The 134,497-nt window shown below is 42.8% G+C and overlaps 5 protein-coding genes across 7 annotated transcripts in view; all 5 read left to right on the top strand.

Moving 5' to 3' along the window:
- The window catches only part of LOC135518024 (cytospin-A-like), a 46,186-nt gene extending 43,610 nt beyond the window's left edge, over positions 1 to 2,576 (top strand). For both annotated transcript variants that reach the window (XM_064942847.1, XM_064942848.1), the window contains exon 15: positions 1 to 2,576. This exon is cut by the window's left edge and continues 796 nt beyond it. The gene's annotated coding sequence lies outside the window, so the exon portion shown is untranslated.
- Positions 2,577 to 18,344: 15,768 nt separating this feature from the next.
- On the top strand, positions 18,345 to 33,206 carry LOC135518030 (adenosine receptor A2b-like). Its single transcript, XM_064942858.1, has 2 exons — positions 18,345 to 18,765; positions 31,491 to 33,206. Exons 1-2 carry the CDS (start codon positions 18,434 to 18,436, stop codon positions 32,518 to 32,520), a joined length of 1,362 nt encoding a protein of 453 aa, XP_064798930.1. The 5' UTR covers positions 18,345 to 18,433; the 3' UTR covers positions 32,521 to 33,206.
- A 28,411-nt stretch (positions 33,207 to 61,617) lies between these two features.
- On the top strand, positions 61,618 to 63,997 carry LOC135518039 (small nuclear ribonucleoprotein Sm D3-like). The gene is made up of 4 exons (XM_064942871.1): positions 61,618 to 61,926; positions 63,117 to 63,255; positions 63,391 to 63,583; positions 63,734 to 63,997. The coding sequence occupies exons 2-4, from the start codon at positions 63,130 to 63,132 to the stop codon at positions 63,799 to 63,801; spliced, it is 387 nt and encodes a 128-aa protein (XP_064798943.1). The 5' UTR covers positions 61,618 to 61,926; positions 63,117 to 63,129; the 3' UTR covers positions 63,802 to 63,997.
- Positions 63,998 to 64,619: 622 nt separating this feature from the next.
- Positions 64,620 to 85,255, top strand: LOC135518028 (calcium/calmodulin-dependent protein kinase kinase 2-like). Of its 2 annotated transcripts, XM_064942855.1 has the most exons (17): positions 64,620 to 64,942; positions 67,554 to 68,155; positions 68,713 to 68,760; positions 72,777 to 72,830; positions 73,435 to 73,486; positions 76,648 to 76,781; positions 76,946 to 76,982; positions 77,149 to 77,170; positions 77,514 to 77,605; positions 78,303 to 78,502; positions 78,624 to 78,677; positions 78,864 to 78,937; positions 79,031 to 79,118; positions 79,287 to 79,418; positions 79,999 to 80,111; positions 80,704 to 80,757; positions 81,534 to 85,255. In XM_064942855.1, the coding sequence occupies exons 2-17, from the start codon at positions 67,622 to 67,624 to the stop codon at positions 81,604 to 81,606; spliced, it is 1,761 nt and encodes a 586-aa protein (XP_064798927.1). In that variant the 5' UTR covers positions 64,620 to 64,942; positions 67,554 to 67,621; the 3' UTR covers positions 81,607 to 85,255. The 2 variants fall into 2 exon arrangements, with proteins under 2 accessions (XP_064798927.1, XP_064798928.1); XM_064942856.1 differs by lacking the exon at positions 80,704 to 80,757.
- Positions 85,256 to 85,822: 567 nt separating this feature from the next.
- Positions 85,823 to 121,583, top strand: LOC135518032 (dual specificity testis-specific protein kinase 2-like). Its single transcript, XM_064942860.1, has 9 exons — positions 85,823 to 86,175; positions 104,555 to 104,751; positions 105,956 to 106,077; positions 106,192 to 106,240; positions 106,554 to 106,703; positions 116,721 to 116,897; positions 117,412 to 117,495; positions 118,934 to 119,020; positions 119,673 to 121,583. Exons 1-9 carry the CDS (start codon positions 86,094 to 86,096, stop codon positions 119,772 to 119,774), a joined length of 1,050 nt encoding a protein of 349 aa, XP_064798932.1. The 5' UTR covers positions 85,823 to 86,093; the 3' UTR covers positions 119,775 to 121,583.
- Positions 121,584 to 134,497: the final 12,914 nt, after the last annotated feature.

Raw genomic sequence — 134,497 nt, forward strand, 5'->3', positions numbered from 1 at the left:
CTCTTGTTTTTGCCAATTATGACAATGAGCATTGACCCATTAGGAATATTAATAATACACAGGACTTATAGTGCTTTTTAAAGGACCCGAAGTCAGAGTTCAATCACATTGACGTCTTTTAGTCCATTTATTATTTCTCAGTCCGTTGTGTCCAAACTCGGTAAGCGTGATGGTTGGCCACCACGGCCAGTCTCTGGTTTTACAGTGAGGTCCCTGTAGCACACCCATTCATAAATGAGCTGAACAACACAGGGAGCTGACTTGATAAGCTAACAGTTTGGGCATTAAGGTAAAACCACCACTTACTGTTCAGCAAATCCTCCCTGGTTTCAAAGCACAACGGGGTGTGAGGCTCTTACTTAAATGGAATGCGTTTAAACCTTCATCAATGCCATAAAAACCACAACGTTTCAAAGCCATTGGGTGTACTACACACAGTAAAGCCCCTTCCTCCAGCACAGGAAATCATATTAGCGATGAATGTTCCCACACATGGGAAAAGCTTACAATCGTTATTTGCTTTGAAGTAGTTAAATAAGTATGTATGAGAACTTATGAGCTGTGTTTTGGTACATTGGAATATTCTCCTTATACTGAGATACCATGTGAATATTTCATAACATGTTGTTGTTGCTCATAAAGGCATCTGATAAGGTTTCCACAGCTAAGATGAGCTACAGTCATTTAAATGGTACTAGTCATTGCCAGGAATCAAGGCTAATAGACAGTGTATAAAACATTACGAACACCTTCCCTCGGAATAGCCTCAATTTGTCGGGGCATGGACTCTTCCATGTTACAATGCTTCCCACAATGGAGCCCACAGTTGTGTCAAGTTATATACACGGGAAACTGTTGAGCATGAAAAATCCAGCAGTGTTGCAGTTCTTGACACAAAACAGTACAGTGTGCCTGGCACCTACTACCATACCCTGTTCTTGCCCATTCACCCTCTGAATGGCACACACACAATCCATGTCTTAATTGTGTCGAGGCTTAAAAATCTTTTAACCCGTCTCCCCTTCCTCTACACTGATTGAAGTGGATTTAACAGGTGACATCAATAAGGGATCATAGCTTTCCCCTGGATCCACCTGATCAGTCTATGTTATGGAAAGAGCAGTTGTTCTTAATGTTTTGTACACTCGGTGTAATGTAAACCTTCCAGTTATAGGGTAAGTTGGTGTAACACGCACCCTGCCTGTACATCTTACAGGAACCACTTCATGTCACAATCTTTCCCCAACACTTTCCCTGGTTGCCACTGTTTCTCAACAAAAAAAAGTTATATCTGTCTCATCACAGAGTGATTCTGAGGTAGGGTGATGTTTTACCCCCCCAAGTTACCAGACAATTGATCTGTTCCATTTTGTCTCACACCCCTATGTACTCGTGGTGAATTGCGGAGCGGTGTAACTACTTACACGGAACACTATGGTCATGATTTTGTTAGGACACTTGTCATGTTTTGGTTAAGTTGGTGTTTTGGTTTCTACAGTTCCTGGTTTGGACCTTGTAATATGTTATCCGATGAAATGTACTCGTTCATAAATAAGAGAATTGGGCTACATTATAAAGGTCTCTGATGTCTCGCTGTAATATGAATTGGATCTAAAGTAGACTGAGCATACCTAGAGCTTGTTATGTACTGTATGGGAACACTTCTCAAAGTAAAGAGTTGCCAGTCCGTCCTAGCTAACAGTAGGCAGGATGCCAATGTATTCTTATTTCCTTCTCTCCTTTTATAGCTCCACTCTGTTTAGTCAATGATTTAAAGACATGCTCTGGTACTTTTGTGACTAATAAGTTGTTTTTTTAACCTGCCGCTTTGGGCTGGATGTGTCAGTGTAGTTCATACATAATCTATGAGCTGAATTACTCTCTTACCTCAATTAACCACGAAATCCGTTGTTTGAAAGTGACTGATTTCTAAACGCTGTGCTGTCATCCCATGTGGGCCAGCACCCAAGCAGTTCAGGTTCCAGCCAATGAGATTCAGGCCCTTGCCATTTTAAATGACAGCTAGCAAGAATCACACAGCAGAGCGAGAACGAGAGAAATGACGTGGTGCACAATCTGCCGACGTGATGTAGTAAGCAATTTTCGGGGACCACTTTTGGCTCGTGGGTGCTACTTTTAGAACTACTGGCTAAAAAGTACCAGAGAATCCCTTTAAGGTCCCTGGGCTCATTTGACCATGGTTGAGCCTCCAACTACTCGTGTCAGAGGACCATTGAGTTAAAAGCATTCCCAAATACAAACTGGGTTGACTTAACAGTTGTCCTCAATGTAAAGTTAACACTACTTGGCCGTTTTAACTTATTACGAAATTTAAAAAGTATTTTGTTTTTTGAATGAGGTGAAAAGCATATTCAAAGAAAATGTAATGATGCTTTTTTTATTCACTTTTGTGTGTGTTTGTGTTGAAGCTTGTATCTTGATGCAATACAAATGACTGCAGTTGAATTCACTGAATAACTTAAATCATATTTTCTTATTGTTCTTTTTTTAGACATCTGTAATCTATTATTGATTCCGTTTTTTAATTCCCCATTGCTAATAAACTGTCACACTGAAAGTTACATGCCTTACAGGCTTATTTGTATTTATAAAAAAAAATGTAAGCTAGAATTGAGTTCTTGGCCACTTGAATACTTCTCTCTGAGACTACAAAGTAGAATGTTTGCTTTGCTCCAATGCAGATTAAAGCACTAGTTCTAATGCCACAGGCACCACATCCTATATTCACATACCCACACGGGTCGTTTGTGTGGGCTTGACCCTACACTTCTTTCCTCATCTGCCTTGCAAGGAAATGGTTTGTAATAAATGTTGCTACCTGTAAGGTTGCTGTCAACACTCTTGTAACAAGATTGCAGTCATCTTGGTACACAAGTTGACAATTATTTTAGTCTTTCTCTTTCATGTTATTCAATTGTTACCATGCACCTGCAGCAAAGATATAGCTCAGATGTGCGAGTGCCTTTTGAATCACTGTCTATGGTAGAATTAGCTGATTAGCATTTCATTTTTTTTGGGGGGGGGGTAAATACAGGTGAATATATTGTTAAAAGTCACATTGTCTGAGAGAGATTTACATGGTTATCAAAATGTCACGGCAGGATAATCCTACACGAAATACAGTCCCTATGTTAAGTACTTTTTCAAATCCCCTATGGGGAAAAATTAATGGTGGAAAAACAATTGGAACCATTTCCCTGTTTGACCGCTAGGTTTTATGGGTATTATGTCACCCCCACTGTGGGGCTCTATGCTTTTCAGCCATGATTAACCTGAACATGTCAATGTAATCTCCTCATCATTGAAACTGATCCTGGTCACTTTAATATAACAAACACACATCTGAGCTACCTCAACTCTGTTTTCAATTTCTTTAACACCTTTTAAATTTATTTTACCTTTATTTAACTAGGCAAGTCAATTAAGAACAAATTCTTATTTTCAATGCCGGCCTAGTGGGTTAACTGCCTTGTTCAGGGGCAGAACAACACCACCTTTCCGTTGCAAGTCTAACCTCTAACCACTAGGCTACCTGCCTGTTGATTGGCTCATTGAAGGTGTCTCTCCCCAGCAATCACATAAAGTTCTGAGAACCACATGTTTCTTAAAGCTTGGTGAGTGTGTTTGTCATATAGTTAATTTACATACAACTTTCTGGGAATGGTGCAGGACAGTTGATTGGCTTTGGAAAATTCTCAGCACATTTAAGGAACTTGACAAAAAAAACAACTTTTTTTATTACTTTAACAGAACGTTTCCTAAAAGTTCAAACATGGTTAAATGTCATTTAAATGGTGGTAATGTTTTAGGAATGTTCTCCCATTGGTTCGACATTGGGAATGTTCTCAAATAGTTCAGAGAACCTTAAGAAACAACATTCTGTGGGAATTTCAGTACTTAAGCATAATGTTTCCTACAGGTTTCCATTGGTTCTACTTAGTCATGTGCTCATTGTTCCGAGAACGTTAAGATAACGTTAGTAACGTTTAGAGAATGTTCTAAGAATGTTATCTAAAAACAAATATATTTGGTTTTCAGCATCAACAAAATGCTCTAAGGAAATTAATTTATATCTGTCCTATCAGTGTTTGGAGTTTTTTTTAAGTTAACCAAAAATAAGCTAGCAGTGTTACTGAAAGTCTTGACACACTCAGTGAAAGTTTTAAGGATGTTATTTTAAAAAATCCAAATCTATCATTTCAGTTCTCAGAGCGTTAATAAAACCTCCCAGGAAAACATTCTCAGAAACTCCCTGCAACCTAAAAAAATAAACTTCCTGGAAGAGGTGAAATTTTCACTTCTCTTCTCAGAACGTTTGAAAAACCTGTTTTAAGAGTGAGGAAACGTATGGGTTCGTTCCCACAACTAATTTTAAACCCAAAACATACTTTCCTACAACTTCCAAGGAACCAGATATGCTAGCTAGGTTTCCTCTTTGTTTCGATACCAAACGAAACGGGTGACACATGCGTTTGTCTTCAGAACAGCGCGCGCATGGATGAGAGCGCATGCTATTGCGTTTTGCTGTCCCAACTTCTGAGAGCATCTCAAGAGGAGATATTTTGTTTCTAATGTACACGTTTAAAATGTACAGTCATATCTTTTTTCTTTACAATATATAATTCCTAGACTAATTTCTAATTTTTGAAGAAAATCGGATTATGTGAAGAATATGAGGACGCATGTAGCCTATGGAGAGAAGGTTTGAGAATATGTTGTGCATTTGCGTCAGTGGATATCATCTAATATGGCAAGACAAAAGAGCAAGTATTGTTTTTATTCTATATTTTTAAAGAGTAATAAGAATAACTATTTGTTGTCAAGAGGCAAATATCCCCAATCTCAAAGTGTCTCTTAGGTCATTTGTGTGAAACAGTGTCTAAATTGTGAAAAGTTCAGAGTGTATTTTTGTGTGCTTTTAATTTAGTTTTTTACACACAATTGTTTTGGTTATTTAATGAACTTGTTCCCTCCCCTTTACATTAAAATCATAGTAAACAAAAATGTAACTAAGAAAATCGGGCTACAATAAGCTTCATAACTCAATTACTACAATAATACTTCTAGAGTCCTACTCTTTGCAGTCTTCCTGAATTGACTGAGCTGAAATGGAATTGAGCCCAATCTTGTCATCTATTAATATAAAAACAGGTTGATTATGTTAACATATTGGGAAACTTTATACTGAGAATGTCTATCATACTTATCACCTTGATATAGTACAGATGCCCATTGGTCACTTGTTTTGGCAGGGCCAGCTCTAGCCTTTAACCTTAACCCTTCCCATGGAAGGGTTAAGCAGGGACCCATAAATTACCCTTGCGTTGTTTGCTAGGCTTTGAGCTGTGTTTATGTCTCTATTGCTATCTGTGTCCCGCACGTCAGGACATAGATGTAGTCAAGCTCCAATTCTCCTTTCATCAGCTTTTCAAATAGCGATATGGCCAACAGCAACAGTCCAGCTATTTGTTTTCACTCTCTTCTGTGGTGCCTAACTGGTGCTTTGATTGACAGGCCTGCAACAGAGTCTTTCCAAAGGATGTGCACGTGCTTATCTCTTCCTTCAAGGCGCCACACACACACACACACACACACACACACACACACACACACACACACACAGAGAGAGAGAGACTATTGCAGACATTTTACAGACTCATTGGCTCACACGTACAAACATACAAACCCCAGAAATGGACATACACTGAGTGACATTAGGAACACCTTCCTAATATTGAGTTGCACCCCTTTTTGCCCTCAGAACAGCCTCAATTCGTCAGGGCATGGACTCTACAAAGTGCCGAAAGCCTTCCACAGGAATGCTGGCCCATGTTGACTCCAATGCTTCCAACAGTTGTGTCAAGTTGGCTGGATGTCCTTTGGGTGGTAAACCATTCTTGATACACACAGGAAACTGTTGAGTGTGAAAAACCCAGCACCATTGCAGTTCTTGACACACTCAAACCAGTGCACCTGGCACCTATTACCATACCCTGTTCACAGGAATTAAATCTTATGTCTTGCCCATTCAGTCTCTGAATGACACATACACAATCCATGTCTCAAGGCTTAAAAATCTAATTAAATAACCAATATTGATAACCATATACAGTGCCTTCAGAAAGTATTGATATTCCTTGATTTATTCCAAAACATATTACATTTGTTTTAAATCTTACCCATCTACACACAATACCCAATAATGATAATGTGAAAACATGTTTTTTTTGTAATTTTTTGCTAATATATTGAAAATGAAATACAGTCAAAACATGTTAGAATTATCTCTGGTAGAGATTACAGCTGTGAGTCTTTCTGGTTACGTCTCTAAGAACTTTGCGCACATGGATTGTACAATATCTTCACATTATTCTTTAAACAAAAATTTGAGCTCTGTCCAAATCAAATCAAATCAAATCAAATTTATTTATATAGCCCTTCGTAAATCAGCTGATATCTCAAAGTGCTGTACAGAAACCCAGCCTAAACCCCAAACAGCAAGCAATGCAGGTGTAGAAGCACGGTGGTTAGGAAAAACTCCCTAGAATGGCCAAAACCTAGGAAGAAACCTAGAGAGGAACCAGGCTATGTGGGGTGGCCAGTCCTCTTCTGGCTGTGCCGGGTAGAGATTATAACAGAACATGGCCAAGATGTTCAAATGTTCATAAATGACCAGCATGGTCGAATAATAATAAGGCAGAACAGTTGAAACTGGAGCAGCAGCACGGCCAGGTGGACTGGGGACAGCAGGGAGTCATCATGTCCGGTAGTCCTGGAGTATGGTCCTAGGGCTCAGGTCCTCCGAGAGAGAGAAAGAAAGAGAATTAGAGAGAGCATATGTGGGGTGGCCAGTCCTCTTCCGGCTGTGCCGGGTGGAGATTATAACAGAACATGGCCAAGATGTTCAAATGTTCATAAATGACCAGCATGGTCGAATAATAATAAGGCAGATCAGTTGAAACTGGAGCAGCAGCACAGCCAGGTGGACTGGGGACAGCAAGGAGTCATCATGTCAGGTAGTCCTGGGGCATGGTCCTAGGGCTCAGGTCCTCCGAGAGAGAGAAGGAGAGAATTAGAGAACGCACACTTAGATTCACACAGGACACCGAATTGGACAGGAGAAGTACTCCAGATATAACAAACTGACCCCAGCCCCCCGACACATTAACTACGGCAGCATAAATACTGGAGGCTGAGACAGGAGGGGTCAGGAGACACTGTGGCCCCATCCGAGGACACCCCCGGACAGGGCCAAACAGGAAGGATATAACCCCACCCACTTTGCCAAAGCACAGCCCCCCCACCACTAGAGGGATATCTTCAACCACCAACTTACCATCCTGAGACAAAGCTGAGTATAGCCCGCAAAGATCTCCGCCATGGCACAACCCAAGGGGGGGCGCCAACCCAGACAGGATGACCACATCAGTGAATCAACCCACTCAGGTGACGCACCCCTTCCAGGGACGGCATGAGAGAGCCCCAGTAAGCCAGTGACTCAGCCCCTGTAATAGGGTTAGAGGCAGAGAATCCCAGTGGAAAGAGGGGAACCGGCCAGGTAGAGACAGCAAGGGTGGTTCGTTGCTCCAGAGCCTTTCCGTTCACCTTCCCACTCCTGGGCAAGACTACACTCAATCATATGACCCACTGAAGAGATGAGTCTTCAGTAAAGACTTAAAGGTTGAGACCGAGTTTGCGTCTCTGACATGGGTAGGCAGACCGTTCCATAAAAATGCTTAGAAATTCTAGGGACAATTAGGAGGCCTGCGTCTTGTGACCGTAGCGTACGTGTAGGTATGTACGGCAGGACCAAATCAGAGAGATAGGTAGGAGCAAGCCCATGTAATGCTTTGTAGGTTAGCAGTAAATGCTTGAAATCAGCCCTTGCTTTGACAGGAAGCCAGTGTAGGGAGGCTAGCACTGGAGTAATATGATCAAATTTTTTGGTTCTAGTCAGGATTCTAGCAGCCGTATTTAGCACTAACTGAAGTTTATTTAGTGATTGATCCGGGTAGCCGGAAAGTAGAGCATTGCAGTAGTCTAACCTAGAAGTGACAAAAGCATGGATTAATTTTTCTGCATCATTTTTGGACAGAAAGATTCTGATTTTTGCAATGTTACGTAGATGTAAAAAAGCTGTCCTTGAAATGGTATTGATATGTTCTTCAAAAGAGAGATCAGGGTCCAGAGTAACGCCGAGGTCCTTCACAGTTTTATTTGAGACGACTGTACAACCATTAAGATTAATTGTCAGATTCAACAGAAGATCTCTTTGTTTCTTGGGACCTAGAACAAGCATCTCTGTTTTGTCCGAGTTTAAAAGTAGAAAGTTTGCAGCCATCCACTTCCTTATGTCTGAAACACATGCTTCTAGCAAGGGCAATTTTGGGGCTTCACCATGTTTCATTGAAATGTACAGCTGTGTGTCATCTGCATAGCAGTGAAAGTTAACATTATGTTTTCGAATAACATCCCCAAGAGGTAAAATATATAGTGAAAACAATAGTGGTCCTAAAACGGAACCTTGAGGAACACCGAAATTTACAGTTGATTTGTCAGAGGACAAACCATTCACAGAGACAAACTGATATCTTTCCGACAGATAAGATCTAAACCAGGCCAGAACTTGTCCGTGTAGACCAATTTGGGTTTCCAATCTCTCCAAAAGAATGTGGTGATCGATGGTATCAAAAGCAGCACTAAGGTCTAGGAGCACGAGGACAGATGCAGAGCCTCGGTCTGATGCCATTAAAATGTAATTTACCACCTTCACAAGTGTCGTCTCAGTGCTATGATGGGGTCTAAAACCAGACTGAAGCATTTCGTATACATTGTTTGTAGCTCTTTCAGTAGTTTAGTTGGAATAGGGTCCAGTATGCAGCTTGAAGGTTTAGAGGCCATGATTATTTTCATCATTGTGTCAAGAGATATAGTACTAAAACACTTGAGCGTCTCTCTTGATCCTAGGTCCAGGCAGAGTTGTGCAGACTCAGGACAACTGAGCTTTGAAGGAATATGCAGATTTAAAGAGGAGACTGTAATTTGCTTTCTAATAATCATAATTTTTTCCTCAAAGAAGTTCATGAATTTATCACTGCTAAAGTGAAAGTCATCCTCTCTTGGGGAATGCTGCTTTTTAGTTAGCTTTGCGACAGTATCAAAAAGGAATTACGGATTGTTCTTATTTTCCTCAATTAAGTTAGAAAAATAGGATGATCGAGCAGCAGTAAGGGCTCTTCGGTACTGCACGGTACTGTCTTTCCAAGCTAGACGGAAGACTTCCAGTTTGGTGTGGCGCCATTTCCGTTCCAATTTTCTGGAAGCTTGCTTCAGAGCTTAGGTATTTTCTGTGTACCAGGGAACTAGTTTCTTATGAGAAATGTTTTTAGTTTTTAGGGGTGCAACTGCATCTAGGGTATTGCGCAAGGTTAAATTGAGTTCCTCAGTTAGGTGGTTAACTGATTTTTGTCCTCTGGCGTCATTGGGTAGACAGAGGGAATCTGGAAGGACATCAAGGAATCTTTCTGTTGTCTGTGAATTTATAGCACGACTTTTGATGTTCCTTGGTTGGGGTCTGAGCAGATTATTTGTTGCAATTGCAAACGTAATAAAATGGTGGTCCGATAGTCCAGGATTATGAGGAAAAACATTAAGATCCACAACATTTATTCCATGGGACAAAACTAGGTCCAGCGTATGACTGTGACAGTGAGTGGGTCCAGAGACATGTTGGACAAACCCCACTGAGTCGATGATGGCTCCAAAAGCCTTTTGGAGTGGGTCTGTGGACTTTTCCATGTGAATATTAAAGTCACCAAAGATTAGAATATTATCTGCTATGACTACAAGGTCCGATAGGAATTCAGGGAACTCAGTGAGGAACGCTGTATATGGCCCAGGAGGCCTGTAAACAGTAGCTATAAAAAGTGATTGAGTAGACTGCATAGATTTCATGACTAGAAGCTCAAAAGACCACGTCATTCATTTTTTTTGTAAATTGAAATTTGCTATCGTAAATGTTAGCAACACCTCCGCCTTTGCGGGATGCACGGGGGATATGGTCACTAGTGTAGCCAGGAGGTGAGGCCTCATTTAACACAGTAAATTCATCAGGCTTAAGCCATGTTTCAGTCAGGCCAATCACATCAAGATTATGATCAGTGATTAGTTCATTGACTATAATTGCCTTTGAAGTAAGGGATCTAACATTAAGTAGCCCTATTTTGAGATGTGAGGTATCATGATCTCTTTCAATAATGACAGGAATGGAGGTGGTCTTTATCCTAGTGAGATTGCTAAGGCGAACACCGCCATGTTTAGTTTTGCCCAACCTAGGTCGAGGCACAGACACGGTCTCAATGGTGATAGCTGAGCTGACTACACTGACTGTGCTAGTGGCAGACTCCACTATGCTGGCAGGCTGGCTAACAGCCTGCTGCCTGGCCTGCACCCTATTTCATTGTGGAGCTAGAGGAGTTAGAGCCCTGTCTATGTTGGTAGATAAGATGAGAGCACCCCTCCAGCTTGGATGGAGTCCGTCACTCCTCAGCAGGTCAGGCTTGGTCCTGTTTGTGGGTGAGTCCCAGAAAGAGGGCCAATTATCTACAAATTCTAACTTTTTGGAGGGGCAGAAAACAGTTTTCAACCAGCGATTGAGTTGTGAGACTCTGCTGTAGAGCTCATCACTCCCCCTAACTGGGAGGGGGCCAGTGACAATTACTCGATGCCGACACATCTTTCTAGCTGATTTACATGCAGAAGTTATGTTGCGCTTGGTGATCTCTGACTGTTTCATCCTAACATCGTTGGTGCCGACGTGGATAACAATATCTCTATACTCTCTACACTCGCCAGTTTTGGACGGTAGCGTCCCACCTCGCCAACTGTCAGTGAAAGTGCAGGGCGCCAAATTCAAAACAACAAAAATCTCATAATTAAAATTCCTTAAGCATACAAGTATTTTACACCATTTTAAAGATACAATTCTCGTTAATTAAGCCACAGTGTTTAATTTCAAAAAGGCTTTACAGCGAAAGCACCACAAAGGATTATGTTAGGTCACCACCATCTCACAGAAAAACACAGCCATTTTCCAGCCAAAGAGAGGAGTCACAAAAAGTACACAGATAAAATTAATCACTAACCTTTGATGATCTTCAACAGATGACACTCGTAGGACTTCATGTTACACAATACATGTATGTTTTGTTTGATAAAGTGCATATTTATTTGCCCCGAACCGCCGCTCTTATGGGTCATAATATAATGATGTAATTACGTGTTGAAGGTGTGCGGTGTCATAACCCCCCCCCATCTTCCTATCCATTGAGACCCAACCTTCACCTCTGGTGGGGGTGAAATCTCTCTGCAGGATTGTGGTCATTGGTAACCTGAGCCGAGCAGGACAGTCATGACACCATAGATTGTCAAGCCGATTTAAGTCAAAACTGTAACTAGGCCCCTCATGAACCTTCAATTTTATTTTTTTAATTTCACCTTTATTTAACCAGGTAGGCTAGTTGAGAACAAGTTCTCATTTGCAACTGCGACCTGGCCAAGATAAAGCATAACAGTGTGAACAGACAACAACACAGAGTTACACATGGAGTAAACAATAAACAAGTCAATAACAGTGAAATAAAAAATCTATATACATTGTGTGCAAAAGGCATGAGGAGGTTGGCAACAAATAGGCCATAGGAGTGAATAATTACAATTTAGCAGATTAACACTGGAGTGATAAATGATCGGATGGACATGTGCAGGTAGAGATACTGGTGTGCAAAAGAGCAGAAAAGTAAATAAAATAAAAACAGTATGGGGATGAGGTAGGTAAATTGGGTGGGCTATATACCGATGGACTATGTACTGCTGCAGCGATCAGTTAGCTGCTCAGATAGCAGATGTTTAAAGTTGGTGAGGGAGATAAGTCTCCATCTTCAGAGATTTTTGCAATTCGTTCCAGTCGCAGGCAGCAGAGAACTGGAAGGAAAGGCGGCCAAATGAGGTTTGGCTTTAGGAATGATCAGTGAGATACACCTGCTGGAGCGCGTGCTACTGGTGGGTGTTGCCATCGTGACCAGTGAACTGAGATAAGGCGGAGCTTTACCTAGCATAGACTTGTAGATGACCTTGAGCCAGTGGGTCTGGCGGCAAACATGTAGCGAGGGCCAGCCGACTAGAGCATACAGGTCGCAGTGGTGGGTGGTAGAAGGTGCTTTAGTAACAAAACGGATGGCACTGTGATAAACTGCATCCAGTTTGCTGAGTAGAGTATTGGAAACTATTTTTTTGATGACATCGCCGAAGTCGAGGATCGGTAGGATAGTCCGTTTTACTAGGGTAAGTTTGGCGGCGTGAGTGAAGGAGGCTTTGTTGCGAAATAGAAAGCCGACTACTAGGTTTGATTTTGGATTGGAGATGTTTGATATGAGTCTGGAAGGAGAGTTTGCAGTCTAGCCAGACACCTAGATACTTATAGATGTCCACATATTCTAGGTCGGAATCATCCAGGGTGGTGATGCTAGTCGGGCGTGCGGGTGCAGGCATCGAACGGTTGAAAAGCATGCATTTGGTTTTACTAGTGTTTAAGAGCAGTTGGAGGCCACGGAAGGAGTGTTGTATGGCATTGAAGCTCGTTTGGAGGTTAGATAGCACAGTGTCCAAGGAAGGGCCAGAAGTGTACAGAATGGTGTCATCTGCGTAGAGGTGGATCAGGGAATCGCTCGCAGCAAGAGCAACATCATTGATATATACAGAGAAAAGAGTTGGCCCGAGAATTGAACCCTGTGGTACCCCCATAGAGACTGCCAGAGGACCGGACAACATGCCCTCCGATTTGACACACTGAACTCTGTCTGCAAAGTAGTTGGTGAGCGAGGCAAGGCAGTCATTAGAAAACCCGAGGCTACTGAGTCTGCCGATAAGAATATGGTGATTGACAGAGTCGAAAGCCTTGGCCAGGTCGATGAAGACGGCTGCACAGTACTGTCTTTTATCGATGGCGGTTATGATATCGTTTAGTACCTTGAGCGTGGCTGAGGTGCATCCGTGACCTGCTCGGAAACCAGATTGCACAGCGGATAAGGTACGGTGGGATTCGAGATGATCTGTTTGTTGACTTGGCTTTTGAAGAACTTAGATAGGCAGGGCAGGATGGATATAGGTCTGTAACAGTTTGGGTCCAGGGTGTCTCCCCCTTTGAAGAGGGGGATGACCGCGGCAGCTTTTCAATCCTTGGGGATCTCAGATGATACGAAGGAGAGGTTGAACAGGCTGGAAATATGGGTTGTGACAATGGCGCAGTTTCAGAAATAGAGGGTCCAGACTGTCAAGCCCAGCTGATTTGTATGGGTCCAGGTTTTGCAGCTCTTTAAGAACATCTGCTATCTGGATTTGGGTAAAGGAGAAGCTGGGGAGGTGTGGGCGAGTAGCTGCGGGGGGGGGGCGGAGTTGTTGGCCGAGGTTGGAGTAGCCAGGAGGAAGGCATGGCCAGCCGTTGAAAAATGCTTGTTGAAGTTTTCGATTATCACGGATTTATCGGTGGTGACCGTGTTACCTAGCCTCAGTGCAGTGGACAGCTGGGAGGAGGTGCTCTTGTTCTCCATGGACTTTACATTGTCCCAGAACTTTTTGGAGTTAGAGCTTCAGGATGCAAATTTCTACTTGAAAAAGCTGGCCTTTGCTTTCCTGACTGACTGTATTGGTTCCTGACTTCCCTGAACAGTTGCATATCGCGGGGACTATTCGATGCTATTTTAGTCCGCCACAGGATGTTTTTGTGCTGGTCGAGGGCAGTCAGATCTGGAGTGAACCAAGGGCTATATCTGTTCTTAGTTCTGCAGTTTTTGAACGGAGCATGCTTGTCTAAGATGGTGAGGAAGTTACTTTTAAAGAATGACCAGGCATCCTCAACTGACGGGATGAGGTCAATATCCTTCCAAGATACCCGCGCCAGGTCGATTAGAAAGGCCTGCTCGCAGAAGTGTTTTAGGGAGCGTTTGACAGTGATGAGGGGTGGTCCCATAGCGGACCCATAGCGGATACAGGCAATGAGGCAGTGATCGCTGAGATCCTGATTGAAGACAGCAGAGGTGTATTTGGAGGGCAAGTTGGTCAGGATAAAGTCAATTAGGGTGCCCATGTTTACGGATTTAGGGTTGTACCTGGTGGGTTCCTTGATGATTTGTGTGAGATTGAGGGCATCTAGCTTAGATTGTAGGACTGCCGGGGTGTTAAGCATATCCCAGTTTAGGTCACCTAACAGAACAAACTCTGAAGCTCGAGGGGGCGATCAATTCACAGATGGTGTCCAGGGCACAGCTGGGAGCTGAGGGGGGTCGGTAGCAGGCGGCAACAGTGAGAGACTTATTTCTGGAGAGATTCATTTTTAAAATGAGAAGTTCTAACTGTTTGGGCATAGAACTGGAAAGTATGACAGAACTTTGCAGGCTATCTCTGCAGTAGATTACAACTCCTCCCCCTTTGGCAGTTCTATCTTGACGGAAAGTGTTATAGTTGGTTGGGTATGGAAATCTCCGAATTTTTGGTGGCCTTCCTAAGCCAGGATTCAGACAAGGACATCAGGGTTGGCAGAGTGTGCTAAAGCAGTGAGTAAAACAAACTTAGGGAGGAGGCGTCTGATGTTGACATGCATGAAACCAAGGCTTTTTCGATCACAGAAGTCAACAAATGAGGGTGCCTGGGGACATGCAGGGCCTGGGTTTACCTCCACATCCCCCGAGGAACAGAGGAGGAGTAGGATGAGGGTGCGGCTAAAGGTATCAAAACTGGTCGTCTAGAGCGTTGGGGACAAGCAATAAAAGGAGCAGATTTATGGGCGTGGTAGAATATATTCAGGGCATAATGTGCAGACAGGGGTATGGTGGGGTGTGGGTACAGCAGAGGTAAGACCAGGCACTGATAAGAGAGGTTGTATCTCTGGACATGCTGGTTATAATGGGTGAGGTTACCGCATGTGTGGGAGGTGGGACAAAGGAGGTATCAGAGGTGTGAGTAGTGGAACTAGGGGCTCCATTGTAAACAATGATAACTAACCTGTACAACTGTATACAAGGCATATTGATATTTGAGAGAGACATACAATGTTGTCTTGGTAAGCAACTCCAGTGTATATTTGGCCTTGTGTTTTAGGTTATTGTCCTGGTGAAAGGTGAATTTGTCTCCCAGAGTCTGTTGAAAACCAGGTTTTCCTCTTGGATTTTGCCTGTGCTGAGCTCTATTCTGTTTCTTTTCATCCTAAAAGAATCCTTAGTCCTTGCCGATGACAAGCATACCCATAACATGATGCAGCCACCCCCATGCTTGGAAAAGTGGTACTCGGTGATTTGTTGTGTTGAATTTGCCCCAAACATCATGCTTTGTATTGAGGACATAAAGTAAATTTCTTTGCCAGATTTTTTTGCAGTTTTACTTTAGTGCATTTTTGCAAACAGGATGAATGTTATGGAATATGTTTTATTATGTACAGGCTTCCTTTTCACCCTGTCAATTAGGTTAGTATTGTGGAGTAACTATAACGCTGTTGATTCATCCTCAGTTTTCTCCTATCACAGCCATTAAACTCTGTAACTGTTTTAATGTCACCACTGGCCTCATGGTGAAATCCATGAGTGGTTTCCGTCCTATCCGGCAACTGAGTTAGGAAGGACGCCTGTGTCTTTGTAGTGACTGTGTTTATTGATACACCATCCAAAGTGCAATCAATAACTTCACCATTCTAAAAGGGATATTCAATGTCTGATTTTTGTATTTTTACCCATCTACCAATAGGTGCCCTTCTTTGCGAGGCATTGGAATGCCTCTCTGGTCTTTGTGGTTGAATCAGTGTTTGAAATTCACTGCTCGACTGAGGGGCCTTACAGATCATTTGTAAGCTTGTCATAACAAAGGTGTTTTTTTTATACATTTGTAAACATTTCTAAAAACATAATTCCACTTTGACATTATGGGGTGTGTAGGCCAGTGACGCAAAATCTAAATTTAATTCATTTTAAATGCAGGTTGAAGCACAACACTGTGGAAAAAGTCGAGGGGTGTGAATACTTTCTGAAGGCACTAGATGTCACCTTGATACATACATACGGTCTACTCAATGGGGGGAGGGCATGTGTCTTTCACTCCCGCTTGCCACGCAACGGCGTGCGAAGTAGCCAATATCAGGGTGACGGTCACGGTAAGCACACACATACAAAACATACAAGCAACATTACACCCATCAACAGTACTTTGAATTTAAAAAAAGAAACCATCAGTTTAATAACTGAATATTTACCATTATTTATGTAACACTAACAGTGAAATATGGTATGGTAGTTGTGTGGTAAGAAAAAAAACAGCGCGATCAAAACTGTCTATAGTAGAGCGCTTTCGACACACCCACTCCTTTTCACAAGCCCACTACTTTCCTTTCGACACACCCACTTTCTCATACTCCGGTTGCCATATTGGGCTGCAGCTACCCACCTCTAGTTTACCCACGTCATTTTTTTGCCTAAAAGTTTACCCACCTTTTGAGGAAAATGCATTTAAAGTAAAGTGAGCTTTACTTTTTTCTTATCGACAGGCAATCAGAGTTTACCCACCTATTTTCTTTTACCACTACATCACCGTCAGTAATAAGAAATGATATCATGTAGTCGTGACAGAAGTGGAAACCAGGTTATGGTTTCAGATCCCTTTCACATCAGCAATGACAATGCAATTTATCTGCCTGTCTGCCCATTAACCTACTCCAGAGAAATTATTTCCCGGGACGAGCCCCCCTACTACAACCCTTTGCCTCCCCCTCCCTAGAATCCACTGTCCTTATCTCACTCCATAGGGGCTCTGGGGATGTGGGGTGAGAGAGAGAGGTTGAGGGGTTACAGACCCTCTGGACTAGGATTAAAGAGCAGTCACACTGTCTCCTTGTTAGAAGGCACATTTTTTTGAGGTATGCTGTCTAATCTCTGTCTAAACATGATAGCCAAGAGGGTTCCGTCTGGCCTGATAACAACTAGCTACTTACTATAAATAGAAGAAAAAAACTGCCCCCTGTATATTATCAGTAAGGGAACAACCGTGTTTTCACATTGAGAATGCTTTATCTTACACTACGTCATAGTTTCCCTCTGTCTACGCTTTCTGTCATGATACTGAACTTTCAGGTAATAGCTAGTATCCATCTTTATCTTTCTCTCTGTATTATTGGAAAAGGACCCGTAAGTAAGCATTTCACTGTTGCACCTGTTGTTTACGAAGCATGTAACGAATACAATTAGATTTGATTTGATCCGTTTATACATATCCAGAGGTGTACGCTCGTACAAAACTATAGGGCTTTTGAAGTGATGCTGATACACTGTAATAACTGCCATAGGAATGTCTCTGTCTCTTCTTCACTCCCCGGGCTTGTGAAACCCAGTAAACTCAGTAGACTAGCCCACATTTCAATCTCTCTTGCTAAGGGGTTTGTATTGGCAACAGGAGAGAAAGTTTCCAACAACTGCATTAGATATAGGAGAACCTGGCTGAATATGGAAATGCTTTGGAGAAAAAGACAACACCTTGAAAATAATAGGAACAGCCATGTTAATGATTACAGTAGAAACACTGCTCTAAATATCTGTTCCAATAATAGTACTAGCTGTGTCGCTACAATTTATAGAGCTACGCTCATTGGTGTAATTCTTGGTTCTTGATTGGAGAGAAAAGCGTGACAGGGTCTGATGATGTGTGACCTTTTTTGGGGGGAATGCTGTCCTAAAATAAAAGCTGTATTATTGGACTGTGCTTTGATCTGTGTGGGAAACAGAGCTGCTGGCTTTGGGAGACAAATTGCTTTTGTGACCTGGTGTGTGTGTGCTGGTTGACCTGCAGCCTGTTTGTACAAGGACTAGTAATGAGATTGTTCTCTCACTCTCTCTCAATTCAATTCAAGGGACTTTATTGGCATGGGAAACATATGTTAATAGATAATAAACAAAAGTGAAATAAACAATCAGAAATTAACAGTAAACATGACTCTCTCTTTCTCACTGCAGGATACTGATCTTCATGTGACAGTTGGTTGGCAACGGTTGGCAACAGCCCCTCCCAGTGTGTAGTGTCCAGCCCCTGAGGTTAGCAACAGAGAACACGATTGGACAGAAGGATTGGAAGAAGGAGAGAACCAAACAACCTTCTGTAGCGTGACAATAGAGTAGAGTAAACCTCGGCACCATTTCTGGGCAAAGGCTATAGAAACAGGAAGCTATTACTGGTGGTTGGGCCTGCTAATCATCAAACGGACGGTTCCTGGTGGAGGCCCAGAATCTGCACGTGTAGTGATGTGTGCAGAGAGGAAGAGGCCCCTTACCTGCTACCTGACTCAGACTCTGGCTGTGACCTTCAACTTGCCCCCGTCCCCACCATGTTGAACAATGCCTCCCTGGTCTACATCGTCCTGGAGCTGGTGATCGCTTGCCTGGCCGTGACTGGTAATGTGCTGGTCTGCTGGGCCGTGTGCCTCAACAGCACCCTGCAGAGCATTACCAACTACTTTGTGGTGTCCCTGGCAGTGGCAGACATTGCTGTGGGCTTGCTGGCCATCCCCTTCGCCATCACTATCAGCACAGGCTTCTGCGCCAACTTCCATGGCTGCCTGTTCATTGCCTGCTTCGTGCTGGTGCTCACTCAGAGCTCCATCTTCAGCCTGCTGGCCATCGCTGTGGACCGCTACATTGCCATCAAGAGACCTCTCAGGTGATGACCTTAGCAGGGGAGGAGAGGGAAGGGACTGGGGGTGTTGGCTGGGGACAGGGCTGAGCATGGTGGTGACACTCTGCTCCTCGTCTAACTATCAAATATAGGATACCAACTATCAAACATAAACAGGTATCATCTATGCTTGATATGTTGTTTTATTCACAGAACATCAAAGGCAGGTCCTCTGGCCCGTTAGATCTTGGCTGTGATATAAGTGATGTGCACAGCACAATGCATTTGTGTATGAAAACACATTGAATTATAGCAGGGTTATTCTATTAGGGCTAATCTCCCCACCGTAGGGCAGACAGAGATAAATGTCTCCACAGGCTTCATTGGGTTAGCGTTTGTGTGCTGTTGGAAGGATTAAAAGGACTAAAGGCTTTGATCACTATCAGCCTATCAACTCTACTTCTGTCATTATTTTCCCCAAAGGATATAAGAAAATAGTTTAATTTCCTTACAATTAGAGGTACATTTATAGTCCTTTCGTCCTGCCTTTAATGACAAAATAGAGATTGTTTATAGATAACAATAATTTGTCTGTGAGGAATGAACAATATTTGCGTGGTTGTCAAGTAGGGTTAAATTAGTTGATAATCTTTACAATTTGTTATGTCTACATTTATTTTTTTAATGTGTTGTTTGTTGAATGTCCCAAGTACCTCATCTATTCTATACTGTGACTATAGCAGAAGGGAACGGTGAAATTCTCCACTGTGCCGATAGCATGTTTTTCAGGTGGCCTGACTGGGTAAAATGCTTCAGGATGGTGGTCACATATTTTATCAATATTAGATTATGCTTACCCAGACACACTCGTCTAAATTGATGTGCCATACGAAATAAATGTAATAACCAACAACCAGCCACATCTAGCTAAGTGGATGGGACACTATTGTCTAGACATGTACACATGAACATGAAATACAATTGATGGCTGTAAGCACCCCCAGACACACCTGGCAAACATGATGGGTCATGTAATTATGTGGAGTCTTTTTATTAGACATGTAGCAGGATATTGAACCATTATCCTAACGCATATATTCCCAAGCTAGGGGTACACATAATGCCATCGTGGGTACGCCAAGTAAAAATGTCTTTCACATTTTCAAACAGTCCATTTATATTTTCCAACGGGCTATACATTTGGGTGAGTTTTTTTTACTCGCCTGGGTAGCCTCGTTTCTATCATGACACAAGGCAAGACCCAAATGCAGACACAGGAAGCAGATGGTTGGAGTCTTACAATATTTGTTAATCCAAAAGGAGTAGGCAAGAGAATGGTCTTGGACAGGCAAAAGGTCAAAACCAGATCAGAGTCCAGGAGGTACAGCGTGGCAGACAGGCTCATGGTGAAGATAGGCAGAATGGTCAGGCAGATGGGTACAAAGTCCAGAAACAGGCAAGGGTCAAAACCGGGAGGACTAGAAAAAAGGAGAAATGCAAAAAGCAGTAGAACGGGGAAAACTCTGCTTGACTTGGAAACATAGAAGACAAACTGGCACAGAGAGACAGGAAACACAGGGATAGATACACTGGGGAAAACAAGAGACACTTAGAGGGGGTGGAGACAATAAGGAGGACAGTTGAAACAGATCAGGGCATGAAAGTTTCACTGACAAAAATAAAATCAAACCATCTAGTGTTCAGCGAAATAACAACACAATGTCAAATACAGGTAGCCTAGTCAAATAATTAACATCCAATCACATTAACCTTTACTCTCTCGTGGGAATTCCATTAACGGTCTGTAAGTAGCCAAATATAGCTGCTGCTCATTCCGATTGCTCGAAAATTGATAAATGGTTAAAGAAAAGTAAGGCCCACATCCATAGAGACAACTCTACTGGTAGTTCTGCTACTACACCTGCACCTGTTGACGACACAAGTTGTTCTGCTTCCACGAGAAAATCCAATGCTAGCATCAGTAATTCTACATTTGTTGTTAGCCCAGCTAGCATGAACACTGATAGTTGTGAATCTGATGCAGTCAAAGAGCTACTGCCCCCTTACCCAGGAAAGCAGGGCATTGGACCATCGAAGAGACGCAAATATGATGAGAACTACATTGATTTGGGGTTAACTTATATTGGGAGTAGTGTCTTTCCTCAGTCACAGTGTGTTACATGTGCAAAAGTACTATCTCACAACTCAATGAAACCTTCACTCTTGCGTAGACATTTTGAAATAAAAAACATGGAAAGTTTTTGGAGCGAGAATTAAGACGACTTTCGAGTAGTAAGACATGTATAAAAGCAACAGATACCATTAATAAGAAGGGACGAGTAGCATCTTATATGGTGAGCTACCAAGTGGCTAGGACAGGCAAGCCCCATACTATTGTGGATGACTTAATAATTCCTGCTGCCGTGAATATGGCTGGGAGAATACTGGGGGAAAAGGCAAAAAAAACTATACAGACAATGCCTTCATCAAACAGCACAGTTTTATGATGCATCAGTGACATGGCAGGAGATGTTTGGAAACAATTACTGCTTCGCATACAAGCCAGTGAATTCTATGCGTTACAGCTGGATGAGTCAACAGACGTGGCGGGCCTGGCACAGCTCCTGGTATATGTCCGTTACGTTTATGGGAGGTCAATTAAGGAAGACATCCTCTTCTGCAAAAAAAATGGAAACCAGGACAAAAGGAGAGGATCTTTTTAAAGTACTGGACAACTTTGTGACATCAATTGGACTTTGGTGGTCAAGATTGTATCTGTACTGATGGCACAAAAGCCATGACAGGGAGACATAGTGGAGTGAGAATGCACATGTAAGCAGTTGCTCCTGACACCACTTGGGTACACTGCAGCATCCACCGAAAGGCTCTTGCAGCCAATGGAATGCCTGACAGCTTGAAAGTCATTTTGGACACTACAGTGAAAATGGTTAGCTTTGTTAATGCAAGGCCCCTGAACTCTTGTGTATTTTTTGCACTATGCAATGATATGGGCAGTGACCATGTAATGCTTTTACAACACACAGAAGTGCGTTGGTTATCAAGGGGCAAAGTATTGACACGTTTTTTTTTAAATTGACGAGCTTAATGATTTCTTTACTGACTTGTCTGACCACTTGCATGATGACGAGTTTCTCACACGACTGGACTATCTGGGTGATTCTTTTTCTCGCCTGAATGGTCTGAATCTAGGATTACAGGAACATTCCGCATGTAACGGTTTTCTTTAGTTGAAGGAGAGGCGGACCAAAACGCAGCGTGCTGGTTATTCATGGTTCTTTAATATAGACACTATACATGAATAAACTAACAAAACAAGAAATGTGAAAAAACCAAAACAGCCCTATCTGGTGCAAACACAGAGACAGGAACAATCACCCACAAACACAGTGAAACCCAGGCTACCGAAGTATGATTCTCAATCAGAGACAACTAATGACACCTGCCTCTGATTGAGAACCATACTAGGCCGAAACATAGAAATACCCAAATCATAGAAAAACAAACATAGACTGCCCACCCCAACTCACACCCTGACCATACTAAATAATGACAAAACAAAGGAAATAAAGGTCAGAATGTGACACCGCATCTATATTCAATGTGCGGGGACAAAATTGAGGCTATGATTAAGAAGTTGGAGCTCTTCTCTGTCTGCATTAACAAGGACAACACACAGGTCTTTCCATCATTGTATGATTTCTTGTGTGCAAATGAACTCAAGCTTACGGAAATTGTCAAATGTGATATATTGAAGCACCTGAGTGAGTTGGGTGCACAATTACACAGGTACTTTCCCCAAACGGATGACACAAACAACTGGATTTGTTATCCCTTTCATGCCCTGCCTCCAGTCCACTTACCGATATCTGAACAAGAGAGCCTCATCGAAATTGCAACAAGCGGTTCTGTGAAAATTTAATTTAATCAGAAACCCCTGCCAGATTTCTGTATTGGGCTGCGCTCAGAGTATCCTGCCTTGGAAAATCGCGCTGTTAAGACACTGATGCCATTTGCAACCATGTACCTATGTGAGAGGGGATTCTCGGCCCTCACTGAAAACTAAATACAGGCACAGACTGTGTGTGGAAAATGATTTAAGACTGAGACTCTCTCCAATACAACCCAACATTGCAGAGTTATGAGCATCATTTCAAGCACACCCTTCTCATTAACCTGTGGTGAGTTATTCACAATTTTATAAAATAAGGTTTTATATGTAAGATGGTTAAATAACGAGCAAAATTATTGATTATTATTATATTATTACTTGTGCCCTGGTCCTATAAGAGCTCTTTGTCCCTTCCCACGAGCCAGGTTGTGACAAAAACACACTCATTCTTATGTTTAATAAATGTATCGTATAGTGTGTATGTGGCAGGCTTACAATGATGGCAAAAAACAACATTTGAAAGTGCGCTGACCTTGGTGCTAGAGGGGGTATGTAGCTGGAGGTTGAATATTTGAAGGGGTACGGGACAATAAAAAGTTTGGGAACCACTGTCCTAACGCATATAGTACAAATGGATTGTCTTAGCTAGCCACAATGCATGAAATGCTGTAGTATGAATCTGCAGCTAGCTAAAGCTAACCAACTACACTATATTTGCAAAAGTAGGTGTACACCCCTTCAAATAAGTTGATTCGGCTATTTCAGCCACCCGTTGCTAACAGGTGTATATAATCGAGCACACAGCCATGAAAGTGGAATTTCCTTACTGAAGAGCTCAGTGACTTTTAACGTGGCACCATCATTTGATGCCACCTTTCCAACAAGTCAGTTCATCACATTTCTGCCCTGCTAGAGCTGAGTATTGTTAATTCTGACCATTCACCATTAGTGCTTGAGCTAGAGTTTCCCCAGCAACCTCCTATGTGTTATCAATGGCCTCTTAACCCCATTTTACTCTCAGATAAGGAGTTTGTCAATTACATTTCTTCTGAAATCACCTTATTCCTAGAAATTAATTCAACGTCAAGTATGTCCTGCTCTACCATATTGGAGTCTCTCAAAGCATACCTAGGTGGACAAATTATTTCTCATACCGCCAATAAAAACAAAGCCCGCTCTCAGCGGCTTCGAGACCTGAGCAAAGCCATAGCTACATTGGATGACAAGTATGCTATAGATCCTTCCTCTGATCTACATAAAGAACGCCAGCTACTCCAATCTGAATTTGATGAGGTTTCTACCAGACAAGCTGAACAATTACTCTTACGAGCGCGATACAGAGATGAACAAGGCGACAAGGCCAGTAAAACTCCTTGCACATCAGATCCATAAATCTAAGGCCTCATGTTTAATCCCACAAATAAGGACCCTGTCTGGTGCTACCACAGTTATACATAAAGAGATCAATGATCCTTTCTAACAATTTTACTCTGCGCTAGACACCTCTGAATCTCCTCAAGACCCTTTGCTGACTGATTCATTCCTTAATGGTCTGAATATGCCTTAAATTGATACAGACTCCCATGACTGTTTAGAAGAAGAATTTACACCTGAGGAGATTGCAACAGCAGCGTCCGCAATGAAAAGTGGTAAATCACCGGGTCCGAAAGGTTTTCCAACCTAATTTTACAGGACGTTTTCCGGTCTGATTTGCCCATTCCTGTCTCGATTATTTGCAGAGTGCCTTAATACATCAAAGATTCGTCTTTATTAGGCTTCAATTTCATTACCATTAAAGAAAAACAAAGACCCCTAGAGTGGAATCCTAGCCAGGCTCTTAGCCATCCGTATGGAAGGCTCGCTACACCAACTAATACACTCTGACCAGACTGAGTTATGAGAAATAGGCATTCGTTTTTCAATATTAGACACCTTATGAATATACTGTACTTCCCAGCGTTGGGGGACCCGGAGGTGGTGGTCTCGCTCGATGTGGAAAAAGCTTTTGACCGCGTTGAGTGGGACTAGCTTACAAATGCCCTTTATAGATTTGGCTTTGGCCCCAAATTCATTGCATGGATAAAGATTATTTAATTTTCTCCCATGGCTTCGGTACAGACTAACAACTTGTCCTCTGACTATTTCCCCTTGCACCGTGGATCCAGACAGGGTTGTCCACTCTCCCCCTTGTTGTTTGTTTTGGCAATCAAGCCCCTCGCTGTTACACTGCGCTCTAATGATGCCATTCAAGGTATAATCAGGGCGGGCTTAGAGCAGGAAGTCTCACTATATGCTGACGACCTCTTTTCGTTTATCTCCAACCCTGATTCCACATTACCACATGCCTTATCTATTCTTAAAAATGTTGGATCAATCTCAGGGTACAAGCTGAATCTAGGCAAGAGAGCTTTTTGCTGTAAATAATTCTGCTTTAAAGTGCTCTTTTACAAGCTTTCAGTTTAGGATTGTTCTGGATCAATTCACCTACTTGGGAGTTAAAGTGACAAGGAAATATTCACATTTGTATAAGGAAAACATTGTTGCTCTAGCAGACCGTTTGAACCAATCATTTACTTTTTGGAAGTCTCTACCTATTTCTCTTATTGGAAAGATTAATGCCATTAAAATGAATGTGTTGCCCAAATATTTCAATGTTAACCAATTTTTATTCCAAAATCTTTTTTAATTCACTGGATCAAACATTCATGTATTTTATTTGGGATGCCAATGTACCGCGGATTGGTAGATAACATTTACAGAAGCCTAAGGCATTGGGTGGTTTAGCTCTACCAAATTTCAGAGCCCTTTTGTACTGGCTGCAGACTGATCCTACTGGCCCAAGACCCCTCTGGGTCCAGATGGAGTCTGAATCGTGTAAACCTGCTGCACTATCTTCTGTGTTGTGCTTGTCTCTCCCAGTGTCCCTAGGCAAAAGGTGTGTCAACCCAATTGTAAAGCAGTCTCTTCAAATTTGGAATCAGCTCCATTCAGCCTTTAGCCTCCGGGGTGTTTCTCTATCAGGCCCTCCGGGGTGTTTCTCTATCAATCAGAACATTTTATTTCATCCATCTTTAAATGATGGGGCTTTTGGTATTTGACACTCACTGGGCCTCTCCTCACTATCCCAATTATTATTTGATGATACATTTGTCTCTTTTGCTCAACTACAGGAAAAGTTCAACTTCCCCCAATCCCACTTCTTCTCCTATCTCTAGACTAGGAACTTTGTCAGAGCTAACACACCTGAATTTCCCTATAGGCCTGCGAATACAGCTATAGAGAGCATCTTTGAGCTAAACAAGCTTCCTAGGGGTACAATTTCAGCTGTACACCACCGTTCAAAAGTTTGGGGTCACTTAGAAATGTCCTTGGTTTTTAAAGAAAATAAAAAAACGTGTCCATTAAAATAACATCAAATTGATAAGAAATACAGTGTAGACATTGTTAATGTGGTAAATGAATATTGTAGCTGGAAATGGCAGATTTTTTATGGAATAGGCGTACAGAGGCCCATTATCAGCAACCATCACTCCTGTGTTCCAATGGCAGGTTGTGTTAGCTAATCCAATTCTATCATTTTAGAAGGCTAATTGATCATTAGAAAACCCTTTTGCAATTATGTTAGCACAGCTGAAAACTGAGATTAATGCCTCAGGAGGCTGAAGAAATTTGGCTTGTCACCAAAAGCACTCACAAACTTCTACAGATGCACAATCGAGAGCATCCTGGCGGGCTGTATCACCGCCTGGTACGGCAACTGCTCCGCCCACAACCGTAAGGCTCTCCAGAGGGTAGTGAGGTCTGCACAATGCATCATCGGGGGCAAACTACCTGCCCTCCAGGACACCTACACCACCCGATGTCACAGGAAGGCCATTAAGATCATCAAGGACAACAACCACCCGAGCCACTGCCTGTTCACCCCGCTATCATCCAGAAGGCGAGGTCAGTACAGGTGCATCAAAGCTGGGACCGAGAGACTGAAAAACAGCTTCTATCTCAAGACCATCAGACTGTTAAACAGCCACCACTAACATTGAGTGGCTGCTGCCAACACACTGACTCAACTCCAGCCACTTTAACAATGGGAATTGATGGGAATTGATGTAAATTATATCACTAGCCACTTTAAACAATGCTACTTAATATAATGTTTACATACCCTACATTATTAATGTCATATGTATACGTATATACTGTACTCTATATCATCTACTGCATCTTTATGTAATACATGTATCACTAGCCACTTTAAACTATGCCACTTTGTTTACATACTCATCTCATATGTATATACTGTCCTAGATACCATCTACTGCATCTTGCCTATGCCTCTCTGTACCATCACTCATTCATATATCTTTATGTACATATTCTTTATCCCTTTACACTTGTGTGTATAAGGTAGTAGTTTTGGAATTGTTAGTTAGATTACTTGTTGGTTATTACTGCATTGTAAGAAACTAGAAGCACAAGCATTTCGCTACACTCGCATTAACATCTGCTAACCATGTGTATGTGAAAAATAAGATTTGATTTTGATTTGATTTGAGGTACTAAACGATATCATAACCGCCATCGATAAAAGACAGTACTGTGCAGCCGTCTTCATCAACCTGGCCAAGGTTTTCGACTCTGTCAGTCACCGTATTCTTATCGGCAGACTCAACAGCCTTGGTTTCTCAAATGACTGCCTCGCCTGGTTCACCAACTACTTCGCAGACAGAGTTCAGTGTGTCAAATCGGAGGGACTGTTGTCCGGTCCTCTGGCAGTCTCTATGGGGGTACCACAGGGTTCAATTCTTGGATGGATTATTTTCTCTGTATATATCAATGATGTCGCTCTTGCTGCGGGTGATTTCCTGATCCACCTCTACGTAGACGACACTATTCTGTATACATCTGGCCCTTCTTTGGACACTGTGTTATTAAGTAACCTCCGGGCTTCAATGCCATACAACACGCCTTCTGTGGCCTCCAACTGCTCTTAAACACTAGTAAAACCAAATGCATGCTTTTCAACCGTTCGTTGCCCGCACCCGCTCGCCCGACTAGCATCACTACCCTGGACGGTTCTGACCTAGAATATGTGGACATCTACAAATACCTAGGTGTCTGGCTAAGCTATAAACTCTCCTTCCAGACTTGTCATGTCTTGTTATGTCTGTTCCTGTCCTTTCTCTTCACTCTGTCTCTCTCTGCTGGTCTTTTTAGGTTACCTTCTCTGTCTCTCATTCTTCAGCTGTTCTACATCTCCCCTAACTAGCTCATTCACTCTTTCCCACCTGTTCTCTCTTCCCCCTCTGATTAGGTCTCTATTTCTCTCTCTGTTCCTGCTACTTTCAGTGTCTGATTCTTGTTTGTGTTTTTCATGCCAGAAGCAAGCTGTCGTCTCGTTTGCTTCCACCTTGTCCTATCCTGTCGGAGTCTGCCTGGCAGGTGCATCCTGCATTATACTAACGTTCTTTTTGTTCCATTGACAACGTTGGAAGAGGATTTATTGCCATTCCTGTTTTTTCATTAAAGAACTCTGTTTTCTGTTAAAACCGCTTTTGGGTCTTCACTCAAGTACATAACAAGACTCATATTTAACATCTCCAATCCAAAATCAAATCTAGAATCGGCTTTCTTTTTTCGCAACAAAGCCTCCTTCACTCACGCCGCCAAACTTACCCTAGTAAAAATGACTATCCTACCGATCCTCGACTTTGACGATGTAATTTACAAAATAACTTCCAATACTCTACTCAGAAAACTGGATGCAGTCTATCACAGTGCCATCCGTTTTGTTACCAAAGCCCCTTATACCACCCACCACTGCGACCTGTATGCTCTAGTCGGCTGGCCCATGCTACATATTTGTCGCAAGACCCACTGGCTCCAGGTCATCTATAAGTCTATGCTAGGTAAAGGTCCGCCTTAACTTAGCATGCGCTCCAGCAGGTATATCTCACTGGTCATCCCCAATGACAAAACCTATTTTGCCCACCTTTCCTTCCAGTTCTCTGCTGTCAGTGACTGGAACGAGTTGCAAAAATTACTGAAGCTGGAGACTTATATTTCCCTCACTAACTTTAAACATCAGCTATCTGAGCAGCAAGCTGATCGCTGCAGCTGTACATAGTCCATCTGTAAATAGCCCACCCAATCTACCTACCTCATCCCCATATTGTTTTTATTTACTTTTCTGCTCTTTTACACACCAGTATCTCTACATGCACATCATCTGCTCATGTATTATTCCAGTGTTAATCTGCTAAATTGTAATTATTTCGTTACTATGGCATATTTATTGCCTACCTCCTCACGCAATTTGCACACACTGTATATAGACTTTATTTTTTCTATTGTGTTATTGACTGTATGCTTGTTTATTCCATGTGTACCTCTGTGTTCTTGCATAATCAATGCTTGGAGTTTGTCAGAATTTGGGGGTTTTTGTTTTTCCACCAGCCTCTTTAGGATTGACCACAAGTTCTCAATGGGATTAAGGTCTGGGGAGTTTCCTGGCCATGGACCCAAATATCGATGTATCAAATATCACTTTTGCCTTATGGCAAGGTTGACCATCATGATAGAAAGGCATTGTTCATCACCAAACTGTTCCTGGATGGTTGGGAGAAGTTGCTATCGGGGGATGTGTTGGTACCATTCTTTATTCATGGCTGTGTTCTTATGCAAAATTGTGAGTGAGCCCACTCCATTGGCTGACACAACCCACACATGAATGGTCTCAGGATGCTTTACTGTTGTGGCATGACACAGGACTGATGGTAGCGCTCACCTTGTCTTCTCCGGACAAGCTTTTATCCGGATGCCCCAAACAATCGGAAAGGGTCTATTCATCAGAGAAAATTACTTACCCCAGTCCTCAGCAGTCCAATCCCTGTACTTTTTGCAGAATATCAGTCTGTCCCTAATGTTTTTCCTGGAGAGAAGTGGCTTCTTTGCTGCCCTTCTTGACACCAGGCCATCCTCCAAAAGTCTTCGCTTCACTGTGCGTGCAGATGCACTCACACCTGCCTGCTGCCATTCCTGAGCAAGCTCTGTACTGGTGGTGCCCTGATCCCGCAGCTGAATCAAGTTTAGGAGACGGTCCTGGCGCTTGCTGGACTTTCTTGGGCGACCTGAAGCCTTCTTCACAACAATTGAACCACTCTCCTTGAAGTTCTTTATGATCCAATAAATGGTTGATTTAGGTGCAATCTTACTGGCAGCAATATCCTTGTCTGTGAAGCCCTTTTTGTGTAAAGCAATGATGACGGCACGTGTTTCCTTGCAGCTAACCATGGTTGACAGAGGAAGAACAACGATTCCAAGCCCCACCCTCCTTTTGAAACTTCCAGTCTGTTATTTGAACTCAATCAGCATGACGGAGTGATCTCCAGCCTTGTCCTCGTCAACACTCACACCTGCGTTAACGAGAGAATCTCTGACATGATGTCAGCTGGTCCTATTGTGGCAGGGTTGAAATGCAGGAAATAATTTTTGGGGGGGATTCAGTTAATTTGCATGGCAAAGAGGGATGTTGCAATTAATTGCAATTCATCTGATCACTCTTCATAACATTCTGGAGTATATGCAAATTGCCATCCATCAAACTGAGGCAGCAGACTTTGTGAAAATTAATATTTGTGTCATTCTCAAAACTTTTGGCTACGACTGTATGTTAATGGGTATTTCCTGCAGACTACAACCAAACTAGTCAACCCAAATACTTGGCAACAACAACCAAAATGTTCAACTTGCAAATCTCCCCTTTCTTAACGAGTGAAACTGGAGTGAAATAGGGTGCCTCATGGGAAATATTGTTCCTCATACTACAAGCGTGTGGGTAACAACTGCAATTTTGATTATTCCGGGGGAAGGCATTGCCTTCGTGTTAAAGTCATAGCAGGTTAGGGTTAGGGACCCAGCCTGTGTGTGTGTATGTATTTGCGTGGATATGAATGAGCTTTCATTACATCCTGAGCTCTAGAGCCACTCTGGTCCACAGAGGTCTCAGTCAAAGAGGCCTAAGCCCTCCTGGACCCCTCAACCCACCCCTTAACCACATACAACTGGGTCATGTGTCTGTGGCGCTGCCCTTTGAGATTTTACATTATGAACTCTGGTTTAGACATGGCCAATGGAAGAAAACAGACAGAAAGACCTGACAACAGCTTGATATTCTGTTCATTACAACTATTGGCCTTAAGACAGACTAATTTCCTTAATATTTGCTTTAATGCTGAGCGAATATTTGCCTTAAATTATTATAACTGTGGTGTATCACAATATTGAATGGTTTGTGATATTATTACATTAGATTTTGTTCTAGTTAAATAAAGGTTAAATAAATAAAAAAATATAGAAATCGGTTGATCTCTTTCTGCATATTACATAGAACACAGATTTTCATTTGTGTAATGTCTAGGGCACAAACAAAGGACAGCCAACAAGGGTTACAACAGAGGGTAGATAAGCTTTTGTGCATGTTCCTTAAATCACAGGAAATGCTTTCTTAAGTCCACATATAGTACATGAGCTGATATCCGCTGCTCTTTCTTCCAGTATGGCAGGGCTAGTCGATTCTGTCAAACATTGGACTCATTTCCCATATAGGTAAATACTGGTACATTCTCTGTATAAAGGCTGTTTACCCTCTGAAGCCTGTCCCATATATTCTGTAGAGCTCTCTGATCACAGGAAGCCATTGTTTTGGTCCAGGAAAGATGAACATGCTTTACTATTGAGTCTGTCTGGGAATGTCTGGGCTCGAAAAAAAGAGCTCTCTCATCCTGGGAACGTCAATGTTTGTCATGTAACAATATAAAGCACCTGTCTGAATTCCTCTCTTGTGTTTTCATGTGATCTTTAGGTATAACAGTCTTGTGACAGCCGGGAGGGCGAAGAGCATCATCGCAGTGTGCTGGGTTCTCTCTGTGGGCATCGGCCTCACGCCCATGCTGGGCTGGAACAGGGGTGTCAATGCCACCAACAGCAGCTCATGCCCCGAGGGCATGACAGAGTGCCTGTTTGAGGGTGTGGTAACCCTGCACTACATGGTCTACTTCAACTTCTTTGGCTGTGTGCTGGTGCCTCTGCTGGTCATGCTGGCCATCTATGCCCGCATCTTCATGGCGGCTCGGCGCCAACTGAGGCTGATGGACCTGAAGCTGGCTCACATGCACACCCACGGGACAAGTTCGTCGTCCACGTCTTCCCGCTCCACCCTGCAGAAGGAGGTCCACGCGGCCAAGTCTCTGGCCATTATCATGGGGCTGTTCGCCTTCTGCTGGCTGCCCCTGCATATCATCAACTGCTTCAACCTGTTCTGCCAGGACTGTGGGCGCCCACACATATGGGTGATGAACATTTCCATCATCCTGTCCCACGCCAACTCCGTAGTCAACCCCTTCATCTACGCATACCGCATCCGGGAGTTCCGCCACACCTTCCGCAGGATCCTGCGCCAGCACGTGCTGGGACACCAGGAGGGGAATGGGGGTGTCAGAGGGGTGGGCAGCAGCATTAGTGTCATGCGCACCACCACTCGCATCAACATGGTGGATGGATCATGTGGCACTATGGTGAACAGTTATGCCCAGGAGCCCAGCCCCAAACTCAGCCCCACTAGGACTCCCATAGGGGCCCATAGAGCTGAGAAAGAGGCTTCATCTACCCTCTGTCAGTGGTCGCCATCACGGTCAGACCCTGCACCAATCAGCTACATCCAAAATGGATACCACTGTGGGGATGCCCCACTGTCGCTTAGTGCGGTTCAAAGTGGGGTTGAGACTAAGAACCTTGGGGGAACAACAGAGGGGATGGAGGTGACAGTGGAAACATCTAATTTGTGCACGTCAGGCCTCTGTCCCCCTCTCAAACCAGCTCTAACCACTCAGTAGAACTCATTGAGGTGTCATGATATAGTTATCCCCGTGATGGACAAGTTACTGATACCCCAACGTACATCATCAACTACAAGGGGGAGAAGTGAGGGACCAAACTTAACCTGTTCATGTTAGCATGTTAGCATGTTCCCTACGCCTGTAAAAAATTGACCTAAATCTTGGAAATGCTTGCACTGAGAAGAAATAACATTTATTTCTTTAGGAGGGAGACTCCTTAGCCTGGAAAGGAAACAACAAACTGGTATTAAATTACTTCCAGCCATTAAACTGTTTTCTTTCTTCAAATGATTGTATTTGTTGATCACAAAGCTGTTATTTGTGGACATATTTTGTATACGTCACCTCTGAGGCTTTTTACAGTAGGCTAATATTCTTTCTAAATTTAAAGATTGATCACATTATAAATGAGTGGACTGGTCTAACCTGTTGTAAACTGACAGATTATGTTACAGACAGACCAAAACCATAATGACCCTAACGACTGTGCAACACTTTATGATACAATATCCAGTATTGCTGTTCAACCACTATGCAGTTAATGAAACTACTGTATGTCAGTGTGAAGCTTCTGAAATGTAATCTCTTCCTTTTGCAATGCAGTATTTCAATTCTGTCATATTCTGTTTTCAAAAGCTGGTCCCTTGTGTTTATTGTCAGATTATTAAAAGTCTTAAATAAGCTCTATTATCACTGTGTGTTGTTCTCCCCACCAGTGAGTCCTGGTGGGGAGAGAGTAACATACAGCAAATCACACATCACTAAGATGTGATGATGCTCTAGATGTCCAGTCATTTATATTGAAAGCTGTGATACTGCATCTGATTGGAGAGTAAATTCCAGCATCTTGTGATTGCACGCTCACTACACCGGCCAAACCCGGACGACGCTGGGCCAATTGTGCACCGCCCTATGGGACTCCCAATCACGGCCAGTTGTGCTACAGCCTGAATTCTAACCAGGGTGTTTGTAGTGATGCCTCGAGCACTGAGATGCAAATCAAATCAAAGTTTATTTGTTACATGCGCCGAATACAACAGGTTTAGTAGACCTTACGGTGAAATGCTTACTTACAGGCTCTAATTAATAGTGCAAAAAAGGAATTAGGTGAATAATAGGTAAGTAAAGAAATAAAACAACAGTAAAAAGACAGGCTATATACAGTAGCGAGGCTATGAAAGTAGCAGACACCGGTTAGTCAGGCTGATTGAGGTAGTATGTACATGTAGATATGGTTAAAGTGACTATGCATACATGATGAACAGAGAGTAGCAGTAGCGTAAAAGAGGGGTTGGTGGGTGGCGGGACACAATGCAGATAGCCCGGTTAGCCAATGTGCAGGAGCACCGGTTGGTCGGCCCAATTCAGGTAGTATGTACATGAATGTATAGTTAAAGTGACTATGCATATATGATAAACAGAGAGTAGCAGCAGCTCAAAAAGAGGGGTTGGGGGGGCACACAATGCAAATAGTCCAGGTAACCATTTGATTACCTGTTCATGAGTCTTATGGCTTGGGGGTACAAACTGTTGAGAAGCCTTTTTGTCCTAGACTTGGCACTCCGGTACCGCTTGCCATGCGGTGGTAGAGAGCACAGTCTATGACTGGGGTGGCTGTGGTCTTTGACAATTTTTAGGGCCTTCCTCTGACAACGCCTGGTGTTGAGGTCCTGGATGGCAGGCAGCTTAGCCCCAGTGATGTACTGGGCCGTACGCAGTACCCTCTGTTGTGCCTTGCGGTCAGAGGCCGAGCAATTGCCGTACCAGGCAGTGATGCCACCAGTCAGGATGCTCTCGATGTTGCAGCTGTAGAACATTTTGAGTATCTCAGGACCAATGCCAAATCTTTTTAGTTTCCTGAGTGGGAATAGGCTTTGTTGTGCCCTCTTCACGACTGTCTTGGTGTGTTTGGACCATTCTAGTTTGTTGTTGATGTGGACACCAAAGAACTTGAAGCTCTCAACCTGCTCCACTACAGCCCCTTCGATGAGAATGGGGGTGTGCTCGGTCCTCCTTTACCTGTAGTCCACAATCATCTCCTTAGTCGTGGTTACGTTGAGGGATAGGTTGTTATTCTGGCACCACACAGCCAGGTCTCTGACCTCCTCCCTATAGGCTGTCTCGTCGTTGTCTGTGATCACTGTTGTGACACTGTTGTGTCGTCTGCAAACTTAATGATGGTGTTGGTGTCGTGCCTGGCCATGCAGTCGTGGGTGAACAGGGAGTACAGGAGGGGACTGAGCATGCACCCCTGTGGAGCTCCAGTGTTGAGGATCAGCGTGGCAGATGTGTTGCTGCCTACCCTCACCACCTGGGGGCAGCCCGTCAGGAAGTCCAGCATCCAGTTGTAGAGGGAGGTGTTTAGTCCCAGGATCCTTAGGTTAGTGATGAGCTTTGAGGGCACTATGGTGTTGAACGCTGAGCTGTAGACAATGAATAGCATTCTCACATAAGTGTTCCTTTTGTCCAGGTGGGAGAGGGCAGTGTGGAGTGCAATAGAGATTGCATCATCTGTGGATCTGTTTGAGCGGTATGCGAATTGGAGTGGGTCTAGAGATTCTGGGATGATGGTGTTGATGTGAGCCATTACCAACATTTCAACGCACTTCATGGCTATGGACGTGAGTGCCACGGATCTGTAGTCATTTAGGCAGGTTGCCTTTGTGTTCTTGGGCTCAGGGACTATAGTGGTCTGCTTGAACCATGTTGGTATTACAGACTCAATCAGGGACATGTTGAAAATGTAAGGGAATTCACCCCCGTAGTGGACAAAAATGAATGGCAAATTATTGGCATAGGACAAACCATGTACACATTGGCCAATACCACCCAAAGCGGCGTTGATTCATGCAAAGTTTACTTCAATTGCCATATGGCTATTGCCAGTTGTAACACTTCAAAAATCCAACAGGTGGCGATTGCGCTCCACCATGGTTTTTCATATTGATATTGGACTCCAAGTCAACATCCAAAAGCCAAATTTTGAAAAAATGAATTTTTTGAAAAAAACTTATCACCCCTTAAAAAAGTGCTTTCTGGACCGTTTTTCGAAATTCTTTCGCTTTTTTTGACAATTACACATGTATAAGAACTGTATGAAAATACTTTTGTCCAATTTTATTATCATAATTTTTTTAATTTTTTTACTTTATGCATTATTGCATATGTTTTGTCCATCTGCAATATGATTTCATAGGAAGTCAGAAGTCAAAAGTCAAAAATTATTAAATTTCATAAAAAACTTCACACACCCCTAAAAAAGTGCTTTCTGGACCGTTTTTCGAAATTTTTTCGAATTTTGTGTCAGTTACACACGTATAAGAACTGTATCAACATACTTTAGTCATATTTTATTATCATAATTTTTTTTTTTTTTTTACTTGCGCATTATTGCATGTGTTTTGTCCCTCTGCAATATGATTTCATAGGAAGTCAGAAGTCAAAAGTCAAAAATTATAAAATTTCATAAAAAACTTCACACACCCCTAAAAAAGTGCTTTCTGGACCGTTTTTCGAAAAATTTTCGAATTTTGTGTCAGTTACACACGTATAAGAACTGTGTCAACATACTTTAGTCATATTTTATAATCATAATTTTTTTTTTTTTTTTACTTGCGCATTATTGCATGTGTTTTGTCCATCTGCAATATGATTTCATAGGAAGTCAGAAGTCAAAAGTAAAAAATTATTAAATTTCATAAAAAACTTCACACACCCCTAAAAAAGTGCTTTCTGGACCGTTTTTCGAAAAAAAATCGAATTTTGTGTCAGTTACACAAGTATAAGAACTGTATCAACATACTTTAGTCATATTTTATTATCATAATGTTTTTTTTTTTTTTGCTTGTGCATAAGGCATATGTTTTGTGGGGGCCAAATGTCATAAGAATTTGACATGCTCAAAAATCCTTCAGAAATGCAAAATTGACTGGCCTGATGAACTCGGGATGGCCGGGCAGTGATTGTTGTTCCTTTCAATCACTCGTGGTGTTGATTTCATCATGTCCATTTGTTTATGTTTTCTCACTTTTGCAAAGTCACTGTGCATTTGCCATATGGTTAACTGGGCATTCACCATCACCAATTTGTCATGCCATAAAAATCATGCAGGAATGCCAAATTGACTGGCCCGATGAACTCGGGATGGCTGGGCAGTGATTCTGGAACCTCTCCATCGCTCGTTTGGCTTGATTTCAGAATGTCGCTTTTGGTGATGGTACCTCACTGTTAAAACATATTGCAAATGTTTTCTCACTTTTGCAAAGTCACTGAAAATTTGTGCAGGAATGCCAAATTGACTGGCCCGATGAACTCGGGATGGCTTGGCAGTGATTCTGGTACCTCTCCATCACTCGTTAGGGTTGATTCCAGAATGTCCATTTGGTGATTTTTCTCACTCTTTCAAAGTCACTGTGCATTTGCCATATGGTTAACTGGGCAGTCACCATCACCAATTTGTCATGCCATAAAAATCATGCAGGAATGCCAAATTGACTGGACCGATGAACTCGGGATGTCTGGGCAGTGATTCTGGAACCTCTCCATCGCTCGTTTGGCTTGATTTCAGAATGTCGCTTTTGGTGATGGTACCTCACTGTTAAAACATATTGCAAATGTTTTCTCACTTTTGCAAAGTCACTGAAAATTTGTGCAGGAATGCCAAATTGACTGGCCCGATGAACTCGGGATGGCTTGGCAGTGATTCTGGTACCTCTCCATCACTCGTTAGGGTTGATTCCAGAATGTCCATTTGGTGATTTTTCTCACTCTTTCAAAGTCACTGTGCATTTGCCATATGGTTAACTGGGCAGTCACCATCACCAATTTGTCATGCCATAAAAATCATGCAGGAATGCCAAATTGACTGGCCCGATGAACTCGGGATGGCTGGGCAGTGATTCTGGAACCTCTCCATCGCTCGTTTGGCTTGATTTCAGAATGTCGCTTTTGGTGATGGTACCTCACTGTTAAAACATATTGCAAATGTTGTCTCACTTTTGCAAAGTCACTGTGCATTTGCCATATGGTTAACTGGGCAGTCACCATTACCAATTTGTCATGCTATAAAAATCATGCAGGAATGCCAAATTGACTGAACCGATGAACTCGGGATGGCTTGGCAGTGATTCTGGTACCTCTCCATCGCTCGTTTGGGTTGATTTCAGAATGTCGCTTTTGGTGATGGTACCTCACTGTTAAAACATATTGCAAATGTTGTCTCACTTTTGCAAAGTCACTGTGCATTTGCCATATGGTTAACTGGGCAGTCACCATTACCAATTTGTCATGCTATAAAAATCATGCAGGAATGCCAAATTGACTGAACCGATGAACTCGGGATGGCTGGGCAGTTATTCTGGTACCTCTCCATCGCTCGTTTGAGTTGATTTCAGAATGTCGCTTTTGGTGATGGTACCTCACCGCTTAAACATATTGCTAATGGACAAGAGTCACCTGCAAGTCACCGTCCATCAGTCAATTTGATATCATTCAAAGCTAACTATTGGAGGCACTGTCAGTCTCTACGCACCCCAATGATACGTCCCTCCATCCATGTTGTGTATCTGTGTGATTTAGTTTTCCTTTGAATTTTTATGGGAAAAATGACTGATTTACAGTTCATGGGGGTTGCCTAATCATATATATGAAGTTTTGGAAAGATCTGATTTTTTTAACCCCTCCAAACAGCCCATGAGACACCAATTATGGCACTTCCGGTTGGCACAGGAAGCTGTAACTCAACATACATCCTCATTGGGGTATTCCATTAGAGAATCCTGAGTTTTAAGTCTTTACCATTAAAACTGACTGATTTACACAGGGTTGAATGCACTATGTCTATCAAACTGCAGGCAGGTTATGGGTATACACTTTTAGGGCGATTTGAACCACTTCCGGTTGGTCCAGGAAGCTTAGAATCGACACAGGTAGACCTTATAGTGGTCTGATGGACTGGTACCAAAGACAGGTTCATACAACATTCATAACCCATATAGACTCCAGGTTGTATTTAGTGGAGCAGCCAATATATTCCTATGGGGAGAGAAGTCAATGAACACTGTTTTTATGTAAACACCTTCTTTTGACTGTGAAGGGTTAATGTCACACGGTCAAGGATAGGCTTGGACAGATCAGGAGGACCTTAGGAACAGTCCTGTGGTTGAATTGTCTTTCTAAACCTAACGGTTCCGCCGCTGTCACCCAAAATCAAATGACGTACTGGTGAAGGCTTCATATTGGGCCTATTTTTCTCATGGTCGCCGCGCTCAGACCGAGCGAGCTACGGTCAAGCGGGGCACCTCGTTGGACTCGGCACAGTCTGGACACTATGGTGATGCCATTGTTTGTGTTGATTTCAGAATGTCCATTTGGTCATGTTTTCTCACTTTTGCAAAGTCACTGTGCATTTGCCATATGGTTAACTGGGCAGTCACCATCACCAATTTGTCATGCCATAAAAATCATGCAGGAATGCCAAATTGACTGGCCTGATGACATAGGGATGGCTGGGCAGTGATTTTGGTACCTCTCCATCGCTCGTTTGGGTTGATTGCAGAATGTCGCTTTTGGTGATGGTACCTCACCGCTTAAACATATTGCAAATGTTCCTTACTTTTGCAAAGTCACTGAAAATTCGTGCAGGAATGCCAAATTGACTGGCCCGATGAACTCGGGATGGCTGGGCAGTGATTCTGGTACCTCTCCATCGCTCGTTTGGGTTGATTTCAGAATGTCGCTTTTGGTGATGGTACCTCACCGCTTAAACATATTGCAAATGTTCCTTACTTTTGCAAAGTCACTGAAAATTCGTGCAGGAATGCCAAATTGACAGGCCCGATGAAGTCGGGATGGCTTGGCAGTGATTCTGGTACCTCTCCATCGCTCGTTAGGGTTGATTCCAGAATGTCCATTTGGTGATTTTTCTCACTCTTTCAAAGTCACTGTGCATTTGCCATATGGTTAACTGGGCAGTCACCATTACCAATTTGTCATGCTATAAAAATCATACAGGAATGCCAAATTGACTGGCCCGATGAACTCAGGATGGCTGTGCAGTGATACTGGTACCTCTCCATTGCTCGTTAGGGTTGATTTCAGAATGTCGCTTTTGGTGATGGTACCTCACCGCTTAAACATATTGCTAATGGACAAGAGTCACCTGCAAGTCACCGTCCATCAGTCAATTTGACATCATTCTGACACCAAACTGATACAAACTGACACCAAACCCACTTTTCCCAACTCATTTAGGAGCCAAGTATAACATACTTCAGAGCTGGCCCAAAATTCACAACGCCTTCGGTACAAAACATTAAAAACCATAAAACACATAGTTACTTTCTAGCTGCGGGGCCAGTTCGGACATTATGTGTAGTCCTATGTGAGGCGACCCCGAATCCCGAGTTTCGGCCCGATAGGTCATTTGGTGTCCGAGTAAAAGCCTAATTGGTGCTGAAAATCCACTTTTTCAATGCCTTGCTACGGGGTCCTTGAATGAGCTATCGAACAGAGACGTTGGGGTCCGTGTCTATGGGCCGAGCCGGTTTCAATGCACCTAGTCTTGTGTCTCTGAGACATTTCTAAATGTCGCCATTTTCGTAATGGTCAAAATGAATTGAAGTCATTGCAAATGTTCGACGCTGGTTCTCGGTCCGAGAACATTCTAGAGCGCCGTAACTCACCACGCACTATCTACCTGAGGTCTAGAACAGGATTCTAAAGTTTCGGAACTCTAGGTCTGACGGTTCTTTTTTAGCTCAAACAAAGCTAACTATTGGAGGCACTGTCAGTCTCTACACACCCCAATACGTCCCTCCATCCAAGTTGTGAATCTGAGTGATTTATTTTTCCTTTGAATTTTTATGGGAAAAATGACTGATTTACAGTTCATGGGGGTTGCCTAATCATATATATGAAGTTTTGGAAAGATCTGATTTTTTTAACCCCTCCAAACAGCCCATGAGACACCAATTATGGCACTTCCGGTTGGCACAGGAAGCTATAACTCAACACACATCCTCATTGGGGTATTCTATTACAGAATCCTGAGTTTTAAGTCTTTACGTTAAGAATTGACTGATTTACACAGGGTTGAATGCACTATGTCCATCAAATTGCAGGCAGTGTATGGATATACACTTTTAGGGTGATTTGAACCACTTCCGGTTGGCCCAGGAAGCCTAGAATCGACACAGGTAGACCTTATAGTGGTCTGATGGACTGGTACCGAAGACAGGTTCATACAACATTCATAACCCATATAGACTCCAGGTTGTATTTAGTGGAGCAGCCAATGTATTCCTATGGGGAGAGAAGTCAATGCACACTGTTTTTTTGTAAACACCTTCTTTTAACTGTGAAAGGTTAATGCCACACAGTCAAGGTTAGGCTTGCACAGATCGGGAGGACCTTAGGAACAGTCCTGTGTTTGAATTGTCCTTCTAAACCTAACGGTTCCGCCGCTGTCACCCAAAATCCAATGACATTGTGGTGCAGGCATCATTGTGGGCCTATTTTTCTCATGGTCGCTGCGCTCAGACCGAGCGAGCTACGGTCAAGCGGGGCACCTCGTTGGACTCGGCACGGCCTTGGGATTATGTCTATGCCATTGCCTGCTCTCTGTGTCTTTAAACACCACGCTTTGTCACTCCATCCTTGCTGTGTGTGTGTGTGAGAGCTTTTCTTTGACATCTGTTGGGAAAAATGACTGATTTACAGTTCATGGGGGTTGTCTAATCACACAGATGAAGTTTTGGACAGATCTGATTTTTTTAACCCTTCCAAACAGCCCCTGAGACACCAATTATGGCACTTCCGGTTGGCACAGGAAGCTATAAATACACACATGTCTTGACTGACATAGAAACCTAGGGAATCCTGAGTTTTAAGTCTTTAAGTTGAGAATTGACTGATCTACACAGGGTTGAATAATGCAGAGGCCTTTTCACCTTTCGATGTGATGTACATCCAAATACCTTTTGGGTCAATTTAACCACTTCCGGTTGCTCCAGGAAGCTTAGAATCGACACAGGTAGACCTCATAGTGGTCTGATGGAATGTCATAGAAGACAGATTCATACAGCATTCATAACCCATAAAGACCCCAGGTTGTATTTAGGGGAGCAGGCAATGTATTCCTATGGGGAGAGAAGTCAATGCACACTGTTTTTATGTAAACACCTTCTTTTAACTGTGAAAGGTTAATGCCACACAGTCAAGGTTAGGCTTGCACAGATCGGGAGGACCTTAGGAACAGTCCTGTGTTTGAATTGTCCTTCTAAACCTAACGGTTCCGCCGCTGTCACCCAAAATCAAATGACATTGTGGTGCAGGCTTCATTGTGGGCCTATTTTTCTCATGGTCGCTGCGCTCAGACCGAGTGAGCTACGGTCAAGCGGGGCACCTCGTTGGACTCGGCCCTGCCTTGGGATTATGTTTATGCCATTGCCTGCTCTCTGTGTCTTTAAACACCACGCTTTGTCACTCCATCCTTGCTGTGTGTGTGTGTGAGAGCTTTTCTTTGACATCTGTTGGGAAAAATGACTGATTTACAGTTCATGGGGGTTGTCTAATCACACATATGAAGTTTTGGACAGATCTGATTTTTTTAACCCTTCCAAACAGCCCCTGAGACACCAATTATGGCACTTCCGGTTGGCACAGGAAGCTATAAATAAACTCATATCCTCATTGGGGTATGCCTTTACAGAATCCTGAGTTTTAAGTCTTTACGTTAAGAACTGAGTTATTTACGGAGGGTTTAGTGAGTGTGTGTTATTTCAGAAAATCATAGAAAATCACAGAAATGTCGCAGAGCTCCGCAGCACATTTTAAAAATACTCGTATGAACACCCTGCAACTGGATCTGTAACCGTTGAAAAAAAAACACCTATATCTGAACATCACAATCTGGTCATCGTACGATTTCTCTTAAATGACGATAGATAAATGGCCGATTTTTTTTTTTATTGACACCGGAGGCTCCTTGACTTTGACGTGAAGTGAAAAAATCTTTTCTCTATTTTCATTTTGGACCTTTAATCCCAGAAATATGGCCATAACTCAAAAACCGTTGAGGCCTAGACGCCATCTTGTTCGGGGCCATCTTCCCATAATGCCAAACCTACGCTCACCAAGTTTCGGCTTCGAAATATTTTCAGTTTTCGAGATATGGCACGTCGTGATTCGGGATGTTTTGTCCAATAGCAATATGATTGCTTATGCCCTCTTGTGGGATATTCCGGCATAGCGCAAAAATGGGCCAAAATTTGTTTATTTTATTAAACGAAAACCGAATGTCCGACAAAGTTCATTTGATGACTTCCCGGTAGGTCTGGCCCTGCCGCTCGGCCCGACGCCGTCCCCGAATTTTTTAAATGTTTTCGGACGTCTAGTAAGGGACCGTACAGTTCCAATAGGGACTTTCTCACTAACCATACGGTGATTGTCAAAATGTTCCCTTAAGGTATGTCAGTGAAGACACCTGCAAGTTGGTCAGCACATGCCTGGAGCACACGTCCTGGTAATCCGTCTGGCCACGCAGCCTTGTGTATGTTGACCTGTTTAAAGGTCTTACTCACGTCGGCTATGGAGAGCGTGATCACACAGTTGTCCGGAACAGCTGATGCTCTCATGCATGCCTCAGTGTTGCTTGCCTCGAAGCGAGCATAGAAGTGATTTAGCTCATCTGGTAGGCTTGTGTCACTAGACAGCTCACGGCTGTGCTTCCCGTTGTAGTCTGTAACAGTTTGCAAGCCATGTCACATAAGACGAGCATCGGAGCCGGTGTAGTATGATTCAATCTTAGCCCTGCATTGGCGCTTTGCCTGCTTGATGGTTCGTTGCAGGGCATAGCAGGATTTCTTGTAAGCTTCCGGGTCCCGCACCTTGAAAGCGGCAGCTCTACCCTTTAGCTAAGTGCGAATGTTGCCTGTAATCCATGGCTTCTGGTTGGGGTATGTACGTACAGTCACTGTGGGGACGACTTCCTCGATGCACTTATTGATAAAGCCAGTGACTGATGTGGTGTACTCCTCATTGCCATCTGAAGAATCCCGGAACATGTTCCAGCCTGTGATAGCAAAACAGTCTTGTAGTTTAGCATCTGCTTCATCTGACCACTTTTTATAGACCGAGTCACTGGTGCTTCCTGCTTAATGTTTTGCTTGTAAGCAGGAATCAGTGCCTTGGACTGCTGCGCCACTCGGGATCCCAGGTTACAGGTTAGTAGAGGCAATTTTTACATGTAGGTAGGGGTGAAGTGACTATGCATAGATAATAAACAGTGAGTAGCAGGGTGGGAGAGGGGGTGACAATGTAAATTGTCCGGAGGCCATTTGATTAATTGTTCAGCAGTCTCATGGCTTGGGGGTAGAAGCTGTTAAGGAGCTTTTTGGTCACAGACTTCGAGCTCCAGTACCGCTTGCAGTAATATTATTGAAAGTTCAGAAGTGCTAGACCACCCTGGGGACGAGATCTCTGCAATATACTCTTACGTATCCAAAGGTTTTTCTTGTTCCAGATAAAAGCAGATATCAGTTTATCTATGGGGATAAAAAATATTTTGTCAGAAAGATAGGAATTCATTGAAATAAGTATCAAGGGAGTGAAATTGGCTTTATAGATATCTTTGAAACTGTGTGTGACCCAAATTCTCAAATATTTCAATTTCTGTATAGTAACTCTGAAGGGCACATGACTAAAATAATTTTGCATGGCAGAAGGATTAATAGGCATCAGTTTTTTGTAGATTAACCTCATACTTTACCAAATGTCTTTAGTAGAACCTGGATCTCTGGAAGACCAGTTAAAGGGTCAGCCATATATAATAGCATGTCATCTGCATAGAGTGAAATTTTGTGGGGGGCAACGAACAATTGGCGTAGCGTCGTCCGGGTTAGGGAGGGATTGGTCGGTAGGGATGTCCTTGTCTCATCGCGCACCAGCGACTCCTGTGGCGGGCCGGGCGCAGTGCGCGCTAACCAAGATTGCCAGGTGCATGGTGTTTCCTCCGACACATTGGTGCGGCTGGCTTCCGGGTTGGATGCGCGCTGTGTTAAGAAGCAGTGCGGCTTGGTTGGGTTGTGTATCGGAGGACGCATGACTTTCAACCTTCGTCTCTCACGAGCCTGTACGGGAGTTGTAGCGATGAGACAAGATAGTAGCTACTACAACAATTGGATACCATGAAATTGGGGAGAAAAAGGGGTAAAATTCACCAAAATAAGAGAGTTTTTTACCCCTTTTTCAGAACAAGTTAAATGCATGCTTGTCTCATTGTTGAGGGTAAAGCATTTGAGGAGAATGATTCCTCAAATACGGAAAGCAAGAGAGGAGAGAGAGGTCCAGGGGATCACCACTGCATAGATTGTGTTGGCAATTCAATCTCTTCTACAGAGAACTGTTCTTCTAGTTCAGCAGCTATCTCAGGTTCCTACATTAGGAATATCTAAGTTCTCAAAGAATGTGTTGAGTAAGGTAACATTACCAGCGGATTCCGAAGTGTATAATTGTGAGTAAAAGTTATGAAAACATGAATTGACCTCTAAATGATCAATACATTTGCTACCCAGCTCATCAGTTATATAATTAGATTTTCAGCTTGTCAAGTTGAAGAAGATCAAAATGTCTGAAATGTCAAATGTTGTTTTAGTAAATCTGTGGATGAAGAGTGTGAATATGCCATATCCAAATCCAAGATTTTATTTGTAAGTTCTCCTAGGCATTGAATATCGCACTTCCTTAATCTTGCGCTGTATGAAATAATTTTGCCTCTTAGATAAGCCTTCATTGATTCCCATACTGTTGTAGGAGACGCTAGGTGGGACGCTAGCGTCCCAGAACTTTTTGGAGTTGGAGCTACAGGATGCAAATTTCTGCCTGAAGAAGCTGGCCTTAGCTTTCCTGACTGACTGCGTGTATTGGTTCCTGACTTCCCTGAACAGTTGCATATCGCGGGGACTATTCAATGCTATTGCAGGATGTTTTTGTGCTGGTCGAGGGCAGTCAGGTCTGGAGTGAACCAAGGGCTATATCTGTTCTTATTTCTGCATTTTTTGAACGGAGCATGCTTATCTAAAATGGTGAGGAAGTTACTTTTAAAGAATGACCAGGCATCCTCAACTGACGGGATGAGGTCAATGTCCTTCCAGGATACCCGGGCCAGGTCGATTAGAAAGGCCTGCTCACAGAAGTGTTTCAGGGAGCGTTTGACAGTGATGAGGGGTGGTCGTTTGACTGTGGATCTGTAGCGGATACAGGCAATGAGGCAGTGATCGCTGAGATCCTGGTTGAAGACAGCGGAGGTGTATTTGGAGGGCAAGTTGGTCAGGATGACGTCTATGAGGGTGCCCTTGTTTACAGATTTAGGGTTGTACCTGGTGGGTTCCTTGATGATTTGTGTGAGATTGAGGGCATTTAGCTTAGATTGTAGGACTGCCAGGGTGTTAAGCATATCTCAGTTTAGGTCACCTAACAGAACAAACTCTGAAGCTAGATGGGGGGCGATCAATTCACAAATGGTGTCCAGGGCACAGCTGGGAGCTGAGGGGGGTCGGTAGCAGGCGGCAACAGTGAGAGACTTATTTCTGGAGAGAGTCATTTTTAAAATTAGTAGTTCGAACTGTTTGGGTATGGACCTGGAAAGTATGACATTACTTTGCAGGCTATCTCTGCAGTAGACTGCAACTCCTCCCCCTTTGGCAGTTCTATCTTGACGGAAAATGTTATAGTTGGGTATGGAAATCTCAGAATTTTTGGTGGCCTTCCTGAGCCAGGATTCAGACACGGCAAGGACATCCGGGTTAGCAGAGTGTGCTAAAGCAGTGAGTAAAACAAATTTAGGGAGGAGGCTTCTGATGTTGAAATGCATGAAACCAAGGCTTTTTCGATCACAGAAGTCAACAAATGAGGGTGCCTGGGGACATGCAGGGCCTGGGTTTACCTCCACATCACCCGCGGAACAGAGGAGGAATAGTATGAGGGTGCGGCTAAAGGCTATCAAACTGGTCGCCTAGAGCATTGGGGACAGAGAATAAAAGGAGCAGATTTCTGGACATGGTAGAATATATTCAGGGCATAATGTGCAGACAGTGGTATGTTGGGGTGCGGGTACAGCGGAGGTAAGCCCAGGCACTGGGTGATGATAAGAGAGGTTGTATCTCTGGACATGCTGGTTGTAATGGGTGAGGTCACCGCATGTGTGGGAGGTGGGACAAAGGAGGTATCAGGGGTATGAAGAATGGAACTAGGGGCTCCATTGTAAACAATGATAACTAACCTGAACAACATTATACAAGGCATATTGACATTTGAGAGAGACATACAGCGAGGCATACAGTAATCACAGGTGTTGATTGGGAGAGCGAGCTAAAACAGTAGGTGAGACAACAACAGCAAATCAGCTAGCACAACAACAGCAGGTAAAATGGCTTGGCTAGGCAGAGAGGGTCGGATTAACTACACACAGAGCCTGAGTGCGGCTGGGGCAGACAGATAAAACATAAACAAGCAGAATGGAGTACCGTGATTAATGGACAGTCCAGCATGCATCAGCTATGTAGCCAAGTGATCAGTGTCCAGGGGGCAGTGGTGGATGGGGCAGGGAAGCTAGACTGGCGAGTATTATCCAGGTTTAAAAAACTGGCTGGCTGTGCAGAAGGTAAAAGCCGCTAGCAGTGACTAACAATGACTAAATAGCTTGTAGCTAGTTAGCTGGTTAGCTTCTGGAGGTCCTTGAATGTGTTCTAAAAATTAAAAATAATAGCGATTCCGTATCACATTGGGTGAGGCAGGTTACCGGAAGGTATAATCGAATTAAAAATCGAAAAGAGATTGAAAGTAAATATGGGTCCAGTGAGTGGTTGGGCTGGCTGGGGACACGGCGATTCAGACAGTTAGCAGGCCTGTGCTAACAAGCTAACAGTTAGTAGGCCGGGGCTAAACAAGCTAGCAGTTAGCATCCCGGGGCTAAACAAGCTAGCAGTTAGCAGGCCGAATTAGCAAGCAAGCAGATAGCAAGAGCTAGAAAGTTAGCAGCAATGCCTTTAAAGAAATGACGACACCTAATAATAGAACTGTGCTTTATCTACCCTGGATACGGGTACCATCGATAAATAGAAATGAGGAGCTTCATGGTAATAAAATAAAACAGTAAAACAAATGGAGAATTGACTCACCAGAACTAAGGCACTAACCTAATAATTACCTAATAATAACAATATCGATTGATACCACTGGCAAAGCTACACAGTATCTACAAAAGAGAAACTACTCAGTACATTGTTGAAGCACCTTTGGCAGCGATTACATCCTCGAGTCTTCTTGGGTATGACGCTACAAGCTTGGCACACCTGTATTTGTGGAGTTTCTCCCATTCTTCTCTGCAGATCCTCTCAAGCTTTGTCAGGTTGGATGGGGAGCGTCGCTGCACAGCTATTTTCAGGTCTCTCCAGAGATGTTTGATCGGGTTCAAGTCCAGGCTCTGTCTGGGCCACTCAAGGACATTTAGAGACTTGTCTCGAAGCCACTTATGTGTTGTCTTGGCTGTGTTCTTAGGGTCATTGTCCTGTTGGAAGGTGAACCTTCGCCCCCAGTCTGAGGTCCTGAGCTCTTTGGAGCAGGTTTTCATCAAGGATCTCACTGTACTTTTTTCCGTTCATCTTTCACTCGATCCGGACTAGTCTCCCAGTCCCTGCCACTGAAAAACATCCCCAGAGCATGATGCTCCCACCACCATGCTTCACCGTAGGAATGGTGGCATGTTTCCTCTAGATGTGACGCTTAGCATTCAGGCCAAAGAGTTCAATCTTGGTTTCATCAGACCAGAGAATCTTGTTTCTCATGGTCTGTGTCCTTTAGGTGTGTTTGGCAAACTCCAAGTGGGCTGTCATGTGCCTTTTTGGTAAGGAGTGGGTTCCATCTGGCCACTCTACCATAAAGACCTGATTAGTTGAGTGCTGCAGAGATGATTGTCCTTCTGGAAGGTTCTCCCATCTCCCCAGAGGAACTCTGGAGCTCTGTCAGAGTGACCATTGAGTTCTTGGTCAACTCCCTTACCAAGACCATTCTTCTCCGATTGCTCAGTTTGGCCGACCGGTCAGCTCTAGGAAGAGTCTTGGTTGATCAAAACTTCTTCCATTTAAGAATGATGGAGGCCACTGTGTTCTTGGGGATCTTCAATGATGCAAACATTTTTTGGTACCCTTCCCCAGATCTGTGCCTTGACACGATCCGGTCTCTGAGCTCTATGGACCATTCCTTCGATCTCATGGCTTGGTTTTTGCTCTGTCATGCACTGTCAACTGTAGGACCATATATAGACAGGTGTGTGCCTTTCCAAATCTTGTCCAATCAATTGAATTTACCACAGGTGGACTCCAATCAAGTTGTATAAACATCTGAAAGATGATCAATGGAAACAGCACCTGAGCTCAATTTCGAGTCTCATAGCAAAGGGTCTGAATAATTATGTGAATAAGGTATTTCATTTTTTATTTTTTTTTATATATTAGCAAAAATGTCTAAAAATCTGTTTTCTTTTTGTCATTATGGGGTATTGTGTGTAGATTGATGAATTTAAAAAAAATCAATTTACGAGTACGGTTGTAATGTAACAAAATGTTGGAAAAGTCAAGGGGTCTGAATACTTTCCGAATGCACTGTATAGCCTCTGTAACTTGGTGATTTTACAGCTAATTATACTCTGTCTATATCTACTGAACATAAGAAGCTGTCAGATTGATAACCTGGACAAAAGCACCAGTCACACGTCACAACTCTATTGAATACGTCATCAAAATCATTGTATGATTTCAGAGCCAGATCCCCCTACAAGTGTTGCCAACAAACCAAAGCAAAGGAACACACAGGATGTTTTTTCATCTCACTGCTCAAATAAGTGTGCACAACTTTAACCTACCCCTGGAGAGCTAAAAAAACACACACACACACAATCACACGCTCACCAACTGGTGGGATTGTGTTTACATAGTAGTTGCTGACACCAGTCACTGATCCTAATTCAATGGAAATCAAATGAAGGTGCATTTGATTATCTTTTGTTATGCCATTACGCTTTCCTCATTGAAATACTCTTCCCCTGTGGGAACGGCCTGCATTAAGCAGGCAGTACTTTGTGTGTTTATTCAGTAATGATGCATTTATTTATTCAGTGAATGAAAATGGAAGGTGGCAATTTACTCTTAAAAATGCTTTGTGTTGTGTTGTTATAATAAACATGAGATGAAGGAAACATGAAAATGAGCTCTACAACCTACAGTCAATGCTGTAACCATCATATAAAAATCATAATCAAACACTGTGGAATATTTTTGCATTCTGAATGGCACAATCAATTGTAGACTAAACATGGTGAAAGAAGACTTGTTTCAGGTGGAGGCTTTGGCGACACGATATCGTCTCATTCAAGTGGGCAACCTTTACAGCGAGTAATACAGTAATGATTAACATATAGGGAGCCTGGCTTTAGCATACAACATGAGTCTAATGGGTGCCTTGCTAGAATATACAAACTATTAGGGACATAATCTCAATGGTTATTTGTTTGTAAGCATGCCTTTACAAGCCCCTCTGTCACGGTTGATTTTATGGCCTTATTGCTACTGCTGTAAATAGATAAGAGGAGACATTTACCCTCTGATGCATGTCTCTAGATTATTGGCACTGACTGAATAAGTGAATAGAGGGACAGAGAGTTGTGTAGATCAGGGTCCCCGGCAGGTTTATTTCAAGCTTGAATTAGGTTTTAAGCTGAGAGACAGTATATAATGAGTTGGTAGTAATCCTTGTCTGTCTTTCTCTGTGTGTGTGTGTGTTTATTTTATTTATTTTTTATTTCACCTTTATTTAACCAGGTAGGCCAGTTGAGAACAAGTTCTCATTTACACCTGTGACCTGGCCAAGATTGTAACGATCGTTGTTGGAAGGATTGGACCAAGGTGCAGCGTGGAAGGCGTTAATCATATTTATTAATGTGAACCAGCAACAAAACAAATAAAGCGTAACAAAATGTCCAGCTTTGTAGGGCTCAAAAGCAACAATACAAAATCAAGATCCCACAATGTGGGAAAAGGCTACCTAAATATGATCCCCAATCAGAGACAACGAATGACATCTGCCTCTGACTGGGAACCATACTAGGCCAACCTAGAAACTAAAAAAAACTAGAATGCCCACCCTAGTCACACCCTGACCTAACCAAATAGAGAAATAAAATGATCTCTAAGGTCAGGGCGTGACAAAGATAAAGCAAAGCAGTTCGACAAAAACAACAACACAGAGTTACACATAAACAAACGTACAGTCAATAACACATTAGAGTGTGTGCAAATGTAGAAGATTAGGGAGGTAAGGCAATAAATAGGCCATAGAGGCCAAATAATTACAATTTAGCATTAACACTGGAGTGATAGATGTGCAGATAATGATGTGCAATTAGGGATACTGGGGTGCAAAAGAGCAAGAAGATAAATAACAATATGGGGATGAGGTAGTTGGGTGTGCTATTGTTGCAGGAATTAAATTCCTCTGTTTTAATACCCAATTAAAATGAATCACTCTGTCAATTCATAAGAGACTGTATGACCCTTATTTGTATAAAATGGACAGAGCCCAGTGTTAAAGTCAACCAGCAGCTTTTGTTCACGAGAGTACTCCCCATTACACATTTTACCACAGGTTATAAACTGAAAATGACGTCATTAGTTTTAGTACCAGCCCGTGTCATCTCCGCTCTAGTACAATGGCTGTATGGTTCTCACATCGTCTCTCCCTATTAAGATTATATATGGCCGAGCCTAGGTCAGCTTGTGTAGATAAGCCTTCTAGCCAGTCTGGCTATAAGTTCATTCATTTCTACCATGGTACAGACATTCTAATTCTTGATTATATTTCCACACATTATATTCAGTACTAGGATTAAAAAGAAAATTCATACATATACAGTAACATAATAGTATTCTGATTAGTCAGTCTTGATTGCAATGTATACATAATTAGTCATCATTGATAAAAAGTCCCTTAACAGCTATTTACAGATTTGCTGAGTACAGGTACAGTGATCGGTAAACAGCTCTGAAAGCTGATGCTTAAAGTTAGAGAGGGAGATATAAGTCTCCACCTTCAGTGATTTTTGGATTTCGTTCCAGTCATTGGTAGCAGAGTACGGTGGGATTCGAAATGGTCGGTGATCTGTTTGTTAACTTGGATTTCGAAGATTTTTAGAAAGGCACGGCAGGATGGCTATAGGTCTGTAACAGTTTGGGTCTAGAGTGTCTCCCCCTTTGAAGAGGGGGGTGACAAGGGCAGCTTTCCAATCTTTGGGGATCTCAGACGATGCGAAAGAGAGGTTGAACAGGCTAGTAATCGGGGTTGCAACAATTTCAACGGATAATTTTAGAAAGAGGGGGTCCAGATTATCTAGCCCAGCTGATTTGTAGGGATCCAGATTTTGCAGCTCTTTCAGAACATCGGCTGTCTGGATTTGGGCAAGTTGCTGCAGGGGGTGCAGAGCTGTTGGCCAGGGTAGGAGTAGCCAGGTGGAAAAGCATGGCCAGCTGTAGAAAAATGCTTATTGAAATGATCGATTATCGTAGATTTATCGGTGGTGACAGCTTTTCCTAGCCTAAGTGCAGTGGGCAGCTGCAGGAGGTGCTCTTATTCTCCATGGACTTTAGTCTCCCAAAACTTTTTGGAATTAGTGCTACAAGATGCAAATTTCTGCTTGAAAAAGCTAGCCTTAGCTTTCCTAACTGACTGTGTATATTGGTTCCTGACTTCCCTGAAAAGTTGCATATCGAGGGGGCTATTCGATGCTAGTGCAGAACGCCACAGGATGTTTTTGTGCTGGTCAAGGGCAGTCAAGTCTGGGGTGAACCAAGGGCCATACCTGTTCTTAGTTCTACATTTTTTGAGATGGCGAGGAAAGCACTTTTAAAGAGTAACCAGGCATCCTCTACTGACGGGATGAGGTCAATATCCTTCCAGGATACCTGGGCCAGGTTGATTAGAAAGGCCTGCTCTTGTAACGGATGTGAAATGGCTAGCTAGTTAGCGGTGGTGCTCACTAATAGCATTTCAATCGGTGACGTCACTTGCTCTGAGACCTTGAAATGGTGGTTCCCCTTACTCTGCAAGGGATGTGGCTTTTGTGGAGCAATGGGTAACGATGCTTCGTGGGTGACTGTTGTTGATGTGTGCAGAGGGTCCCTGGTTCACGCCCGGGTATGGGCGAGGGGACGGTCTAAAGTTATACTGTTACACTCGACTGAAGTGTTTTAGGGAGCGTTTGACAGTGATGAGGGCTGGTCGTTTGATCGCGGACCCATTACGGATGCAGGCAATGAAGCAGTGATTGCTGAGATCCTGGTTGAAAACAGCAGAGGTGTATTTAGAGGGCAAGTTGGTCAGGATGATATCTAAGAGGGTACCCATGGTTCTGAATTTAGAGTTGTACCTGGTAGGTACCTTGATAATTTCTGTAAAATTGAGGGCATCTAGCTTAGATTGTAGGATGGACGGGTGTTACGCATATCCCAGTTTAGGTCACCTAACAGTACAAACTTACGGCGAGGATAGCTGTGCTACAAGCCCAGCTTCAGACGCAATTGTTAGGCAAGGGTAATTTCAGTGTAGGAAAGGATGAAACAGTGTCTGTGCCACCAGTAAGTACAGATAGTAGTATAAATCCCCTGGCACGGTCCCCGCAGCCGGACAACTTTCTCACGGTTTCTGGAAGGAAATGCTGAAGGAACGCTCAACCGGTGTCGCTCATTCAGCCGACAGAAACTTTCAACCGGTTATCCCCATTAAGCAGCGAGTCGGAATCAGAGGCCGAGCCTTCTCTTGTCTCTACTCCTCCCGTTACGGAGTCTGAGACGCCGAAGCTTCCCACCATTAGCTCTGACAAATTGAAAACTTTAGTCATTGGCGACTCCATTACCCGCAGTATTAGACTTAAAATGAATCATCCAGCGATCATACACTGTTTACCGGGGGGCAGGGCTACCGACGTTAAGGCTAATCTGAAGATGTTGCTGGCTAAAGCTGGCGAGCGTAGAGAGATATTGTTATCCACGTCGGCACCAACAATGTTAGGATGAAACAGTCAGAGATCACCAAGCGCAACATAGTTTATTTTTTTATTTTTTTACCTTTATTTAACCAGGCAAGTCAGTTAAGAACAAATTCTTATTTTCAATGACGGCCTGGGAACAGTGGGTTAACTGCCTGTTCAGGGGCAGAACGACAGATTTGTACCTTGTCAGCTCGGGGGTTTGAACTCGCAACCTTCCGGTTATTAGTCCAACGCTCTAACCACTAGGCTACCCTGCCACCCCTTCTGTGTGTAAATCAGCGTCGGAAATTGTCTCTGGCCCCCTCCCAGTTAGGGGGAGTGATGAGCTCTACAGCAGAGTCTCACAACTCACAGCTTGTTAAAAACTGTTTTCTGCCCCTCCCAAAAGATAGAATTTGTAGATAATTGGCCCTCTTTCTGGGACTCACCCACAAACAGGACCAAGCCTGACCTGCTGAGGAGTGACGGACTCCATCCAAGCTGGAGGGGTGCTCTTATCTTATCTACCAACATAGACAGGGCTCTAACTCCTCTAGCTCCACAATGAAATAGGGTGCAGGCCAGGCAGCAGGCTGCTAGCCAGCCTGCCAGCATAGTGGAGTCTGCCACTTGCACAGTCAGTGTAGTCAGCTCAGCTATCACCATTGAGACCGTGTCTGTGCCTCGACCTAGGTTGGGCAAAACTAAACATGGCGGTGTTCGCCTTAGCAATCTCACTAGGATAAAGACCACCTCCATTCCTGACATTATTGAAAGAGATCATGATACCTCACATCTCAAAATAGGGGTACTTAATGTTAGATCCCTTACTTCAAAGGCAATTATAGTCAATGAACTAATCATAATCTTGATGTGATTGGCCTGACTGAAACATGACTTAAGCCTGATGAATTTACTGTGTTAAATGAGGCCTCACCTCCTGGATACACTAGTGACCATATCCCCCGTGCATCCCGCAAAGGCGGAGGTGTTGCTAACATTTACGATAGCAAATTTCAATAAAAAAAAGACGTTTTCGTCTTTTAAGCTTCTAGTCATGATATCAATGCAGCCTACTCAATCACTTTTTATAGCTACTGTTTACAGGCCTCCTGGGTCATATACAGAGCCTCACTGAGTTCCCTGAATTCCAATCAGACCTTGTAGTCATAGCAGATAATATTCTAATCTTTGGTGACTTTAATATTCACATGGAAAAGTCCACAGACCCAATCCAAAAGGCTTTCGGAGCCATCATCGACTCAGTGGGTTTTGTCCAACATGTCTCTGGAGCCACTCACTGTCACAGTCATACGCTGGACCTAGTTTTGTCCCATGGAATAAATGTTGTGGATCTTATTGTTTTTCCTCAATCCTGGACTATCGGACCACCATTTTATTACGTTTGCAATTGCAACAAATAATCTGTTCAGACCCCAACCAAGGAACATCAAAAGTTGTGCTATAAATTCACAGACAACACAAAGATTCCTTGATGTCCTTCCAGATTCCCTCTGTCTACCCAAGGACGCCAGAGGACAAAAATCAGTTAACCACCGAACTGAGGAACTCAATTTAACCTTGCGCAATACCCTAGATGCAGTTTGTTATGCACTTGAGTGAGGACCCAAAAGCGGTTTAACAAAAACAGAGTTCTTTAATGTGAACACAGGGAAGACATAGATCCTCTTCAGATGTAGATAATGGAAAAAATAGACAACCCGCAGAGAGGGCGACAAATGAAACATAAAGTCCCTCTGATAATTACAAGAGAGTCCCCTTCTTAGCAGCAGAGGAGAATAGCTGGGTTAGCGGCGACAGGCTGCAGGTCGCTCTGGGTAGGCGCGGGTCATAGAGGAACAGTGGTACCTGATCTCACGTAGCATCAGATGAACTGGACACAGTGCAAACGAAAGACAGTTAGCTGAGTACAGGATGCACCTGCCAGGCAGATTCCGACAGGATAGGACAAGGATGAAGCAAACGAGACGATAGTTTGTTTCTGGCATGAGAAACTCAAACGAGAATCTGACACCGAAAGAAGCAGGAACAGAGAGAGAAATAGAGACCTAATCAGAGGGAAAAAAGGGAACAGGTGGGAAAAGGGTGAACGAGGTAGTTAGAGGAGATGAGGAACAGCTGGAGGAGGAGAGAAAGAGAAGGTAACCTAATAAGACCAGCAGAGAGAGACAGAGTGAAGAGAAAGAACAGGAACAAGACATAATAAGACATGACACAGTTGCACCCCTAAAAACTAAAAACATTTCTCATAAGAAACTAGCTCCCTGGTACACAGAAAATACCCGAGCTCTGATGCAAGCTTCCAGAAAATTGGAACGGAAATGGTGCCATACCAAACTGGAAGTCTTCCGACTAGCTTGGAAAGACAGTACCGTGCAGTACCGAAGACCCTTACTGCTGCTCGATCATCCTATTTTTCTAACTTAATTGAGGAAAATAAGAACAATCCGAAATTCCTTTTTTATACTGTCGCAAAGCTAACTAAAAAGCAGCATTCCCCAAGAGAGGATGACTTTCACTTTAGCAGTGATAAATTCATGAACTTCTTTGAGGAAAAAATTATGATTATTAGAAAGCTAATTACGGACTCCTCTTTAAATCTGCGTATTCCTTCAAAGCTCAGTTTTCCTGAGTCTGCACAACTCTGCCAGGACCTAGGATCAAGAGAGACGCTCAAGTGTTTTAGTACTATATCTCTTGACACAATGATGAAAATAATCATGGCCTCTAAACCTTCAAGCTGCATACTGGACCCTATTCCAACTAAACTACTGAAAGAGCTGCTTCCTGTGCTTGGCCCTCCTATGTTGAACATAATAAATGGCTCTCTATCCACCGGATGTGTACCAAACTCACTAAAAGTGGCAGTAATAAAGCCTCTCTTGAAAAAGTCAAACCTTGACCCAGAAAATATAAAAAACTATCGGCCTATATCGAATCTTCCATTCCTCTCAAAAATTTTAGAAAAGGCTGTTGCGCAGCAACTCACTGCCTTCCTGAAGACAAACAATGTATACGAAATGCTTCAGTCTGGTTTTAGACCCCATCATAGCACTGAGACGGTACTTGTGAAGGTGGTAAATGACATTTTAATGGCATCGGACCGAGGCTCTGCATCTGTCCTCGTGCTCCTAGACCTTAGTGCTGCTTTTGATACCATCAATCACCACATTCTTTTGGAGAGATTGGAAACCCAAATTGGTCTACACGGACAAGTTCTGGCCTGGTTTAGATCTTATCTGTCGGAAAGATATCAGTTTGTCTCTGTGAATGGTTTGTCCTCTGACAAATCAACTGTAAATTTCGGTGTTCCTCAAGGTTCTGTTTTAGGACCACTATTGTTTTCACTATATATTTTACCTCTTGGGGATAAACATAATGTTAACTTTCACTGCTATGCGGATGACACACAGCTGTACATTTCAATGAAACATGGTGAAGCCCCAAAATTGGCTGCAAACTTTCTACTTTTAAACTTGGACAAAACAGAGATGCTTGCTCTAGGTCCCAAGAAACAAATAGATCTTCTGTTGAATCTGACAATTAATCTTAATGGTTGTACAGTCGTCTCAAATAAAACTGTGAAGGACCTCGGCGTTACTCTGGACCCTGATCTCTCTTTTGAAGAACATATCAAGACCATTTCAAGGACAGCTTTTTTCCATCTATGTAACATTGCAAAAATCAGAAACTTTCTGTCCAAAAATGATGCAGAAAAATTAATCCATGCTTTTGTCACTTCTAGGTTTGACTACTGCAATGCTCTACTTTCCGGCTACCCGGAAAAAGCACTAAATAAACTTCAGTTAGTGCCAAATACGGCTGCTAGAATCCTGACTAGAACCAAAAAATGTGATCATATTTCTCCAGTGCTAACCTCCCTACACTGGCTTCCTGTCAAAGCAAGAGCTGATTTCAATGTTTTACTGCTAACCTACAAAGCATTACATGGGCTTGCTCCTACCTATCTCTCTGATTTGGTCCTGCCGTACATACCTACACATACGCTACGGTCACAAGACGCAGGCCTCCTAATTGTCCCTAGAATTTCTAAGCAAACAGCTGGAGGCAGGGCTTTCTCCTATAGAGCTCCATTTTTATGGAACGGTCTGCCTACCCATGTCAGAGACGCAAACTCGTTCTCAACCTTTAAGTCTTTACTGAAGACTCATCTCTTCAGTGGGTCATATGATTGAGTGTAGTCTGGCCCAGGAGTGGGAAGGTGAACGGAAAAGCTCTGGAGCAACGAACCGCCCTTGCTGTCTCTGCCTGGCCGGTTCCCCTCTTTCCACTGGGATTCTCTGCCTCTAACCCTATTACAGGGGCTGAGTCACTGGCTTACTGGGGCTCTCTCATGCCGTCCCTGGAAGGGGTGTGTCACCTGAGTGGGTTGATTCACTGATGTGGTCATCCTGTCTGGGTTGGCGCCCCCCCCCCCCTTGGGTTGTGCCATGGCGGAGATCTTTGTGGGCTATACTCAGCCTTGTCTCAGGATGGTCATTTATGAACATTTGAACATCTTGGCCATGTTCTGTTATAATCTCCACCCGGCACAGCCAGAAGAGGACTGGCCACCCCACATATGCTCTCTCTAATTCTCTTTCTTTCTCTCTCTCGGAGGACCTGAGCTCTAGGACCATGCCCCAGGACTACCTGACATGATGACTCCTTGCTGTCCCCAGTCCACCTGGCCGTGCTGCTGCTCCAGTTTCAACTGTTCTGCCTTATTATTATTCGACCATGCTGGTCATTTATTAACATTTGAACATCTTGTCCATGTTCTGTTATAATCTCCACCCGGCACAGCCAGAAGAGGAATGGCCACCCCACATAGCCTGGTTCCTCTCTAGGTTTCTTCCTAGGTTTTGGCCTTTCTAGGGAGTTTTTCCTAGCCACCGTGCTTCTTCACCTGCATTGCTTGCTGTTTGGGGTTTTAGGCTGGGTTTCTGTACAGCACTTTGAGATATCAGCTGATGTACGAAGGGCTATATAAATTTATTTGATTAATTTGATTTGAACAACAATTGATAGGCAGCTTAAACTTCTTGAATTCAACTATTATTGGGTTGAAATACACATTTAGATTTGTGAACAGCCACCCACAACAACCATTACGATGCAAATAGCTAAATAAGAGAGAGAGCAGCAGTGTGATTCCCATCACTCAATCAATCATATGTATTCATGAAGCCCTTTTTACATCAGCCAATGTCACAAAGTGCTATACAGAAATCCAGCCTAAAACCACAAACAGCAAGCAATTTTAATTTTTTACCTTTATTTAACCAGGCAAGTCAGTTAAGAACAAATTCTTATTTTCAATGACGGACTGGGAACAGTGGGTTAAATGCTAGTTCAGGGGCAGAACGACAGATTTGTACCTTGTCAGCTCAGGGGTTTGAACTCGCAACCTTCCGGTTACTAGTCCAACGCTCTAACCACTAGGCTACCCTGCCGCCCCTAAACGCAGATGTAGAAGCACTGTGACTAGGAAAAACTCCCTAGAAAGGCAGGAACCTAGGAAAAAACCTAGAGAGGAAGCAGGCTCTGAAAGGTGGCCAGACCTCTTCTGGCTGTGCCGGGTGGAGATTATAACAGTACATGGCCAAGATGTTCAAATGTTTATAGATGACCAGCCGGGTCAAATAATAATAATCACAGTGATTGTAGAGGGTGCAACAGGTCAGCACCTCAGGAGTAAATGTCAGTTGGCTTTTTATAGCTGATCATTCAGAGTTATAGACATCAGGTGCGGTAGAGAGAGAGGGTGGAAAACAGCAGGTCCGGGACAAGGTAGCACGTCTGGTGAACAGGTCAGGGTTCCATAGTCGCAGGCAGAACAGTTGAAACTGGAGCAGCAGCACGATCAGATGGACTCAGGACAGGAAGGAGTCATTAGACCAGGTAGTCCTGAGGCATGGTCCTCGGGCTCAGGTCCTCCGAGAGAGGGAGAGAGAATTAAAGGGAGCATACTTAAAATCACACAGGACACCGGGTAAGACAGGAGAAATACAACAGATATAACAGACTGACACTAGCCCCCTGACACATAAACTATTGAGCATAATTACTGGTGGCTGAGACAGGAGGGGTCGGGAGACACTGTGGCCCCGTCCAATATACCCCTGGACAGGGCCAACCAGGAAGGATATCACTCACCGCCTATGCCAAAGCACAGCCCCCACACCACTAGAGGGATATCTTCCACCACCAACTTACTACCCTGAGACAAGGCCGAGTATAGCCCACAAAGATCTCCACCACGACACGAACCCAGGGGGGTGCTAACCCGGACAGGAAGATCACGTCATAGACTCAACCCACTCAAGTGATGCACACCTCCTAGGGACAGCATGGAAGAGCACCAGTAACTCAGCCCCGTAATTGGGTTAGGGTCTCTCTCCCAGTGGAGAGAGGGGAACCGGCTAGGCAGAGACAGCAAAGGTGGTTCGTCGCTCCAGTGCCTTTCCGTTTACCTTCACACCCCTGGGCCAGACTACACTCAATCATAGGACCTACTGAAGAGATGAGTCTTCAATAAAGACTTAAAGGTCGAGACCGAGTCTGTGTCTCTCACATGGATAGGCAGAACATTCCATAAAAATTTAGCTCTATAGGAAAAGGCCCTGCCATATCAATGTGCTATGTAGATATCAATAATAAGTGATATCCATATCGCCTTAGACTACACCGCTGCTGTCATCCTTACCTCTAAGCGTTTAATCAAGTTGGATAATCTTTGGATGCCGACAGCAGTCGCACCATTGGAAGACATAGCTTGGACTGTAGCCTACAAAAACCTATTCCTGCTTTTTTCCCGTGATCCATCAAACACATTTAGTGTGTCATCATAGTGGTCTCTTACTTGTGGTCAGACTTGCTCAGCTGGAACAAACTTAAACTTGCGTCTTTTTTCAATGCAAACATCCTTTCTGAATTAAAAAGTAGTCTTTGAAGTAATCATCTAGTTTTTCAAAAGTATCTGTAATCTGATTACAATATTTTTGCTTGTAAAGTAATGGATTACAGGTACTGTTTTTTTGTAATCTCTTACATGTAATCTGTTACTCCACCACCCTGGATTTTAGGTACAGTGGGACTTTGTGTAAAAGAGCTTTATAAATGAAAATATAGCAATGTATCAACCTATTTGACATCAAAGAAGGCCAACCAACTTTCTGGTTGAGAATGCAGTGATGAGTATTACAATTGTTGCCCATAATAAAGCGCAGTGCGTGCGCTATGATAAACTGCATCTGACGGTTTAGGAACGTCAATTGAATAATCTGCTTTCCACTATTTAGCGAGAGGCAGGACCTGTTTCTATAAAATAAGCCCATTTGTACTATCAGCTTCTTTACATTGCCATGACACGGGCTGCCACTGGATGAAGTGGGCTACTGTGATTTATTCTAAGCAATGCACCAACTCAATACTGCTTCTTTACTGTCAATATCAGTGTACTATAGGATCGTAAAGCACTGTAGCAAAGATATGTTTAACTAACCCAAGATAGTCCATCTGTGTCGTTTACAGTGGGAGCAAATTAAGCATTGTGGGTAGAACAAGCAAGGTGGGCAAAGCCAAACTCGAGCTAGCGGGATATCCTAATGACGCATTGTATTTGCATATATTAACGTTAGGGAACGCCTTCTTTGAAGTGTGCGCAAACTCAATTTGACTTGCACTCCTTCTAAAAACCGTCAAAGTCTATAACACTTAGTGCACTCTGTTCGTAACAGATTTTAGTTTTGGAAACATAACATTTTTTGATATCAGATGTTTCATTGATGAGAAATTTAGCAGAATATCGGCCCAGTTTCACATAGTTGCAGCCTCTCCCACTTCCCGCCACTGGACTTCCTCTCACGACCATATTAGGTGGTGAGAAAACGTAAACGGATGCTATGCTACTGTGACGAGTCTGGGTTTCCCCTTCTGTCTGTGACTGTAGTGGAATCAGAGTTGAATACACAAAGGCCACAATAAAAGGAAATGGCCTGTCAGATTGTCTGTTTAATTTATCTAAACGCGTTCATTTTACAAAGGGTTCGTCTCCATCTAAAAAAGCGGGGGCGGCTAAACTTCTTTAGCAAACATAAGATATATAATCATATATCGAGGAAGACAACAAGTCACATGAAGCATCGCTTTACGTTATAATCCGGAAGTTTTTCCTTTCTTCAGTTGCATTCTGGGTAGTCGTAAAACGCACGAAATACTCTCGCCACTGATTCATTGGTCGCACGTTGCAGAAGCTTGAAAGTTTGAAGACCGCGGAAATCAACAAAGAACAACTTCAAATTAAGGTAAAAACAATGCTACATTTTAAGCAAGTTGCTAGATTGCTTATACTACCCAGCGATCCTAAACCAACACACCTATCCTTGCCAGTTAACTAAAGTAGAGATCCCGGCCACAGTTGAGTAAGCTAGCTATGTAGCTACCTACATTTTGCAGTTTAAATATGTTTGGAAGGCAGGTAGCATGGCGGTTAGAGCGTTGACACTGACGAAAGGTCGATAGTTCAAATTCCCGAATCTACAAGGTGAAAATTCTGTCGATGTGTCCTTGTGCAAGACACTTAACCTGCATGTGCTCCAAGAGCGCCGTAACTACAATGGCTGACCCTGTAAAACAATACACCGGATAGGAGCTGTGAAATGTATGTGACAATGTTTTGAATTTAACATTTTTCTTATTTACCTGTCTCAATTGTGGAGGTAGCGATTAACATTGATACTCACTTTCCAGTAGAGTTGAACATGTTTGTTTTCGATTTAGGCCACCGTGAAAGCTATGCGCAGGCTCAATAACATAATGTTAATACAATTAACCCAGGCCTAAACCAGCAAGCGGAGTTGACAAAGAAACTGAACTCCATAGATAAGAGGACATCCTCTGATTGACCAAGTAGAAGTTCAGATTACTGTGACCACAACCTAGTTTTAAGAACAATAGTCCATCAAGACTAAGTCAGGCCAGTCATATCATTGGCAACTATGAAGACCTATGTTGATCTGGGTCAGCCAAGTGAGTGCATGGACTGAAGACCAGACATTGAAAGAGTCAGGGTTCCAGGTAAAAAGTGTGGGGAGTAAGGCAAACAGCAGGACTTAGGCTGACCAGGGGTGCGGCAGTGCAAGCACTTTGTTAATGTTAGGCTATAATCTAACGCCTCACTTACGCTGAAATAAAATGCTTTAGAGTTTGCCTCTTTATGACTTGTTAATTATAGCTTAAAAAAATTCATTAGGCAAGCCAGTTAAGAACAAATTCTTATTTACATTGATGACCTACCGGGGAACAGAGGGCTAATTGTTCAGAGGCAGAACGATTGATTTTTACCTTGTCTGCTCGAGGATTCGATCCAGCAACCTTTAGGTTACTGTCCCAACGCTTTAACCACTAGGCTACCTGCCGACCCGTAATAAGGTACAAATTGTTTTCTATCTCTGGAGACACTGTCAATCTAAACCTTGTCTCATTGTTTCTACAGGATCTCTGCAAATATGTCCATTGGTGTGCCCATCAAAATCCTGCATGAAGCAGAGGGTCACATTGTGACCTGTGAGACTAACACTGGTGAAGTGTACAGAGGCAAGCTCATTGAGGCTGAGGACAACATGAACTGCCAGGTGTGTCATCTGGCTGCCTTTAGGGTTCAGGCAACAGTATTTTCTTATTATTATTATTAGTAAGGGAGGGATTTGTGTGTCCCTTTTACAGAATTGTGTGTAGGAAGTATATCAACTCTTATCTCTTCCTTTCAGATGTCCAATATCACTGTGACTCATCGGGATGGCCGTGTAGCCCAACTTGAGCAGGTCTACATCCGGGGCAGCAAGATTCGCTTCCTGATTTTACCGGACATGTTAAAGAATGCTCCTATGTTGAAGAGCATGAAAAACAAGAACCAGGGCACCGGAGCAGGAAGGGGGAAGGCAGCCATTCTCAAAGCCCAGGGTGAGTGCTACTGCTTCTATGTATATCAGTATGGAAAATGATTGAGAGTCAATAACACACACTTTCACTCGACTATAAGTAGTAACTTATAAAAATATATTTTTTATTTTATTTCTGGTAACTTTTCTTATTTAACTGTCTTTTCTGCAGTGGCTGCAAGAGGACGGGGTCGTGGTGGAGGAATTGGAAGAGGAACCATTTTCCAGAAGAGGCGATAGTATCTGCAATGGTTAATTAAAAAAAGATCACATGGTAGTGTTTTTAATGTTTTTTTCTAAAGAGAATACTTTTTTTCCTTAGCCAGACTTTTACATTTTGCAAGACGGACACATGTTTTTGACATTGTAATTTTTTTTTTATATATATAAATGTATATTTGTAATAAATTGTCGGTTCCCTGTCTGCTAACTTCTATTTGAGGTGCCTTTTGGTCTCTTATTGGGTGAATGTGATATGACCCTTAATGTCTATGGCAGTTAAATGCAATTACTTTTGAGGAACTTTCATATTTGACTACCCTTTATCTGGGTTGTAAAATTACTCTTATGTGTATATATTATGCACAAAAGTATGTGGACACCCCTTCAAATTAGTGGATTTGGCTATTTCAGCCACAACTGTTAATGACCGGTTTATAGAACACACGGCCATGCAATCTCCTTAGATAAATATTGGCAGTAGAATTGGTCTTACCGAAGAGCTCGGTGACTTACTGCTCCGGTCAACTGTAAGTGCTGTTATTGTGAGGTGGAAATGTCTAGGAGCAGCTACTGCTCAGCCACGAAGTGGTAGGCCACACAAGCTGACAGAACGCGAGTGCTGAAGCAGTATAAAAATCTGTTGTCCTCGGTTTCAACACTCACTACCGAGTAACAACCTGCCTCGCAGTAACGTCGGTTAAATAACTTAATCGGGAGCATCGTGAAATGGGTTTCCATGAGATCTTCGACCAGCAGAGTTGTCTTACATACTTTTGGTCATGTAGTGTGTATCGTTTTTGTACCACACGGTGGAGCCAGAAATCATCAAGGCTATATTATTCTGCCAAGAAAGGGCAATTCCATGGCAAGTTTGTTTCAGTTATGTTCCGTAAAGCTATTTTCTTTTGTGAATCTTAAGGAGAAAATAATATAACCGTTTGTTTGAGAGGGTCCATCACCCCACAGCATTTCACCCACCGGCCAAACGGTGTCAGCCCAACTGCATTGGTCCGTCGGGATTTTTGCTAACTATCACAACGATACCATCGTTCTGTTTCTCTATGTAGCTAACCGGCAACATCAGCGATACTTCAATGCCTCAAGTGGCTAGCGCGCGGAACACCATTAACGTTAGTTGACAGTTGCACTTTATGACAAGGTAAGTTTTTGTGCAACGATTAGCTAGTAAGTATTTCTACCACCCATCACGTTAGGGGTTGAAGGATTGTTTTTGTGAAGCGCGAGCGCCGCTTTTACCCAAACATTTCTGTATCGTGAAGCTAAGTTGGCTAGCTAACGTTAGCTCTACAACCAAATACGACGATACGTGGGGAATCTGTCGAGGTGTATTGAAAATGTAACGTTTTAATATCGCTTATATAAATATGCAATTAGCTGAACTATGACCTTATTTATCAATAAATACCCTAAATAATAGCTACACTTTTAAAGTGCAATCTTCTTTAGGGTTAGCAAACTAGCTATTAACCATAACGTTAGCTATGTAACACATCCTGTACAGCAGTAACGTTTGCTCGTTTTCTGTAAGCGGTTGTGAATGTGAACCTTGCATGGTTCTCTGTTTTGTGTGTTGGTGTGTGCATGTACAGGTTATAAGCATCTTCCTCGGAATGAGCCACCTGGGTACCGAATTGTGGGCTTGCAGAATAACGTTGACTTTTTAATGCAAATTACTTCCCATTCAATTGTCAACAGGACATATCGATAAGTCAGGCACCAAGTTCACATCATGATACCAAACTTGCCAAGTGTTTGCTTGCAACAACGGTTTGGGTCAAGTATATTTGAAATAGGGCTAATGGGTTCCCAGATGTTTAGCCGTCAATCCAATTGAGGCCACTGCATAAATATTACAGTAGTTATATCAGCTGTAGTCTACTTGAGAGAGGAGACTCCTCTTGCCATTCACAGGGGCTTATCTGGTCTCGGGCTATAGATCAGTGACAGGGTTGATCTGTTAATGATGTTGAGAATACTCCTCTGCTACAAATGGCCCTGTGTGAGTGGTGTTGTCCTCAGATTGAACCCCCAGGTCACATCATGTGACTTTTGTTATGATAAGAGCAAGTGGCACCTGGAGCAGAGTAGCATTTGTTCGTTTCCAGGCCTGGAAGCTGCTTCTTCAGCGATCTAGTGTAATGAGGGATCAGTGTAGTTGAATGGTTTCAGTCGGATCTCTAGGAACAAGGAAGTAAATTGTCTTTGTACTCCATATTAGCCGGCTTGACAAGAATATGGACAAGAAAATGTGTTAATATGTAACTGAAGTGTCTGTGAATATCTCAACCACGGACTGTGTGCATTAGCATCTCATGCGAGTGGAAATAGGTATTGAGCTCTGCCTCGTCAACCATCTGAGATCAAAGTAGGTCATGGGTAGTTGACTGCACTCCAATTATAGAAAGCCTAATGTACACAGTGGATTATGCAGGCTAGCTAGGCCTACATCTTGGGTCACATCTCACATAGTTCCTCTACTTTCCTCAAGCTAAATCAGGCTATCAGAGTTTAGTTGTGACACCAGGGGAGGTTACAGTGCTACTCTTCTCTGAAAAGAATGAGGGGGCACTTCATTGTTGGTTCTGATATCCTTTATTCTCTGATCTGTTGAAACCGGCCCCTGATATTGTATTGTTACTTGGTGACGGAGGAAAATTCACAAGGGTTATCCAATCCACTGCATGTTCTGGAAATGTTTCTCTTCATCAAAAGATTAACACACACTACCTTGTTTTTGACTCTCCCCAGCACATGTAGACTGCTAGAGAGTGTGTGTGGGGGTGTTTAGTAGGAGGATGTCTTGTAGATATAATGAGCTAGGGGTCGGTCAGTGGTGAAGTACAGCAGGGAGAAAGGCTGGAGAGAGAGAGCCACCACTGACAACACTGAGCTTTGAGCACCCACATCAAGCTGAGTGGGAGACGTGACTGAGGGGACAGGGAGTGGTGGTGAGGCAGAGCAGGAGACACACACAGACAGCGATTATAACGAGGGAGTTTTATGAATAGAGAAAATGTGAAAGAGTGTTGAAAAAGAGTCAAGGAGAGAGCAAAATAAATGTACTCCAAGAACGTGGTGGTAAAGAGAGAGGGATGGATAGGAGAAAGCGGGCCACCTGGAGGGGGCTTCTCTTCCCACACACGTTTACCTCATTGTGATCTTGACTTGGGGACGAGTGTTTATCTGCCTTGATTTACCCTATCTATGTGGCACACTCAGCTCCCACACTCCTGAAAGGCAGAGTCAACATCAGAACAGATAATGGGCTAAGATGGGGGGGGGGGTAGAGGAAAACAACCTTGGTTGGCTACAATAGATAACCAAACCCCTTATGGAGGCTTCAATGAGTCCAACTGTTCAGAGATGTTGTTTCTGATTCCAGCCATATTTGGAGATGTTAGCACATGGATAAACTGTATGCTAGTAATGTCGTAGCCTAGCCTACGTCCATACAGCTGTAGGTTGATTGGTTAAGTTATGGACTTGCTCTGTGTTAGCATCATCTTGCTAGGATTTGTTTGTTGGCACCTCAACTCATTTTGAGTTGAAAGAGCTAAAAAGTTGTTGCAGGTTAGAATTCCAGGGGGTCTGGCTCATCTTGCTATTTTGCCCATGAACAAGGTCAGGACCTAGGCTCTGTCTGTCTACAGACCTGTGTTGTAACTGATATCCTAAATTTCAGACATTATATATATTTTTTCATGTGTGTTGAAAGGTGAAATATTATTTTATTGTGTGTTTTCTCTCAGCTGTCTGCTCTCCTGAGGTAGACCACTGATGGAGCAGCGGCCAATAGGCTCTGGGGACAGTCTTCGTCATGTTTCCATGTGTTTCCTCCTGGCCCTCTGCTGAGCCCCCGTCGCCCTGTGGCCATGCCCCCAAGCCCACACACACTCACACACAGCCCCTGCTGTGCAGCGGCCCTGCCCCAACAATGAACCCTTACCCCCACCCTGTCCCAGACTACATGGAGTCCCTCATTGTGGTGACTGAGTACGAGCCCAAGGGAGGTGAGGAGGTGGAGGACATGGACAGCTCCGAGACCCCTGAGCTTGGTGCACCCCTCTTCAGAACCCCCTCCTGCGACCAGCTGTCCCATGCTGTGGGCCGCCCCGTGGCCCTGTTCCCCAAGCCCCAGGAGCACCGGGGAAGACTAAACCTGTCGGACAGGAAGCTGTCCCTGCAGGAGCGCTCCCAGACGGCCTCGTCTCCCTGTGGCTCCCCAGGGCTCAACGGCCACTTCATCTACCCCTCGCTGCCCTACTCGCCCATCACCTCGCCCCACTCCTCCCCCCGGCTGCCCCGTAGACCCACCGTGGAGTCTCACCGCGTCTCCATCACTGACCTGCAGGTAGGCTACGGCCTTTTACCCTCCCACTTGGTGTTTTTAATAAAACACCATTTTTGTGTTAGCCAAATTCTATGAACGCACATCAGCTGAACATGTGCATTTGTCCCCAGTGGTAAATGAAGCAGCATACTGGTATAAAGGTTGAGTCTATGTGAAGGTAAGGTCCATGGTCTCATTAGATGCCAGCTCACTCCCCATTAGATCTCAGAAACATAGTCCAGTAGACTCCATGTAGAGATGGTCTGTATCCCAAATAGCACCCTATGGTCTCTGCTAGGTTGTTACCCTGCTCCTTGAACACTTCTACACGTGACTGGATGTAATCTAGCAGATCCCATTACTGATGGTTTGTACAGACTTCAATTTTGTATGTTTAGTCATGCTGACTTTTGGTAGTTTGTTTACCAAGGTTATCCATAATGAAGGTTGTGTTGGTAAGCACATTGCTTTTACATGGATTGTTGGTTCTGGTAATGCTATACTAAATGTGATGATTGTTGCAGACCAAGAAAAATGCATTAGTCAGCCAATTTCTTTTTTTTTTCTCTCTCTCAAAGGACTGCGTGCAGCTCAACCAGTACAAGCTCAAAGATGAAATCGGAAAGGTACTGTCGTCGCTTTTCAAAGCACTTCAGATTCAGATAAACTTTATTATACCACCAGGGGGAAATTAATTTCATCATGTGCTTAAAAAGACGGTACATAAAACATGAAAACACAGAAACTACACAATATAATTCATTAAAATTGTCTTACTGAAGCTCCACATTTAAAGTGAGAGTGCAATATGCTGTATACTCAAGGAACCAACAGGCTGTTGGTATTGGTATTATTTGGTATTTTATTAGGATCCCCATTAGCTCTTGTAAAAGCAGTAGCTACTCTTCCTGGGGGTCCACACAAAACATGAAACATAATACAGAATGACAATACAGAACATCAACAGCTCAAGGACAGAACTACATACACTTTTTAAAATGGCACACGTTGGCTTCATATCAATGCATACACACAAACTATCTAGGTCAAATAGGGGAGAGGCGTTGTGCCGCGAGGTGTTGATTGATCTGTTTTTTGAAACCGGGTTTGCTGTTTATTTGAGCAATATCAGATGGAATGAAATTCCATGCAATAAGGGCTCTATATAATACTGTACACTTTCTTGAATTTGTTCTGGATTTGGGAACTGTGAAAAGACCCCTGGTGGCATGTCTGGAGGGGTAAGTGTGTGTGTCAGAGCTGGTGTAAGTTGACTATGCAAACAATTTGGGATTTTCAACACATTCATGTTTCTTATAAAAAGAAGTGATGCAGTCAGTCTCTCCTCAACTCTTAGCAAAGAGAGACTGGCATGCATTTATTTATTTATAGTATTTATATCAGCCCTCTGATTACAATTAAGAGCAAAACGTGCCTCTCTGTTCTGGGCCAGCTGCAGCTTAACTAGGTATTTCCTTGCAGCACTGGACCACATGACTGGACAATCAATCAATCAAGATTAGACAAAACTAGAGCCTGCAGAACTTGCTTTTTGGAGTGTGGTGTCAAAAAAGCAGAGCATCTCTTTATTACGGCTAGACCTCTCCCCATCTTTACAACCATTGAATCTATATGTTTTGACCATGACAGTTTACAATCAAAGGTAACGCCAAGTAATTTAGTCTCCTCAACTTGTTCAACAGCCACACCATTCATTACCAGATTCAACTGAGGTCTAGAACTTAAGGAATGATTTGTACCAAATACAATGCTCTTAGTTTTAGAGATGTTCAAGACCAGTGTATTACTGTCCAACCATTCCAAAACAGACTGCAAATCTTTGTTAAGGGTTTCAGTGACTTCGTTAGCTGTTGATGCTAATGCGTATGAATCATCAGCATACATGGACACACATGCTTTGTTTAATGCCAGTGGCAAGTCATTGGTAAAAATAGAAAAGAGTAGAGGGCCTAGAGAGCTGCCCTGCGGTACACCACACGTTACATATTTGACATTAGAGAAGCTTCCATTAAAGAAGACCCTTTGAGTTTCATTATATAGCTCTGAATCCACGATATGGCAGATGTTGAAAAGCCATAACACATACATATTGTCAACAACAGGTTATGGTCAATAGTATCAAAGGCTGCACTGAAATCTAACAATACAGCTCCCACAATCTTCTTACTATAAACTTCTTTCAACCAAGCATCATTCATTTGTGTCAGTGCAGTACATGTTGAGTGGCCTTCTCTATAAGCATGCTGAAAGTCTGTTGTTAATTTGTTTACAGTGATATAACATTGTATTTGGTCAAACACAATTTTTTTCCATCATTCTTTACATACACATATTTTTAACATCATCCATATAAGAGTCACAGCAAAATCTTTTGTATGATCACTAATATACTATTTTAGGTCCAGCTGTTGGAACTTTGGCTTTCCTGGATTTAGCCACTATATTGTGATCACTGCATCCAATGGGTACGGATACAGCTTTAGAACAAAGTTCTACAGTGATAGTAAACATATGATCTTGTTACTGTAGTGTTTGTCAACACCCTGGTAGGTTGATTAATAACCTGAACCAGATTAAAGGCACTGGTTACAGTAAGAAGCTTCCTCTTGAGCGGACAGCTTGATGATAAACCAGTCAATATTCATGTCCCCAAGAAAGTAGACCTCTCTGTTCACATCACATACTGTACAGTATCAAGCATTTCCCACATATTCTTTAGATACTGACTGTTAGCACTTTGTGGCCTATAGCTACACCCCAAAATAAAAGGCTTTAGATGTGCCAAGTAAACCTGCAACCACAACACTTCAATAACATTTGACATAAGATCTTCTCTACGTATTACAGTGATATGGCTCTGAATATATACAGCAACACCTCCCCCATTAGCATTTCTGCCTCTTCTATAAATGTTATATCCTTGTATTGCTACTGATGTATCTTCAAATGAATTATCTAAGTGAGTCTCAGAAATGGCTAATATATGAATGTTATCTGATGTTAGCTAGTTGTTGATTTCATGAACAGTATTGCTAAGGCTACATATATTAATATGGCCTATTTTCAGCCTTTTCCTGGGTAGCTTATCAGATAGACATAATACTTAAAAGAGCAAACAAAGCAAGATAAAAAAATGCACATTCTGCAGTCCATTAGTCTGTGTGTATGTGTGTGTGGGTGGGTGGGTGCGTGCACACGCACGTGGGCGTGCTGTGGGGTTGAAGCTATGAACCCATAGGCTTGGCTCTCTCATCCCTTCCAGGCTTCTGGGATGGAGGGTGGACAATGAACCTGTCGTAGCGGATGTAAGCAATGTCCCCATGCGCTCTGGCAGCTTTCATGGCTGGGATCAGTTCTTTCCTGTTCTGGTGCCCAGCTTCAGGATAGTCCTCATTGAGGAAGATGTACATTCCTCTCAAGTTCTTGGCTCTTTCCAGAAACTCTACCTTGTCCTTGAACCACAGGAACCTGACCACTATCAGCCGGGGCCTATCACCTCGGCCGGGGGTGGGTTTTCCAGTCCTGTGGGCGCGCTCCACTTAATCTTCCTGTAGTCCATCTTCAATTTAATTTCCCTCACGTTGTCCTCCGACGCCCTCCAGGTCTCATGTGGAGATTCTGCAATTCCATGTTGTTCTGCCTTGATTGTCCCTCGAGATAAATCAGATTACCTGTCATTTTTTTATCATGGATTCACACACAGAACTGATGTCCTCTCAATGACTTTCTGATTACTGTCATCTTGCCGTTCTCCTGTTTCAACTCATCGAGCTGACCCTGGGAGAACTGCAAACTGTTCATAGTGACTGTTGGAATAAAAGAGTCCCCATTTCTAACCGTTTTGATTTTATTTTGAAGAAGTCCCCATTCCTCGATCTATTTCCCACTGTGCATGTCAAAAAGATGGAGGATCATTAAGGGGCTGTTGCCATCATTCTCAGTTCTCCTTGCCAGCCTTGTCCTAATTTCAAATTCCCTGAAAATCCCCGGTCTAGGGAGAGTTAGAGGAGGATGAGAGGCTGGTATAAATAGCCCTAGTCTTCTGTCCTCTCCTTGAGTAGTGTGCATGGAGCTGAGTGGGTCTGTTCTGTTCTGTGTGGAGTAGTAGTCAATGGGAGCCTGTCAGGATAGAGTTGGAGAGAGTTGTGTCCTGCTATCACCTCATCTCTAGTCTGGGACGGGCTTCCTGCTGTAGCCCCCAATCTGTTCTCCCAGCTGGGACGTGTGTGTGTGTGTGTGTTCTCCCAGCTGGGACGTGTGTGTGTGTGTGTGTGTGTGTGTGTGTGTGTGTGTGTGTGTGTGTGTGTGCGAAGGAATAGACTTTCCAACTAATTTGGCTAAGCTCTGTATATGTGTGGGTAGAGAAGCTTGATAGACAAACTAGATTGTGTTGCCCTAATTAGGCACACATCTAAGATGTGGGTGGGTAGATTTTAATTGGACTGTTGATTTTGAAGCTGCTCCTCATTGAGAGTACTCAGTCCATACATTTCCGATGGGTCAACTTGGGATACATATTCTGCGTGTGCGTGCATCCGTGTTTGTAGTTTTTATTTGTGTGGATGATTGACAGCTGCTGAATGTCACACTCTGTCTAACTTTTCTCCTGTTCTCTGACAAGGGCTCATATGGTGTTGTCAAGTTGGCCTACAATGAAGACGACAACACCTACTATGTGAGTCCTGCTGGTCACCGTACACACACACACACACACACACACACACACGCTCTCTATCACTGTCATCATTTGGACTGATCGCTATGTAGTGTTGTCACGATACCATTATCACCATACTCAGAGGTATAGTGGCAAAGAAACAAAAAATGAAGCGGCCCAAATTTTCTTGAGGAAAACAGCCCTAATGTTAGAAACAAGCAGCCTTATGTTGTCACGCAGATCACGTGTTGATTTTCCAAGCTATATTACACAATATGTTACATACAGTAGGTTTTTTAAAGGACCAAACAGTTTAGTCTGCTTTGTGTTTACCTTTTTGCCATGTAAAATCCGGTATTGTAGTATCGCGATACTGTTATCATGACAACCCTATCGCTATGAGGTGTGACAGTATGTGAAGCATAAGAGACAATTAGTTGTTCTGCAGTTCTGTAATGTGTTTTTTGTATTGTGTAAAAGTAGGGTAATGTTTCACATCTACTCCTTCCTCTATCCAGAGAAGCCTGTAACTACACTCCTTTTTACTGTACCTCTCTCCATACTTTGATGTCAGACTTCTCTCCTCCTCCTCCCTCGCTCTCTTTCTCCTCCCCTCCTCCAGGCAATGAAAGTGCTGTCCAAGAAGAGGCTGATGAGGCAGGCAGGTTTCCCACGTAAGTACAGAGCCTAGGGCAGATAGTCAATCCACTAGGGAGTACATAGCCTAGTGCTTGGACGATAAATGCAAAATTACCGACATTGCCTTCCTCTTACCGAAGCATTTTCCGTACGTGAGTAGTTTTCTGTGATTTTGCTACACAACGTTCATGTAGATTGTTCTAAAACCTATGCATTATGTTGATTCCTGCTTTGAAAGTATCTGCCTGGAAAGATACAGAGCAGCAGGAGCAACCCAGTGTGTCAAAAACACTTCGAAATTTGACGTTTAAGCAACTTAGACATTTGACGTTTGGAGAAATGTGGATAAACATCAGAATCCGAAGTCAAATTGGTAAAACCATGAGATCTTGTTGTTCATCAAGAAGCCTAGGCCTAGCGCTGGAAAGTTTTTGTATGTCATTAGCCTACATTTACTAATAGATTCATTAATTAGCCTACATGGCTATATAGCAAAAATATCATATTTAGAGTTAGCATTCTTGCTAAGGGTTTTGAGTTCCCACGTCCTCAAATGGTGAATAATATAGCCTATAGTGCAGTATGCACAAAGAGGTACCATAAACTGCCTCCAAAGTAGTTTTAGAGAATTTGGCAGTACATCCAACTGGCCTCACAACCGTAGACCATGTGTAACCATGCCAGCCCAGGACCTCCACATCCGGATTCTTCACCTGTGGGATCGTCTGAGACCAACGACCCAGGCACAAACGGTCAGAAACCTTCTCAGGGAAACTCATCTGTGTGTACATTGTCCTCACCAGGTTCTTGACCTGACTGCAGATCAGCGTTGTAAACTGACTTTACTGGGCAAATGCTCACCTTTGATGGCTACTGGCACGCTGGAGAAGTGTGCTTTTCACAGATTAATCTCAGTTTCAGCTGTACCGGGCAGATGGCAGACAACATGTATGGCATCGTGTGGGCAAGCGGTTTGCTGATGTGAACGTTGTGAACAAAGTACCCCATGATGGCGGTGGGTTTATGGTACGGGCAGGCATAAGATACGGACAACGGACACAATTGCATTTTATCTATGGCTATTTGAATGCACATAGTGTGACGAGATCCTGAGGCCCATTGTCGTGCCATTCATCCACTGCCATCCCCTCATGTTTCAGTGTTATAATGCACGGCCCATGTCGCAAGGATTTGTACACAATAACCAGAAGCTGAAAATGTCCCAGTTCTTCCAAGACCTGCATACTCACCAGACATGTCACCCATTGAGCCCGTTTGGGATGCCATGGATCGACGAGCATGACAGTGTGTTTTAGTTCCCGACAATATACAGCAACTTCACATAGCCATTGAAGAGTTGTACAACATTACACAGGCCACAATCAACAGCCTGATCAACTCTATGCGAAGATGTGTCACGCTGCATGCAGCAAATGGTGGTCACACCAGATACTGACTGGTTTTCTGAAGTTTTTTTTTTAACCCTGGAATGTAATTCCGAAAATCTGGAAATCAGCATTTCTCCTACAACTTTTAAAAGGGTGAGATCCAACTCTTTTAAATAATTATAGGCCAATCTCAAAGCTGTCACCCCTGGTGAAAATACTTGAAACCCTTGTGAGTGAACAGCTAAAATACTTTTTATTTACTAACTCTATTTTATCAATGTACCAATCGGCCTTCAGGAAGAAGCATAGCATAATTATAGTAGCCATGAAGGTTTTAAATGATATCACTGAAACCCTTGACAAAAACAACACTGTGTCTCACTCTCTAAGGCTTTTGATACAGTTGATCATGCTGTACTAAGGCAGAGATTGTCGAGTGTAGGTCTTTCAGAGCATGCAGTTGCATGGTTTGCTAACTATCTGTCTGATAGAACTCAGTGCACTCATTTTGATGGGCTTATGTCTGTTAAATTGTCTGTCTTGAATGGTGTGCCCCAAGGCTCTGTACTCGGTCCTCTCTTATTCACTATTTATATAAATGATTTAGACAAAAATGTCCAAAATGCACAACTTCATTTTCATGCTGATGACACTGTTATTTACTGTTGTGCCTCGTCTCTTACAAAAGCTTTCCAAAACGTGCAAACTGATTTTTATACTGTTCAACGTACCTTGTGTCAATTGAAGCTTATCCTCAATACTGACAAAGCTAAACTAATGGTGTTTTCTAAAGCAAGAAATAGACCTCTGAACCTTTCACCTATTACTACCTGTCAGGGCAAGGAGATTGAGGTTGTAACCTCATATAATTATCTTGGAATTTTAATTGATGATGTTTTTGAGATCAATTGACACCATTTACCATGGCACTTTGAGATTTATTTTAAACTGCAAAACCCTTACGCACCACTGCACTTTGTATACCAGGGTTTGCTGGCCTTCTCTAGTCACTCGTAGCCTCAGTCACTGGTATACTTTTATTTACAAAGCCATTTGGGGTTTACTACCTTTTTATTTGGGCATTTTTATTGTTCAGAAATGTGGTGGGTACTCTCTTAGTTCGCTGGACTTTATCCTGCTAACTGTTCCAAATGTCCGAACTGAATTTGGTAAAAGGGCTTTTATGTACTCTGCACCATCGTCTTGGAACGCCTTGCAAAATACTTTTAAACTGGAAGAGCTTGTCCCGATTGGTATTTTTAAATCACTGATGAATGATCTTGAGACTGATTCCCTGACCTGTCAATGTTTTTAATTAGCTGTTTTTGATTTTGTTATACTCTTGGTTTTTACTAATATTACTTGTAGTTTTTCATGTTGTTTGTCTGTAATTTTTGTAATGACTTGGTGCTGCCTATCTTGGCCAGGATGCTCTTGAAAAATATATTTTAAATCTCAATGAGCCCTTCCTGGTTAAATAAAGGTTAAATGATAAATACATTTAAAAAAAAAAAAAATTTTTTTTTTAAAGGTGTCTGACCAACTGATGCATATCTGTGAAATCCATAAATTAGGCCCTAATGAATTTATTTAAATTGACTGTTTTAAAAAAAATATGAACTGTAATTGTAAAATCTTTGAAATTGTTTCATGTTGCGTTTTATATTTTGCTTCAGTGTAGTTACATTTATCACAATGTGACTTTTTGTCCATATCGCCCGGCTCTGCGAGCTAGTACACTACTTTGGGATTCTGCTGCTGTAGACTAACAAGGCCACTACACTCTCTTTGCTCCTGTCCACCTGCAGGGAGACCGCCCCCCCGTGGCGCCAAAGCAGCCCCTGAAGGCCCCCCTCAGCCCAAAGGACCCCTGGAACGGGTCTACCAGGAGATTGCCATCCTGAAAAAGCTAGACCATCCCAATGTAGTGAAACTGGTAGAGGTGAGGCTCTGCAATTTGGATGGTGTTGGTCCTCTTAACTCAAGCTCCTTGTGAGACTGCTTAGTCTGCACGTTGTCCTCAACCCTGTCAGTGATTGCAAGTTTACTTGTGTTTGCCACAGACTGCTAGTAGTGTTCCTCTCACCTGCTTTCTTCTCCTGCCAGGTTCTGGATGACCCTGGTGAGGACCATCTGTACATGGGTAAGATTGGCCTGAATTCTCGCTCTGCCTGGCAATCCGCACACACACGTCCCACTCACATCCTAATCAGACCTACACACAAGTTAAATTATTTCCCGAAGCTATTCTAAATAGCGTTGTTGATGATGATGTTGTAGTAATGATGGCATCTTTGTTCTGTCCACAGTGTTTGAGCTGGTCAAACAGGGGTAAGTTAATTATTTTTACTGTAATCATTACAAGCTGGAATGAGCCTAATCTCTGAAGCACTGACATAGGGCCCTATAAAATCTGTAATTTTCTTTAGGCTGGTTTCCAGGTTTCAGTTTTTCCCAGTTTTCATGTTCAATACATTTAATTGATTTCATGTTCAATACATTTAGTTGATTCTCTAGTATACTCAATACATTTTTTTAACATTGTTGAATTCCGTTTTAATGTCTTGATAGCTTGATTTCGTCCGCGTTCTCAGCATCGCAGATTATACAGTGCCCTACTGTAACGCTCTCTCTCTCTGTGTGTGTCTGTCTGTGGGTATGTTTACGTGCGTAGGGCTGTGATGGAAGAGATGCCCACAGACAAGCCGCTGAATGAAGACCAGGCACGGTTCTACTTCCAAGACCTGCTCAGGGGGATTGAGTTCTGTGAGTGGGTTCTCTAGTCTCAGAACTGTCTGTTCTCTACCTCTCTTTAGACGCCCCCTGCCTCCTTTCCCCCACGCACATCATCTCAGTGGCTTTTAGAGGCATTATTGCACTCAAACAGGACCTTATTCCCTATATAGTGCACTACTTTTGACCAGAGACTTTACATTGCATTTTCTTTTGACCAGAGCCTATGGTGCTCTGGTCAAAGTAGTGCGCTATATAGGGAAAATTGTTCAGTTTGGGAAGCACCCCAAGACTTACCACTAGCTCTGTATTCTACCAGAGCAGTACAAACAGAGATGTGGAGGGAGGGAGATGCACTGTATGGGCACTAGAAGCAGCACTCAAAACCTCTCTCCCTCTCCCTTATACTACTTAGTCAACCTCCCTTCACTAACAGACAAGGTAAGAATCCTTATGTACCTGTATTATCAGGATGTATTATACTAAGGCGTGTGTGTAACAGATTGAGATCGTACAAAATAAACTCACCCATAGCTTGAACTGTTGCTAATTGCGGCATTATATCGGATCCTTTTCAGTGGTGCAAATGGTTAGTATGCTGTCAAGCAGGCATTCCCAGGTGTTTGCGAGCAGAGAGTAACTAGTTTGAGCCATGGACAGGGACAGTGAAGGAAGCGATACTGTTAGCAGCACAGTGATGCCGGTTACATGTGTTGTTGTGCTTTTCCAGTGCATTACCAGAGGATCATTCACCGGGACATCAAGCCCTCTAACCTCCTAGTTGGGGAGGACGGTCATATTAAGATCGCTGACTTTGGGGTCAGTAACCAGTTTGAGGGGGCAGACGCCCTTCTGACCAGCACGGTGGGCACGCCCGCCTTCCTCGCCCCAGAGACCCTCTCCGAGACCAGGAAGAACTTCTCTGGCAAGGTGAATGTCACCCTCTGGAGGGCTCTTTGGAAATTAAATATTTTCCTCTGGAATTCCCATAGGGCAACTCGTATGGGACAATTGAATGATATGGGTTTAAGTCAATTTCTGTTTCTTGTAGGCATTGGATATTTGGGCCATGGGAGTGACGCTCTATTGTTTCGTCTTTGGAGTGGTAAACCTCTAACCTCTTTCCTTAACTGTGATGCACATATAACCTCACAATCCACATCGCATAATGCAAGGTCAGGTTTAACACTGATACTGAACAGTTTAACGTTTACATTTTGATACATCATTGTTCACCTAACATGTTCACTTTTGACAACTGAGTGGACTGTAATTTTACTCACATCAACAGTGTCCCTTTATGGATGAACGCATCCTTAGTCTTCATCAGAAGATCAAGACCCAGCCAGTGGAGCTGCCAGAGCAGTGAGTACTCCATTCAACTCTACTGGGAGTAATATGATCCATTCCAAATGGATGACCATAAGCATAAGTATTCCTCTTGTTGTGGCCCTACAGTGCAGACATATCTGACGATCTGAAAGATCTGCTACTGAAGATGCTGGACAAGAATCCAGAGAGCAGGATATCAATACCACAGATTAAGGTTTGCTTCTTTGTGATTATCTTAATATGTTGTGTGTGTGTGTGTGTGTGTCAAAGTAAGTAATCGCAAGCAATGTTTCAGAAATGCATTATTTTATTCTGGATTAATACATTTGTGTGTATTGTGTGTGCTTACATGATGTTGAGATTGTCTCTCTGCTCCTTCCAGGTGCACCCATGGGTGACGAGGCACGGAGCGGAACCCCTCCCTCTGGAGGATGATAACTGCTCCATGCTGATTGAGGTGACCGAGGAGGAGGTGGAGAACTCTGTCAAACACATCCCCAGTCTGGCCACTGTGGTGAGTGGTGGGAGGAGGACACACACAGGCCACACCGCCCTGTCTTTAACACTAGATTAAACATGATAGCACTGGATGAAAGGCTCAGAACTCACACTCAGGCTCATTTTACTGCAGGCAATTTCTTGCTGTCCTGGGACATGAGGTCATACTTTGCAGTTCACAAAAGATACCCTGTTACGAATATTCATTTATTGGTTTAATATGTTCAGTTTCCTTTCAGATCTTTGATTATTTCATCTACCTGTCCTAGAATTCAGTAATTAAACTGTTGTTACCGAAGAAGTTCTAGGGTTATTATGGCGTGAGTTCAACTTGATATAAAGTGCTGCTAAATATCTAACTAATAAAATACTTTGTTTCAACTATAACCAAGAAAAGTGAAAGTAGAACTATGGACAATGAATGATCTGCTCATAGCCACCCTGTGACGTGTTTCATTCTCTATGGTATAGCCCTTTTTAAAAAGCCCAGGACATAATACAGTCTGAAATCTGATGATGTCCCCCTAAAAAGCCACTGACACAATACAATATCACTCAGAGTTGTGTTGTCAGATCACTGATGTCTGTGTCTGTAGATCCTGGTGAGGACCATGCTGAGGAAGCGCTCCTTTGGGAACCCCTTTGACTGGGGCCGTCAGAGGACTGAGGACAGAGGCACCAGTCTGTCTGTACCGGGACACATGCTCACGTAAGTCCCCCTCTTAGGCCTTTTACACTGTTCTCTAGTCAGTGGATGAAAAGTATTTTAAAAGCACTTAGGGTTGCAAAATTCCGTTAACTTTCCCCAAGTTCCCATTTTTTTCCAGAAATCCTAGTTGGAAGATTCTGGATTTTCTGCTTTTTCTGGAAAACCTGGGAATTTAGCGAAAGTTAGCAGAATTTTGTAACTCTAAAAGCAGCAGGGTTGGGGTCAAAACCAAAATTCCAATTCCAAATGTTCCTCATTGAAAAGCATTGAATTTCAATGTACTTCTTGAATGGACTGGAATTGAAAAGGAATTCCCAATAACTCTGAGAAGCAGTTGGGTTTTTTAAAGAAATGTCATATAGCTTCATATAACTCTGGAGAAGCTCTGCTACGGGCTTTTTTGTACATCGGCAACATTCCTAACTAATCTGATCTTGCAAAATGATGCTCCTTTTTTATTCTCATTCAATAAAAGTAGGATGTCACATAGAGAGTGTTAAGATTTATTCTCTCCCTGCGTGACCAATGATATGCTTGCCGGTACTTGCTGTGGCAGTCTCTTAATCTGTCTCCCCCCTCTCCTGCCCACCAGCAAAGGGAGAGCGGCCAATGTGAGATACTGCTACATTCATAGTAACCAAAGAAGGTAGAGGACTATGGGCCTGTCACGGCCTTGCCTGCCTATCTATCTCAGTACTATTTAAGTGATATGAAACACACTTAAGTCCATAGGCATGAATGGTGTTAGTTTGTCAAGTGCTCCTGTGTAACAGTTTAACATGGATTCAATTAAATAATTATAGCCAATACACAGGGGTACTTGAAGTCATGTCTGGGAACCTCTTGCTGATCCCCAACTGCACTAGTATCTGTTATGAAGTGGGGTTGCCTACTACCGAGCGCAAATGTAGGTGTTTTTGGCCAAGTGTGTACTCTACAGCAATGAGCACAAAACATCAACTTAGAATCTCATTGTCTAAACTCTGATTGTAATGAACTTCATAACATGATCCAGGTCAACCAACCTTGACTCAATCCTTTGCCAAGTACTACATTATTGTAGTCTAAACACTTTGCCTGTGAAAACCCTGAATTAAATTTGGCTAAAGTATCTGGTAAAAATAAAAATACATGGGTTTCTGATTCCTTTGCATGCAGCACAACAATAGCCTCCTCCCTCGCCCAAGGACATACCGCTGAACTACTTTCATGTTTTTTGTGTGTGTGTCTGACCTGAATGTTCGACTAACAGCTTGCTAAGTTCCCTCTGCTTGCTCACTCCAGTTATGTAACAAGTAAATGGTTCCACTGAGTTTCCCAGCTAAACGGAGGTTAACTAACCATCTCTGCAGTGATAGAATTGACACAGGTACTTAGCACTGATGGCTGTATTAAATTCTGCTCCTCCGATCTGTTTCCTAGGAAACAAGAGAGCATGGAGGGCATGAGAAGTATGGACCTGCCGTTCGTGGGAGAAGATGAGGCTCTTTCCTGATGCCGTGTGGTTTTTAAGCGCGAGGGTTGGGGCATGCTAGTGACTCGACTTGCAGTCCGCCCTCAAGCCCACCCTTCACTCACTGCTATGTTATGTTGTGGCAGCCACCAATGTTTTTGATTTTTAGGTGGACGGGACTGTTGGAAGAACTCCATGACTTGTATAGAGATGTGACTGGAGCCTGGACACCCTTCTGGGGGAAGCTCCCTTATTGTCACTCACTAACCCCCTGTCTATAATGCATGCTCATGTTTCTAGTCATAGCATGCTCTGTCTCAGGCCTCTGATGTACAGGTCTGTTTGCCTAGGTACCTGTGTTTCACCACCCTCTCCACCATTTGAAAAGACTCACGTTTAATGCAGAGGTATGTGTGTGGGAGGGTGGGAGGGGTGTTTATGGATGGTTGTACATTTCAAAGGGTGACTCCTGGCCCCCACATTTCAGCAGAGCAGAGTACTTAGCTATGTTTGTCTGTACCACTCATCAATGTGGACAGTTTAGGAACATTCATGTTTTCAGTGGAAACCTGTATAGGAGAGGTTTATTGAGATGAAAAAGGTTTACTACATTCATAGTATGCATGTGTGTCTGTTGATTTCTCAATGCAAACTTTGTAGAAGCGACACAAGTTGCACATTAATAGAATTAGTTGTTGCTGAACAATCTATTTGTTTGATTTATTAAGTCCTCACAAATGATTCATTGTAAAATGTCTCCCAGTTACGACAACTGGTGAAGAGCTTTTAAAAACGTAATATAACTAAATGTTTCTAATATATGTGTTTAGCAAAGGGGATGATACAGTGTTGAAGCTGAAATCAAAATCACGTTTGTTTCTTTTTACATGGTAATAGATTTACAGATCTCATTTTCAGAACACCAAAAAGAAAATGGTTATCATATTTTGTAAAGTAATATCATTCATAGAGAAACAAACACCTTTTAAACAAGTGCATTGCAATGTCATTGTGAAATTGTATCAATTACTGGCTCTTACAAATTAATTTTAATACCAGGCGTATAGCCTAGTGCGGCTGCAGACCTCTTGTACAATCTATGCATGACATATCCCTTATGGAAATGTTGGAATTAGTTTGACATGGATAAAGTTGTCATCAGATATGGTAAGATACAAATGAGATTGCCAGTAGAGTGCAATCTTTTTAAATTCTCTGCTTTTTCTCCATTTTTAGATGAGCCCAAAGTGGTGGAATAATCTCCCCAGTTCTCTAGTGGCATGTGTTTTTAACATCTTGCCCTTTTTGCATATAGTTAGACATGTTGGTGTACAGATCACTTCAGTCACTGAACAGGTTTATGATTACATAAGATATTATTGAAACAACATTAATTCAACAATGAATGCTTCCACGTAGTGATAATTTCAGCACCAAAGTGTCATTTTCTTGCATGTCACTGCTGTATGTGAAAACACGGTATGTTGTGTTTTTTAAGACTTACTATGCACTCCGTCAGCCTGTCATGTATGCTGTGTTCGATGGAATCTGAGTGAGGAGGTCTCTCTATAGCTGACCACTTACAGTGTCTTCAGAAAGTATTCATACCTCTTCACTTGTTCCACATTTTGTTGTGTTACAGCTGGAATTAAAAATGAATTAAATTGTTTTTTTCTCTCACCCATTTACACACAAAATGTACGCAAATGTATTGAAAATTAAGTACAGAAATAGCTCATTTACATAAGTATTCACACCCTTCAGTCAATGCATGTTAGAATCAACTTTGGCAGTGATTACAAATGAGTCTTTCTAGGAAAGCATCTAAGAGCTTTGCACACCTGGATTGTAGTATTGGCCCATTATTCTTTACAAAAATGTTCAAGCTCTGTCATATTGGTTGTTGATCATTGCTAGACAACCATTTTCATGTTTTACCATAGATTTTCAAGCAGGTTTAAGCCACAACTGTAAAAATTCACTGTCTTGATAAACAGTTCCAGGATTGATTCTCCAGGCCTTATGTTTTAAGTTATTGTCCTGCTGAAAGGTGAATTCATCTCCCAGTGTCTGGTGGAAAGCAGACTGAACCAGGTTTTCCTCTAGGATTTTGCCTGTGCTTAGCTCCATTTCATTTCTTTTGTTTATGCTGAAAAACTCCAGTCCTTAACAATTACAAGCATACCCATAACATAATGCAGCCACCACTATGTTTGAAAATATGGAGAGTGGTACTCAGAAATGTATTGTATTTGCCCATAACATAACACTTTGTATTCTTGGCAAAAATGTAATTGCTTTGCCAATTTTTTTGCAGTATAACTTTAGTGCCTTGTTGCAAACAGGATGCATGTTTTAGATTGTGTTTTTTTATTCTGTACAGGCTTCCTTCTTTTCACTCTGTCAATTAGGTTAGTATTGTGGAGTAACTACTATGTTGTTGATCCATCCTCCGTTTTCTCCGATCACAGCCATTAAACTCTGTTTTAAAGTCACCATTGGCCTCATGGTGAAATCCCTGAGCGGTTTCCTTCCTATCCTGCAACTGAGTTAGGAAGGACACCTGTATCATTGTAGTGACTGGGTGTATTGATACACCAAAGTGTAATTAATAACTTCACCATGCTCAAAGGGTCAGTGACCATAAATCGCAATTTAATCCATTTTAAATTCAGGCTGTAACACAACAAAATATGGAAGAAGTAAATGCTTTCTGTGAATATTTTCTGAAGGAACTGTAGTATAAAAGTACCTGTTTGTGAGATAGCGATCTAACCATCTTGTCAAATGTTCAGGGGGGGCCCTTTTGAAAATAATGTAACATTTAAATTATGAATAAGATACTGATGAAAATGACAATCAGTCCAAATAAAAATCTAAATATTCTAATTCTGGATGAACACAGTCATGATTCACAATCAGGGGAGCAACTTTGGTTTTAGATGTGGGGGTTACATATCTTTATTATTCTTTTTTAAATCTATGGATAAACACTCCAAACGGCCTACCCAACTGCTCGGAGGTATCCACATGGTCCTAAAGCACAGCACACTGCACCGCTGCCTCGTTTTGTATCACATGCCAATGATAAAACTGTGGGAGGACAAAAATGCAAATTCAAAATGTGGGGGCCGACTTGTCCCAGTGAAGGTTGCGCCCCTGCTCACAATTAAAAGTGTTCTCTTTTCTCTTTGTGTCAAAATGTATAGTACAAAATATGGTCTGATATAACCCACCATCATGGGTTTAAGTTAAAATATGGTTTGTCTTCAACATTTTCAACAGTTTATCACCCCTCCACATGAAAGTGCTCCCTTCTCCTAAGAACAACATATCGAAGAAGAGGTTGGGTTTGACTACAGGGTTAAATTAAATTCTACCCCCAGAATGCTGTATGATATTTGTATTTATACATATATTTAATCTTTGCTTTTTGTTTCATCACAATCTGTGCCCTATTTTATAAGAAAGGGCTAGGATTACATTTACTGTCCATATCACACAATGTCATCCATTGTAATGAGACGTTGGGGCCTCTACCCAAATGCATGCCAACATACTGTAAACATACCATTGAATTGTTATAGCATGACAGAGATTCCCACAAAACGGGAGCTCATAATGAATTATTCTATTCATCTTGCATCCAGTTCTTTATTTGAATAAATTGCCGTTGCCTTTCTGCAATGTGTGTCCTGTCTCTGTCACATTATTGTTGAGTATTTTTTGCAGAAGCGTATTGTGCACTTTTTCGGGCCATCATAGGTGTAATGCCCAATGGTGTGTATACATTGGTAATGGCCAAATTTTATGTAGCTATCTCAACTTTTACTTTACACAAAAATGACCACCAGAGGGCATCCTATCCCATTTCATGATACAGGATACACTGCACATTCAGTGCCCTGGTTAAAAAAAAAAATGCCTATAGCTGAATAATACTTCTTATTAATCAAGACAAGCCTAATAGGTGAATGTATTATAAGATTTGTACAAACCAGCTTTAAGCAAACTTGTTGAATGTCTATGGTAAATTTATTTCAGGTAGGGAATATGGATTTTCGTGTTCTGTAATAAATGAAGAGTCGTTCATTTATTATAATATGATATGCAGATCAACATTTTGGGAGGATATCTAGACTTGCTATTCATACGTGAACATGTTAAGAGAACAAACGGTTCTTCAGAATATGAACGTTTCTCATTGCGACAGTGGCAGCTGTCTGTGTTGTGGTTGGTGTGGTGTGTGGGAGGGAAAGAGCCACTAGGCAACACTTTCATCGGTCTCACTTTTTACGGAGTGACAGGTTGAAGCGCAGTGAGCCCTGTAATTGCAGGGTGTTCCCAAGGCAACAGATAAGGCATGCATTTCGTCAACCTGTTTGGGTTCAGTTTCTGAAAAACAACTGAGACTGACGGTGACAGATTGAGACTGACGCATTGATTGCGCTGTTTGGTCGAGACCCGCGTGAACGCAGTAACATTTAAAGTGTTGCGGCGCTCGCGCCATTCTAGTCATTGCATCTTCTATGGGAAATATATATTTTAATCTACGACGCAGCCGAGGAAGTTCATTGAAGAAAACGCTTGTCTACACAACAGTTTGCCGCAGTAAGTAGCATATACATGGAAAACTTGACTGGCTATTTTGTATTTTGTAGTCATCAATTAAAGCCTATAGCTTACAAATATCACCTGATAACATGATTTGTTTTACGCTTTGAACGCACACACACTTGCACATGTTTATCTTTTAGCTCAGTTCCACTTTATTTCCCCCCGCTGCTATGCTTTCACAGTAGCTGACGTCCAAATGGGAATCATGTGAAGAATTTACATGTGTTTGAACATACCAGACACAAACTAGGCTACACCTCGGAATGATAGGTGAACTTTAGAATGATATCATATCCCAATAAAATTAGAAATCTTATGCAGTATCATGCAACAGTTTATTATATCATTGGCATACACTTACACATCCTAAAATATAATACTTTTCTCATGGCAAGTAGGGCTTAATAACTAGTGGCGGTTCGTGCCGTTAAAGGTAAAGGAGGATGACACATTTTTTTTATGAACATGGCCTTATTTCTATTACACATATTGGATAACTGTCATTCATATCCCTTACAAAAAAAATTGCAGTCAGAATGCAATATAACTACAGTTAGAGTGCAGTTTAACTGCAGTATGCTGCAAATACTGTGTCCAAAATATAACTTTTTTACTGCAGTAATTTTGCATTGTAACTGCAGTTACAGTGCATTATAACTGCAGTTCAACTGAATTACACTGCAGTTCAACTGCATTACACTGCAGTTATTCTGCAGTCATTCTGCAATTACTGTGTCCAAAATACCACAGTTGACTGAAGATACTGCAGTTTCAAAACTGCAATCTTTTTTTGTAAGGGACTCCATTCACCCAGCTCAATGTAACATCAAGTTTCGGCTACTACATGATACTAGAATTTTCCCTGTACCCACTGAGGTTGCTACAACCGAGGCTATGAATGAACGTTTACAACGGAACTTTTTTTTACAACAACATGTCAAGAGATTTGAGTAATCAAGGTGACAGACAGTGACACATTCAACACCGCTTTGCACACTCTTTCCTGCTGATCTAGGGTGTAATCATTACTCCAACAGTTTCAAACAAGAGTTTCTATTGGACAAATTCAGGTATGTTTATCCCCGTTCAGTTGGTTTTGGTTGAAGAAACTTTTTTTCCAACAGAATCGGCACAATGAATACACCACTGATCACAAGCAAACACAGTTGACTTTCATAGCAGCCACATACAAACAGCTCGTTGTATATATAATTCCTTCTGGAATCTATCTACTTGCTCTCTTCCTCACCTTTTCCCTTCGCTTGTCGACTTCAGTGCACAACACATCAGATGTCTGTGACCATGTGAAAAATCTTTCCAAGCCAAACCTTTACATCATGACCCATTACACACAGCCTACATTGTTGCCACGTCATAGTCAACATAGCTACTAGAACTAACAAGTTAGTAATCCCGCTACAATCATGCAGTACAGTGTACAGTCAGCAGCGGGCACTTACACCAGTGGGCCCAGGTGGCAATACATTTATAAAATCAAAAGCTTACCTTGACTTGGAAGAGTTCCAATGTTGGATAGACATAGCCAGCCTGCTAACATAGCATCCCTCTCTGTTTGAGCCTTGTTTTTGAGTTGGCTAAAATAGGTAGCTCTCTCCTGCTTCTCCTTAATTTTGGAATAAATGAATTTGTTCAAAACTATTCAACTATTGTCTTTCTCTCTTTGAGGCATCTACTTACCACATTTTATGCACTGCATTGCTAGCTAGCTGTAGCTTATGCTTTCAGTACTAGATTCATTTTCTGATCCTTTGATTGGGTGGACACCGTCAGGTCATGCTGCAAGAGCTCTGATAGGTTGGAGTACGTCCTCCAGAAGTTGTCATAATTACTGTGTAAGTCTATGGAAGGGGGTGAGAACCATGAGCTTCCTAGGTTTTGTATTGAAGTCAATGTACCCAGAGGAGGACGGATGCTAGCTGTCCTCCGGCTACACCATGGTGCTACCTTACTGAGTGCTGCTTCGTAACATGTGAATATATTTAGTATAGCTTTATCTAAAAATTTGAACTTTTTACATATTTCACTATTCACTTTTTCTTCTGAAATTCACAGAGGAGGATGGTTCTCCCCTTCCTCCTCTGAGGAGCCTCCACTGGTAAGCACTGCAACATGGAACAGGTGCTCTCTTGTTATGTCCCTATATCATCCAAACTACACAAGTAGTCTACTGAAAGTGCAAGTGCAAATTCAAACCTGTCCCTTGCAGTAATAGTTGTATCACCAGGAGTGTGGAATGTTTCATGTGTTTTATGTGGTGTGGCAGTGACACTTGTTTGCATGTCTAATCACATTTGTCCCTGTCTGTGTGTGCTTTGTGTTCACTGTGTGTGCTTTGTGTTCACTGTGTGTGTGTGTGTGTGTGTGTGTGTGTGTGTGTGTGTGTGTGTGTGTGTGTGTGTGTGTGTGTGTGTGTGTGTGTGTGTGTGTGTGTGTGTGTGTGTGTGTGTGTGTGTGTGCGTGTGTGTGGTCTGGTCTCTCTCAGCTGCTGGACAAAGGCACTAACTTCTGCTGGTCTTGCTTTGGTTACACACACTGTGGGACTGACTGTGCACCCTGTCCCGTTCACCCCGACAAGATGCATATGAATAGCTTACTGAATCGATGGAGTAAGTAATATACTCTTCTAGTCCAACCATAAGCTCCTAACAGCATACTTACTACTTTCCTTCTTCTTTTGCACTCAATTCATCACGTTTTTTTCCCAATAAATATTATTGGGCCCTCTCAAAATATAATTCTAATGGGGCAGCCTTCTTATTGGTCAACAAAAGACAGACCATCTCTTGTTGTCAAATTGACTGGCTCCAGCAATTCTCTTGTTGTCAATTCAATAACGGACCAGTTAATTTGAGACCAGTGAGACGTTTTGTTTTTGTGTTGTTACTTCTAGTACCTTTAACACATTTCCCTCACTTGAAAGAAAATAACTGGAGAAAAGCTCTTGTTGAATGTGATTGCATTGCTTTAATCCTATATCTGTGCACCCCATGATTTTACATTGCTATATTATCCATCAGCGCGGCAGGTTCTTCACATTTTCCAGGGTCTTAGTTTACATAGAATATGTTTACTTGCAGTATGGCTTGTCTAATGATCTAACCTACACTTAGGTTGTGCCAAGCCAGTAAAAAATATAATATACATGTCATTATAGACATGTTATGGGAATTACAGGATAATAACATGACTGGCCAATTATTTCACTTGATTGACTCTTTTGAGTTTAGAGTGTGGTGAACAGTGGGGTAAACTCCTACACTCTGCTGTGTTCCACACATTTACATTTATTTTGCTTGTGGGGGACATAAGAGAAGACATGTGAGATATAAGGGTAGGCAGGGGACATAGGGGACCTAAGGGTAGGCGGTGGCTTGATGCATTGCCATGAATTTGTTGGCACTCAGTTAATCTACCCAGGAGCAGGGAATATCAGGAACTGTGCTACTGCCACCCAAACGAGGAGGACAGATCATAAATCAGTTATTAATATCAGACAACAGAACAGGCATTGTGAGTCTTCAGTACAGGAGGCTCTCTAACAGGGAGCTTGTGAATACAGTAGAGTTGATGTTCAGTAGGCGTGCAGTTGATACAGTACTAATTGTCTGTAAGAATTGTCTGTCCTCGGTTGCAATACTCACTACCGATTTTCATACTGCCCCTGGAACAATGTCAGCACAATAACTGTTCCTCGGGAGCTTCATGAAATGGCTGAGCAGCTGCACACAAGGCTAAGATCACCAAGCGCAATGCCAAGCGTCGGCTGGAGTGGTGTAAAGCTGTCCACCATTGGACTTTGGAGCAGTGGAAACGCGTTCTCTGGAGTGATGAATCACGCTTCACCATCTGGCAGTCCAACTAATGAATCTTGGTTTGCGCATGCCAGGTAGAATGCTACCTGCCTCAATGCATAGTGCCAACTGTAAAGTTTGGTGGATGAGGAATATTGGTCTTGGCTGTTTTTCACGGTTCGGTTAGGCCCTTTAGTTCCAGTGAAGGGAAATCTTAGCGTTAAAGCATACAATGACATTCTCGACATTCTGTGCTTCCAACTTTGTGGCAATAGTTTGAGGAAGGCCCTTTCTTGTTTCAGCATGACAATGCCCCCGTGCACGTAGCGAGGTCCATACAGAAATGGCTTGTCGAGATCGGTGTGGAAGAACATGACTGAAAGCCCTGACCTCAATCCCATCGAAAACGTTTGGGATGAATTGGAAAACCAACTGTGAGCCAGACCTACTCATCCAACATCAGTGTCTCACCTCACTAATGCTCTTGTGGCTGAATGCTGTGGGGACTTGCACCCAATGTTCCAACATCTAGTGGAAAGCCTTCCCAGAAGAGTGGAGGCTGTTATAGCAGCAAAGGAGGACCAACTCCATATTAATGCTCGTGATTTTGGAATGAGATGTTTGACGAGCAGGTGTCCACATACGTTTGGACAAGTAGCGTATATTTACACTACATGTATATCTAGTGTAACTGAAGTATCCATTAAACATCAGCACATTTTGTAGAAATATTTGTATGGATGAAATGATTTGCATCAGCCTTTGTAAGAGAAACGCAAAGACTGTGTGGTTCCTCAGGCTCAGAGACAGTCTCCTCTCATGGCGTTCCAATGACAAGGTCAGATCTTTGACCCTGTGTCATCTGTGGGTACAAAGCCTTCCTCAGATCTATGCATCATTGTCACTCATTTAGAGAAGGAATGAGAAACACTCTTATGAATGTTCTCTTCCTCTAGGAGTGATGCACATTTTGTCTATGCTTTCTGTTTGCCATGTACTGTCCTTGGTTATGTTGATACTAATGCCATATTCTGTGGTGTTTCACTAATGGAAAATTGTTTGTGGCAGCCATCGATTGTTCAGTGGGAGCAAAGTAGCTGAATGAATGTGCGTAGGTCATCTGTTTGGGTTGGTTTACTGACCAAAACAAAGGAGAACAACGTGGTCGATTCATAAGGGGCTTAACAGCGCGAGTTAGCCCTTATCTGTGTGGCACAACGATGGCACGCAAGCCTTGGCTGAACCCTGCCATGAGGTGACCATCTCTGCATGATGTAAACACAGAGGGTAACGTTGGCCATATTCAGATGCATGAAGGACTTATGCGTGTGTGTTTGTATGCAGATAGATCTGGTGTGATTCTGAAGGTTGGCCATAGGTCATTTCCAGCTTTGGTTACTCAATGTGGAACTGTGACACGTGTCACTTAGTTCGCCGGTCATCGAGTAGGACTTAAATACTTGTCAGGTCATAATTGGGGAGCATAGAGTGATCATGAGGAACAAGGGTACATTAAGCTACGGGTCAAGGCCTCGGAATCCAGTCATTTCCTCCGAGGTTTTGCTATCGTAGTACGGTCAAGTGCTCTGGAACTGTCTGGATTTCCTTTAGACACACCTTGTCACATCCTGGATTGTTTGTGATGACACACAGGCGAGGTCGATCCTTCCTCTGTCCTCAGTTAAATCCTTCCTGTGTCCCCAGTTTCTCTTCTGGTCCAGGTTAACCCTTCATAAAAAAAGTCATTAGCATAACTGTCTGCATGTTTACTTGAAAAGCATCTACTTTAAAAGCCTGGCTACACAATTGAACTGAAAACAAACTGAATCCCACACGAAGCTGCCACATTGTGCATAGTTCTGGTCAGGGAAAAAGTTAATACCCAGTAAACAGTTTTCATACCCATAGTTTGTTTAGTTGGTGTAGAACCCAGAAATATCCTATCTAGTGGATTGGAGTTTCTGTGGGTCTCTGACGCTGTGCCAGCTAGGAGACACAGTGGTACAGGGTACCAGTGGTACAATAGAGAGTTCACCACCAGTAGCAGACTGTGCTCCAGCTGTAGTTAGGTAGTTTTCCTGGGCAGGGCTGTGGAATGTGACAGGGCTGTGAGGATTAGTTGAACCTTTTGAACATCATATTGTTCTGTATTCAGGCACCTGGCCTGGTAGCCTGGTACAGGCTGCTTTGGCACTACTGGAGACTGGTGGGCCCCAGATACCCATTCAGAACCAGAGCCATACAGATCTCTAGGCCATTCAGAACCAGAGCCATACAGATCTCTAGGCCATTCAGAACCAGAGCCATAAAGATCTCTAGGCCATTCAGAACCAGAGCCATACAGATCTCTAGGCCATTCTGAACCAGAGCCATACAGATCTCTAGGCCATTCAGAACCAGAGCCATACAGATCTCTAGGCCATTCAGAACCAGAGCCATACAGATCTCTAGGCCAATCTGAACCATTCACCATCTTTTCACTCCAACCAATGCAGGAGCTGGATAGTAATGCCTTTCGCTACACCCACAATAACATCTGCTAAGTATGTGTATGTGACCAATACAATTTGATTTGATTTCATCTGTCTCTGGTTGGTTGTGTGTTTATCAGAACGCTGATCCAGTTATTAAGTTCCCAGACCTCAGTCACTGACCTCTGATTGATTCTCTGAGTCTGACTTTAATAATACATTTGTCACTTACTCAAGAAAATGTGACCAGGGGAAGGACAATGGGTGATTTAAAGGAATAAAATACACTACGTCTCTCATGTTAAATATAATGACCATGTCATTAGGAGCTGAGAACACCCTGCCCAATACTCTTTAGTCATGAGAAAGTTTAAACTTTGAACTTAGTTTTAACAAGGTAATAATATCTCTTTGAATTCAAATGGATTTACCCTGTTTTAAACAATCCCGTTTTGACAGAATCCCTTTTGTTTTAAACAACATGACACCCACCCTGAGTTCATGTGGCGTCTCAACCGATGGTGGGCACAACCCAGAAAAGCTCCGATGATGTGAAATAGGGTCTTAGCTACCGCAGAATCAGAGTTGACCTGTTTTTACATCATTCGGCATTCATGTTTTTTTTCAAGAAATTATTAAAAGTTTGACAAACCTGTTTTGTAAGCTTTAAAATAATATCAATCTCAAAGGTTTATCTTTTCCAGTGATGAAGACATGGTTGTCTCGTGCTATGGTGGAGTATGCAAAAGGTGTAAACTTTGAGCGCTTTTATCTCTTGAATGTTTGGCATTCAGGTCCAAAAAGTCACTTTCGTAGTACTTCTACACTGGGCAAATATGTGTGGAAGGTGTTGTTCCAATCAAAAGGGGTGCTGTCAAAAAGTTATTGAATTTAAACGGATTTAACCACAAAAAAAGTAGTTTAATGCATTGATTTAATAACTTGCCCAGAGCAAGCCCCTATAGATCTGAAGGAGTGCCTAAATGATGTAGCATTAAGAAGACTAACCTCTCTGCCTGGACAGGACAGACTGTGACGAGCAGTGGATCTTCGTGGCTTTAGGCTTCCCTGTGGAAAACTGTGAGCACTGATAGACAGATAATGAGAGATCATTGGGTATTTGTTATTGAGACTGTGTGTATGTGACTGGTGATTTTACAGCCAGCTCAGTCAACTGTTTACAAAGTTGAAAGCCTTCAAAGAACTGCCATTCACAGGGAAAATATCTACAGCACAGTCCCACACCCTGATGTCAATGTTGTGCATGTTGAACCTTCAACTTTGCCTGGGTGGTTTCCTTAAATAAAATAATTCCAGCAGTTTATACCACATGCGCACGCACACACATACACACTATCCCAAAATACACACACAGGCCGACATACACTTTATGGAAGCAGCAGGTCGTGACCCCGGGAGACAAACCATCTTAGGTAACAGGAAGTAACCTGAGAGAGCCGTGTCATAGAGGCTGAGGCCAGAGAGCGAGGGAGCAGAGAGCTGTGTCACATGGGCTGAGGACAGGGAGAGAGGGAGCAGAGAGCCGTGTCACAGGGGCTGAGGACAGAGAGAGAGGGAGCAGAGAGCTGTGTCACAGGGGCTGAGGAGAGAGAGAGAGGGAGCAGAGAGCCGTGTCACAGGGGCTGAGGACAGAGAGAGAGGGAGCAGAGAGCCGTGTCACAGGGGCTGAGGACAGAGAGAGAGGGAGCAGAGAGCCGTGTCACATGGGCTGAGGACAGGGAGAGAGGGAGCAGAGAGCCGTGTCACAGGGGCTGAGGACAGAGAGAGAGGGAGCAGAGAGCCGTGTCACAGGGGCTGAGGACAGAGAGAGAGGGAGCAGAGAGCCGTGTCACATGGGCTGAGGACAGGGAGAGAGGGAGCAGAGAGCTGTGTCACAGGGGCTGAGGACAGAGAGAGAGGGAGCAGAGAGCTGTGTCACAGGGGCTGAGGACAGAGAGAGAGGGAGCAGAGAGCCGTGTCACAGGGGCTGAGGACAGAGAGAGAGGGAGCAGAGAGCCGTGTCACATGGGCTGAGGACAGGGAGAGAGGAAGGAGAGAGCCGTGTCACAGGGGCTGAGGACAGAGAGAGGGAGCAGAGAGCTGTGTCATGGGCTGAGGACAGAGAGAGAGGGAGCAGAGAGCTCTGTCACAGGGGCTGAGGACAGAAAGCGAGGGAGCAGAAAGCCGTGTCACAGGGGCTGAGGACAGAGAGAGAGGGAGCAGTGTCACAGGGGCTGAGGACAGAGAGAGAGGGAGCAGAGCTGTGTCACAGGGGCTGATGACAGAGAGAGAGGGAGCAGAGAGCTGTGTCACAGGGTCTGAGGACAGAGCGAGAGGGAGCAGAGAGCCTGGTCACAGGGGCTTGGGACAGAGAGAGAGGGAGGGAGCAGTTAGCCGACCACAGTTCTAGGTTTCCACTACACTGAATTATTGATCCAGCACATCAAGGCAAAGCCCAGGCAGGCCAGAAGCCGATCCACTTACCATCAACACAAGTCCCAACCCTGCCAGCTATCCATGCAGCATCATGTCACAAGGACCATAAATTAATCATTATCCACGGATGGCCGGCCCATTTGTAAAAGCTCAATTTCGTCACTATTCAACCTGATATTTTGTTTGTTGCATTGCCCATAAGGATTTTACACTAACTGTATTGCATATGAGAGTGACACTTGTATATTGTGTGTGTAATAATGCATTGCTTCTGAGCCGGTCTGTGATGCTGGCCAGTGTAAGATTGTTGTTGATCAGGTTTATTTGTATATTTTTGTGCTCATCACATCACCCACACAAGGCAGGCCTTGTTCTTTTTGATTCCCCCGCCTCCTCTCTGGCCCTCTCAGAACAAGTGTTATGAAATCAACTGCTGTCCATTTGTGTGTGAGGGCTGAGTGGCGCTGTGATTGTTTAGTGGTGGGCAGCCCTTCACATGTCCTGACATGTTTGACCCAGCTTGTTCCATGAGTGCCTCTCTGTCTCTCTCTGTCTCTCACTGTCTATCCATACTGATACAAAGTACATACCAAACTCACACTAGCACAACCACATTCTCTTTTCAGTAGCTCGTATACTCAGACATTTTAGTCTCAAACATTAATTTCCCCTTGTAAACTACACAGTCAGTCAAAGAATGACACAGAGTTTGTGTAATGCTCCAGAGGACCACTCAGAATACACCCTCATACATGCAAGGCATAGTGTTCAGGAAGGCAGGTTAGCCCACACATACTCAGCTAGTTCTCATGAATCTACACATACACACACACACACACACACACACACACACACACACACACACACACACACACACACACACACACACACACACACACACACACACACACACACACACACACACACACACACACAGAGCCTTGGTATGAGGAAGGCCTTTCTGCCCACTCTCTTGAAAGCTCTGAGAGTTTTCGTGGGAGAGAATGTGAGGAGGAAGCAGAACTCTGGCAAAATGCTTTCTCATTTTGATCTGTCACAATGTGAAATAGCAAGTTCAAAATCTTCTCAGTCCTAAAATAAAATGAAAATGCTTTGGTAGGGGAACAGCCAAGCTGGTTTCAGGAGTGTTGAAAACAATGACTCCATCGTAAAAGGAAAAAATATGGTGTATGTGTGTGTGTGTGTGTGTGTGTGTGTGTGTGTGTGTGTGTGTGTGTGTGTGTGTGTGTGTGTGTGTGTGTGTGTGTGTGTGTGCGTCATGCACAGTAAGTGAAAGCTCATGCAGTGTCATGTGAAGAGCCATGTTCTAGTTTGTGAAGCAGAAAGTTAATATTTTACCTATCAGGTAATTGCCTGTTTGTGTTGATTTGACTATCTCTCTGTTGATAACTGTACTGTACACCATGGTTGCATATACAGTGGAATTGAAACAGATTTCTTTGTCCACATACAGCAGCAGAAAAGAACCTCATGCCTACTGTAAAATATGGTGGTGGATCTTTGATGTTATGGGGCTATTTTGCTTCCACTGGTCCTGGAGCCCTTGTTAAGGTCCATAGCATCATGAACCAACCCAGTACCAGCACATTTTTGCCAAAAACCTTGTTCTCGGTCAGGAGGCTGAAACGTGGTTGTAAGTGGTTCTTCCAGCAAGACAATAACTCCAAGCACACATCAAAATCTACAAAGAAACAGTTTGCAATGGTCATCTCAGTCTCCAGACTTGAAACCCATTTGAAAACCTGTGGTTTGAATTGAAGAGCGCAGTCCGTAAGCGCAGACAAAGGATATCAAGGATCTGGAAGGATTCTGTATGGAGGAATGGTCTAAGATCCCTCCCAACGTGTTCTCCAACTCATAAAGCATTTTAGAAAAAGGCTCATTGCTGTTATCCTTGCAAGGTGAGGTATTAAAGTATTGAAAACGGGTGTCAATCATTTTGACCCATACCTTTTTTTGGGACCAAAAATAATTACATGCTCTTTCTCTGAGCAATTGTATTAGAGAAAAATAATATAATTTCCCCAAAATGTTATAATACAATATAGCTTAGTATTTTAATGATTTATTTTGTACAGTAATTTTTCTCATCTTTATGAATGGTATCAATAGTTTTGGACCCAACTGTATATTTCATAGTGCTGAAAGTCTCATGTTGGAATGGAATATATCAAAGGGGAGTCTATGCAGAAATGAGTAGAAGCAAAAGGATTTGATCTTTAGTGAGATGAGACAGGAAGTATAAGGTCAAGGAATTTCAGATCCGTCTCTCTTTGTAAATCCCTTAATAATCCCTTCTGGGACCTAAATGGGCTGATGATGAATCCCATATGGGCCTGTAGAAAGGCTTTAGCTCTACTGTAAATTGTCTGTGTACAACGTTATGCCTTGTTTACGTCAGCTTGATTTTGTAATCAGCGCCCGGTAGCTGCGATAGGGGAGGTTACCAAACACGGATTATTTGGGCAGCCCCCCATCCCTCTCCCCCCCAGTTGTTTGTCTGTTATAACATTGTCAATCATTTGTCCATTGTGGTGAGCTTTGTACCAGTACACTGCATGACAAAAGGTATGTGGACTCCTGCTTGTCAAATATCTCATTCCAAAATCATGGGCATTAAAATGGCGTTGCCCCCTTTGCTGCTATAACAGGCTCCACTCTTCTGGGAAGGCTTTCCACTAGATGTTGGAATATTGCTGTGGGGACTTGCTTCCATTCAGCCACAAGAGCATTAGTGAGGTCGGCCACTGATGTACGGCCATTCGGCCAGGCTCGCAGTCGGTGTTCCAATTCATCCCAAAGGTGTTCGATGGGGTTGAGGTCAGAGCCCTGTGCAGGCCAGTAAAGTTACTCCACACCGATCTTGCCAAACCATTTCTGTATGGACCTCGCTTTGTGGACGGGGGTGTTTTTATGCTGAAAGAGGAAAGGGCCTTCCCAAAACTGTTGCCACAAAGTTGGAAGCACAGAATTATCTGGAATGTCTTTGTATTCCGTAGTGTTAAGATTTCCCTTCACTGGAAGGTGAAGGTGCCTAGCCTGAACTATGAAAAACAGCCCCAGACCATTATGCCTCCTCCACCAAACTTTACAGTTGGCACTATGCATTGGGGCAGGTAGCCGTTCTCTTGGCATCCGCCAAACCTAAATTAGTCCACATACTGCCGGATGGTGAATCGTGATTCATTTCTCCAGAGAACATGTTCCACTGCTCTAGAGTCCAATGGTGGCAAGCTTTACACCATCCCAGCCAATGCTTGGCATTGCTCATGGTGATCTTAGGCTTGTGCGTGGCTGCTCGGCTATGGAAACCTATTTCTTGAAGGCCCTGGCTAACAGTTCTTTTGCTGACATTGTTTCCAGAGGCAGTTTGGAACTCGGTAGTGAGTATTGCAATCGAGGACAGACAATTTTTCTCTCACTACGGCCTTCAGCACTTGCCGGTCCCGTTCTGTGCGCTTGTGTGGCCTACCACTTTGCGGCTGAGACATTGTTTCTTCTAGACTTTTCCACTGCACAATAACAGCACTTACAGTACTGCCTGGGGCAACTCTAGCAGGGCAGAAATATGACAAACCTTTGAATACAGAGTGTAGATTGTGTGAGCGGATGTGTCTGGAGGCCCAGGGTTGCAGGGAGAGCCAAGGGTTCGAGTGATAGACTCACTGGACTGATGGCTGTGCAGACTGCAGAGGGGAGCTGCTAGGACCACCTAGGAAAGATTGGCTGGAGCTAGCGCTGTAAATGGTTGGTTTATTTATTTGCTATAAATATGGTTGGATGGATGAAGAGAAAGAAGGCCTTCACTGGCAGTCCCCCACGTCATAGATGGCTGAGGATTGTGCAGCGATGGCTTTTTAATGTTGGGGTGATGTAACAGTCTGTCATCCACACTGACTTGTTAAGCTGTTGTTGATGAAATAATATCTGTCTTGTACACATTGGTCATGCGGTACGTAACACACGCACGCACACACACACTTACACACACACTTACTCTTTGTTCTCTATCTCTTTCGTGATTTATTTCCATCAATTTGATTTGTGATTCAATTTCCAGACCTTTGTAAATACGTTTAAAATAATTGTGTTTCAATTGACCTGCCTGGTAAAAAAAATACAGGGCCTTCAGAAAGTATTCATACACCTTGACTTATTCCACATTGTGTTGTGTTACAGCCTGAATTCAAAATGGATTAAATATATATATATATATATATATATATATATATATATATATATATATATATATATATATATACCATCTACACACAATACCCCACAATGACAAAGTGAAAACATGTTTTTCAGACTTTTGCAGAAATATCTCATTTACATAAGTATTCACACCCCTGAGTCACCTTTTGGCAGCGATTACAGCTGTGTCTTTCTGTTTAAGTCTCTAAGAGCTTTCCACACCTGGATTGTGCAAAATCTGCCCATTCTTCTTTTGAAAATTCTTCACGCTCTGTCACATTGGTTTTTGATCATTGCTAAACAACCATTTTCAGGTCTTGCTATAGATTTTCAAGCAGATTTAAGTCAAAACTGTAACTGGTAAGCAACTCCGGTGTAGATTTGGCCTTGTGTTTCAGGTTATTATCCAGCTAAAAGTTTTTTTATTTTTATTTTTTATTTATTTTTTATATTTTATTTTTGCATTTTCCAATTAAGAACATTCAAAACAAAAGTGAAAAGATATTAGACAACGATAGGACAAAGTGACAGTAACAGACGAAAGTAACAAAAATAAATTATAATTATAATAATATAAACAAACATACAAATAATTTAAAAAAAAATGTAAAAAAAAAAAATAAAAAAAAATAACGAGACATTGGATCACCTGCCGTAGGCTACATATTATACATGACGTGTGAAACATTATGTGAGGATTATATATACATTCAATCAATGAGATGTGGGGGGAGATTCTCCATATAGTCAATAAAAGGTTGCCAAATTCTGTAAAATGTCTTTAACTTATTCCTCAAGCAGTAAGTGATTTTCTCCAAAGGGATACAACTATTAACTTCCGAAAGCCACATTGCAACTGGCAGGGAGGAATCCAATTTCCATTTCAAGGCAATACATTTCTTGGCAATCGCTAGCAATATTTCTGTTAGCTTTATAGTATGGCTTTGCCTAAGATTGGTGTTAGTAAAGTTACCCTGTAGACAGACCTCCGGGTCTAAAGGGAATGCAACCCCGTGAATTGAGGATATGGTATCGCATACCCCCTGCCAGAAACCGTGTAGTTTTGAACACTGCCAAGTGGAATGGAGGAATGTTCCTTCATCTGAGCCACATCTAAAACATAGGGAGGAGATATCTGGGTTGAACCTGTGCAGTCTAGATGGGGTGATATAGAGCTGATGGAGGAAATTAAACTGGATCAGTCTGTATCTGGAGTTCAATGTGGATGTAACCCCATCCCTATCCAGCTAAAAGTTTAAAGGGGAATTCATCTCCCAGTGTCTGGTAGAAAGTAGAGCCCGATTTTCCTTTGGCCACGTTGTGTTGGATTTGCCCCAAACATAACCCTTTGTATTCAGGACATAAAGGAAAAGCAGCCAACAAGTGCTCAGCATATGTGGGAACTCCTTCAAGACTGTTGGAAAAGCATTCCAAGTGAAGCTGGTAGAGAGAATGCTAAGAGTGTGCAAAGCTGTCTTCAAGGCAAAGGGTGGCTACTTTGAGGAATATAAAATATATTTTAATTTGTTCAACACTTTTTTGTTACTATATGATTCCATATGTTTTGAAGTCTTTGCTATTATTCTACAACGTAGAAAACAGTAAAAATAAAGAAAAACCATTGAATTAGTAGGTGTGTACAAACTTTTGACTGGTGCTGTACATTTGTAAAGTCATAAGAGAAGTACACAAATATTTTGACAATTTAAACATAATTATAACCTATAGGATAGTCAACAAGTTATTTATGGTTTACTAGGAGCCACTAGTAAACCATATCTATCCCCACACAACACACTTACAACTTCACATTGGCCCAGGGCTGGACGGTGAGCTCATGTGGCCCTCATGATCTCACCACTCTACGTTACACACTCCAGGGTAAAGGCTGTGTGTTTGCATGTGAGTGTAACCCAATTGACCACCAACTAGATCACTCATATTAAAACTGACTTTTGCTATTTGTCGAGAGAGAGAGAAAACAACTGTACTTTGAAAACAAAGACACAGTTGAGTTTAGGGCTAATCAACATGGGCTTGTCTGCCCAGATATACTGTATGGCATTGTGTTTCAGATAAAACAGTCCTCTTGGCAAAGTCATAACATTACCATGACTTACTGTATTTTTGTGTATTTATGACATTCCTTGGAGTATTGCATTGTTTATGACCTTACTGTGCTTGAAAGACTCTGAGGAAGCCCCTGTCTTAGAAGCCTTGTCCTGGAGCCAGTGGCCTGTGTGCGTACATGGCAGGGAGGTGTGATACAGGGGCCTGTATATGACTTTTATATGACCTGTGTTTGGCCTGGCGCCTGGTCAGAGGTCCCCTGGGTTCGCTGTCTCTGTCTCATCTCCACTCTAACATGTAAACCCCACCGACCACATTTAGTGCATGTTGCAAAATGTGTTTACACACACATTATTCAGTCATTTCACCAACACATTTCACCAACATTTCACGAACGCGGACCTGCATAGTCAAGCTCTAAAATAGAACTTGGTTCTCCACGTGCTGCAAGTCCCCTCCTTATTGAATATCAGGAAGATACAAACCCACATGGATGATTGAAAGACAAACCAGGTGAGATCAATTAAAGATTTTGTATGATTTCAGGTCAAAGTTCAACAAAGAAAAAGCCAAAAAGAGGACATATGCAGGTCAGGTAAAATAACAACCCAATGTTTATCTCCCAGGGCAACCTAGCTAGCAACAGCTAGATCGCTAAATATCCATGAATGTTTCATGTGTGTTTCGACATGCCCCCAAATTAATATAGTTGGTTCAGTTGATTTTGGTATTTTAACCTGCATGTTATCATCGCGTCTGGTGTGTATGGGCGAAATTAACCTGCGGGCGATGGCACACGTAGACGCATGCGCGTAGCCGGTGTAGTCAGCATGTAAACCGCCCGCCCCCCCCCCCCCCCCCCCAATGCCATCCTGCCCCCCAATCCCATCTACCTCCTACCCACCCTTCCCCCTCCTCCCCCACTCCGACCCAGACTACCCACTTCTAATCCCATCGCCCCACCCCTTCTTATCCCAGAGCAGGGAGTCAGTCTCTATAAAGAATTTTTTTTTATCTTCCTTGGTTCGACACAAAACATAATACAAAACATTAATAAACAAGAAGAGCTCAATGACAGAACTACATAAATCTTGAAGAAACAGGACTGTAGGAAAGCTGCAGGCTCAGACCGGGTCTCCTCAGCCACACTAAAGCACTGTGCTGACCAGCCGTCCCCTGTATTCACGGACATCTTCAATCTATCACTTGAACTATGCACTGTTCCTGCCTGTTTTAAATCACTCATCATCGTTCCCAACGAAACAGAATGTATCCAGCCTGGATGACTGATCTTGAGAATAGAAAACTTTCAGAACAAAAATTCTAGTAATACTTTTGTGTACATGTGCGCTAAGCTGTCCTTAGTGGATTTGTGAACACTGAAGAATCTAGTTTCACGTGACTTGTTCCTAGTTAATGGACTTTTCATGCTTCTGTTGCACTAGATTGTGATATTATTTATTATGGCAATATTTGCTCTCCCACTAAAGTATTCTCATACCTATCTGGTCATCATGATGAAAATATTTAGCAGAACTCTTTTCAACCATGCACCATTTGCAGAAGCTATGAGAAGCTTGTGTGATGGAATCTGTGTGAACAGACAACAAAACAGGAGGTTGTTTGGCCTTGAGCAGGTGTTAGATACAGTAGCCAAGGCCTCAGCCCGGTATAATTGTTTTCTGCCTTGGAGCTGAAAGGAACGATGACATATGCTGTTGTGATGGTGTCATAGACCTCTGCTATGTACAGTATGTATTTGTAGTTTTAGGCTACACACCGCATAAGCAAAGAATAATGAATCTAAACCTCGATTGTGCGTCTCCAAATGGGTTTGTAAACCTGTCACAGTTATGCTGGGCAAGTAAAGAATGACTTTTGTAAAGGGGATTTTCAGGTGAACAAAAGACAAGAGCAGTCATGGATATAGTCAATCATAATCATTTCAGTTTAATACAAGTTGCAACAACGATATACCTCCCGCACAGAAGCAGAGAAAATGTCTAGCAGAGACAGGCCCCTTTTTATATTCTAATCTGGTACCAAATGTACTGTAAACACCAGGCAGAGATGCTGGGAGGAAGAGAGACATTATCAGTGTTCCCTCGGCTCAGTGAGGCGCCAACCTTTAACCATCACATTCAACACTGGTAGACATTTAATACTGGCACTTAAACAGGTCAAAGATACGAACATCAGTACTTAGTTACAGTAAATAAAATACAGCCGAGGAATTTATCAAATAATTCCCCATTAAATACTTAGAAGGAAATTGTTATTTGCAATTAATTGCAGGCATTAAAAGATCTTTGAGTGCAAATTATGGTTTCATCTCACAATGTCTTTCATCTCATCAAAATTATTTCCCTTTCCTCAGAATCTGTTTAATTTGCATTTTAAATGAGTATATTTCCCTTTCAAATCGCCCCCATTTTATTTCAAGATCAACAACATTTCCTTTCCATCTTCTTTTTTTCTCATTTTTACAACACTGAACAAAAATATAAACGCAACATGTAAAGTGTTGGTTTCATGAGCTGAAATAAAAAAAATCTATGAAATATTCCATACGCGCACAAATCTTATTTCTCAAAAATAAAATGCACATATTACTTTACATCCATGTTGGTGAGCATTTCCTCCTTTGCCAGGATAATCCACCTGACAGGTGTGGCATATCAACAAGCTGATTATACAGCAAGATCATTACACAGGTGGACCTTGTTAGGGGAAAATAAATGGCCACTTTCAAGTGTGCAGTTTTGTCACACAACACAATGCCACATATATCTCAATTTTTGAGGGAGTGTGCAATTGGCATGCTGACTGCAGGAATGCCCATATGGCGGAGCACAATTGGTCCAGCGTCGTCCGGATTAGGGGAGGGGTTGTCCGGGGTAGGCCGTCATTGTAAAATAATAATTTGTTCTTAACTGACTTGCCTAGTGAAATAAAATGTAGACCAGAGCTGTTTCCAGATAATTTAATGTTAATTTCTCTACCATAAACTGCCTACAACATTGTTTTAGAGAATTTGGCAGTAGGTCCAACTGGCCTCACAACCAACCACACCTCCACATCTGGATTCTTCACCTGCAAGAACATCTGATCAATTAATGCCCTTTTGTGGAGAAACACATTCTGATTGGCTGGGCCTAGCTCCCCAGTGGGTGGGCTTGGCTGCCAGGTGGGTCTGCCTGTTGCCTCCAAGGCCCAATCATGGCTACACAGTATAGGTTTGAGTGTTCGCCGCCGACATTTCTGGATTGAAGGAGAGCATTGTGATAATTCTAGTTCCTCTGATGGCTTTAACACTGGGATAGGGATAATGAGTGAGACTGAGTGTCTGACCCTGTGCTTCTCTAGACGAGCTGTCCAGGATGAGGTGTGAGTTGGAGGTGACCCCTGAACCGAGCAGCCCCACGCTGCTCGGAGAGGTAGCAGACACCTACTGCCAGGTGGACCGCTGGCAGAAGCTTCGCACCGCTGTCCGCAAACTGGAATTCTGGGAAGACTTCAGTGCCGAGCTGATTGGGAGTGGCTTCTTCTCCAAGGTGTACAAGGTATGAACGGTCCAGTTTGTACATGGCTGAAAATAAATGTGTGTGTGCTTGTGAATACATCGACGTGTGTGTGTGTGTGTGTGTGTGTGTGTGTGTGTGTGTGTGTGTGTGTGTGTGTGTGTGTGTGTGTGAAAGAGAGAACAAAAAATAACTGACTTTCTACACCCCTTACCTATGATTTACTTCCCATATTTCATGTTTGTTTCAGTAACGAAAGTGTTCAAAATTCCATCATGCTGTATGTGGCATACATCCTGATAAGTGTATTATGACATATTTCACAGAAGCCAATACATCAATTATAGTCCCAACCAAAGAGCAACCTCCATTTTGTGTACTACCAACTCGGGTGTTAACTGAAAACATGATGCCTTGGCTGATCCCTGAAGCACTCCTCAGAGCAGCAGCCACAACATGCCCAAGTCATTACACTGCAGTCATGTCCTTCTCTGCATTCACATGCCCACGAGACATAGGAACACAGCTTACGTTCTCTTAATACTGTCTAGATGTACTGTCTGTGGAGTCAAATGAACAACATTAAAATGCTAATGACTGAAAACTGGCAGTCCTAGTAGTTCTTGGAGGTAATGTCAGGTCACAATAGCTCTGTAGCAGAGCCATCATGCAGGGCCACCGTGCGTGTTTGTGTTGAGACGGAACTCCCAGACGCTCAGATACAGATCAGAGATGGCGATATAAAGTCTGAAAGGAGGGTGATTACAGGTGTGCAGTCAGTCAGCCAGTGTGATGGTTCAGGAACCTGTGCCAGGCTGTCTTCCAAATGGCTCCCTATGTAGGGCACTTCTTTTGACATGTGGGCCCTGGTCAAAAGTAGTGTACTACATAGGGAATAGGATAGGGAATAGGTTGCCATTTGGGACACAGACAGAGAATGCTACTGTGGAGGGAACGTAGTGTACCACGGAACCAGTCTGGCCTCACAGAGACAATAGGATGTAGTTAACTCACCTCAGGAAGAGATCAAGACTACTAAGATGGTTGCTCTAGTCTCAGCACATTTTCATCTTGTGTTGGTATGCAAGAAACTGCATTGTTTGTTTTGTTACCCTGGCTCTAGTTCATAGAGATCCAGCCCTGTTTACAACTTGTCCAAATACACAATAGTGAGATTGTCCAACTGTTGTCAATCAAAGCTGAGCAACAACCACTCTGTAAATATATAACGCCCTTTGTTGTCTAGGTGTCGCACAGCACAACGAGGAAAGTGATGGTGGTCAAGATCTATAAGAACGACGTGGACCAGGACAGCATCGTACGAGAGATCAGTCTACTGCAGAAGCTCTCACACCCTAACATTGTCAGGTCAGTCCCTTTCCAACATATATGACAAATGCTTGTATTTAGAGGAAGATGTGTCGGAGTTGCAACAACAAAGTAACACTGTGATAGTAATACAACCTATTATTATCCTCACAGGTATCTTGGGATCTGTGTGCGAGAAGAAAAGCTGTACCCAATACTGGAGGTAAGACATTTTCCTCTCAGTATCTGTGCATCTCACCATAGAATCAAGAGATTGGTATCCCTGTGTAAAAGCCATAGAAAGGATTATCTCTATGGTATAACCCATCTCTATAGACACATGTAGATTCTCTATGGTACTTTCCCTCTGTATTTGTGCATCTGGCAGTAGTCACAGTTGTTGAAGGGAATAGATTGCTAAGTATGTGTTTAACCATGGAAATAGAATATCGATGTACGGAATAAAGGATCCATCTCCATAGACATGAATATAGGATCTCTATGGTACTAATTGCACCCCCTCTCTGTGTTGTCAGTATGTGAGTGGGGGCTGTCTGGAGGACCTCCTGGCCCAGGAGGACGTGTCTCTGTGTTGGAGGGAGAAGGTGGACCTGGCCTGTGACATCAGCAGAGGCATGACCTACCTGCACTACAAGAACATCTACCACAGAGACCTCAACTCCAAGGTACATGCACACACACACACCACTGCCAGGCCAGGGTCTCGTCTGGACAGATGACTACAGTGGTGCCAGAGCAAAGTACACTACTAATGCAATCTGGGCTTTTAATTTAAAAAACGCACTTGACTTTCATTTGACATTAATCTTTTTCCATGTATCCAGACGTGAGTGGGAAGTTGATTGAAGGTATTAAGGACGAGTACAGTATATGTTTCTGGTTATTTCTTGATCTGTAAATCAGATAACTAGGGTCAGCCGACTATTTTCTCAAGCACGTAGATCAGAGATCATCAACTTGATTCAGCCTCGGCTCACTTTTTTCTGGAGCGGATGGTCAGGGGACCGGAACATAATTACCAATCATTTGTAGATCACAAATTGACTGCAAGAAGCCCAAACAGATATATTTGACTAAAACGTAAACATTTCAAACCTTCCATACATTTGTATACGAATACATATCTCTCTATTATGCACAGGAATACTCTGGAACAGATGTCCAAAATAAAAATAAATTGGAGCTGATTTTCTGTTGTTTTTACAGTCTTTTTTTAATGTCTAACAAACCATTTTATACTTTTTTTTTGCTCAGAGAACTTGGGGGGGGGGCAAATAAAATCACCTTGGGCCGCCAGTTGAAAAACCCTGACGTAGATAGACATCCACTCTACCTGCACTATATCCTAACACATAATAAGGACCTAACCTAGTGCCTACTGTACCTGTAATATATCCTAACACACATAATAAGGACCTAACCTAGAGCCTACTGTACCTGTACTATATCCTAACACACATAATAAGGACCTAACCTAGTGCCTACTGTACCTGTAATATATCCTAACACACATAATAAGGACCTAACCTAGAGCCTACTGTACCTGTACTATATCCTAACACATAATAAGGACCTAACCTAGTGCCTACTGTACCTGTACTATATCCTAACACGCATAATAAGGACCTAACCTAGTGCCTACTGTACCTGTACTATATTCTAACACGCATAATAAGGACCTAACCTAGTGCCTACTGTACCTGTACTATATCCTAACACACATAATAAGGACCTAACCTAGTGCCTACTGTACCTGTACTATATCCTAACACACATAATAAGGACCTAACCTAGTGCCTACTGTACCTGTACTATATCCTAACACATAATAAGGACCTAACCTAGTGCCTACTGTACCTGTACTATATCCTAACACACATAATAAGCACCTAACCTAGTGCCTACTGTACCTGTACTATATCCTAACACACATAATAAGCACCTAACCTAGTGCCTACTGTACCTGTACTATATCCTAACACATAATAAGGACCTAACCTAGTGCCTACTGTACCTGTACTATATCCTAACACACATAATAAGCACCTAACCTAGTGCCTACTGTACCTGTACTATATCCTAACACACATAATAAGCACCTAACCTAGTGCCTACTGTACCTGTACTATATCCTAACACACATAATAAGGACCTAACCTAGAGCCTACTGTTCCTGTACTATATCCTAACACACATAATAAGGACCTAACCTAGTGCCTACTGTACCTGTACTATATCCTAACACACATAATAAGGACCTAACCTAGAGCCTACTGTTCCTGTACTATATCCTAACACACATAATGAGGACCTAACCTAGTGCCTACTGTACCTGTACTATATCCTAACACACATAATACGGACCTAACCTAGAGCCTACTGTACCTGTACCATATCCTAACACACATAATAAGGACCTAACCTAGTGCCTACTGTACCTGTACTATATTCTAACACACATAATAAGGACCTAACCTAGTGCCTACTGTACCTGTACTATATCCTAACACGCATAAGGACCTAACCTAGTGCCTACTGTACCTGTACTATATCCTAACACACATAATAAGGACCTAACCTAGTGCCTACTGTACCTGTACTATATCCTAACACACATAATACGGGCCTAACCTAGAGCCTACTGTACCTGTACTATATCTAACACACATAATAAGGACCTAACCTAGTGCCTACTGTACCTGTACTATATCCTAACACACATAATAAGGACCTAACCTAGTGCCTACTGTACCTGTACTATATCCTAACATAAGCACCTAATAAGGACCTAACCTAGTGCCTACTGTACCTGTACTACATCCTAACACGCATAATAAGGACCTAACCTAGTGCCTACTGTACCTGTACTATATTCTAACACACATAATAAGGACCTAACCTAGTGCCTACTGTACCTGTACTATATCCTAACACACATAATAAGGACCTAACCTAGTGCCTACTGTACCTGTACTATATTCTAACACACATAATAAGCACCTAACCTAGTGCCTACTGTACCTGTACTATATTCTAACACACATAAGGACCTAACCTAGTGCCTACTCTACCTGTACTATATCCTAACACGCATAATACGGACCTAACCTAGAACCTACTGTACCTGTACTAGATCCTAACACACATAATAAGCACCTAACCTAGTGCCTACTGTACCTGTACTATATTGTAACACACATAAGGACCTAACCTAGTGCCTACTCTACCTGTACTATATCCTAACACGCATAATACGGACCTAACCTAGAACCTACTGTACCTGTACTATATCCTAACACACATAATAAGGACCTAACCTAGAGCCTACTGTACCTGTACCATATCCTAACACACATAATAAGGACCTAACCTAGTGCCTACTGTACCTGTACTATATTCTAACATGCATAATAAGGACCTAACCTAGTGCCTACTGTACCTGTACTATATCCTAAATAAGGACAACACATAACTATATCCTAACACGGACCTAACCTAGTGCCTACTGTACCTGTACTAACCTATGCCTACTAACACAACATAATAAGGACCTAACCTAGTGCCTACTGTACCTGTACTATATCCTAACACACATAATAAGGACCTAACCTAGTGCATAACTATATTCTAACACACATAATAAGGACCTAACCTAGTGCCTACTGTACCTGTACTATATCTAACACATAATAAGGACCTAACCTAGTGCCTACTGTACCTGTACTATATTCTAACACACATAATAAGGACCTAACCTAACCTAGTGCCTACTGTACCTGTACTATATCCTAACACAGTGCATAATAAGGACCTAACCTAGTACTGTACCTGTACTATATCCTAACACGTAATAAGGACCTAACCTAGTGCCTACTGTACCTGTACTAGATCCTAACACACATAATAAGCACCTAACCTACCTACTGTACCTACTATAATAATAAGGACCTAACCTAGTGCCTACTGTACCTGTACTATATCCTAACACACATAATAAGCATCTAACCTAGTGCCTACTGTACCTGTAATATATACTAACACACATAATAAGGACCTAACCTTGAGCCTACTGTACATGTACTATATCCTAACACACATAATAAGGACCTAACCTAGAGCCTACTGTTCCTGTACTATATCCTAACACACATAATAAGGACCTAACCTAGTGCCTACTGTACCTGTACTATATCCTAACACACATAATAAGGACCTAACCTAGTGCCTACTGTACCTGTACTATATCCTAACACACATAATAAGGACCTAACCTAGAGCCTACTGTACCTGTACTATATCCTAACACATAATAAGGACCTAACCTAGTGCCTACTGTACCTGTACTATATCCTAACACACATAATAAGGACCTAACCTAGAGCCTACTGTACCTGTACTATATCCTAACACATAATAAGGACCTAACCTAGTGCCTACTGTACCTGTACTATATCCTAACACACATAATAAGGACCTAACCTAGAGCCTACTGTACCTGTACTATATTCTAACACACATAATAAAGACCTAACCTAGTGCCTACTGTTCCTGTACTATATTCTAACACACATAATAAAGACCTAACCTAGAGCCTACTGTTCCTGTACTATATTCTAACACACATAATAAGGACCTAACCTAGAGCCTACTGTTCCTGTACTATATCCTAACACACATAATAAGGACCTAACCTAGAGCCTACTGTTCCTGTACTATATTCTAACACACATAATAAAGACCTAACCTAGTGCCTACTGTACCTGTACTATATCCTAACACACATAATAAGGACCTAACCTAGTGCCTACTGTACCTGTACTATATTCTAACACACATAATAAAGACCTAACCTAGTGCCTACTGTACCTGTACTATATCCTAACACACATAATAAGGACCTAACCTAGTGCCTACTGTACCTGTACTATATCCTAACACACATAATAAGGACCTAACCTAGTGCCTACTGTACCTGTACTATATCCTAACACACATAATAAGGACCTAACCTAGTGCCTACTGTACCTGTACTATATCCTAACACACATAATAAAGACCTAACCTAGTGCCTACTGTACCTGTACTATATCCTAACACACATAATAAGGACCTAACCTAGTGCCTACTGTACCTGTACTATATCCTAACACACATAATAAGGACCTAACCTAGTGCCTACTGTACCTGTACTATATCCTAACACACATAATAAGGACCTAACCTAGTGCCTACTGTACCTGTACCATATCCTAACACACATAATAAGGACCTAACCTAGTGCCTACTGTACCTGTACTATATCCTAACACACATAATAAGGACCTAAGCTAGAGCCTACTGTACCTGTACTATATCCTAACACACATAAGGACCTAACCTAGTGCCTACTGTACCTGTACTATATCCTAACACACATAATAAGGACCTAACCTAGTGCCTACTGTACCTGTACTATATCCTAACACACATAATAAGGACCTAACCTAGTGCCTACTGTACCTGTACTATATCCTAACACACATAATAAGGACCTAACCTAGTGCCTACTGTACCTGTACTATATCCTAACACACATAATAAGGACCTAACCTAGTGCCTACTGTACCTGTACTATATCCTAACACACATAATAAGGACCTAACCTAGTGCCTACTGTACCTGTACTATATCCTAACACACATAATAAGGACCTAACCTAGTGCCTACTGTACCTGTACTATATCCTAACACACATAATAAGGACCTAACCTAGAGCCTACTTTACCTGTACCATATCCTAACACGCATAATAAGGACCTAACCTAGTGCCTACTGTACCTGTACTATATCCTAACACGCATAATAAGCCTACTGTACCTGTACTATATCCTAACACGCATAATAAGGACCTAACCTAGTGCCTACTGTACCTGTACTATATCCTAACACGCATAATAAGGACCTAACCTAGTGCCTACTGTACCTGTACTATATCCTAACACGCATAATAAGGACCTAACCTAGTGCCTACTGTACCTGTACTATATCCTAACACGCATAATAAGCACCTAAACTAGTGCCTACTGTACCTGTACTATATCCTAACACGCATAATAAGGACCTAACCTAGTGCCTACTGTACCTGTACTATATTCTAACATGCATAATAAGGACCTAACCTAGTGCCTACTGTACCTGTACTATATTCTAACATGCATAATAAGGACCTAACCTAGTGCCTACTGTACCTGTACTATATTCTAACACGCATAATAAGGACCTAACCTAGTGCCTACTGTACCTGTACTATATCCTAACACGCATAAGGACCTAACCTAGTGCCTACTGTACCTGTACTATATTCTAACATGCATAATAAGGACCTAACCTAGTGCCTACTGTACCTGTACTATATCCTAACACGCATAATAAGGACCTAACCTAGTGCCTACTGTACCTGTACTATATTCTAACACGCATAATAAGGACCTAACCTAGTGCCTACTGTACCTGTACTATATCCTAACACACATAATAAGGACCTAACCTAGTGCCTACTGTACCTGTACTATATTCTAACACGCATAATAAGCACCTAACCTAGTGCCTACTGTACCTGTACTATATTCTAACATGCATAATAAGGACCTAACCTAGTGCCTACTGTACCTGTACTATATTCTAACACACATAATACGGACCTAACCTAGAACCTACTGTACCTGTACCATATCCTAACACACATAATAAGGACCTAACCTAGTGCCTACTGTACCTGTACTATATCCTAACACACATAATAAGGACCTAACCTAGTGCCTACTGTACCTGTACCATATCCTAACACACATAATAAGGACCTAACCTAGTGCCTACTGTACCTGTACTATATCCTAACACACATAATAAGGACCTAACCTAGTGCCTACTGTACCTGTACTATATCCTAACACACATAATAAGGACCTAACCTAGTGCCTACTGTACCTGTACTATATCCTAACACACATAATAAGGACCTAACCTAGTGCCTACTGTACCTGTACTATATCCTAACACACATAATAAGGACCTAACCTAGTGCCTACTGTACCTGTACTATATCCTAACACACATAATAAGGACCTAACCTAGAACCTACTGTACCTGTACCATATCCTAACACACATAATAAGGACCTAACCTAGTGCCTACTGTACCTGTACTATATCCTAACACACATAATAAGGACCTAACCTAGAGCCTACTGTACCTGTACTATATCCTAACACACATAATAAGGACCTAACCTAGAGCCTACTGTACCTGTACCATATCCTAACACACATAATAAGGACCTAACCTAGTGCCTACTGTACCTGTACTATATCCTATCACACATAATAAGGACCTAACCTAAAGCCTACTTTACCTGTACTATATCCTAACACACATAATAAGGACCTAACCTAGTGCCTACTGTACCTGTACTATATTCTAACACACATAATAAGGACCTAACCTAGTGCTTACTGTACCTGTACTATATCCTAACACACATAATAAGGACCTAACCTAGAACCTACTGTACCTGTACTATATTCTAACACACATAATAAGGACCTAACCTAGTGCTTACTGTACCTGTACTATATCCTAACACACATAATAAGGACCTAACCTAGTGCCTACTGTACCTGTACTATATTCTAACACACATAATAAGGACCTAACCTAGAGCCTACTGTACCTGTACCATATCCTAACACACATAATAAGGACCTAACCTAGAACCTACTGTACCTGTACTATATCCTAACACACATAATAAGGACCTAACCTAGAACCTACTGTACCTGTACTAGCTTTAGCCAAACTGAACCTGTCACTGTATATAACACAAATGCTAAGCTGCAGGGTTGGCATTCTTCATAGCCTGTATTAGTCCCACTGTACCACTTTAAGTCCTCTTTGAAACAGTGTTACCTCTTATTCTTGCCGGTTTAGTTATGCCAAAGCATAAGCATTGTTTTTTCCAGCATAGGCAGATTACAGTGATCCTGCCTCAGATTTCACTAACTACTGACTGAATTTCACTGACAGGAACGCCTCCCCTACAATGTGGGGTTTTGTTTCAGTTATGGACCTTCCCAGAATCTGTCCCTGCTACCTTCTCAAAGGCTGCATCCCAAATAGCACCTATATTCCCTAAAAAGTAGTGAATTGTTTAGGTAATAGAGTGCCATTTGGGATGCAGCCTTTGAGAAGGTCTTAATAGCAGGGACAGATTCTGGGAAGGTCCATAACTGAAACAAAACCCCACATTAACAGGAACATCAATGTACAGTAAATAAGCCTTGTCCAAACCAGAACAGCCCATAAGGCTTCTGTACTATCTCATGTTTCTATAGTGTGAGGCAGTAGAAGTACACCCCCTGGACAGGACCCTAGTCTAGAAAACAGGTAAGAGGGGGTAGAGGTTGAGCGTTTCCACTTCTTGGATAATCCTCTGTGAACATTATGCAAGGGGTTTGTTTATATACAAGCACACACTCACATCTCCCTTTCTCATGATCTATCCATCCCAGTCCAAACTCCTCTCTTTGGTAGTAAACCACATCAGTGATGAGATTATGGGTTGTGGTGGGTGTGATTCTCCCATTGCCCCATTGCTCTGTCATTACAGGCCCATGGTGTGGCAGGAAACGCCCTGCATGCTCATACTAGAACCAGTCATGTCTCCCCAGCAGCACCAGGGATAGAGAGGTTATAGCGATATAGGCTGAATTCTGTTTTAAATAACACTGATACTCTCTGTCTAACCCCATAGGTCTAGATACCCATACTGTCTAAATCCCTGGCCCATAGGTCTAGATACCCATACTGTCTAAATCACTGGCCCATAGTTCTAGATACCCATACTGTCTAAATCACTGGCCCATAGGTCTAGATACCCATACTGTCTAAATCACTGGCCCATAGGTCTAGATACCCATACTGTCTAAATCACTGGCCCATAGTTCTAGATACCCATACTGTCTAAATCACTGGCCCATAGGTCTAGATACCCAAACTGTCTAAATCACTGGCCCATAGGTCTAGATACCCATACTGTCTAAACCACTGGTCCATAGGTCTAGATACCCATACTGTCTAAATCACTGGCCCATAGGTCTAGATACCCATACTGTCTAAATCACTGGCCCATAGGTCTAGATACCCATACTGTCTAAATCACTGGCCCATAGGTCTAGATACCCATACTGTCTAAATCACTGGCCCATAAGTCTAGATACTCATACTGTCTAAACCACTGGCCCATAGGTCTAGATACCCATACTGTCTAAATCACTGGCCCATAAGTCTAGATACTCATACTGTCTAAACCACTGGCCCATAAGTCTAGATACTCATACTGTCTGAACCACTGGCCCATAAGTCTAGATACCCATACTGTCTAAACCACTGGCCCATAAGTCTAGATACTCATACTGTCTAAACCACTGGCCCATACGTCTAGATACCCATACTGACTAAACCACTGGCCCATAAGTCTAGATACCCATACTGTCTAAACCACTGGCCCATATGTCTAGATACTCATACTGTATTAATCACTGTCACTGATCAATTGGTCAACTTACTGTTCCGATCTGTCATTAGTCTCGGAAACCCAGACCTAGGATGTCGGATTCTCTTGGACATTTTGAAAGGGGAAAAACAATTGTTCTGAGAAGGGTACTCTTCAAACAGACAACTCTCCCAACAAATCCAAAGTTTGGGTAGGTGAGGCTTAAAATGTGGGTGGGAATTGTACTCCTATTTAGCTAGGGTAACAAACGGCTACAGTAGTGACATCATCGGTGACTCACGTCCCATTTCCAACTTGTCCTCTCTGTCCCAACTAACACCGGAACTTCTATTGAGTGGAAGCTGGAGTATTGGTACATTGTGGGAGGCAACCCATCTGCCTAGAGAGACTCCTCTGCCATCAATAGTATTGGGCCAACAAAATGGCCACAGCAGCCCCCATGTTACATCTCAATAATTCACTGTTCAGAGAGGATGGTTGTTGAAGGAACGTTTCAGACTGGAATATGAGGCAGCCTGCTAAACCAGCTTTTTACCTTAGTACTTTACCCCACTGCGTTTGACCTCCAGCACAGTGATAATTCATAAGTCAGTATTCAAACAGTGAATCAAGAGGTGTTTCATATCATGTAGAAACATGTGAATGTATAGTTTATGGAATTAGGTTGCTACCTCAGGCTGAAAAGCAGATAGAATGGAGGAGGTTAAAATGACTGTGTTGTGTGGATGTAGAAGTGTCACACTGGCCTCTTGTGGTCAACATGTTGCCCTGCAGTGTGACAGTATGACTTCAGTTATTGCCTTTCTAGTGAATCCCAGCTCTGAATATCTACTGTACATTTATGAATACATTTTGATGTCTACTGTATTGCACATCTGAAAAGATTTGATAGCAATGACCAGTGCTTTTAATGTGAGTAATATTCTGAACGGTGTGTTGTGTGTGTGTGTGTGTGTGTGTGTGTGTGTGTGTGTGTGTGTGTGTGTTGTCTAACGCTGCCTGAATGGTGTGTGTGTGCAGAGTTGTCTAACGCTTGCCTGAATGGTGTGTGTGTGCAGAGTTGTCTAACGTTGCCTGAATGGTGTGTGTGTGCAGAGCTGTCTAACATTGTCTGAACATTGTGTGTGTGCAGAACTGTCTGATACGGGAGACGTCTCGGGGCAGGGAGGCGGTTGTGACAGATTTTGGTCTGGCCAGGGAGGTAATGGTGGAGCTGCCAGCTAATGACCCAGAGAGGAAGATGTCTCTGGTGGGTTCTGCCTTCTGGATGGCCCCCGAGATGCTCCGAGGGGAACCCTACGACCGCAAGGTAGGTAGCCTACACACACGTTCTGCATCCCAAATGGCTCCCTATTGAGTGCACTGCTTTCGACCAGATGTCTATGGGCCCTGGTTGAAAGCAGTGCACTAAAAAGGGAAGAGGATGCCATTTGGGAAGCTGACAGTTTTACACCCTGATATAGAAATAACTGGTATTTTATTTCATGGTTTTCACTAAATGATAGAAAATACTTACATCTGATCCTTCCTATTATAATCTATTCATAACATTCATTGAATTGATTTCGTTCATTAATGGAATGGAATTAGGACAATAAAGCCAATAACCTGGGGCGGCAGGGTAGCCTAGTGGTTAGAGTGTTGGACTAGTAACCGGAAGGTTGCAAGTTCATACCCCCGATCTGACAAGGCACAAATCTGTCGTTCTGGCCCTGAACAGGCAGTTAACCCATTGTTCCTAGGCCATCATTGAAAATAAGAATTCTTTCTTAACTGACTTGCCTAGTTAAATAAAGGTAAATAAATAAAACTTCTTCCTCCAGGTGGATGTTTTCTCTTTTGGCATCATGCTGTGTGAGATTTTGGGCCGGATCTCAGCAGATCCCGAGATCCTTCCCAGAACACGGGTAAATTAAAACCTACACACACACACACACACATCCTTGTTATCCTTGTGGGGACCAAATAATTGATTCCTATCCAAAATCCTATTTTCCCTAACACTAAACCTAACCTAACCCATAACCCTAAGTCCAACCTTAACCCCAAAACTATACCCAACCCTAACTCCTAAACCTAACCTAACCCATAACCCTAAATCCAACTTAACCCCAAAACTATACCCAACCCTAACTCCTAAAACCTAACCCTAAGTCCAACCCCCAAAACTAACCCTACCCTAACTCCAACTTAACCCCAAAACTATACCCAACCCTAACTCCTAAACCTAACCTAACCCATAACCCTAAGTCCAACCTTAACCTCAAAACTATACCCAACCCTAACTCCTAAACCTAACCTAACCCATAACCCTAAGTCCAACCTTAACCTCAAAACTATACCCAACCCTAACTCCTAAACCTAACCTAACCCATAACCCTAAGTCCAACCTTAACCCAACCCTAACTCCTAAACCTAACCTAACCCATAACCCTAAGTCCAACCTTAACCCCAAAACTATACCCAACCCTAACTCCTAAAGCTAACCTAACCCATAACCCTAAATCCAACCTTAACCCCAAAACTATACCCAACCCTAACTCTTAAACCTAACCGTAACCCCTAACCTTAATTTTAACCCTGACCCCAATTGTAACCCTAACCCTTAAGCCTAGGGGGGCCTGGAAAAATGTCCCAACTTGTCCAAATGTTCCTTGTTTTACTCTCCTTATGAGGACTTCTGGTACCCACAAGGATAGTTAAACAAAAAACGCACACACACTTATCAAAACCAAAGAACCATAGATTGCTGGATTTAGACTGACACTACACACGTGGAAATTATACCACAACTGAGCTATTGAGTTAATTTAATGGATTTTCCCACAACTCAGACGTTATATTGAATGTGATCCTGCAACATAATTTGGCAATTAGCAGTCTTGTTACTTGATAGCTCTCTTAGTTATTAGGCCATTAGTGACAGTGCCATTTGCATGTAGATGATGGTGAAATGAGTCATCTAATGTCCCTGTCTGTCGTCCCTGGGGTGATCAAGACAAGGTCAGAGACAGGGAGCAGAGAGAGAATTTAATGTGCTCGTTGAGGTTTCACTTAAATTTGATTTATTTGTGACATTTGTCATTAGAAGTGGGAGGAACGCAGGGTCAGTTAGTCACACTGCTATCCTATCTATACAGTATGTGTTCTGCAAATTCATCAGTCGTCCCCTATGATCAAAACTGCAGCCTGTATACAACAGTGGGGATCTCAAGACTTTCCTTGTTTGCCATGACGTACATTGGTTATCTGATCCAGCTCTCTAACCTGCAACTACTTATTGATACTCTATGGGCCCGTACATGGTGTACAATGCAGTTGACACCGGGTTTGTTCTCTCTGCAGGACTATGGTCTAGACGTTGAGGCCTTCAGTGAGATGGTCCAAGGTTGTCCACAACGCATCCTGGAGCTGTCAGCCAACTGCTGTCTGGTGAGTGTGGACTGGAGGGAGGGAGTGTGAGGGAGAAACGGAGAGAGGCTGAGAGACCATGTTAGAGAGTGAATGTGAGAGCATGTCTCAGAAAATGAGGGACTTAAGCCGGGATTCATTACGAAGGGCATTGACCGACAAACACAGCTCTTTTTTAGGTGTGCTTTTAAAGGTAATTAAGGTTTGAGCCAACATCTGCAGCATTTATTATGAATGGGATCTCTCATTGTCTGTATTTCAGTGCGTAGCGCTTTAACACCACTATAACATGCTTCGTATTAATCCTGGTCATAGAGTTTGCCTCAACTACGAGAGTGTAAGAAAGACATGCATTTGCCATCTACTGTAGAATATCACTCATGTTGTCCTGTGGTTCAGATGGACTCATGTTGTCCTCTTGTTCTGTGGTTCAGATGGACTCATGTTGTCCTCTTGTCCTGTGGTTCAGATGGACTCATGTTGTCCTCTTGTTCTGTGGTTCAGATGGACTCATGTTGTCCTCTTGTCCTGTTGTTCAGATGGACTCATTGTTGTCCTCTTGTCCTGTGGTTCAGATGGACTCATGTTGTTCTGTGGTTCAGATGGACTCATGTTGTCCTCTTGTCCTGTTGTTCAGATGGACTCATTGTTGTCCTCTTGTTCTGTGGTGCAGATGGATGCATTTCGGAGACCCTCCTTCTCAGAGCTGCTGGATGAGTTGGAGGACATCGCTGAGAGCCTGGAACCCCCCGACTCAAACCTGACCACTGGGTGAGGGGGTGGGGTCACCGTGTACCCCCCTCAGCCCTCCTCCCCTGGAACGGAAGACAGTGTGGACGGCAGCAGATCAGCCACCCCAGTCTTATACAGCAGAGGCACTTTATAGTTCAGGCCGGCTCTACAGGAACCAGGTGTAGGGCTCATAATGCAGCTCCTCCTGCTGACTCTGTGTGACTCTGTGTGCTTCTCTGAAACAGAACCAGATCACTGGAAGTTCAACACTCACCATCTACAGTACAAACTCAGCTAGTGTGGGTCCATTTGTGGGTCCAATTCCCTAAAGAGCATTTCCTCCTGGCTCTTAAGTTGTATTCTATGATGTAATTATTTCACTTTAAGTTAAGGATGTAGAAATCCTTATTTGTAAATAGTACAGAAGGAGGAGTGTCTGAGTAGAGTCCTGATCCGTCTATTCTCTTCTATCATAATATCATCATTTAAAACAGGGGTTCCCAACCTAGATCTGCAATGCTTTAGGCTAGAAACATGCCGTTAATTGCCTGAGGAAGACTCAACTCTGATGCACACGGGACTATCTTTGGTTTGTCTCGGACATTCAGAAGCTTAGCTACGACCTTCTAAAGTCGATGAGTCAAAGAAATTGGACTGCTTGGGAAGTAATCTTATACAATTTGTGGCTCTGTCACTATCAATTGATCTATTCACTTTCTGTAAAAGAGAATATCTATAATTAAATGAAAGCATCTTAAAATGATCATAATAAAACATATTTGATAGCGGAATAACATTTGAGGAAATCAGGTCTAGACGTTATTTTCCTTATCCATTATTATTAAATAGCCCATCTAAAAGATGTCACGAGTTGTCTTAAACTACGTAGAATTGCAGGAAATTAGCTTCAAAACAACAAAATTTTCCTTGGTCCCTCAAATTTAACAAAATCATGCTGGTGGTGTATTTAATATAGAGTCTCTCAATAAACAATAATAAATAGAAAACGGGGAGGGGGGTGGGACATTTTTCAAATGTGAAAAAGGGGTCCCTGGGGGTAAAAGGTTGGGAATCCCTGATGTAAAATAACATTTATGTAGGACTTCTCCCCCTTTCTTTCATCAGCCAGTCCAAGTGATGACACAATCAAAAATAAATCCCTCCCTCTGTTAAAGTAGTCATCTGAATGATGTCATTTAACGGGGAGGTAATGGTGGGCTGCAGCAGTGGAGCTGGATTGCAGGAGGCAGGATTGCAGGAGGCAGGATTGCAGGAGGCAGGATTGCAGGAGGCAGGATTGCAGGAGGCAGGATTACATTGCACTAGAAGTGACTGTTACAGTACATGGCTGAAATCTATAGGATGAAGGAATTGTGCTACTGTGTGGGTAAGGACCAAACAACACTCTCTTTCTCTCATTTCCTTCTTTTTCTGGTTTCTAACATCAACACTGTTCTGTTGGAGATTAACAGAGGTGGCCAGTGTTAGGTAAGGGTTGGTGTTCAGTGTGGTTCAGTACTAGGGCCAAGTAGACAGAGGTAGGAGCGCTATCCCTCCCTCTCAGGATGTGAATAAAATAATACTAAACTCAATTAAACACTAAACCTAGGAAGAACTTAACTGTTGTGTTTTGTTTTATACGAAATGCCGTTGTTTCTTGTAATGCTTGTACTGTATCTTTTTTGCATCACCATTTTGTGGGGATACATTTTGTTTACCATATAAGATTCATACAGTACTTTATGTTAATATTTTGTGACTCTGTTGATTGGGTAGAATTTTGCTTACTTTACAGATCTTTAGATTTATATGGAAGATTTAAAGCAATGTTTAATAAAAGGCATCGAGCATTGATGTGTGTGTATGTACTTAAACTGGACTTTTAATGGGATAAAAAAATCTAAACACTATTGTGCTCATTACATTAGCCTCATTAGCTGAAGATCTTTAATTGATGTCTGGCTAAAACCAATATGTTGATTTATTAACACCAATATTGCTGCGTTCACACAGGCAGCCCAATTCAGATTTTTTTCCCCCACTAATTGGTCTTTTGACCAATCAGATTAGGTCTGAAAAATATCTGATGAGAAAATATCTGATGGGATTGGTCAAAATACCAATTAGTGGAAATAATATCAGAATTGGGTCTGTCTGGGTCAACACAGCCATTGTGGTGGTTCACACTTTCTTAAATCTGCAATTCTCCTAATTTACTGCAGCAGGAGTGTAGCAACTCCCATGTTGATGTGCCATGGTTGCCATGGTTCCCCTTGTCACTGTGGAAGCAAAACAAATGGCAAAACATCTTAACGGTTGTTTCCTGAGGGTGTACGGCATGTAATGGTTTAAAAAGGTTTGCTTTTTGACCATCATTTGTACCAGTCAATAGGACATTGTCAAAGGCAAGAAAAAATCACTTTCATTGGAAAGAACAATTTTCTCCACCACTAACCTCTATATGAATTTGACAGCACTCTGCAGCTATCCTGCTCCGAGAGAGCGATGTACACTATATTAGAATTCAATGGCTCCTGATCTGGAGATTACATGCTGCTATTAAGGAGGGTGTAAGTATCGTAGTTTATCAGAATTCAATGGCTCGCGGTTTGCGAGAGAATTCTGATGTGATAATGACACATTGAGGGGAGGCAAACCATGGGCAGGCTGTAGTAGGTTTGGTAGGCGAGGCACATGCTAGGGTCACCCCTGTTTAGTATTCCTGTGAGACCTTCCTGTGTCTCTACACGTCTGACATGAACATTAGCATTTGCAAAAGCTTTGCTTACAGCACTGCAGCCTTCTTTTTTCTGTAATTGAGGAAGCTCCGAGGACCTGCATTCACAGCTCTTGACACCACAGATGGGCCATTCATCCATTAATTGATGAACACCATCAAAAATCTATTTGGCGCCGGGGAGCACAGAGGGAGGAAAGGTGATAAACTACTAGAGGTAATAATTTGTAATGTGTGTAATCGTAAGGAAAGGATGTGGAGGGATTGGAACAGTGGCGTACCACAGTTTCGCGAGCAAGGTCTGAGAAAATGGCTAACTTCTTACAATTCTACACATTTTGCCATGGGTAATCTCATGCTATTCTAATTTAACATTTTTAAAGCACATTTTGTGTAATTGTTAGCCTGACCTGTTCATATGCTATGACATAAATGTTATCTGGGGGGAGGCCTTCAGGGGGTGGTTGTTCCCTAGAGTCCACGAGAGGGGAGGTCCTAATTCAGCAGTCTTAGAATTGCACACTTCTGCAGGTGTGCTGTTTTTTTGGATCCTCTGGTTCCTCTTTGGTTCCTCCCCTCCTCTTGTTTCTCCCAGGCCTTCCATGGTTTCCTCGTTTGGAGAAATGGCAGCTTTAGCCTCTAAAGAGAAGGAGGGATCTGACAAAGCAGCTGATGGGGAAGGGAAATAAACCTTCTGTAAAGAGATACATTTTTTTCAGATAAAGTAAATAAATGATTCAAGTGGGTCTTAAATGTAAGAGAAACTCTAGTGGTACTCTAGCATTACTGTCGGATGAAAAGACATCCATTACCTGAATATGTTTTGGCTAGGGACATCAGAGATGCTGTGAATGTAAAATGTCTAATTCCATATACATTATTGATTCCAATCCCCCAAAGTGCTTCCCAATGAAGAGAACAATCACTCAATTAGTCCTTGGTTGAAGAACAAAACAAACTATCAAGTCTTTGAACGTGCCAATCATGAACCAACACCCACCAACGTGCACACGCACTCACTCACACACCCTTTAACCTCTATACAGAATACTCAAATTATAAAGTGTTGCAACTCGCAGCTTCAGATAAATGTTCAAAACGTATGTTCTGACAGCGATGGAAAAGTAACAAACTCTTTCTGGAAATTCACACTGCTCTGATTATCAAAATGATATGTACTGTCAACTGCTGTCCTCAGCAGACGTCTCACGTGTTGGCTCATGAGCCCAACAAGCTCAAGCTTCAAGCTCTAGTTCTTTCACTAACTACCAGACATCCCAGTACCTAGCCCTCCCCCTCCCTCCTGCACATCACATACTGTAGCACTGATATGCTTATTAGCAGTGTGTGGATAAAATCACTTGGGAAGCCAAGACAGAAAAAAAGCCATATTACAACCTATGTGTTGTGATCATTGCGTTGTTTGCTCTATGACCTGTTAGTTCATATGCCTTGACACCGTAATATATAGGCCTGAAGGTCGAGACAATAAGAAGACACAGTAAATTCGACCACACCTCAACCACACCTTTGTTTCATCACAAAACCAGAGAGCAACCTTATCCGGTAAAGTCCACAAAGCATATTGCAGCTAATAAACAGTCACATGACCTACAGCATGGACAATCAAGTTCATGTTTCCCATTTAGAACACTGGAGAGTTACCGCAAGTCGCAAAGAAAACAGGAGCTGCCTCCACTATTCCAACAGCATTTCAACATCATAAAATCACTTCTGTTTAGACTAATACAGTGACAACTAAAATATTCCCAAAACAATTTAGTCTAGTCAATGTAAGCTAAATATCATGTGGCTGTGCATGGTAAGATTTCTCTGCTTGTGCATGTGTGTGTGTGTGTGTATGCATAAGTAGACTAAAATGCTTGCTCGCTAGCCTAACTCCCTTTCATGGCCAGCTAGTTAACATTAGCCTACTACATCTAGCTACATTTTGAACTTCCATCCTTTCAGGTCAGAGGCACAATGTCTGAATATGGTTGGATCAGAATCACCGTTATAATCTTTGGCCAGTTTGGAGAATTAAGTAAAAGTCCAAATCCCCATTTCCACCCATGGCTAATTTAGGAAAGGGCTCATTTTAGCTAGCTAGCCACCGGAGGACAACAACACAACAAGATGCAACAATTCAACTATCTTTTTCTGTCAATGAAGTTTGGCTTGATGTGATTGGTGTGAAACCAAATCCAAACTTGCTTCCCTTGACACTTTTTTTTTTGGTGTGGCAGGACCATTCACAGTTGAGCTCAGTCAGGTTAGTGGCTATTATTGTATATTTTTTTTATCAAGGGAAGCCAAACGCTCGCTGACTTCCCTTGCATTCGGTGCTACGGGCGGCAACAATGTCATACTCTTTTTGACCAGACAGAATCAGACAGATACGCTACACAGACACAGAGGGGCGCTGTTTCGCTCACGCAGATGCTTTCTCCAGTGAGATACATTCAGCCTCTTGCGAATTGAAAGAAAATTATGAAACACAGAGACAAAATATAAACTATTTTATTATTATTTATTGGTACATTTGTGGGGGGGAAGCCTGGCTTCTCTTGGCATATATGAATACACACCACTGGATATGTTCTGCTACTTGAGTTTGAGCTATAAATAAAGCTCTTGTTTTGGATTTGAAGAAAATGTCTTTCTACTGAAACAAACTGAAATGGAGTATTTTAGGAAAAGGGCCTTGTAGGTTGCTATATCCTGGATCAAAATGTATGCTGTTTTTCTGAATGTGGGAAATTAGGCTAAAGGCCTAATTTGACATCCTACTCAATAACACAGACCGTATGGCATAAAGGGAGGAGCTGAATAATTAATAGACAAAGCAGAACAAACAGTAGGCAGCCGTGGCTCCTCCATCCACAGTGACTGAGCATTTGGTACATTAATTTGAGCTATTGCTCTGCCTTGTGGTTTCAGTACAAAACCTATTTTTGCAACATCAATATGTGTGTAGTTGCTAAGCACACACAAACACACACCTGAACACACTTCTGTTTCCTCTGTTCCAAATGGTGATAGATGGCATGTTTAGAGCATTAGGCGATGCTCTTTTTCTGAGTTCAAGCACAGTGAAGCGTCAAGTGGCGGGAGGGAGAGAGAGGGAGGGAGGCAAACCGGGTTAGTGAGAGAAGGAGATGAAAGAATGAAAGCTCAATTTCCCCTTATCTTCACCATCAATGATGGTCTAATGTGACATAAGTAGGCCTACTTATGAGAATCACAGGTGGCCAAGACTTACCAGAGAAACATCCCTGATTGTTGCCATTATTGTTTCAACCTGTGAGACACTTGTACTTAGAATCAACCTGGACATGTGAGAATTGACTAGAACATGTCTGCCTACATGTGCATGTTAACCAGCCACAGCCTGCTGTTTCCACTCAGCGCTGGATGGACCACTGAGGTGACATTGACCTTGACGCACACTAACAAAAGTAATTCGAGAACCATGTTCCAAAATTATTACCAACACATCGACTGTCTAACTCACAGAAATTCCACTCTTGACCACTGCTACACACCTTTTCGACATGGGTATAAGGCCTTATCCTGTCCTCCTTTTGGAAAATCCAACCATGACTCCATCTTGCTTCTCCCTGCCTACAAACAAAGACTTGACTTGACATGGAGCTGTAGTTAGGGTTGTGGTTGAGGCTATACGGTTAGGGTTGTGGTTGAGGCTATACGGTTAGGGTTGTGGTTGAGGCTATACGGTTAGGGTTGTGGTTGAGGCTATACGGTTAGGGTTGTGGTTGAGGCTATACAGTTAGGGTTGTGGTTGAGGCTATACGGTTAGGGTTGTGGTTGAGGCTATACGGTTAGGGTTGTGGTTGAGGATATACGGTTAGGGTTGTGGTTGAGGCGATACGGTTAGGGTTGTGGTTGAGGCTATACGGTTAGGGTTGAAACGGGATGTGAACATAAAACTAGGGTTAGAGTTGAACCAGGATGTGGGAATGAAGCTAGGGTTAGGATTGTAGTTGAGGCTAGAGATAGGACATTTCTGAAGTGTAGGGGCCCATACATTTGGCCCATACTTGCAAAGAAAGGGGCGTGGATCTACCGCCCTGTTTTCACTCCTCATTCTAACACGTCTGCCCCTGAATTTCATCAAGCATCTAACGCAATTACAGAAGATTTTAATTCTGGGTTTCAGAGATTACTCCAACACTAACTCCAGATGGTAGATGAACAGTGAGTATTGAGTAAAATTAAGGGACTGTAGATTCAAGATCAGATAGCATCTGACTGAATCCATCCATGCAGACCATTTTTTATCATACCCTTATCAGATAAGCCCCAAAAACTTCATCTGACCTCTCCTATACACTCTGCTATCTAGTAGCTAAAACGAGTGTAGGCTGTTCTCCAGAATTCCAACTTCTCCCCCTAGGTAAGTCTTGGCAAACATTCTTTAGATTCAAATCTGTGTATTTACCCTGCAACAGGCATAAAGGGAGAGCGCGAGAGAGGGATGGGTGTACATAGAATTGCTCACTCAAGGTGGAGGGGTGGAGATTACGGATAAATGTGCTAAAAACCAGGATAACCACTCACTCCATTGGAAGTGATGTAGACAATTACATTGATGGAAGCTACAATCTATCTGCAGTATTAAAGCTGATCTACCCCCCCCCCCCCCAAAAAAAAACAATACGAAAAAAATCTCCCTCGAACACTTCATCAATCCCTCTATCTGTTACTGAAAATATACTCTTCTAAAGTATGTTTCAGGTTAGAGCTTGTTTTAGTCTGCCGTCTCTCCACCCCTCTTGTTCTATTTTAGTTCAGAAGAGGTCAAACAGAGTGTAAGGACATAACGTCAATGTTAGATAAAGGAGCACACATCCTCAGCCCAACAGATGAAACGATACTGTAAGGCACGATCAGTTTTCTCAGAGAATATCCAACGACAAAGATATTTCAGGGTGAAAGAACCCAGCTGTAGCACTCTGAAACACGGCTCTCCCAGCACAAAGCTGTTAATACTCGCTTTAATGAAATGACAAGACATCAATGAAAAAAAGAGGCAAACTCTGGTCTCCATTTCCACAGACTATTTTACTGGAAAATATGTTTCAAAAACCATTATGCATGCGATTGTGTGCCAATTGTGTACATGGTTTCTCTCAGTAGATTTAATGGATGCCCTTAACACAGCCCACTTTAATCCAAAATGGATTTTCTCCCTCTCAATAACATGATGGAAAAGTACAATGAAATGCTCACAACACTGATTTGCTTTCGAGGTTTGTCATTTCAAATGATAATTATCACCAGTAGAGATATACAGTGTGTATTTTATTGTTATCTATATTGATCTAAAAACACATTGAGAATCAGAGTGCTCCAAAATAAATGATCACATTGTTTCACACTCCCCTCATGTCTTAAATGATTCCTAGATTATAATTCAGTGTAGACTACTTGCTATAGAATAAAACAGACATACAAAAGGCTGTGGATTTCTAAATGGCACTAAATATCAATCATGGGGCATTCATTGGTTAAAAATGGATCAACCAAAAATGCATCAACCAATGGTTGTGTGCCAGGTCATCGACTGCACAGTCAAGCATCAGATTTCTGTATTATATGATTTGGTTTGATGATATGTGAAATCTGAAATACATGAGTCTTCAATGTAGACAGCCTGGAACGCGGCCACAATCCACCAAGTGGGCTGGCTGTATGCCTCTTCAGTGTGTCATCGATCAATCATCCTCTAACAAAGCCAATCATCTTCCAGCTGAGCCACCAGCCGTCTCTCAGTGGGCAGCCAAGAGAGGAGGAAAGACGTGGCGAAAGAGAAGACCTCCTCGGCGTCGTCCCAAATGCACCCTATTCCCTTCATAGTGCACTACTTTTGAGCAGGGCCTATAGGCAGACATTAAAAACAGCATCATTCTCTGTCTGAGTTCCTATGAGACATGAACAAGTGTTTTTATTTTTCCTCAGTGCTCCAGAACTCTGAAGCGTACAGTACAGTGAGTCGCTGCACATAAAGCCCTGTTGTTAGCAAGAGAGAGTATCAAAAAGAGTGAGAAAGTCCATTTTCGGTCATTTTCAACTTTCTTACTTTCCTCCCATCTCTACCATGTAGCTGCTACAAACCACAGATCATGTCTGTGGATTCTCACTCGGTGCGCTATATACCATACCATACACAGTAACCTGGATAGTGGAAAGAAGCAATTAGCTCAAATAAGTACAGTTGAAGTCAGAAGTTTACATACACTTAGGTTGGAGTCATTAAACCTTGTTTATCAACAACTCCACACATGTCTTGTTGACAAACTATAGTTTTTGCAAGTCGGTTAGGTCATCTACTTTGTGCCTGACACAAGTAGTTTTTCCAACAATTGCTTACAGACAGGTTATTTAACTTATAATTCACTGTATCACAATTCCAGTGGGTCAGAAGTTTACATACACAAAGTTGACTGTGCCTTTAACCAGCTTGGAAAATTACAGAAAACGATGTCATGGCTTTAGAAGCTTCTAATTGGCTAATTGACATAATTTGAGTCAATTGGAGGTGTACCCGTGGATGTATTTCAAGGCCTACCTTCAAACTCAGTGCCTCTTTGCTTGACATCATGGGAAAATCAAAAGAAATCAGCCATGAACCTCCACAGGTTTGGTTCATCCTTGGGAGCAATTTCCAAATGCCTGAAGGTACAATGTTCATCTGTAAAAACAATAGGACGCAAGAATGAACACCATGGGACCACGCATCCGTCATACCGCTCAGGAAGGAGACGTGATCTGTCTCCTAGAGATGAATGTTCAGACAGAGTTCAGTGTGTCAAATCGGAGGGCATGCTGTCCGGTACTCTGGCAGTCTCTATGGGGGTGCCACAGGGTTCAATTCACGGGCCGACTCTTTTCTCTGTATATATCAATGATGTTGCTCTTGCTGCGGGCGATTCCCTGATCCACCTCTACGCAGACAACACCATTCTGTATACTTCCGGCCCGTCCTTGGGCACTGTGCTATCTAACCTCCAAACAAGCTTCAATGCCATACAACACTCCTTCCGTGGCCTCCAACTGCTCTTAATCACTCCAGTGCTAATCTCCAATATGTAATTATTTGCCTACCTCCTCATGCCTTTTGCACACAATGTATATAGACACTCTTTTTTTCTACTGTGTTATTGACTTGTTAATTGTTTACTCCATGTGTAACTCTGTGTTGTCTGTTCACACTGCTATGCTTTATCTTGGCCAGGTCAGAGTTGCAAATGAGAACTTGTTCTCAACTAGTCTACCTGGTTAAATAAAGGTGAGAAAAAAAAAGAAAAAAAAGTACTTTGGTGCGAAAAGTGCAAATCAATCCTAGAACAACAGCAAAGGACCTTGTGAAGATGCTGGAGGAAACAGGTACAATGTATCTATATCCACAGTAAAACGAGTCCTATATTGACATAACCTGAAAGGCCGCTCAGCAAGGAAGAAGCCACTGCTCCAAAACCACCATAAAAAGCCAGACTACGGTTTGCAACTGCACATGGGGACAAAGATCGTACTTTTTAGAGAAATGTCCTCTGGTCTGATGAAACAAAAATAGAACTGTTTGGCCATAATGACCATCGTTATGTTTGGAGGAAAAAGGGGGAGGCTTGCAAGCCAAAGAACAACATACTAACCATGAAGCACGGGGGTGGCAGCATCATGTTGTGGGGGTGCTTTGCTGCAGGAGGGACTGGTGCACTTAAAAAAATAGGTGGGGGAGGAAAATTATGTGGATATATTGAAGCAACATCTCAAGACATCAGTCAGGAAGTTAAAGTTTGGTCGCAAATGGGTCTTCCAAATGGACAACGACCCCAAGCATACTTCCAAAGTTGTGGCAAAATGGCTTAAGGACAACAAAGTCAAGGTATTGGAGTGGCCATCACAAAGCCCTGACCTCAATTCCATAGAACATTTGTGGGAACAACTGAAAAAGCGTGTGTAAGCAAGGAGGCCTACAGACCTGACTCAGTTACGCCAGCTCTGTCAGGAGGAATGGGCCACAATTCACCCAACTTATTTTGGGAAGCTTGTGGAAGGCTACCTGAAATGTTTGACCCAAGTTAAACAATTTAAAGGCCATGCTACCAAATACTAATTGAGTGTATGTAAACTTCTGACCCACTGGGAATGTGATGAAAGAAATACAAGCTGAAATCAAACATTCTCTCTGCTATTATTCTGACATTTCCCATTCTTAAAATAAAGTGGTGATACTAACTGACCTAAACAGGGAATTTTTACTAGGTATAGATGTCAGGAATTGTGAAAAACTGAGTTTAAATGTATTTGGCTAAGGTGTATGTAAACTTCCGACTTCAACTGTAGGTAAAACAAATCCTCATTTATTTTTGATACATTTCTTTTCAATCCGCTCTTATGTTTTCCCACTTTAAAAAAAAATATTTTAAAGGTAACAGTACAGTCATAGAGATTGATGTTACATAAATGATCAGATATGGTTGGACAGAGAGATACACAGTATGGGTGTTTGCATCTTTAGATGTAGCATCGAAGGCTTATATGAACTTTAGAGAAGAGAACGGAAGAGTACTTATAGAACTGCTTTAAGAGCTCTGGGTCTGTGTCTGGGTCTGTATCTATGTCTGTGTCTGTGTCTGTGTCTGTGTCTGTGTCTGTGTCTGGGTCTGTGTCTGTGTCTGTGTCTGGGTCTGGGTCTGTATCTGGGTCTGTATCTGGGTCTGTATCTGTGTCTGGGTCTGGGTCTGGGTCTGGGTCTGTATCTGTGTCTGTGTCTGGGTCTGGGTCTGGGTCTGTATCTGTGTCTGTGTTTGGGTCTGTGTCTGTGTCTGGGTCTGGGTCTGGGTCTGTGTCTGGGTCTGGGTCTGGGTCTGGGTCTGTGTCTGGGTCTGGGTCTGTGTCTGGATCTGTGTCTGGGTCTGGGTCTGGGTCTGTGTCTGGGTCTGGGTCTGGGTCTGTATCTGTGTCTGGGTCTGGGTCTGGGTCTGTATCTGTGTCTGTGTCTGGGTCTGGGTCTGGGTCTGTATCTGTGTCTGTGTTTGGGTCTGGGTCTCCAACAGTTAAAGCTTTCGGAGGTGCGTCAAGGTCCCCATGTCGAAGTATTGTTCAAGTGCCAACACACCACCACATCTATTGCTACATCTGAGGGATGACATCGATATCTACCCCTCAACTCCTCACCCGTTAGTTCCCCTCAGAAACAGAACATGTTTCAAGAGCATGACAGGCCCGACAGAACAGCCACACAAAGGAAGACAAATGTGTTTGTGTTGTGTTGTGTTGATTTGGCGCTTACAGAGAATACCTTGGCAGGGAATAATGCTGTGTGTGTAAGCAGGCTGGCTTTGACTAGTGTGGAGTTATGTCTTTCTCTTTTCCAACAGTAAGCAGAGTAGCTGTTCCCTCCCCTGATCATTTCCTGTTACTGGGCAACACTAATAGGAGCTTTGCTTGAGCTGTTGGCAATGACACCAGACCAGACATCACAAGTCATCTGCTGGAAGTGTGTGTCAGTGACTTCAGTCTGTGGTAAGAAATTGAATGGTTCAGCTTGGCTATATCACAGAGGGAAAACGGACACGCACACACACGGCCACGGATGCTGTATCTGTGGTCACATCATCCCTACACTTTGGGATCTGGAGCTGAATCAGTTGAAATAGATAGAAGATAAATGTATCTGAGATATACATTCATCCCAAGCAATGGCAATGATGATAACAACATCTGATAGAGAAGGGGATCAAACAAACAGAGATTGTTTCATGGCTAAAACCTGAGTTATTGAAAACAGTCCATAAGAAACACCCCAACGATACACATCAAAAATAACATATTCTCATATATAGAGTATTTGCATGACTAAAGCTAGACTATATTCATGGGATGTATATACAATTATTTATGCTTCTCCAATACAGATTATCTGAAACGAACCAACAACTACAGAACCAGAAAATTGCTATAAGCAACTCAGACACCTTCCCCGAGGGAGAGAAAGAGAGAGCATCTCAGTCACCTTCCCCGAGGGAGAGAAAGAGAGAGCATCTCAGACACCTTCCCCGAGGGAGAGAAAGAGAGAGCATCTCAGACACCTTCCCTGAGGGAGAGAAAGAGAGAGCATCTCAGTCACCTTCCCCGAGGGAGAGAAAGAGAGAGCATCTCAGACACCATCCCCGAGGGAGAGAAAGAGAGAGCATCTCAGACACCATCCCCGAGGGAGAGAAAGAGAGAGCATCTCAGTCACCTTCCCCGAGGGAGAGAAAGAGAGAGCATCTCAGACACCTTCCCCGAGGGAGAGAAAGAGAGAGCATCTCAGACACCTTCCCCGAGGGAGAGAAAGAGAGAGCATCTCAGACAACTTCAAACAGGGGAGAGAAAGAGAGAGCATCTCAGTCACCTTCCCCAAGGGAGAGAAAGAGAGAGCGTCTCAGACACCTTCCCCGAGGGAGAGAAAGAGAGAGCGTCTCAGTCACCTTCCCCGAGGGAGAGAAAGAGAGAGCATCTCAGACACCTTCCCCGAGGGAGAGAAAGAGAGAGCATCTCAGACACCTTCCCCGAGGGAGAGAAAGAGAGAGCATCTCAGACACCTTCCCCGAGGGAGAGAAAGAGAGAGCATCTCAGACACCTTCCCCGAGGGAGAGAAAGAGAGAGCATCTCAGACACCTTCCCCGAGGGAGAGAAAGAGAGAGCATCTCAGACAACTTCAAACAGGGGAGAGAAAGAGAGAGCATCTCAGACACCTTCCCCGAGGGAGAGAAAGAGAGAGCATCTCAGACACCTTCCCCGAGGGAGAGAAAGCAACTCAGACACCTTCCCTGAGGGAGAGAAAGAGAGAGCATCTCAGTCACCTTCCCCGAGGGAGAGAAAGAGAGAGCATCTCAGACACCTTCCCCGAGGGAGAGAAAGAGAGAGCACCTCAGACACCTTCCCCGAGGGAGAGAAAGAGAGAGCAACTCAGACACCTTCCCTGAGGGAGAGAAAGAGAGAGCAACTCAGACACCTTCCCCGAGGGAGAAAAAGAGAGAGCATCTCAGTCACCTTCAAACAGGGGAGAGAAAGAGAGAGCATCTCAGACACCTTCCCCGAGGGAGAGAAAGAGAGAGCATCTCAGACACCATCCCCGAGGGAGAGAAAGAGAGAGCATCTCAGACACCTTCCCCGAGGGAGAGAAAGAGAGAGCAACTCAGACACCTTCCCTGAGGGAGAAAAAGAGAGAGCAACTCAGTCACCTTCCCCAAGGCAGAGAAAGTGAGAGCATCTCAGACACCTTCCCCGAGGGAGAGAAAGAGAGAGCATCTCAGACACCTTCCCCGAGGGAGAAAAAGAGAGAGCATCTCAGACACCTTCCCCGAGGGAGAGAAAGAGAGAGCATCTCAGACACCTTCCCCGAGGGAGAGAAAGAGAGAGCAACTCAGACACCTTCCCTGAGGGAGAGAAAGAGAGAGAATCTCAGACACCTTCCCCGAGGGAGAGAAAGAGAGAGCACCTCAGACACCTTCCCTGAGGGAGAAAAAGAGAGAGCATCTCAGTCACCTTCAAACAGGGGAGAGAAAGAGAGAGCAACTCAGTCACCTTCACCAAGGCAGAGAAAGAGAGAGCATCTCAGACACCTTCCCCGAGGGAGAGAAAGAGAGAGCATCTCAGACACCTTCCCCGAGGGAGAGAAAGAGAGAGCATCTCAGACACCTTCCCCGAGGGAGAGAAAGAGAGAGCATCTCAGACACCTTCCCCGAGGGAGAGAAAGAGAGAGCATCTCAGACAACTTCAAACAGGGGAGAGAAAGAGAGAGCATCTCAGCATCTCAGACACCTTCCCCGAGGGAGAGAAAGAGAGAGCATCTCAGACACCTTCCCCGAGGGAGAGAAAGAGAGAGCAACTCAGACACCTTCCCCTGAGGGAGAGAAAGAGAGAGAGAAAGAGAGCATCTCAGTCACCTTCCCCGAGGGAGAGAAACACCTTCCCGAGAGAGCATCTCAGACACCTTCCCGAGGGAGAGAAAGAAG

Source organism: Oncorhynchus masou, chromosome 28 (genome assembly GCF_036934945.1).
Source record: "Oncorhynchus masou masou isolate Uvic2021 chromosome 28, UVic_Omas_1.1, whole genome shotgun sequence".
Lineage (NCBI taxonomy): Eukaryota > Metazoa > Chordata > Actinopteri > Salmoniformes > Salmonidae > Oncorhynchus > Oncorhynchus masou.

Coding starts and splice junctions, on each gene's coding strand:
- LOC135518030 (XM_064942858.1), top strand. CDS start 18,434: ATGTTGAACAATGCCTCCCTGGTCTACATCGTCCTGGAGCTGGTGATC. Junction 18,766..31,490: donor GCCATCAAGAGACCTCTCAG/GTGATGACCTTA, acceptor TGTGATCTTTAG/GTATAACAGTCTTGTGACAG.
- LOC135518032 (XM_064942860.1), top strand. CDS start 86,094: ATGGGAAATATATATTTTAATCTACGACGCAGCCGAGGAAGTTCATTG. Junction 116,898..117,411: donor GGGAACCCTACGACCGCAAG/GTAGGTAGCCTA, acceptor TTCTTCCTCCAG/GTGGATGTTTTCTCTTTTGG. Junction 117,496..118,933: donor AGATCCTTCCCAGAACACGG/GTAAATTAAAAC, acceptor TTCTCTCTGCAG/GACTATGGTCTAGACGTTGA.
- LOC135518039 (XM_064942871.1), top strand. CDS start 63,130: ATGTCCATTGGTGTGCCCATCAAAATCCTGCATGAAGCAGAGGGTCAC. Junction 63,256..63,390: donor AGGACAACATGAACTGCCAG/GTGTGTCATCTG, acceptor TCTTCCTTTCAG/ATGTCCAATATCACTGTGAC. Junction 63,584..63,733: donor AGCCATTCTCAAAGCCCAGG/GTGAGTGCTACT, acceptor TCTTTTCTGCAG/TGGCTGCAAGAGGACGGGGT.
- LOC135518028 (XM_064942855.1), top strand. CDS start 67,622: ATGTTTCCATGTGTTTCCTCCTGGCCCTCTGCTGAGCCCCCGTCGCCC. Junction 76,782..76,945: donor ATGTAGTGAAACTGGTAGAG/GTGAGGCTCTGC, acceptor TTCTCCTGCCAG/GTTCTGGATGACCCTGGTGA. Junction 77,606..78,302: donor GCTCAGGGGGATTGAGTTCT/GTGAGTGGGTTC, acceptor GTGCTTTTCCAG/TGCATTACCAGAGGATCATT.